The sequence below is a fragment of the Monodelphis domestica genome, chromosome 2 (genome assembly GCF_027887165.1).
Source record: "Monodelphis domestica isolate mMonDom1 chromosome 2, mMonDom1.pri, whole genome shotgun sequence".
In the NCBI taxonomy this organism is placed as follows: Eukaryota; Metazoa; Chordata; class Mammalia; order Didelphimorphia; family Didelphidae; genus Monodelphis; species Monodelphis domestica.
This window is the reverse complement of record NC_077228.1, coordinates 533,151,144-533,295,322: the sequence shown is the minus strand read 5'-3', so window position 1 is coordinate 533,295,322 and position 144,179 is coordinate 533,151,144. Positions and strand designations below refer to the sequence as shown.

Genomic DNA, 144,179 nt, shown 5'->3' with positions numbered 1-144,179 from the left:
CCTTGGTCCAGGGATAGGCAGGTGTTCAAAGGTTAATCCACATCTTCATCTAATGCAAATCCAAACAAGGGGAAAAGGGGCAAACAAGGGGATAGGTGCCCACCTCATCACAATTTGCTTTTCATAAATGTTATCCTGTTTCCTTCATGTTTACTGTTCCATCCTTGGTCCCAGGATGGGTAAAGGTTAATCCACATCTTTGTCTGAAGCAAAGACAAACAAAGGAGAGAGGAGGCTCTGCCTCAACTACAAGTATTGACTCCAAGACAGAGGGTAAGGGTTTAAAAAAAAAAAAGAAGTTTAAGGAAGGATGTAAGTGTGACTCTGGGCAAATCCCTTAGCCCTAATTGCCAACCTTTACTACTCTTCTGTCTTAGAACTCATACTTAGAATTGCTTCTATGGTAAGTATTTAGGTAAAAAAAAAAAGAGTCAGTACTAAATTCTAATTAATGGTTCCAAGGCAGAAGAGCAGTAAGGACTAGGCAATGAGGGTTTAGTGATATGCCCAGGGTCACCCAGTTAGGAAGTGTCTGAGGTCAGATTGGATCTGAGGACCTTTCCTGTCCAGGCCTGGCTCTCTATCTCCTGAGCCACCTAGGTGCCCCCTTAGTAGTGATTCTCAGATAGAAGGTAAGGGTTTAAAAAGAGAGACAGGCAGAGAGAGAGGTAGACAGACAGAGAGAAGGAGGCAGAGACAGAGAGACAAAGAGAGGGAGACAGATAGAGTGGGGAGACAGAGAGAGACACAGAGACAAAGAGAGACAGAGAGAGGGAGACAGAGGGAGAGACAGACAGAGACACAGAGACAGAGTCAGAGAAAGACCTGATTCACAGTTTTTCCTCAGCGATATCATTCCTAAGTTTTCACCCCATGGAGATACTCTGGTGCACAGTAAGCCTGGGCCTCCGGGTGAATGTTTTACCACACTGATTACATTCATAGGGTTTCCCTCCAGTGTGGATTCTCTGCTGTACATCACAGGCACCATCACCAGTGGATCTTTGCTTCTGAGTTTCTTCCCCAGAAAGGCTGAGCTCTGCAGTGAGAAAATCTACAGACACGAATGGGCAGAATCAGTCATTTCAGAACGCCATTAGCTCCCCACTGCAGGATGCCCTCATGGGCAGAGTTTCACCCCAATCCCATGGATCCTTGCCAACCTGGAGCTCCGGCAGGGCAGGCTTTCTCCATTGCGAGCTCAGGGCAGCCCAGCCTTGACCTCCAAGCCTGAGCCGGGAGGTGCTCTGTCCAGGTTACCAGGCACGTGGGTGCTCCCTGGCTTTCCTTTCATCCCGTCTGCACTTTCCATCCTCTCTACCAGGATATTAAGCCCTTTGGTGCTGAATCCTGGGAGCAGGATGTCATTTCCTCCGGATCACTTTCCAGCAGATCATTTTTGTGGCATTATCTGAGGCCACGTGACCAATGACGACACCCTTTTTGTACTGACCTGAACTATAAAGGATTTGCTTTTTGGAAGGGCCATTTCTTATTTCTTTTTTTAACATTTATTTTTCGGGGGCGGCTGGGTGTCTCAGTGGGGAGTTCCAGGCCTGGAGCGGGGGAGAGGGGTCTTGGGCTCGAATCTGGCCTCGGACCCTTCCTCTGTCACAGCACAGTAGGTCCTCGGGGCTTCAGGACCAGAGTCCGCGGTGTCCATCTTCAGTGAAAGCAGATAACAGGAGTGAGGCCGGATGCCTGTGTCCAAGGGGACCTGCGGGGAAGGGTCGTTCTCCGTGGGAGCCTGTGGGACCCCCTCGTGCTCGTGATGTTGGGGGCCTCTGCCGCTCTGTCAGAGAGACCGGGCAGGAGCCGGGACTACAGGGTTTAGACCTGGTGAGGACCCGCAGGGTTGAAGACGGGCCGGGACACGGGTGCGGTGCAACAATCCAAGGGTCTCGGGGGCTGTAACTCAATCCTTCCCGTTCAGACTCTCAGGCAAGAACGTGGGGCACCAGCCTGAAGGCTCAGGGATGCTTGTGGTCACCAAGCCGAACCTGCCCTTTTTACAGAGGAGGAAACTGAGGCCTGAGGCCGGACAGGATCTTGATTTGGCCAGTCAGTTACATCGCTCCTTAACCTTCTTAATCAAAGCCAGAGAATCTAAGCTAGAGATAAATCGGACAGGACCAAACCTTCGTTTCCCCGCCAAGAAGGAAGGGGAGTAAGAGAGGGGAAAGGGACCGCGGTGTTAGAAGGGGCTGAGGGTGGGCGTGGAAATGGAGGCGGGACACAGATTCTGTTTCCCAGAATGCCCGCTGAAGACCGGTCACAGGGCCGGTGCATTATGGGAGTGCTTCATCTGGCTGTCCTTCTAGCCTGCTGTGGCCCTGCCCTACTACGGAAGCTCGCAGAGTCACGTGAGCGAGATTCCGGGAGGAGTGCACATGCGTATTCCAGCTCTGGGCTCGGACTCCTCCGTGCTAGGGAAGCTTGCAGAGTCCGTGGGAGAGGGTGGGCAGGATTGCCCACCGGCCTGTCATTCGTGGGGTGAGAATCGCAGTGCGCACGCGCAACCCAGTTGGCTTCCCTCTCCCCTTCTTCACTATTAATTCCGGGGTGAGAGTGGGAAGGCGGGTTGGGGAGGGGAGAGCGAAGGGAAACACGTGGGTGGGTGTGGACTGTGTTCTGTGTGCTTGAGTGGGGGGACCTCCGCGGGTGCAGACGCGTGCGAAGGGTGTTGTGCTCACCTTTCCACGAGGGGCAGACCTCCCCTCCTTCCCTGGAAGAACTGTTTCCTCCCGCCCCTCCCCCACCCTCATCTTTGCTCCCTGTGCCTTTGTCTGTCCTTGCTCTACGGAACCCCTTCCAGGCTCCCCTGAAGACCCGACGTAGGACCGGCCTGTCCCGTGACCTCTCCCTTCCCTGTTAGTGTGGCGGCGTGACCTCTCCCCACCCAGGACCCTCTCACTTCCTTCCAACCCTCTCTTTCCCTTCTGTGTTTAGGCACTGTAGTAAGTGCTTCCTCCATAGCCCTGGGAAGTGGAGCTTTCTCTTGTTCAGTGGTTTTTCTGTCTCTTTTCACTCTTCATGACCCTGTTTAGAGTTTTCTTGCAAAGATAATGGAGCAGCTGGCCATTTCTTTCTCCACATAAAGGGGAAACTGAGGCAAGTAGAGTTAAGTAATTTGCCCAGGGTCACAGAAGCCAGTAAATATCTAAGGCCGGATTTGAACTCAGATCTCCCTAACACCTGACCCTGCACTCAGTACCCTGTGCAGAAGGAGTGGGTGTTCTCCTTCCCTCTGTCTCCCCTGCCACCCTGCCCACACTTGTGCCCCATCTCAGAGCTTCCACTTTCCCCTACTCCTGGTGCCCTCACACATCTGTCTGGTCAGTCCAAGCCTCCACCAGCCCTGCCGCCCTCCCTCTATCCACTGATGGTCACAGTGATAGAATACCAGACTGTCCTCTCCTTTCCTTGCCTCCTGCATCCCACATGGCCTTCCTTCCTCTCCCTCCCTCCTTCTCTTCTTCCCTTCTCCCTTTCTCTCTTCCCTCTCTAGTTACCACCTGTCCTGGCACTTTTCCCAGCCCTTCCCAATGACTGGTCTGCCCTATTGGCACTGTCGCCCACATGGGCACCCTTGATCACTGTCTCTCCTTGGGTGGCTTTGTGGCCACCTGCCTCTTCTTAGCCTCCTCTGCTGGACCATCATCCCCTCCTGCCCCCTCAGTGGCTGGGACCTGGCATCTCCTTCCTCTATCTTTTCAGTCCCTCTGGGTAAATCTCAGTCTGTCTTCAGGCTCTCCAGGCTGATGGTTCCACCGTTTGCACTGCTCAGCTCCATCCTGTGCCACTCCATGGGTCAGAGAATGGAGCCCTGACTCTGGAGGTGGAAATTGTGGGTTCATATCCTGGGACTCAGTTTCCTGATCTGTAAAATCAGGGGCTGGCACTAGATACCTCAGAGGACCCCTTTGCCTCTCAATCTCAGAACCTCTTTATTAAATCCTCTTCTGAACCTCAGACAGCCAGGTGGTCAGCTTCGGAATGCTGGGTGGTACCTCCATCTCTTTCCCCTTCACCTCCATGCACTGGGCAGGTCTCGCTTCTGTCTCCTCCTTTCCCCACACTCCCAACCCCTCACTCCTGTGCTTCAGGATGCTGATGGGCCTCCTTTTCCCAAGACTTTACCACCTCTGAGGCACACAACCAGCCAAGGGCTTTATGGCACTCTCCCACTCCAGAAAGTCCACTGATTCCCTGCTCCCTCCAGGAAGCAAAAATCAGCTCAAGTGTTAGCAGCTAAAGCCCTTCCCAGTTGGACTCAAACCTCCCTTCTTCCTCTCCAGATACAGGATGACCAGCCTTTATATATAGTGGCGGGAGCTATTTTCCTGTTTAGTGGTGAGTTTCTCTTGATACCATACTGGAGGAAACCTAGTAATCTAGTTCAGGTGAGGCTCTTCTCTGAGCTCTCTTGGAGTTTAGGCTGATTGCTTTCTCCTTTACCTTCCAAGCACTATCCTCTTAGAGAAAGCCTTTAATCTTCAAAGTCCTTGTGGTGGAGGAATTTGAACTCCCCCTGGCACAGGCCAGGCGGGAGAAATCCTATACCTTTCCCTCTCTCTTCTGCTGAATTTCTTCCCTCTATATTGATTAAATCGCCATAAATTTCCAAACTGACTTGGGTATTTTATTTCAGATATTCCTTGGCAACCAAATTAATTTACTTTAGGTCAGAACCCTAAAATTATCCTTACACTTTGTAATTGGTTTTGTGTTAATAGAGCTTCACAACCTGAGATAAATCCCAAATACAGAACTAACTACTAACTATGAATCTCTTTAATAGATCCAATACAATTAATAAAATCTTTTGATACCTGAAGACTATCACCAAGTCTTTTGTGGGTTCATTACTACTAACTTCCATATGTAAACCTCAAATTTCCTTAGACTTATAAATGTTGGAAATTTCACCATTGGGATATTTCATACTTGGAAAATTTCTTACTGATAGTCTATTGGAATGGGAACCCCATTGGCATGGGAGGTTCTTTCTCTTCCCTTCTTAAGATTACTTTAGGACAGAAACCCTTTGCTGAACAATGGAAAGGACTTTGACCTATGCTTAAGCATAGAACAGGAATTTCTTTGAGTCTTGATTGATTTTAGAATTGATACAATGGAGATACTTGGAATAAATCTCCACCCTATTCAGTCCTAATAGGATTGAGTAAGGGCTGCAGCCTAGATCAAAATTTAATTATTCCAATCTCTACCATACTCAAGTTAACAGGATTTAGAAAGGGCTGTAGAAAAGGAGTAAAGATTTAATCATTTGAAAATATAACCTTCAACAGACATGTGCAAAAGCCAGAAACCTCTGGGCGGTCCTGGGTTAAGCTAGAGCCTCCATTGGCACAGGGAAATTGATGAACAGGGATTGGTAGATGGGAGAACTGGGAGGAGGAACTTGGATGGTTTCCTTAAAGATAGGAGGGTCTGGAGACTGGTGGTGGTTGAGGAGTTTTGGTCGGGGTGATTGCGAGGGACTCTGAGAAGGCTTGCTCTGAAGGAAGCTGAAGGTGGGGGCCTCTGAGACTTTCTTCATTTTGGACACATGAGTAATAGGGACTGATCTCTTTTCTTTGCCCCAGCTATCTAAGGGCTTGGGCCTTTTGGCCCAGCCTAAACAGAAGGGGTATTTAAGCCCTATTCCCTTCTCTCCCTTTTTCTCTCTCTCTATCTCTAATTCCTTTCTTGCTCCTATTGTAATTAAACTCCAAAAAAGGCTGACGGCTGACTTGAGTTTTTCATTTAGGAAATACATAGCTGATTCCTTGGCGACCTTAAATTAATATATATCAGTCTTTTAAAGTGATTCCCTTGTTACACATAACTCTTATTCCTACAGTGTTAACTAAGAAAAGGACCTCAAATTTCCTCCTATTCAGCTTAACTCACTAATTATAATCACTGATTCCCATTAAATTGCACAGAAATGAGTAATTACTGATTCAATTGAGTAAGGGTATCAAAATTGTTTTGACATTGCTAATCCTTGCCTTAAAGTCACGAATCGTTGATTCCTTCCCAGTGCGTGATGTGGGTTTGTTTCTTAAATGAATGAAATTCCTGACCTGCCCAGTTGCATGTCTAGCTACTGATTTCTAATACTGTGATTCTGATTTCAAGGCCCTCCTGCTATCTTCATCCTTTAACTGGCCTCAGTGGCTCCTAGCAGAGTCCTCAGGAGCCCAGAACTCAGAGAGAGGGTCAGTTCCCAGGTGGGATCAAGAATCTGGTCCCCAGAACCCAAAGTAACATGATTATCTCTTTACAGGCCTCAGCTTTACTGGAAGGAGAAGGTGGTGTAGGATATCCCCCCAAGGAAGGGAGTACAACCCAGGAGAGTATCCCTGCTCTGCAACCTTTCATCCACCTCCAGAGCAGTAGTGAAGCCAGTCTTTCTCCCAGCTGGGCCGAAAGGACATGAGTGATGTCAGAGCAATGAGAAAACAAAAAGGATGTGCAAGCATGGGAGATGTGGCCCTGACACATCAGGAGAAGGGTGAGAATTCCAGGAGCATCAGTGTGGGAATGGAATCTTCCCAGTGTGAGAGAACTTTTATCCCTTCCCTCTGGGGAGTGTATTGGCCAGAATGTAAAGGCTAAAAATAAAAGGGTTGGACTAAATTCATCAGAGAGTATGGTTGTCAGGAATTAACCAATTCACAATGAATTTTAGCAATTTATTCATAAAATAGAGGGAAAGTGAAGGTAGAGAAATGAGAAAGAGGGTAGAGTAAGAAATTAAATTAATCAGCTTTACTATTGCTTAAGCCCTAGCTTTACTATGGCAAGGCTCCAGAAACCCCAGCTGGAGGGCCTGAGGGTCAATTAACAAAGGTTTTAGCCCAGAGGCCTCCTCCCAGGTGAGGGGCCTCTCCAGAGGCTAGTAATTCCCTCGGGGAAAGCCAGGGAATAGAGCCAGCCTTTTTCACTCACCCACACGTAGCCCTAATTGAAAATGGGGGCATTCCAAGATCCTTAGCTGGAGCAGGTGCCAGAAAAGGTGAAAGAAAGGCTTACTAGGGGCAGTGGTGAGGGCCATTGAACCCTAGACAAAACACATGGTCATGGCTTTCTCCAGCAGGAATTGAGAGATCATCCAGGGTTAGAGAATTTGGTAGAGGAGTGATCTGTCAAGGTGGATTGACAATGCAGATGGGTTTAGGGAGTGAGGGTACTTGTGAGAGCTTTGTCTAGGAGCCACAAAGCAAGATTGGCCCAGCCAAGGACGTCTCCTTATCCTGCTCTCTTTCTCCAGATATAGCTCTTCCCCAAGTCAATAACATAGAGAAGGAAGGAGGGACATCTGGAGTCCTGGCTGCCAGGTTTCAGGTAAGTTCCTGTTATTCTCTTTCTCCTTTGTCTTGTCTCCTCCCTTAGCCTCTGTTTTCTAACATTTCTTTCCTGTCTTCACTCAAATTGTGCTCACTCAAATTCATGTTGGGACCCAAGCCTCAGTAGATTGAGTAGCTCAGTGGATGGAGAGGCAGGCCTAGAGATGGGAGGTCCTAGGTTCAAATGTCTCCTCAGACCCTTCCCAGCCGTGTGACCCTGGACAAGTCACTTAACCCCCATTGCCTTGCCCTTACCACTCTTCTGCCTTGGAGCCAATACACAGTATTGACTCCAAGACGGAAGGTAAGAGTTTAAAAAAAATGGAGATGAGAACAAGGAGAAAGAAAATGCTGGAGAAACAGAAATTATCCTTTGATGCTATGAGGAGTTGCCATGATGAAATTTCATGCTTAGTTCTCAGATTCCCATTTGGCGTGTAGGGTCTGGGAAAATCCCCCAGGAATGGAGAAACAGAGACAGTGCAAGCAAGCAAAGGATCACCTTTAATAAATCTAACACATTAGGGCTGCCCCAAAGAAGAAGCTGCACTGGCTTGGCTAGGGGAACACCATTAATACTATAGGGGGCTAGCATGAAATGTTGAACAATAGGATGTCGAGATTTGGCATTTGCATCTAGCTGAGGGGTTCACAATACAGGGACTCTCTGCTTAGCTGCTGGAACGGTTATGCTGATTTGGGCAAGAGTTTACCCCTGGCCCCCAGAGGGAGGTTGTTCTGACCTCCTTCATTCCCCACTTCTTCTACTGTACATGAGGAATCTTCTTCATGCAACTGTATCCTCATAAGGGGATTCAGTGGGAGTCAGAGTTTGATATTGCTGGTGAAGGACCATAGCTAGACAGTATTATGGTCAAAAAAGGTATATTCCTATGTGAGCCCAGAATATGCCTCCGTAACCATACCAGGACATGCTCTGTCCTTTGTGTACTTTGTCACCATTAAATCCCAGAAGCCTTCTTTTTCCTTAAAAGACAAGTCTCACCTGTTTCAGCTCAGAGAAATTCTACTCACCAGTAATCCAGAAACAAATTTCCATACCCTCAATCTATCTTTTTTGCTCATTTGCCCTCTCTAAGGATTCCTTAAGTCCTATGAGTCTACATTATAGCAGTTATTCTTACATATTTTGGCAATAATTAATTTATCACAACGTAGACACAAAACCTGAAGAGGAATGTTGAATTCATTAGCTGTATAGTAAATACAAAACATGCCTAGATCATATCTTGGTCTTAGGTTTAAACACTTAAACCCACTTTTCCTTTAAACCTCTCATGTTGGAAGGATAGATAAGGATGGAATGCAGTCTTTTGGAGGCTATACTGCTCAAAAAAAACCTATCTTACCAAACTGATATTTGGCTTTTCTATACAGACTGAAATGACATGATACTTTGGGGGTTCATTGTTGGAAAAAAACTCAGGAACTTGTACACTAGCTCCTGAGTTCAGTATTAAGTGAGGCAGAGAGCATGTGGATAATGAAGAAATATTTTTAGAGGAGTTGTCCTGATTAAGCAGGAATGTGTTCCATTCAGGAATCTTTGACATTCAAGGATGTGGCTGTGGAGTTCACCTGGGAAGAGTGGAGACACCTGGATCCTGCCCAGAGGGCCCTGCACAGGAATGTGATGTTGGAGAACTATGAGAACCTGGTCTCCATAGGTAAGCAGAACCAGCCCCTGTGAATCAGTGTGAATATTTTGGAATTTTTGCAAGCTCATTTGCTGTAGGCTAAGAAAAGTCTAAATAAATGTGGTCTCATTAGATAAGAACACTTAAGGCCACACATCCTATAGGGAGAATCCTGTAATAATTAAAATTAAATTATGAGACTGCTAGTAGCTTTATAATTTTATTAAAATCGTAGTAGTAGTAGTAGTAGTAGTAGTAGTAGTAGTAGTAGTAGTAGTAACGAGAGGGAAAGGTAGGAAAGAGGTAGAAAGTTACTTAGCTTTCTATTCTATTGGTGACCATGAAGTATTGAAGCTGAGCAATGACAAGAGTTCCTCCCGGTTCCACGCTCCAGCCAGAAGACTCCAAAGACCCCTTGATCTTCCATTTATAAGCTGTTTTCTCCACCACTAGCTCTCACACATCACATCTCAGGAACTCATCATAATTTCTTAATTTGCCTGGGCGTCCCAGGGGTGGAAATGCATATGGAATAAATTTCCTGTCTTGTTGGTTCCTTAACTTCCTTTCTCTGAGGTCTTGTGTATACCTGAATTACTCAGTGGTGTTTGACCTCCAGATCACTGAGTTATGCCATTTTAATAAAAGACAACACAATGGAGAGGGAAATTCTTTTCCAAGAATCCCAAATCTTTTATGGCCAGTAGGCAAAATGTTTCTGTTCTGTGTTTCTGGGAAAGAGGTCTTTGCTTTGTATGAATTGAGCTCCTCTGGCTCCTTTCCTCTGATGTGCTTACTCTTCTCTGGAACCTCTGGTTACTGAGAAGGAGTCATCATCTTGGTAAGAGGAGAATCAGGATAGAGGAGAGTCACTGAGTAGAGAGGCACTTAGAGAAGAGAAAGGGAAGAAAGAGAGGGTGATTGACAGTGTCAAAGGCTGTTGAGGTTAAAGAAGATGTTCAAAAAAATCCATTGGAATTGGCCATTGAGACATTATCAGTGAGTTTAGAGAGAGCACTTCCCATTGAATGATGAGTTTGGAATCCAGCCTGTAGTGGGTTAAGGAGAGAGTGAAAGGGAAGGAGTTGGAGGCATCTGTTCAAGGTGGGCTCTTCAAGGAGTTTAGCCACAGAAGAGGTGAGGGAGGGGACAGCAGCAGCAGAGACTGGTGGTTCTTCACAAATAGGGGAGATGTGGCAATGTAGACAGTGGAGTAGCAGAGAGGGAATGACTGAAGATAAGTGGACAGTCAGCAGCAGAACCAAGGACTTAATGGAATCTCTTGTGCACATGGAGCAGTCAGCCTTGTTCAGGAGAACGGCCCCCTCGTTATATGAGACAGAGGTGAAGGGAGAGATGTTGTTAGAAGGCATCTGAGTGATGTGAGGGGAGAAGAGGGGGAGCCCTGGGGGTACAGCCTAGTTTGTTTAGCAATGTTCTGAGCTCAGGCAGAAAAGAATTTGTATAATCTCCTGTGGTGAGTGGGATTGTGAGTCACTGAGGTGTGTATAAGAGGCTTGAGGTGTGAGGGTGCACACCTTGCCGTCCCAGATCCAAGGATATCCAGGGAAACAGGCCAAAAACAGAGAAAGAAAATTATAGACCTATCTCCCTAATGAATATAGATGCAAAAATCTTAAATAGGATACTAGCAAAAAGACTCCAGCAAGTGATTAGAAGCGTCATCCACCATGATCAAGTAGGATTTATACCAGGGATGCAGGGCTGGTTCAATATTAGGAAAACTATCCACATAATTGACCACATCAACAAGCAAACCAACAAGAACCACATGATTATCTCAATAGATGCAGAAAAAGCATTTGATAAAATACAACACCCATTCCTACTAAAAACACTAGAAAGCATAGGAATAGAAGGGTCATTCCTAAAAATAATAAACAGTATATATCTAAAACCATCAACTAATATCATCTGCAATGGGGATAAACTAAATCCATTCCCATTAAGATCAGGAGTGAAACAAGGATGCCCATTATCACCTCTATTATTTGACATTGTATTAGAAACACTAGCAGTAGCAATTAGAGAAGAAAAAGAAATTGAAGGCATTAAAATAGGCAAGGAGGAGACCAAATTATCGGTCTTTGCAGATGACATGATGGTCTACTTAAAGAATCCTAGAGATTCAACCAAAAAGCTAATCGAAATAATCAACAACTTTAGCAAAGTTGCAGGATACAAAATAAACCCACATGAGTCATCAGCATTTCTATATAATTCCAACACAGCTCAGCAGCAAGAACTAGAAAGAGAAATCCCATTCAAAATTACCTTAGACAAAATAAAATACTTAGGAATCTATCTCCCGAGACAAACACAGGATCTATATGAACAGAACTACAAAACACTTTCCACACAACTAAAACTAGACTTGAACAATTGGAAGAACATTAACTGCTCATGGGTAGGACGAGCCAATATAATAAAAATGACCATCCTACCCAAACTCATCTATCTATTTAGTGCCATACCCATGGAACTTCAGAATTTTTTTTTACTGATTTAGAAAAAACCATAACAAAGTTCATTTGGAAGAACAAAAGATCAAGGATATCCAGGGAAATAATGAAAAAAATACAAAGGAAGGGGGTCTTGCAGTCCCAGATCTCAGATTATATTATAAAGCAGCAGTCATCAAAACAATTTGGTACTGGCTAAGAGACAGAAAGGAGGATCAGTGGAATAGACTGGGGGCAAGGTGAGCTCTCTGAGTGTCTTAATGGATTGAGAGAGGGAGAGATTGTAAACATTAAAATTTAGGGGGAACTGATACAGGTAGAAATTAGTTTCTCTCTGCAAGGAGTATTATATTTTTAGAGGTTTATTGACGATCAAAATATAAAGAACATACAAGTAAGAAAGGTGGGACGAGAGGCCCAGTTCAATTTCACTCACCTCATAAGAGACGCGTCTGCTCCGAAGCGGAAGTAGAAAAAAGGCCCAGTAGTCTTTACAACCAGGTTAAATACCCCATCTAGCCCTTGGCCCTGGTGAGGTTACAAGGCATTTTGGGAAGTGAGCAAGGACTTCTGGGGAATGGAGTCCAGAGTTCAAATCTCCATTTTTACAAGAAGTTGTTAGAAGGCATCTGAGTGATTCGAAAGAAGACGGGGAGCTCTGGGGGACCAGCCTAGTTTGTATAACAGTGTTCTGAGCTCAGGGAGAAAAGAATTTGTATAATCTCCTTTGGTGAGTGGGATTGTGAGTCACTGAGGGGGGTATAAGAGGCTTGGGGGATGGTGGGGAATAGCTGGGTGGCTTAATGGATTGAGAGCCTGGATTTAGAGACAGGTGGTCTTATGTTCAAATCTGGCTTTAGATACTTCCTGGCTTGGTGACCCTGTACAAGTCACTTAACCCTCATTACCTAGCCCTTATGGCTCTTTTGCCTTGAAACCAATACACAGTATTGAATCTAAGACAAGGTAAGGGTTTAAAAATAAAAGAGGTTTGCCTGAGTATACCCAAGGCTCAGTATACTCTGAATGTAACGTCAATTTGTGGTGCATCCAGTCAGCACAGTCTTACGATTTTTCTTCAGCTTTGTTCAGCTGCAGGGTAGGAGGAGTGAGGGCACTGGAAGGGAGATAACCAAGGCTGAGGCTTGGCAGCATGAGATTGGCTCCAGCATTAGGATCCAATGGGCTGGAGAGAAGAGGATGATGGAAAGTCAGACTGTTCCCTGGGATCAACATGGGGAAGGGTAGAGAGTGAGTTAGTGCAAGGAGGATGGCCTGGGAGGGAACTGAGGGATGGGGGAATGGAAGTCATGGCAAGGACAGGTGGAGATCCCAGAGAGAAAAGGGGATGTTAGGGTTCCCGAGCAGGGAAGTGGTGCATTTGTGGATGACATCAAGGTTAAGGCTCTGACCTTGTTTGTGTGTTCTTGAATGGGCAGGAGAGAGAGACTGAGCCAGGCAGGCACTGAACTCATGGAGGAAGGAGATGAAGGGCCCAGAAGTCAATAGAGAAAGAGCTGCCAAACCTTAGTCTGGATGGTAGTTTTCTATTGAATGAACTTCAGAGGAGCAGAGATTAGTGAGTGATGCTAGCAGAGGGAGAGCTTTGAGTGGCACTTGGAAATGGGGAGGAATCTACCTCCTGCACCTTGACCAGTAAGGGCCTGAGTGAAAGTGCAGTCAGGATTTCATTCACCTCTTTTACCTCTTTTTTATTTATTTTTTGATTTGATTTATCAAAATTTGATAGTGGTTGGTTCAGATCTCCCACTATATAAAACTAGTATAGTTTTATTATCTATTTCCTAATTCAATTCTCCTAGTTTCTCCATTAGAAATTTGGATGCTATACCATTTGGTGCATACATGTTGATTAGTGATATTTCCTCATTGTCTATACCCCGTTTAATCAGGATGTATTTACCTTCCCCATCCCTTTTAATCAGGTGTATTTTTGCTTTGGCTTTCTCAGATATCATGATTGCAACTCCCTCCTTCTTTCACAATTGAGGCTGTGAATCTTAAAATTTCTCAGACTTGTGAATCTTAAAAATTCCCAGACTCTACCTTAGAACATTTGGTTAGGACCATTCCCCATTTTAAAACAATGAAGGGACTTTGTTCAGGAATGTAGGTGGGAACTCTAACATTACTCCTCCCATACTTAGCCATACTTTAGGGGAAGATATAGTTGTAAACTCCTGATTGAACAATGAAAAGTCCCCAACCCACACTTAAAGTGAAGTAAGAACCCTTAAGCTAGGTCTATTTTTAGATCTAATACAAAGGGGTGCTAAGTACCTATGAAGATCAAATCAGTCAAGGCAACTTGCAAAGGATAAGATTAGTCCACTCAAGTATGAATTACTCAAAAGTTTTAGACTGAGTGGGGTGGAAATTTTATTTTCCAAGACCTGGTTCTGTCATTCCAAGTATCTCTATTGTATCAATTCTAAAATCAATCATGACTCAAAGAAATTCCTGTTCTATGCTTAAGCATAGGTCAAAGCCCTTTCCATTGTTCAGCAAAAGGTTTCTGTCCTAAAGTAATCTTAAGAAGGGAGGAGGAGGAACCTCCCTTGTCAATTGGGTTCACATTCCAATAGACTATCACTAAGAAATTTTCCAAGTATGAAATTTCCCAATGGTGAAATTTCCAACATTTATAAGTCTAAGAAATTTTGAGGTTTACACCTTCCCATATGTATCTTTGTCTGACAAAGATTGTTCTGTTTAATTTATTTTTATATCTTAATACCATCATTGATTCCCACTCCCTTTTTATTTCTTTTTGTTTTTCCCCCCTCCAAATCATGTTAGTGCCGGAATCTTTCCCTATGAGTGCTTCTTCTGATTACTGTATTAATGCATACAATTTTGGAAAGTTACAGATAACATTTCCCCCATATGTTAGTATATATAATTTGATCTAATTGTGGGTCTTATAGAAGAGAGTTTGAATAAAAGGGGGGGAAATCACTTTTCTCCTTTTCCCTTTCTTTCATGTTGCCTTTTCATATTTCTCTTGCTCTTTGTGTTTGGATGTCAAACTTTCCACTGAGTTCTGGTCTTTTCTTTACAAATACTGGGAAATCTTCTATTTTGTCTAATGCCCATACTATCCCCTGGAAGTATTAAGTCAGTTTTGATGGGTAGCTGATTCTTGGTTGAAAACCCAGTTGTCTTGCCTTTCTGAATATCGTGTTCCAGGCTTTGCGATTTTGTAGCGTAGCCACTGCTAGGCCTTCTATAATCCTTATTGGAGCTCCTCTGTATCTGAAGTTTTTTTTCCTAGCTTCTTGTAAGATTTTCTCCTTAGCTTGGAAGCTCTTGAATTTGGCAATTACATTCCTGGGGGTTGTCTTTTAGGGATTTAGTATAGAGGGTGTTCTATGAACTTTCCGATTTCTATTTTACTCCCTTGCTTGAGAACATCAGGGTAATTCTCCTCCATGATTTCTTGTAGTATGGCATCAAGGATTTTAGTTAATCTCTGGTTTTTCAGGTGGAGCAATGATTCTCAAATTGTCTCTCCTTCCTCTGTTTTCCTGGTCTGTCAACTTGTCAGTGAGATATTTTGTTTTCTCCTAATTCATTAATTTTTTGACTTTGCTTTATTAATTCTTGCTGTTTTGCAAGATCATTATCTTCCATTGCTTAATTCTGGTATTTAAGGATTGGTTTTCCTTTTCAGTGTGATCTGCTCTTCTATTTAAGGCTTCTATCTATACTTTAACATTGTACTAGAAACACTAGTAGTAGCAATTTGAGAAGAAAAAGAAATTGAAGGCATTAAAATAGGCAAGGAGGAGACCAAGTTATTCCTCTTTGCGAATGATATGATGGTCTACTTGAAGAATCCAAGAGAATCAACAAAAAAGAAGCTTGTCAAAATAATCAACAACTTTAGCAAAGTTGCAGGATACAAAATAAACCCACAGAAGTCATCAGCATTTCTATATATTTCCAACACAGCTCAGTTACAAAAACTAGAAAGAGAAATACCATTCAAAATCACCTTAGACAAAATAAAATACTTAGGAATCTATCTCCCGAGACAAACACGGGAACTATATGAACACAACTACAAAACACTCTCCACACAACTAAAACTAGACCTGAGCAATTGGAAAAACATTAACTGTTCATGCGTAGGATGAGTCAATATAATAAAAATGACCATCCTACCCAAACTTATCTATTTAGTGCCATCCATACCCATTGAACTTCCAAAACTTTTTTTTACTGATTTAGAAAATACCACAACAAAGTTCATTTGGAAGAACAAAGGATCAAGGATATCAAGGGATATAATGAAAAAAATACAAAAGAAGGTGGCCTTGCAATCCCAGATTTCAAACTATATTATGAAGCAGTAGTCATCAAAACAATTTGGTACTGGGAAAGGGACAGAAAGGAGGAACAATGGAATAGACTTGGGGTAAGTGAGGGGTAAGACCTCAGCAAGACAGTCTATGACAAACCTAAAGACTCCAGCTTCTGGGACAGAAACGCAGTATTTGATGAAAACTAGAATACGGTATGGGAGAGAATATGTTTGAATCAACAGCTCACACCCTATGCCAAGAAAAACTCAGAATGGGAGAATTACTTGAACATAAAGAAGGAAACTATATGTAAATTAGGTGAACACAGAATAGTATACATGTCAGACCTTTGGGAAGGGAAAGACTTTAAAACCAAGCAAGACATAGAAAGAGTCACAAAATATAAAATAAATAATTTTGATTACATCTAATTAAAAAGGTTTTGTAAAACCAAAACCAATGCAACCAAAATTAGAAGGGAAGCAACAAATTGGGAAATAATCTTCATAACAAAAACCTCTGACAAAGGTCTAATCACTTAAATTTATAAAGTGCTAAATCAGTTGTACAAAAAATAAAGCCACTCTCCAATTGATAATGGGGAAGGGACATGAATAGGTTGTTTTCAGCCAAAGAAATCAAAACTGTTAATAAGCACATGAAAAAGTGTTCTAAGTCTCTCATAATCAGATATGCAAATCAACACAACTCTGAGGTATCGCCTCACACCTGGTGGATTGGCTAACATGACCGCAAAGGAAAGTAATGAATGTTGGAGGAGATGTGGCAAAGTTGGGACACTAATTCACTGCTGGTGGACTTGTGAATTGATCCAACCATTCTGGAGGGCAATTTGGAACTATGCACAAAGGGCAATAAAAGACTGTCTGCCCTTTGATCCAGCCATAGCACTGCTGGGTTTGTATCCCAAAGAGATAATAAGGGAAAAGATTTGTACAAAAATATTTATAGCTGCACTCTTTGTGGTGGCCAAAAATTGGAAAATGAGAGGATGCCCTTCAATTGGGGAATGGCTGAACACATTGTGGTATATGTTGGTGATGGAATAGTATGTGCTCAAAGGAATAATGAACTGGAGGAATTCTATAGAGAATGGAACGACTTCCAGAAATTGATGCAGAGTGAAAGGAGCAGAGCCAGGAGAACATAGTACATGGAGACTGATACACTGTGGTACAATCAAAAGTAAAGGACTTCTCCATTAGTCTCAATGTAATGGCTCTGAACAACCTGCAGGGATCAAGGAGAAAAAAACACTACCCTCAAGCAGAGGACAAACAGTGGGCGTAAAAAAAACACCAGGGAAAAGCAATAGCTTGACTACAGGGGTGGAGGTGATATGATGGGGGAAAGACTCTAACCGAACACCCTAATGCAAAAGACAATAACATGGAAATGAGTGCGGATCGAGGACACATGTGACACCCAGAGGAATCGAGGATTGCCAATGGGAAGGGTGGTGGGAGGGGGGAGAGGAAAAGAAAAATGATCTTCATTTCTAATGAATAATGTTTGAAATGACCAAATAAAATGAGGTTTAAATGTTTTAAAAAAATGAAAACTAAAGTGCAGCCCGGCCTTGACTGGGAACATTTAGTATGAGTTTTTCCCTCTCATTTTGGAGGAAGCAGGAGGACTGAGTGTGGAGCCTGGGCTCGGAGTGCTAAGGAGAAAGGAAATGGAAAGAAAAGAAAAGATCTTTTTAAACCTGCTTTTGAAATGCACAGAAATCCAGAACCGGAAGGCATTGTTGACCAGCAGGATAGCCTTTAATGCTACATGTGGATTTATTGTTTTAGTTTGTATTTATTTTGTTTGGGATTTTTTAATTGTCAGAAAATGTGTATTGACCAATTTATGACAGACTTTTGGATAACTAGCCTTTATGTATGTGGAATTTTGACCCATCCTGCCTTGGACTACAACATAGAGTCCCTCTACATTTCCTTATCTGCCTGATTTTCCATTTCTTCTTGCCTGATCATTTGTAGCCTGCAGACTGAGAGTTCTGTAAGTTTGCATATGATGCTAGATTTTTTGACATACTGATTGATTTTACCAATGTTTTTATCTTCCTCTTTTTCATTAAAATTTCTCTTTTTTTAATTAGGAATTACTGTCTGATAGGGAGAAAAGGTTGGAATATTATGAGAAACTGAGGTGTTCTGAGAACAGAAGAAATGCATAAAATTTTTATTTTATAACTTTTGAATTCTCAGAAAGAACTTTGAACTCAGCTCTTTATTCTCTCCGTGTTGCAGGGATTCCCATTTCCAAACTAGATTTGCTCTTCCTGTTGAAGAGAGAAGATGTACAGAATCAAGAAGGAGAAGCTGCGACAGGAACTTGTACAGGTGAGTCGTTGAAAAGCAGCTGCTCCATGAGCATTAAATTTTCTACCCCTCCTTGTAGTTTAATGGTCTTGATGGGATCAGACCTGGGTCTAGGCAATCAAGTCAGTAGCACTGATTAAGTATCTCCTGTGGTCTGATCCTGAGGATAGAAGGGTAGTGGGAATCCAAGTCCCCTCAATATTTTACTTCCCACAAAGAGAAAGGAAGAGGCAGGCCATGCTGTCAGGAAGCTCAGAATCTAGATAAAAAACATAGAAATGGTTTGAGAAGCAGCAGCAGGTCATGAACCACACTCTTAGCTGATCTTGGGAAAAGACAATGTTTTGGAATGGAAATCCATTTATTTCAACAGGAAATGAGGGAATGGAAGCATGACGACATTAACAGATTAAGTAAGAGTAGAATTAGGGAGTGAATAGTCAAAATAAAAGTAATAATGAAAAAACTAATAGCTCTATTTTACTCAGCACCTACTCTGTGTCAGGCATTTTCTAAATCTTATTTGATCCTCATATAAACCTGAGGAGGTCAGGGACATTATGATGTTCATTTTACAGATGAAGAAGCTGAAGCTGACTTGTCCAGGGTCACAGTACTAGGCAGGTTCTGAGGTGGGATTAGAACTCAGGTCTTCCTGACCTTGCTTGGTGTTCTGCCCACTGAACCACTAGCTGTATTCTCATTTTTAAGTAAAAAACTGAGCGTGCTCATACATATATGAGAGAGAAAATAGGAGGTGAATTGTTGAAGTTCTTTTACTGAGGGATGGAAATTCATTCTTTGTTTTTAGGTTCCCAATCAATCAACAAAATGAATTGATTGTTAATATATTTAAAGGTGCATTTTTCTATTGGCTCATTACAAGTAATGTATTGAATGATGAATTTACATGAAGGTTACTTGTGCATTATATTTTTCCTTTTTTAAAAGTATTAATAAATAAGCAGCTAGGTGGCTCAATGGATCAATAGGCAGACCTAGAGATAGGTGGTTCTGTGTTAATATCTGATGTTAGACCCTTCTTATCTGTGTGACCCTGGACAATTCATTTAACCCCAATTGCCTGTCCCTTAATGCTCTTCTGTCTTGGAACTGATACTTAATATTGATTTTAAGTCAGAAGGTAAAGGGTTTTAAAAAAATGTTTAGATCTACAACATCCTTTGTAAGGATAGAATTTCTTCAAACATAAGCTTCTTTCTTCCACTGGTAAGTGGTTATTCTCTCATTGGAGCTAGTGAATGACCAAACAGTGTTGCCCATTAGTGCCTTTGAGAAGCTTCTAGATAGAAGAATAATACCATGAGCAGAGGATGAATTCTGATCAGAAAACCAGCTTTGCATTGCAATTAGGGGCAATTCAAGGTCTGTTTTTGAAGAATAGTGGTGGTGGCCCATAATGGTCTCATAATGGCCTCACTGTGCATGGCTATCCATCAGGGTTTTCAAAGAGATTGCTATAAGAATGCAAATCCATGGAACATCTTGGTCTAGTGATTTCAGCTTTCATGAGTTGTTATTCCAAGATACCCCAGATATGAAAAAGCTAATCTAGTGTAGTGCTAGCCAGCCAGTGAAAGCCTGTGCCTTTTTGCATATGTTATAGTAAAATTAGGACTCTGGTCCTCATAATTTCATAAAGTTTATTAGAATTACTTGGATAGGTAAAAGATGAAAAATATGTAGAAAGATAGAATAAAATAGTCTAATCTAGCTCTCATGTGGATGCTTCCAGTGTGATATCCAACAGCATCTTACTTGGCTAGACACCAGAGACAGTGAAAAACAGCACTTCCTTGTTCACCCCTCTTATCTTCTCTTTTTACATCTGGTTCAAATGTAGATTCATGTCTGGATCAAGAACAGAGTCATGTAGCCTACATTAGGTGATGTACCTAGGTGACTAGCCTAGGTGACTAGCCTAGGTGTCATAAATGACGTAGCTCGAAGAATACGAGGATGAAAACAAGACAGCATCCCATGTAAGACCGTAGGAGAGGGGTATAAATTCTCTTCAAATAAATCCCCCTTTGATTCTTTGGGAGACCAGCATGGTAAATCTCCTCCATTGGGTTCTTTAGGAGATTAGCATGTCAGGTGTCCCCAATGAATCATTCCACAGGTGTACTAGAGATATATAAAATATAGTACCTTGCAAAAAGGGAATTACAATAATTTGGGGGATACAAGGGAAAGAAAGAAAAAAGAGAGAAAACAAAAAAGGATTGATAGAGGCATTGACAAAAAGCCAATTAGGGGGCACTCCCCTTTGGCATAAGAATTTACATTCAGGATAAATGATAGGTTCAACTCCATTCAGTTCAGTTTATTATATCTCAGACTTCATTTTGGATCTCTTGATGTAGTATGTGATTTCTGTAGGCATTCTTATGACATCTTTTCCAGAAGATTCACTTTCTTGATTCAGGGTGTTGGTGATCTTCTTTTCCTAAAAATAGCTTTAAAAGATCTTGAACCTTGGGTTTTAGCATAATTATGTAATCTCCCCCTTAGGAAGGTGTTGATCAATACCAGAATCACCCCGGGATACCTAGCTGAGCTATGAGGTATATGAAGCAATTCCTAAAACAAAACAAAACAACCTCACAACCCCAAAACCAAAAAAAGAATTTAAAAAAATCTAGATAAAAATACATATCAAATTCCTTTGTATAAAAATTTACGAGCAAGACTCAATCATAATGGGTCCTTGAATCACCAGCAAGGTCTAATTGAAGTAGCTTATATCCTACAAAGATGCAGGACAATTGCAGCAATATTGCACTTACCCACTGACATCAGGGACTACAGAAAATTGCCATAGTATAAAAGAGATAAAGGGACAAAGTGTGAGGTAAAAGGGAACTATAATTCCCTGGTCTGATTTTATCTTCTATCTCAGGGAGAGGGGAGCCAGAATGAAAACCAAAAGAAGATTGTAAATTTTAAAAACTGTAAAGGCCAGAACTGTAAAGGTTTTGGCCAAAATTGTAAAGGATAATTTTTAGTGTTTTGTCTTAAAATCTAAAATAAGTGGTCTCAATGGGAAATTCCAAAATATGAAATACCCAAGTCAGCTGGAATTTATGGAGGGTTTAATTAATAAACAATGAAGGAATTAAGGGAAAGAGGGAGAAAGAGAGAGAGAATGAGAGAATGAGTTTGAATTGAGCCAAGTAGTAGAAAAAGAGCCTAGGCCAAATTGAGCTAGGCCTGAGCCTAAGGGAGAGTCTTTATCACTCACCACAAGATCGTCTCCAAGCTGGGTTCATCCACTCTGAACTGAAATTACTCTTCAAATTGAATTCAATTACAAACTCAAATCAAAATTTTTCCTCACTTTGTACCCCTTCCTTTTAACGAAATTTTCTCTTATGTCACCTCCCCTAAATTTCCCCAGGACTGCCCATTCTTAGTTTTCATCTTCTTTGGTTTTCACCTTCTCTGGTTAGATTAAATCTTTGTTAAGCTTGCCTTTTATAAGTTGCTTGACCTTTTAGGTATTGATTTAGCCTTTACAGGTACTGAACACCCTTTTGTATTAGATCTAAAAACTGACCTAGCTTTACTATAAGGTATGAGTTGGGGATTTTCATTGTTCAATCAGGAGTTTATAACTTTATCTTCCCCTCAGGCAGTGTCTGAGTAGGATGGAGTAATTTTAAAAGTTCCCAATACATTCTTGATCAAGGATCTCCATTGTTATAATAGGGGAATAGCTTAACCAAATCTTTTAAAGTAGAGTTTGAGTAAATTTAAGATTCACAAGATATTTGTAGAAACTTGCACAAGGAAGTCCAGTGTCTGCATTTGCCATGCAGCTGCTTCCTCAATCCCCAAAACAAGTCCTCTGTCTTGGCATAGATCCTTATCAGTCCCACTGGGATTGTTGGTCTTCTTGACCTTGTGCTTCTTTGCACTGTACAGTAGCTCTTTAGTAATCCCTTCTTCTGGAATCAGATACAAATATTAATTAAAGTCCTATAATACCACTCAGTGGCAGCTTTTCATAGTCTAAATCTTTTGGGTATACATTAGTATTAGGACTAACAGGTATTGCAAACTTATCTTTCAAAATAAAAAATATTAATTCTGATTCCATATACTCAAGTAAAAAATTAAGAAAAAAATCAAATTTCCCATTGGAAATATAGAGAAAAGTAATTAAAAAAACAACCAGAAACTCATCTTGCACATGCTATATGACAACGGGTTAGCCAAACAGAGGCATAATACAAGGATTCCTCCCTCAAAAGCTAGCTCAATTTCTTCTCTAACTTGGCCATGATCCACAGTGTGCGTACATAATTTTTTCAAGAGGTAAAACTTGTTATAAACAGTAGTAAAACAGCTAATACAAATTCTAAAAAGTACCGCAATTCCCAAAATTATGAGTCCATTTGATTATAGTAGCAAATGAACCAGTACCCTGCAGCCATGAGTCTCTACAGCAACTTGTGTGACATTTAGGATGTTTGTAACAATTTCTCCAGATCTGTTTACATAAGAACAACAAAATTGGTTAATAAAGGCACATGTACCTCCTGATGCAACTGTAAGCATGTCAAGGGCTAGCTGATTTTATAGAACTGTTTTTGCTAAGGAGTCAGTCTCTTCTTGTAGGAAAGAGATGGCCTCCGCTGTTTGAGAGATGGCTTGAGCTGTGTCTTGAGCCAATCTTTCAACCTCCGCTGAGATGTTTCTAACAGAATCTATTACTGCCATCATTCCAAAGATTGGCAGGAGTGGGCAGAAAAACCTCTGTACTATTGATGAGGTTGCTGCTGAATTTGACCTTGGCCTCTTGGGTCTAGAATGCCACCAAGACCCCAGATTTCTGGCCATGGACTTGTCTACCTGACCAATATAGTGATTGTGCACTGAGAGAGATGGAATAACATAAGCCCAACGACAAGTACCCTACCACCCCGGGGGAAGAGTAGAATAAGCTGAAGAATTACAAACCTAATGAGACCATAACAGTCATAAAAGACATGTATTCATGTGTCTCGTCCATTCGATTTCTAAGCTTTGCTCTAGCACACATGAATGTGGAGGTAGGAATGGAATGGTGAGGTTGCACTTCACTTTGTTACCCATATACTTACTGGTACGTAACGGGCCCATGTCTCTTTTCACAGTAGGCAAATGATCAGTCTGAGGATATGGTGGTCCTAGATATCTAAAAAACATTTCTGAAGACCAATTCTAATCAACTGATATTTTCAGTTCCTTAAATTCCTCAAAGGTTACTGATACAGGTTGTAACCATTTTGATGGAGTCCATCCATCATCATCTATGTAACAGTTAACAAAGCAAAAAGGAGCAAAAGGCTATTTGAGTAATATATGACCTTCCTATGGTGCAAACTCTGGTCACATCTCCTTTCTGTGGACTGGAATTGATGCCCATGACAAAACAGAGTTCTGATGGATCCAGTGACAGACCCAGCATCCATAGGGACCAATAGCTTTGCCATGGAAAAGAGTTTGTCCAACTTGTCAATGGACTTTTTTAATGGCATTATCCCTAGTCCAATCATAGGAAGAGGATACAAATAAAGACAATGTAACAACATATAGCCATTAACCAAAACATATTAACTGAAGGTAACATTAGATTAATATGTAAACTTAAAAGCAAAATTAAAGCTAAAGAAAAAGCAGCAAATGCACTATATGTGACAGGATGTCACTCAATTTCAGTAGAGAGTACCCGTTTTACATGCAAGGAATGTATCCAAGAGTCCTTTTCTCTGATTTAGGTAGCTGTTTCAGTGGTTAACAGTACTTTATTTACACCTTGTCTTCTGGATGTAGATCTGTATTTAAGATTGCATTATGGATTTCTTCACTATGGAGAGAGGAACAGTGAGGTCTGAACAGGCTTAAAATTCACCTCTGGACTCCTTGAGGTCCCTTCCCTTCCCGAGTATCATCATACATCTTGATTCCTTTGGCCATGCCTCTGGCCATCACTTTGGTCATTCTGACAATTTCTCTGGTGCTCCACAATAATTATAGATTCTTTGAGTAATATTATGAACTGAGTTATACTTTATCCATTATAATCACTGAACCTATTAGAGGATCTATTATTATTATTATTATTGTTATTATTAATATTTCTCCAGTTTCTGTTTCTCATTCTACAACTCATAGCTACATGACCTTGTTTCCCACAAAAAGAACATGGCATTGGTTGCTTCATGGATTCTTTTCTGACCTCTGTCTGTCTTTCAGCTTTTTCTTTTATTTGTTTTTATAATTCATATTTTTCCTTCTTTAATTTCACCTCTTATTCAGTTTTTTCCTTTCAAAATCTCTCCAGTTCCTCTTTTTCAGCTTTCTCTCTATTTCATCTTTCACAGCCCTCAAACACCTATGCTGCTGTCCTCTTTAGCTTTTCTATGTCCATGATGGGCCAGTCTGGGCAATTGTTCTTAAAATAGTCCTTAATATCTCCGGAAAGATCCTTTACAAAATGAATCCTTATGAGTCTGGCATCTATCCCTCTGGAGACATCCATGCCACAATACCTAGAACCTAGTTCAACTGTGATAGAACCGTCATAAAACTGAAATGGTCTCTTATTCTCTCCCGTCTGAGGTCATCGAATTTAGTCCAATCACTTGGCCTGTCAGAGCAAGCTTTCGTTCCCTTTAATAATGCATTTCTAGTCTCACATAGATGGATGTAATCCTTGGTTGAATTAAAATTCCATTTCAGGTTTTCTAGGGGCCAACACACTGCATCATCATTTTGAGATCCGTTCACAATAGAAAGGATCATGTTCCTTTCGCCATCCGTTAACAGAGCATGAAGTAATTCTATAACATCTGATTCCTCCATGGTTGCCATAAATGTAATAATTAAAATTAGGAGACTAGCCATAAATTAATATTTATATTAATCAAAGATAGTAGGGGAAAAAGAAAGATGGAAAAATAAGAGTGAGAAATATAAAGGTACTTTCCTTATTGCTTCATTTAGGTGGCTATTCTATGGCCTCCTAGAGGGCCCCTAGCCACCCTCACAGGCAGGTCTGCTTAGCAAGAAACATGGAGGAGAAGAGGCCAAAATTCACTCATACCTCACTTTATCAAATTTATTCTCCTATTTATTCTCCACTAACTCTCACACGTGACATCTCCAGAGATAGCCATGCTTTCTAATTTGCCTGTGGCTCCCAGTGGTGCTGTGCAGGGGAAGATTGCCCATCCCCCTTCTCTCTTGATAGTCTTAACTCCATTGCTGGCTTTTTCCGGCTGCCATTCTATCCTCATCACCTAATCTACTCCATGATTTCCCTCACATGGTCCTTGTTTCCAGGTCCCATGCGAGGTACATGTAGTTAAAAGGGGGAAGGGCATATTTCCTTTTCACAATCTCCCCTTTGATTCTTGGGAGACCAGCATGCTAAATCTCCTCACTTGGGTGTTCTAGGAGATTGAACATGACACGTCTCCCCCAATGAATCGTTCTACATATGGAGCCTAAACATTTAAAGATTCTCTTCCTTGAGGTACCTCCAGGAATGCAGGGTCTTGGGCAGGACCCTAGGACAGAGCTTTAATGATCTTCACACACCTAAATGTTCAACCTTCCCAGAAGTTTGGAAAGAATTTGATGTGCAATTGGGTAACAGAAAGGACATGGTGCCCAAAGTCAGAAGCAGTCGGGGTTTAATCTAATCACTGCATGAACCCCAAAAGCATTATATACTATACCATAATGCTTGGAATCACTGCAGAAAGAAATGTATTAAAGTTGAAACAAGCATATGCTTATCCCAGAGGAAAAATAGCTTCCTAACAAAACTTGCCAACTCTTTATTGTTTGAGGTGCCATTCACACATTTTGAACTCACATCTCTTGGGTCACAGTGGGAACCCCCAAGGAACCAATAATGCAGAAGAGTGGGAATATTTAGGCAATGGGGTTGAGTGACTTACCCAGGGCTGACACAACTAGAAAGTGTTTGGAGGCCAGATTTGAAGTCATGATCTCCCATCCCTAAACCTGGCTCTTTATCCACTGAACTACCCAGATGCCCCCTAATGTCTTTCATTTTTTTTTAATGGTGTCTATTATAAGGAATGTATTTTTATTTTACTGATCAGTGGCATTTGATGATACAATTTTTAAAAAGAAATAAGTAATTACTATTCCAAAAAAGTAAATTCCTTAAGGCTCAGGTCAATAGAAAAAAGTAGTGTTGGCATTCATCCTGTGATCTCAGTTACTGTAATAGAAAAGATGAGATTGAAAATGTTCCCTTAGAAAATTACATTATGGGGGCCAGCAGGGTTGCTCAGTGGATTGAGAGGCAGGCCTAGAGGCAGGCAGTCCTAGGTTCAAATCTGGCATCAGACACTTCCCAGCTGTGTGAACCTGGGCAAGTCACTTGACCCCCATTGCCTAGCCCTTACCACTCTTCTGCCTTGGAACCAATACACAGTATTGATTACCAGATGGAAGGTAAGGGGTTAAAGAAAAAAAAGAAAGAAAAAAGAAAATTATATTATGTTTACAGATGATACATGATGAAATAATATAAATATTCTATATACATATATCAAGTAGTATAATTATCTGTGAAGAGAGGACTGAGAGTACAGTCAAAGTGAAAAGGAAAGACAAAGTTATGGAGTTTGAGTTCTAGACTTAGCATTTAGGATTTGTTCAAATCACTCAGACACTCTGAGCTCATGGCCTGAGCTGTGAATGCAAAGCCTGTGCTCCAACTTTCTTGTGAGGATCTAATATGATCATGAGTAAAACTCTGTCAGTGAAGTCAGCCTTTAGTTGTGAGCTAATGGCACGTTGAAATGATTGTTTCTGCCTATTTGTGTTTGTGGACTTTTCTCTTTGCCTGGGGAAATAGAATGAAAATCAGTTTTTATTCTGCCAGTGGAGGAAAGGGGATACCTTCCTACCTACCTACCTATCTATCTACCTACCTACCTATCTATCTATCTATCTATCTATCTGTATGTATGTATGTATGTATGTATACATGTCTAGGTGACTATGCGTGTATGTTGTTTGTTTCTTTCAGAAGGAAAGATCAGATTTGAAATGAAAGAGATGACTGCAGAGTTAAGTCTTTCTGGGGAAGAAACTCAGAGGCAAAGATGCATTGGTGATGGTGCCTGTGATTCCACTTGGAGAAAAAACTTGGATGTACATCAGAAAATCCACACTGGAAGAAAACCTTATGAATGTAATCAATGTGGTAAAACATTTGCACAGAGAGCTGATCTTATTGTGCATGAGAGAATCCACACCGGAGAGAAACCTTACGAATGTAATCAGTGTGGTAAAACATTTGCACAGAAAGCTACTCTTACTGTACATGAGAGAATCCACTCTGGAGAGAAACCTTTTGAATGTAATCTCTGTGGAAAGGCTTTTACAGAGAGGTCCACTCTTACTGTACATGAGAGAATCCACACTGGAGAGAAACCTTTTCAATGTAATCAATGTGGAAAAAAATTCACACAGAGGGCCAGTCTCATTGTACATCAGAGAGTGCACACTGGAGAGAAACCTTATGAATGTAATCTGTGTGGAAAGGCATTCAGACTCAGTAACCATCTTAATGTACATCAGAGAATCCACACTGGAGAGAAACCTTATGAATGTAATCTCTGTGGAAAGGCTTTTACACGCAAGGTTGGTCTTACTGTACATCAGAGAATCCACACTGGAGAGAAACCTTTTGAATGTAATCAGTGTGGAAAGGCATTCAGACATAAATATAGTTTGGTTACACATCAGAGAACCCACACTGGAGAGAAACCTTATGAATGTAATCTCTGTGGAAAGGCTTTTACAGAGAGGTCCACTCTTACTGTACATCAGAGAATGCACACCGGAGAGAAACCTTATGAATGTAATCTCTGTGGAAAGGCTTTTACAGAGAGGTCCACTCTTACTGGACATCAGAGAATGCACACTGGAGAGAAACCTTATGACTGTAATTTCTGTGGAAAGGCTTTCAGACTCAGTAACCATCTTAATGTACATCAGAGAATCCACACTGGAGATAAACCTTTTGAATGTAATCTCTGTGGAAAGGCTTTTACAGAGAGGTCCACTCTTACTATACACCAGAGAATCCACACTGGAGAGAAACCTTATGAATGTAATCTCTGTGGAAAGGCTTTTACAGAGAGGTCCACTCTTACTGGACATCAGAGAATTCACACTGGAGAGAAACCTTATGACTGTAATCTCTGTGGAAAGGCTTTCAGACTCAGTAACCATCTTAATGTACATCAGAGAATTCACAGTAGAGAGAAATCTTATGACTGTTACCGGCTTAGTAAAGTCCTCAGTCAAAAGTCAACCCTTATTTCCCCTCAGCCACTGCCAAATCAGTAAACAGCAGTCTTTGGGGGCAGCTGTGTCGACCCCAGCCATACCTTTGGGAACTTTTGCTCTACTGATGATACTGGGGTCAGGCTGCTGATTAAAGGAAGATTGCAGGGACCCTCCACTGGCCCTGGATGTGGGGCCTCAGCACATTGATCAGACATGGTCCCAGGCTGTGCCGAATGATGAGGGAGCACACAAATAAGAGCAATGGTTTTGTCTCACTTGGAAGTAATCCAATGCTAAGGTTTGCATAATTTAAGCTGAATACCTTTCGTTTTCCCTATGGAATCATGAGTATGATTACCACTTCAGTTTAGGAAGATGAGAAATAGAGACTGCTTGGTGTCTCATAGCATGAGGCTTCAGGGGCCTAGAAAGGAGCTTCCATGATCTTCAGTGTTAGGTCTAGTCATTTAAAGATGATTAGGTACAAGAAAAAGAGAGTCACATACTGAAGCCAGAGCGTGCATTGACTACTAGGAAAGATATCAGAAGGCAGAATGGATATTGAGATGGAGGCCTAGTATCAGCCCTGGCCTAGTCTGTTAGTAAACATTAATGAAGCACCTACAATGTTCCAGGCACTGAGGACACAAAGGGAAACAAAAGACAGTCCCTGTTGTCAGAGCTTAGCATCTAGTATAGAAACATGGTGATAGTTCAAGAAGAAGTAAAAGATCATGAACCTGACTGTTAAATGATCCAGGGAAAAGAGGGTGTTTTATGAAAGGAAATGCATTTAATTAAACAGGGAAATAAGTGAATAGAGGTATGATAACAATTATAGTTTAAGAAGTGCAGAAAGCTAAATTCCAGGGCTCCAAGATTAAGCAGGAAATATAGCAAACAATCCCTTGAATTAAAACAAAATTCAAATATTGTGTAGCCACAGTCATTATACCACAAGATTTAGCGGCTTTTATATTAAATGATTGGTGAATTTGGAATATGATATTCTAGAGTGTTAAAGAACTAGGATTACAACCAAGTATCATCCACCCAGTAAACCTGAGTACAGACATTCATGAGGAAAAAATAAATGTTCAGTAAAATAGAGGTCTCCTCAAGCATTCTTTGTGAAAGGGACAGAGCTGAAAAGAAAATTTGATTTTCAAATATAAATCTCAAGAGATGCATAAAAGGAAAAGAAATCCTAGAGCAATCAGTAAAATTAAGCTGATTATGTTCCTACATGAAAAGATGATATTTGTAATTCCTAGGAACCTTATCATCAGTAGGGCAGTTAGAAGGGCATGGGTATGAGTTTACTATAATGAGGTGAATGCATAAAAAAATTAAGGGGTGAGAAGGATGCATTGGAAGGAGGAAGGTAGAATTGGGGTACTTTATCTCACAAAAAAAGAGTCAAAGAGCTTTTGAAGTGGAGGGTGTCATTAAAATTTAGGAATTTGGGGAAAGTGAGGCAGGTAGAAATTAGTTTCTGCAAGGAGTATTATATTTTTATGAGGTTTATTGAAGATTAAAATATAAAGAAAACACAAGTAAGAAAAATACGTGTCTAGGCCCAGAGAGCCTATTCACGACCACTCACATCTTGCCTACTAGGTGGAGAGCCTTGTGTGCTCCAATGCGGAAGTAAAAAGACCCCAGTTGGAGGAGAAATCCTTTAAATAAAGTTTTGTGATATCTCCCAGGTGAGAATTCAGTGTGATTAGAGGGCATTCTGGGAGCTAACAAGGACTCCTGGGGAATGGAGTCCAGAGTTCAAATCTCAATTCTGCAAGGGTTAGATGGATTTGGGGAGAAGCACTTAAATTTTATTGAAATTGGCTCAAAGGGCAAATAGTATACACCCAACTGAGTATAGAAATACACTTTGCCTTCTAAGAGAATAGGGAAAGGGGATAAGAAAAGAGACTGGGTTAATTGGAAGAGGCAGTCAGAAGCAAAACACTTGAGAATGAATAGAATGAAAGGAGAAAAGCAAGTAAGATAAACGGGAAAATAGGATGGAGGAAAATACCCTATGGAGGAAAATACCCTATGGAGGAAAAAATCCTAATGTAAAGAAATTTGCAGCAAGTTTCTCTAAATATGAAGAATATATATGTATATTTAGGGAAATGAAAGTTAAAATACCTTAGGTACTTAGGTTACACCTATCTGATTGGCCAATATGAGAGAAAAGAAAAATGACAAATGGGGGAAATGTGGGAAAATTGAGATGCTTATGTATGGTTGGTGGAACTGTGAACTGATTCAAACATTCATGAGAACAATTTAGAACCTTGCTCAAAGGTTCTAAAACTATGCAATATCACGACCAGGTCTGTATCCCAAGATATCTTTTTTTGGGGAAAAAAGGTCTATTTGTACAAAACTTTCTAGCAGTTCATTTTGTGATGGCAAAGAATTGGAAATTGAGGGAATGCCCATCAATTGAGGAATACATGAAGTTTTGGTATAATGATTATGACAGAATACTGTTGTGCTATGAGAAATGATGAGGATAATTTCAGGAAAAAAACCCTGAAAAGCCTTTCATTATCTGATTCAAAGTAAAGTGAGCAGAATATGGAGAACATTGTACACAGTACTTGCAATATTATTCAGTAATCAAGTGTGAATGAATTAAATATTCTTAGCAATACAATGATCCAAGACAATTCTGAAGGACCCTTAGTAAAAAGTGCTACTTCCAAAGAAAACTGATGGAGTCTAAATGTAGATCAAAGTCTTCCTTGATTAGATTTGCTTTCATCAGATTTTGGCCTGAAGGGGGAGGGAGGAAAGAATGCCTCAAATTCTCTTGAACTGAATTCTCAAATCATGTTACTTCAAGAAGCATTTCTCAATTCTCATTTATAAAGCACCTACTAAGGGCCAGACAGTAGACTAAGTGCTAAGGATTAAAAAAACACGAAGAAACAAAAAAAAGGATGAAATGATAACTCCCTGGAGGAGCTCACATTCTAATGGGTTAAGTCAACAAACATTTATTAAACATCTGGAACACCAAGAAATACTAGGCTCTGGAGATACCAGGCATTGATTAAAAACAAAAACCAGAAACAACTTCCAAATACTAAATTCCCTCAAATCCCAGCATGCCCACATCTGCATTTCCATTTCTGCTATTGAGGTCTTAGATCTCAGAAAGGCTTATTAAGTCCTGCAGCAGAAGTGAGAGCCAAAATAGGGGGCCTGTTGAGGAGCCTCTAGAAGTTTTACTACTATAAATTTGAAACATAGGAATGAGGAAACAATGGCTCAGGCACTTCCCAGATACAGGTCATAGCCAGCTAAAAGGTCTAGCTCAGAAATTTCCTTCAATCTGTGGAGATCCTGAAAGGCTTCTGGGGTCAACATGAGTTGTAGGTCCTGAATAAGCAACAAATCTGGACTCAGAGCCATAAACAAATCCAATCTCGAAGCTACACAGGACAAGAGAGTTTCCAACAAAGCAATCTGGTTTTCCCGCAGGTTCTAAATATGCTTCAAAGAGAAGATGTCCACAAAGGCATGCCAAACCTCAACAGCGTCATCATAGAGTCAGGCTGGCTCCAGAGCTCCCTCCTGAATTTCACAGGTTGGGTTTTCCATATGATATCTCAGAAATGAGGCAAGTCTAAGCAGGGGCTTTCTAAAGGTATCAGAAATAGATCCAAGCTTCCATCTTCCCACAGTGATAGCATTTACCAGGCTCTTCTCCAGCAAGAGTTGTTTTCTGGTAAAAACCAAAGGGAATGTTGGCTCTGCCTTTTCCCCATCAATAATTGGGAAGACTACTACAAATGATCTCATGTAACCTTGTGCTCTAGGCCTTTCCATCTCCTTTCCCTTTGAGATTTGATTGATTATTATTTTTTCTTCATGCTGGAAAGGAGATAAACAACTTTCTCTGTCCAGACTGAATCCTTCTGGTGACAGACAAAGAAACCAAATCAGAGACAGTGAATGCAATCTCATGGGCACATCTGTCAGTGAAGATAACCTACCCTGGGAGTCAAGTCTTCTGATCCTCTGGGGAAGAGGGAGGTCTGAGACAGCCACTGTTTGATAAAATTGCTCAGAGATCTACTTGTGTCAGTCTTCCTATTGACACTACTGGAATCACTGAGTATGAATAATATAGACTGTATGTGGTTCTAGTGGTTCCATCCATTTCTTGCTAGATGGGTACAATGAGCAATAATTGGACCCCCACCCTATTTGAGTAGCCCTCTGCCCCTCCTAAATCAATGATTTTACCCCTAGACTAATTGCTCATCAGTATAATCCAGTTTAAAGACATTCCATCAGGGGGCTGATTATTTCTTGTGTATTAAAAGACATTATTGTACATTGAGTCAGTTAAGGATAATTAACTAATCCCAATATGTAACACAATTCAGAATAATTAGAGTAGGTTAAATAGATCCTATCTTATAGTAGATTTTTTACTTGTCATTAACATGTAGTTCACTGAGCACAAGAGTGTCTTAACTAGAGGACCTCCATCGATGTGGCCTGATGACTAAGTGAGCAAGGAAGACCCCCAAACCTCCAGCCTGGACGGTCTGAGTACTGGAGAATAGAAATGTTCTAATGGGTTGGTAGGTCCCTGCAAAATGTAAAATGTCCCCTAGTTAGGAGTCTGTTGCCCAACATTTGGGTGGGATTCTGCCTGCTCTGTACTTACATTTGTAAGCCCATTACTCAACAATAGAGGTGGAGATCTACTAGACCTTTACTCTGTGAACCCCTAAGTGACTGTGGGACCCCCAAGGAAATTCTGTACTTAATACTGTCCCATCTGAACTGTCTGGGATTTAAGGATTATAAAACTTGACTCTGAACATGAAGTGATCTCAGATAGTGGCCAGGTCCATTTAATAAATAGTAATTGGCTCAGAGCTCTGCCTCAGTGACCTTATATGTTAGATCATTTTTGGCATTATATTATGGTTACCCCAGACAGGATGATGAGGTGTGGACCTTCCCTAGATGCTCCATCCCACTCCTCATGGTACTCCTCCCCCTTTAAAAAATAGGAAGCTAGTATATAGATAAATTTTCACCATTGGCTCACCACCAACAAAGACTTGGGTTGGTAGGACTCTCTACTGTTCCTACCCAAATTCTCCAAGCTTAAGATGTCTCCCCAAGGCTACAGATTGGTGAATTTACCTGGAATCACCCCCCCACAACACCCCACAAATTTAAAGAGATAAAAGGAGGTCCCAATTGTATTAAAAGTGACCATTTGGGTTCATGACTAAATTATGTGAATTTACCAGCACTTATGTAAATTCCTTAAATTATTTGGCCATATTTTCAGCTTTTAAGGCCTAGGTTGATTTTTTTTCCTCCTTTTTTCTTATCAGAGCTAAGGTGGTATAACAGAATCACTGCTACTGCCACTTTTCTAGCCTCCAACCAGGAAAACCGAACAAACAAAAAACTGGAAGTTTCAAACAGATTTTGTAGTTAGTGGTGGTCAGGGATCGGAGATTTTTTTTTTAATGATATATACATTTTATTGCTTATAATAGGAATAAAGTCATTTTCAGTGATTTTAGGGTTTCTGCTTCAGACACTGAAGACCTAAGTGGCTCATCTGAGGTCCCCAATGGCCCATTTCAGGAATTTGAAATTGGAGAACTTTCTAAAATAGTTCCTTGAATCCTAAGAGTATTCGTTATAAACCATAATGATGCACTCAGTACCTCCAGGATTAGTGCACCATCCTTCTAGTTAGAGAGAGGGAATAAGATAGGGGTACAATCTTCAGAAGAGGAACTTCTAAGACATTTAGTCCTCAGCAGCATAGCCTTTGGGTATCCAGCTGTGTCTGAAAAAGATCTGAAGTTGCCCTCTCCTGAGTAGGGGTGCCCACAGGATGGAGGGTGCTAGCATCACATGTTAAAGGATTCAGAGAAATTGTTTTGGCTACAATTTGAACTTTGTTACTATTCTACCCTTGGAAAATGATTGGCTTTAATTGGCTTGCAGCCATCTTGCCCTGTTATCCCAAGGCCTGCAAGATGAACAAAGCAAAAGAATGAGAATGGCCTACAGCTCCCTAAAAGGCCTGCATGAGTACAACTTGGCCTTACCTGAGCTGTCTATTCTTTGGGTTAATCCACGTTAGCAGGTGCTTCCAAGCATTTGTTTTCAGTCTGTGCTTTTTCGCTTTGGTGAGATCACCTGGAGAGAAATGATTAAATAAAGCAAAACTTTTTTTAAAAACATTTTTATTTGGTCAATTTCAAATATAATTCATTGGATACAAAAATCGTTTTCTTTTCCTCCCTCCCCTCCCATAGCCAATGCGCAATTCCACTGGGTATCACATGTATCCTTACTCTGAACCCATTTCCATGTTGTTGGTATTTGCACTAGAGTGTTCATTTAGAGTCTACATCCCCAATCATATCCCCTCGGCCCCTGTAGTCAGGCAGTTGCCTTTCCTCAGTGTTTTTACTCCCACAGTTTGTCCTCTCCTTGTGGATGGTTTTTTTCCTAATGGATCCCTGCAGATTGTTCAAGGCCATTGCATTTACACTAATGGAGAAGTCCATTACATTAGATTGTGCCACAGTGTATCACTCTGTGTACAATGTTCTCCTGCTTCTGATCCTCTCACTCTGTATCACTTCCTGGAGTGTTCCAGTCTCCATGGAATTCCTCCACTTTATTATTCCTTTGAGCACAATAGGATTCCATCATCAACATATACCACAATTTGTTCAGCCATTCTGTGACCGTGAAAATATGGTTTCAAGACTGTGAATTGGCAAAACTTTAAAGATAATTTTTAGTATCTTGATATTATATTAAAAATAAGTGGTCACCATGGGAAAAATTTCCAAATATGAAATACCCAAGTCAGCTGGGTTTTATGGAGATTTTAATTAATACGAATGAAGGAATTAAGGGAAGGGAGACAGAGTAAGAGGAAATAGTAGGAAAAGGCTAGGGCCCAGGCCAATGGCCTAGGCCTTTCTTTTTATGGAAGAAACTAAGTCAGTCTTTAATCACTCACCACAAGATTTTGTCCCAAGCAAAACTCCAATTCTTCACTGAAATCCTCAACTCCTGAACTGAGTTCAGAGACCCAGCTCTGACTTCTGACCTCCAATTCAGCTTTGCAAAGTTGAACTTACCTTCAGAGCCCTCAAGCTACTCCCTTTTAAAGAAAATTTTCTCTTGTGTCACCTCCCCTAAATTTTTACATCTACCAATCAGTAGACGCTTTTCCTAGGACTGCCCATTCTTAGTTTTAACCACTCTTTAGTTCTCACCTTCTCTGGGTAGATTATATATTCTGAGTACTTCACACTTCTTTGCTAAACTTGCCCCTTGTAAGTTGCTTGACCTTTTAGTGATTAATTTGACCTTCATAGGTACTTAGCACCCTTTTTGCATTAGATCTAAAAATAGATCTAGCTTAAGGTTCTGGCTTCACTATAAGTATGAGTTAAATAGTTTTTCGTTATTTAGTAAGGAGTTTTACAATGTTATCTTCCCCTAAAATATGACTAAGTATGGGTGGAGTAATGTAAAATTCCCAATATATTCCTGATCAAGTACCTCCATTGTTTAAATGGGGAATAGCCTTAACCAAATGTTCCAAGGTAGAGTCTGAGAAACTTTAAGATGCACAATTCCCCAATTGAAGAGCATCCCCTGATTTTCCAGTTTTTTGCCACCACAAAGAGCACAGGTATGAATATTCTTGTACATGTCTTTTTTTCTTATTATCTCTTTGGGGTACAAGCCCAGCAATGCTATGATTGGATCAAAGGGCAAAGAGTCTTTTATTTCCCTTTGGGCATAGTTCCAAATTGCCCTCCAGAATGATTGGATCCATTCACAGCTCCACCAGCAGTTCATTAATGTCCCAACTTTGCCACATCCCCTCCAGCATTCATTACTTTCCTTTGCTGTCATGTTAGCCAATCTACTAGGTGTGAGGTGATACCTCAGAGTTGTTTTGATTTGCATCTCTCTGATTATCAGAGATTTGGAACACTTTTTTATGTGCTTATTAATGGTTTTGATTTCATTGACTGAAAATTGCCTGTTCATGTCCCCTGCCCATTTATCAATTGGAGAATGGTTTGGTTTTTTTGCATAATTGATTTAGTTCTTTGTAAATTTGGGTAATTAAACCTTTGTCAGAGGTTTTTGTAATGAAGATTGTTTTCCAATTTGTTGCTTCCCTTCTGATTCTAGTTACATTGGTTTTGTTTGTACAAAACCTTTTTAATTTGATGTAGTCACAATTCTTTATTTTACATTTTGTGACTCTGTGTAAGTCTTGCTTGGTTTTAAAATCTTTCCCTTCTCAAAGGTCTGACATGTATAGTGTTCTGTGTTCACATAATTTACTTATTGTTTCCTTCTTCAAGAGAAACAGGAAAAGGTAAATATAAAAGAGAGGGAAAAAGGAGAAAAATGTTTTTTTATTCAAACTCTCTTCTTTAAGGGCTACAATTAGATCAAATTATATATTAACATATGGGGAAATGTTATTTGTAACTCTCAAAAATGTTTTCATTATTATAATAAATAAAAGAATCATTCATAGGGAAAGATTGGGGCATTAAAGGCTATAAAATGATATGCAAAAAAAGAAGGGGGGAAGGGGGAATCAACTGCCCCTTTCATGAAGTATTTTTGATGAGTGTTGACAGAACTGCAGCCTCCCGGCCCGCGAGAGGTTGCAAGGAGAGAAGATAGAAATAGGGTAGAAGTTTTAGATCCCGCGAAGGGCGTGAACGAGCCGACTTTAGAGATGTAAATAATCGAGTCAGTAAACAATTATTATTTATAGGAGCCACAGCTGCTCCGACCACTGGGCTATCCAGGCTAACCCACCCAATGGTCTCAATTTAACACTACACTGGTCAGAGGATAATGCTAGCTCAGATGGAAAGGAGATCAGAAACTAAAGGAGGTAGATAATGCTAGGTAGCATTAGGAGAAAGAGGGAGAGAGGAAAAAAGGCAGGCCTGGCCTAAAGACCAGGGGAGAAGATGCTCCTTTGCAAACCTGTGGGTGTCCTCCAAGTGGGCGGGCTGGCTGTGGCTCCTCAATTTATTATCTATGGTATACAAATGAGCTCAATACATATTGAACAGTTACATGATACCTCAATGCATATGGATGAGTTACCTGGGGTATTCCCATTGGATAATGCAACTTATGACAAGGTGAAGGTGGGGTTATTATCCCCGGGAGAGTGAGACAAAGGAAAGCAAGGTTTCGCGCCTAAACTTTAGCCACGCTAGCAATAAAACTCATTGCCATGCGCAGGATGGCCATGTGCTCACTCACAATCCTTGTCTCCCCATAATGCCTATGGGCTGGACTGCTACATCTCCCCCTTTTTGTTTGACACACAAATGAATAGTGTAATATCAAAATGTAACTCAACACACGCTAAATATAAACACACTGGTGCACAATCACAACGATTCAAGGTGAGAAAACCAAACCAGATTATAAAACTCAAATATAAAAATTAAGTGTGAATTTTCTTTCTATCTATCTGCTTAACAAAATAATTATATAAGATATAAAAATGTCAAAAAGAAAAATAATTTCCATAACACTGATCCTGGTTTCATGAGGTAGAAGTTCTCTGTCTGACAAGATAGGTGCTTCAGTTAACCACGTCACTCTTCACCAGTCAGAACCATGAGAAGCTGTCAGATCTCATCATGATTAGCAAAACTGACCTCCTCTGGACCCGAAGGATAAATGCTTTCCTTCTCTTGAACTGATTCTGCATCTTTGGGATCTATTCACTCTCACTGCCAGATGCCCGCCACCTAAGAAACTGGTTGGTAGGACATTGCCAAGACATCCAGTGACTGAGGGCGTCAGTACGCTGTGTCTCTGCATTCCCCAACCTCAAACATCCATTTCCCATGGAGTATGCATCAGTGGGTGGCTTAGGCTGTCTGGTCCATAATGAAAGATTCATTATGATTCCCGTTGCATGCAATCAGACATCACTCTCCAGAATGGTCAACTGAAAATTAACAATTGCTGCCATGTTCTCATGTTTACCGACCATAAGGTGACTGTCATTCTAGAAATCTTTGCACCTTCATAATTTTGGATCAGAGTATTAACAGTACCTTCTTTGTACTCAAAGTTCTGGCATTAATAGTGTAAAAGAAAAAATCAAGGTTGATTAATCAAAAGTGACTTTAAAAAGTGTCCTCTAAAAATATAAATACTGATCTTAGAGTAAAATACTGATCTCTGTAAGATTTTTTAGAAATACTGATCTCTATAAGATTCCTCTCCCTTTTGTTTTTGTTTGTGTGGTGGGAGAGATCCCATTAAAGAAAAACATCCTCTCTGAACAATTCAGGAGGGACAGACATGTGACATAGCAAACATGCCTTCACATACTCAGTATATAGCAAAGATTGGAATGCAAAATATCATGATACTCTGGTCTGTCATGGAACGGTCGTGTTCAATTCAACATTTTCAGGCACCAATTGCCGAGTGTGATAAGACCGTGCCAATTCTGGCAGTATGCCTTGAATGTAGGCTCTGTTTTTGCAGCTTCTGCCGCAAAGTATAATCAAACCAATAGCCAATAATATGAACAAAATGATAGTACCAATGCTGGTTGTTAGCTCTACCAAACCAATTTTGGGGATCCAGGGAAGATAAAGTTGCTTCCCAATTTGCAGCTATGTTTGCAGCTTCATTCTCATATACAATTTGGTCTAATCTGTTGATCTGCTGTTGCAATTTAATAATGTCCAAGGTGCTGTTATGACTTCCCCAAGCACCCTTGATGTGCTGAACAACCAGTTGCCATTCATATGACACATTGTCATATGGCAACGGAGTAATACAATAACCCGTTTGATTGTAATGACAGGGATAAGTAATTCTTGTGTGTAAAGCTTCAACCTCTTTACCTAACCAAAACACAGCATCTTTTAGACTGTCCAGCTCATCTCTATAAGCTAAGTCAATACTCTGCTGAGTGTGCCATCATTTGGAACCACTAAATGATGTGCCATCATTTAGACACCACTTCCTGTATGAACTCATGGTTCTGGATAGAGGAAGTTAATGCCAATGTTGCCGTGGTTAGTGATGTGATCATGGCAATTACTGAGACTACGGCTCCTACAAGTGCAAAGACCATTCTCTTGTCCCTGTGTATAACCATGTTAAATGCCTTTTGAACAATGTGCACAGTAGGCGTAGACGCCCACGTCTCTGTCAAGTTGACAGGTACCCACATTAAAGGTGGATGATACATAATGGCAACATATGAATCTTGGTGTTTAGGACTAAGGCATTGATGTAGGCGGCATTTTGTGCAGTTGATCTCATATAGACCTTGGTCATTTTTAAAAATTCGAAGGCTGTTACCTACTAGCATTACATAAGGAGCAAAAACACATGCTGTGACATTGATGTGACTGTCATACTCAAGATCAAGTCCTGAGTTTTTCACCTTGACCTTAAACTTGTATATCGGCTGCGTGGCAGCCGCTATCTTCCACTGAGTGTTCTGTATAGGACCTGCTTCAATAGCAAGTCTAGAACCAGCCGTGTCCACTTCTAGTAAGTCCTCAATCTTCTGAAAATTCTGACATGGCAGGTGCCATTTCTCATAGTCAGTGTATTTGTCTAATCGCGTCAGTTGTTCAGAGCGACCACAACGTAACCTGGGTGCCCAATTGTAGATGTTAAAGTCTGTGGTTGCCGGCATCTTAACCTTTCTGGGAACTCGGACAGAACAATCTGTCCATGGCAACTCCTTTTGTACCGTACCTATCTGATTTGGACATAGGTACTTGTTAGCCGGGTGTTTAGGTTGGAACGTCTTACGTGCTAACTCATCTCCCATTCCTATCACACCCATGCCAACCCCTACATAACTGTTGTCAGTGGCATTTTTGACAATCCACGCTTGATGTCTGCGTGGTACACAGAAAGAATTACCAATAAACGAATTTCTAAAAGACATACAAAATGGAGGATACACAGTAGATCCTGAATAATTGTACAGAGCCCCTTCAGACTCTAGAGGAACACGTTTGGCTAGAATAGGGTGTGGTAGCCAGTCCGTGTTGTTAACATATACCAGAGGGGGCTTGTCCCTCCAAGTTAACATTCTCAAAATAGGAGGTTTGGGCACGATGGACCAGTAGACTTCAGCATGACAGATGTTCAGCAAAGTCAAAATAGTGAATGTCATCAGAGTAAATGTAATGTCAGTGTTCAGAGTGCGTGCATTCACCAGTGTTGCCTTCGATCCCGGTGCCCTGCGCTTGACCATCAGGTAGCTGACTGGAGACAGCAGCGATGCTCGTCTGCTTCTCGTCCTGGTCTCGGGCAGCCGGTGCGGTGCTAGACTGGTGAGCCTGCTGCTCTGCTCCCCTTGCATCTGGAAGCGGTCCCTTCCATGGTTTGAGATGCTTACTGGGAGTCCAGATCTCTCCATTATCTGTGGAAATACAAGCATAGCCTCGACCCATCGTTATTAGTCTGTTCGGACCTCTGTAATCTTTGTCTCCTGGCAATCTCCAAAAAACCCAGGGCTGCTGCACCGTGTCCATTGTATCATGACACTCAAAATGCGTCTGCATAGGTGTAGCATTCAGCCCTTCTGGGATGGAGAAATGATTGAGAGTTAAAAGCACCATCCTTAACAATTTGTTAGGAATAATAGGTTTGGGTTTAGAGATGTCACCCTCATAAATTGTCAGGTACTCTCCTTCTTGTTTTTGTATCTGGTTCTTGAGAGTCCTGTTAGCTCTCTCCACTATTGCTTGACCCGTGGAGTTACCTGGAATGCCAGTTTTATGGATTATATTCCACAATGTGCAAAATTCTGCAAACCTTTTGCTGGTGTATGCAGTACCATTGTCAGTTTTTATCTGATTTGGAACGCCCAAATGCACAAATGCTTCCAGCGAGTGTGCAATGACATGAGAAACTTTTTCTCCCGTTTGTGCCGTGGCCCATATGAGCCTTGAGTATGTGTCAATTGCCACATATACATACTTCCACCTTCCAAAAGGAGCACATTGAGTCACATCCATCTGCCAAAGCTGGTTCGCTTTGAGGCCTCGGGGATTAGCTCCTGGGGGAAGAGGTGTAGAGGAGGACTGGGCACACGAGCTGCATTGCTGGATTATCTCCTGTGCCTGTCTTTTAGTAACGTCAAATTGGCATTTGAGAGATTTCGCATTTTGGTGCAATAAAGAATGTGATCTAACTGCATCTCGAAAAGCAGATGCCACTAAGGTATCCACCTTAGCGTTTCCCTCCGAGAGAGGACCAGGGAGGTTAGTATGTGAACGAATATGTGTTATAAAAAATTTGTTCTGCCTTTGCCATATCACCATCTGGGTGGTACGGAACAAGAGATATAACTGTTCATCAGGTACAGGTTTAATCTTTGCTGTTTCCAGTGAATTAACCAAATTAACCACATATAAGGAATCACAGATTATATTATAAGCTTGTACTACATCCCTTAGTACACTGCGAACTGCAGCTAATTCAGCTTTTTGTGGAGAGCCATAAGTAGTGTCTAATAACATTGTGCTATCCTGGACTACAGCTCCTGCTCGCCCATGTTTTGATGCATCTGTAAAAACGTTCACAGCATCTACAAGGGGATGCATGGATGTCATTCTTGGGAAAATAATAGGAGTCAACTTTACAAACTGCAGTATCTTATTAGCAGGAATGTGATTATCAATCTGTCCTGTATAATCTGCAAAAGCAACTTGCCATGGCAAAGACTGTGCAAATAAATTCTGAACTTGCTCTCTTGTTATGGGAACATGAATTGTACTAGGATCTAGGCCAGTTAACTGTCTTGCCCTTTTTCTGATCTGAGTAATCCGTAAAATGATAAGTTCTACATAGCTGGTGAGGGATTTAGTTTGTTGATTGGCTAAGTGAATCCATTCTATGATGTGTTGACCCTGATGCAAAGCACCTGTGGGAGTGTACCTTGTCTGGAGAACAGATGCTATTAAGGGTAATGATGGATCAATTCTATACAATCTGGCTTTTGACACCGCTTCTTCCACCGCCTTTAACTCCTCCTCTGCTTTGGGAGAAAGTGTTCTAGGGGATGACAAAGCAGCGTCTCCCTTCAAAGTGGCATACAGGTTTTCTAACTGTCCTGTAGAGATTTTTAGAAAAGGTCTGAGCCAATTAATATCACCTAACAATTTCTGGAAGTCGTTCAACGTATTCAGGAAATCTCTACGAATCTCCATTTTCTGTGGTCGGATCTCTTGATCATACACTAGCGTTCCTAGGGACTTGTAAGGGGGCGTGGTTTGAATCTTTTCCTTGGAGATCACCAGATTTGCCGCCATTAAAGCTTTGGTGGCATCTGCGAGCAATATCTCCACCTCGCCACTAGATGGCGCCGCTAACAGAATGTCATCCACATATTGGATTATGTGATATTTCATGTGCTTATGTCTAACCTTTTCTAGGGCATTAGCTACATATTTCTGGCATAAACAGCTGCTTACACGCAGACCCTGTGGAAGGCAGAGCCATTCGAACCTTTCGAAAGGAGTACTATAATTTATTGAGGGTACAGAGAATGCGAATCTGTGACAATCTTGGGACAGGCGGATATTGAAAAAACAATCCTTCAAATCTATAACTATCAGATTCCAGTTTATGGGAATCGGCCCCGGGGAAGGTAATCCCGGTTGCCTTGTCCCCATGTCCACTAGCTGCTCATTGATCTTCCTAAGATCATGGACTAGCCTCCACTTCCCTGCCTTCTTTGGCACCAGAAAAATCAGGGTGTTCCAGGGACTGTTTGATTCTCGTATGTGACCTAAGCTTAATTGTTCCTGTATGATGGCCTCTAAATGTACTAATTTCTCCTTAGATATAGGCCATTGGTTAATCCAAATGGGTTTGGAATTTAACCACGTGATAGGGTCAGCGAATAGCAGGGGCGACACGTGCCACACCCACAAATTCTGAGTGCAGTTTGTCCGATGTGGTCAATGTTATGTTCATTGCGGACATGACCTCCCTGCCCCAAAGAGATTGGGCAATATCTAGCACATAAGGTGTAAATATACCTCTATGTCCTTCACTATCAGACCACGATAAAGTATTCGCTGATTGGAGAATATGCTCAGGAGTGCCTATGCCTATTACCTTCTGGTGAGGCTCAATGACTTCCCATGATTCAGGCCAATCCGCAGCAGAGATCACAGAGATGTCTGCTCCAGAATCCAGGATGCCTGAGATAACCCTGTCTTCTACACACAAAGACATTCCCATCCTATCCTGAGTCACTTTTTGAGACCAAAACAATCCTAGGGCTGTGGAGTCAAGGCTGCTTTTTTGAAGCTTGCTCTTTAGAGAGAAATCAGCTTCAGGGAATATGGTCAGGTAAGCTAGATTAGTGTCCTTTGAAATGCAACATGCTGGCTTTGCAGCAGCCAGGATGTGGAGCCCGTTGGTCTCCTTATCCTGAAACAATGTGGGAAAGATTTCTAAACCTTTTGCCATGAGGTCAGGGTTGCCTAGTATTAACCCTTTAGCACCTTGAGGTACTGGGAAACGAAAGCTAGCTGGAATCCAAGTAGGCTCTGAGTTCTCTTTTAATACTATGCTTTTGGCTGCAATTATAGGGAATCGAAAAGAACACCTCATGGTTCTGCCCTGATTTACTCCTGGGCTCAAGGCTGGCCCGAAGTCTAGTTTAACTGGGTGTTAGACCCTGTGTTGGGAAGACTTCGCTTATTGCCAGCTCTGCACTCAGAAGCCCAATGCCTGCCCTTTCCGCATTTGGGGCAGATATCTGGAGTCTTTCCTGTTCTTTTATTTGGACATGCTCTACGATAGTGACCTCTCCTGCCACACGCATGGCATTGCCCTTTAGGCATTCTCGGCTGCTCACGTACTGTTAAAATAGTTCGTGTCTCCCCCATGCCTATGTCTTGGCATGCTCTTAAAAAATCTGTCAGGGTTCCTGTAGCTTTAATGGGAGCTAAAGCTCTTCTGGCCTGTTCATTAGCATTTAACAAAGCAAGGTCCCTAATGAGAACCTTAGCTGCATCTTCCTGAGGGATATGTCTGCGGACTTCTGTACTGAGCCTATCCACAAAGTCAGCAAAAGATTCGTTCTGCTTCTGGATAATCTCTGTGTACAGGCTCTCTGAATCCTTCCCGGGTAGGGCTCTCCATGCCTTAGTGGCAGCACTGGCTATCTGGTTAAAAACCTGCTCTGTGGCTGCGATTTGCCTAGCAATAGGTTCGAATTCTCCTTGCCCTACCAATTGTTCAAAGGGCATGTTGATTCCTGCCTGCCTGTTCTCGGAGGCCTGCAGGGAACATAGATCATGGAATTTCAGTTTCCAGGTCCAATAGTCACCTCCGCTGAGGGCGGACTCGGCTGCCAGGTACCAGTCAGCCGGGGTGAGTGTCTGCTGGGTCAGATTGCTGAGGAGCGCTAATGTGAATGGCGGGATTGCCCCATCTCTCAATGCACTGCTTCTGAGCATTTTCAAGACCTTACAGTCTATGGGCTTATGCCGAGCAATGCGTCTGTTGGCATCCTCAGGGGCCTCTATATACCTGACTGGGAAAGCAGAAATGTCCTCCTTGCCTTTTTGAGTAGGCGAGATCGGCTCATTCCTGAGTGAATCAGGCTTAGAAACCTCAGGCGGGCAAGGTGGGGGCGGGGTGGCCACTAGAGAGGCTCGTGAAGCCAACCCATGGTCTGGGGGAGGGGTGGGAGGGGGAGGGGTCAGAGTGTTTAAAGAAGGATACAGCTTTGGAGTCGTAAATGACTCTTTTGTTTCACTCCCCTTTGAAATATAGCCTGGGGCCTCTGGAGGATCCCTAGACCATCCTGAACACTCTCCTTCCCTTCCCCCATCAGTCACCTCAGGAGCAGTGGGCTTGAGATCCTGCTTTTTTAATTCCTGAGTCTGTGGAGATTCCTTCTCCCCTGCATTAGAGGTTTGAATAGCTAAATCCTCTAGAATAGTTCTGATAATTGACCAGGTGTTAAATACCGTTTTCCTGACTCTGTTACCTTCCTTTTGATAGTCCTTTAAGCTTTGACCTATTCGGTCCCATTGCGCCACCTCTAGGGTCCCCATAGATGGAAAGCCTGGGAAAGCCTTTTGAATTACTTGTATCAAGGCTTTGATCTGCGCTTTAGAGACCTTCCTACCTCCCTGTTAAATTAACGACATGAGGAGTCGTATATAACCTGCATGGGAGGAAATGGTCAAACCCATCTCTGAGAACAACTCACCTTCTGTTGGCCAGACCCGAAGGGATTGTCCTCTGGCTCTGTTCCGCCTAGCCTAAGAAATCCTTCGCGTCCTGGGGCTAGCCCTCCCTACTGCTGTGAGAAACAAAGATAGAATGCCACAAGAAAGTTCCAGGTGTGGGTCCTAGGCACGTGGGCGCCAGTATGCTGCCTCCCGGCCCGCGAGAGGCTGCAAGGTGAGAAGATAGAGATAGAGTAGAAGTTTTAGATCCCGCGAAGGGCGTGAACAAGCCGACTTTAGAGATGTAAATAATTGAGTCAGTAGACAATTATTATTTGTAAGAGCCACAGCTGCTCCGACCACTGGGTGTTACTATCCAGGCTGACCCACCCAATGATCTCAATTTAACACTACACTGGTCAGAGGATAATGCTAGCTCAGATGGAAAGGAGATCAGAAACTAAAGGAGGTAGATAATGCTAGGTAGCATTAGAAGAAAGAGAGAGGAAGTAAGGCAGGCCTGGCCTAAAGACCAGGCCTTAGTGAGAAAGATAGAGAGGAGAGAGACAGGGGAGAAGATGCTCCTTTGCAAACCTGTGGATGTCCTCCAAGTGGGCGGGCTGGCTGTGGCTCGTTTATTTATAATCTTGGCAGCTCAATACATATTGAACAGTTATATGATACCTCAATGCATATGGATGAGTTACCTGGGGTATTCCCATTGGATAATGCAACTTATGACAAGGTGAAGGTGGGGTTATTATCCCCGGGAGAGTGAGACAAAGGAAAGCAAGGTTTTGCACCTAAACTTCAGCCACGCTGACAATAAAATTTATTGCCATGCACAGGATGGCCATGTGCTCACTCACAATCCTTGTCTCCCCATAATGCCTATGGGCTGGACTGCTACAAGCACTCTTTTCCTCTCCTTCTTATAAGAGAATTCTTCCCCTCCCCTTCCCTTGTGTATCTTTATGTAGCAAAGATTATTCTATTTAATTTATTTCTACTTCTTAAAGTATATCTTAGTACCATCATTGATCCCCCTCCCTTTTTCTTTCTTTTTGTTTTTTTTCCCTCCAAATCATGTTAATGGCTCGATCTTTCCCTATGAGTGATTCTTCTGATTACTGTATTAATACATGCAATTTTTGAAAGTTACAGATAATATTTCCCCCATATGTTAGTATATATGATTTGATCTAATTGTAGCCCTTATAGAGGAGGGTTTGAATAAAAGAAAAAAACCTTTTTTCCTTTTCCCTTTCTTTAATATTTACCTTTTCATGTTTCTCTTGCTCTTTGTGTTTGGATGTCAAACGTTCCACTGAGTTCTGGTCTTTTCTTTGCAAATACTTGGAAATCTTCTATTTTGTTCTTACTCTATTTGGAGAAACTAGGAGAATTGAAGGAGGAAATAGATAATAAAACTGTACTAGTGGGAGATCTGAACCAACCACTATCAAATTTAGACAAATCAAATCAAAAAATAAATTTAAAAAGAGGCAAAAGAGGTAAATGAAATCCTAGAAAAATTAGAGTTAATAGATAGATGGAGAAAAATAAACAGGGACAAAAAGTAATACACCTTTTCAGCAGTACATGGCACATTCACAAAGATTGACCATACACTAGGTCATAAAAACATGACATACAAATACAGAAAATCAGAAATAATTAATGCAACCATTACAGATCACAAGGCAATAAAAATAATGATCAGTAAGGGTACATGGAGAGCCAAATCAAAAATCAATTGGAAATTAAATAATATGATGGTCCAAAATCGGTTAGAGAACAATTCATAGAAACAATTAATAATTTCATTGAAGAAAATGACAATGGCGAGACATGCTTTCCAACCTTATGGGATGCAGCCAAAGCAATACTCAGAGGAAAATTCATATCCCTGAGTGCATATATTAACAAACCAGGGAGGGCAGACATCAATGAATTGGACATGCAAATTAAAAAACTAGAAAGTGAACAAATTAAAAATCCTCAGATGAAGACTAAATTAGAGATCCTAAAAATCAAAGGAGAAATTAATAAAATTGAAAGTCAAAGAACTATTGATTTAATAAATAAGACTAGAAGCTGGTACTTTGAAAAAACAAATAAAATTAACAAAGTACTAATCAGTCTAATTAAAAAAGGAAAGAAAAAAACCAAATTGACAGTATCCAAGATGAAAAGGGAGACCTCACCTCTAATGAAGAGGAAATCAAGGCAATCATTTAAAACTACTATGCTCAATTATATGGTAATAAATATGCCAATCTAGGTGATATGGACGAATACCTACAAAAATACAAATTGTTTAGACTAACAGAAGAAGAAATAGAATTTTTAAATAATCCCATATCAGAAAAAGAAATCCAACAGGCCATCAAAAAACTCTAAGAAAAAATCCCCAGGGCCAGATGGATTCACAAGTGAATTCTATCAAACATTCAAAGAACAGCTAATCCCAATACTATACAAACTATTTGACATAATAAGCAAAGAGGGAGTTCTACCAAATTCCTTTTATGACACAAACATGGTACTGATTCCAAAGCCAGGCAGTTCAAAAACAGAGAAAGAAAACTATAGACCAATCTCCCTAATGAAGATAGATGCAAATATCTTAAATAGGACACTAGCAAAAAGACTTCAGCAAGTGATCAGAAGAATCATTCATCATGATCAAGTAGGGTTTATACCAGGAATGCAGGGCTGGTTCAATATTAGGAAAACCATCCACATAATTGACCATATCAACAAGCAAACCAACAAAAATCACATGATTATTTCAATAGATGCAGAAAAAACCTTTGATAAAATACAACACCCATTCCTATTGAAAACACTATAAAAAATAGGAATAGTAAGGTCCTTCCTAAAAATAATAAACAGTATATACCTACAACCAACAGCTAACATCATCTGCAATGGAGATAAGTAGATGCATTCCCAATAAGATCAGGAGTGAAACAAGGATGCCCATTATCACTTTTTCTATTTAATATTGTACTAGAAACACTAGCAGTAGCAATTAGAGAAGAAAAAGAAATTGAAGGTATTAAAATTGGCAATGAGGAGACCAAGTTATCACTCTTTGTAGATGATACGATGGTCTACTTAAAGAATCCTAGAGAATCAACAAAAAAGCTAGTCAAAATAATCAACAACTTTAGCAAAGTTGCAGGATACAAAATAAACCCAAATAAGTCATCAGCATTTATATATATTTCAACACAGCTCAGCTGCAAAAACTGGAAAGAGAAATCCCATTCAAAATCACCTTAGACAAAATAAAATACTTCGGAATATATCTCCTGAGACAAACACAGGAACTATATGAACACAACTACAAAACACTCTCCACACAATTAAAACTAGACTTGGAAAAACATTAACTGCTCATGGGTAGGATGAGCCAATATAATAAAAATGACCATCCTACCCAAACTGATCTATCTATTTAGTGCCATACCCATTGAACTTCCAAAAATTTTTTTACTGAATTAGAAAAAAAAACCATAACAAAGTTCATTTGGAAGGACAAAGGATCAAGGATATCCAGGGAAATAATGAAAAAAAATACAAAGGAAGGTGGACTTGCAGTCCCAGATCTCAAACTATATTACAAAGCAGCAGTCATCAAAACAATTTGGTACTGGCTAAAAGACAGAAAGGAGGATCAGTGGAATAGACTTGGGGTAAATGACCTCAGTAAGACAGTCTATAACAAACCCAAAGACCCCAGCTTTGGGGACAAAAATACACTATTTCACAAAAACTGCTGGGAAAATTGGAAGACAGTGTGAGAGAGATTAGGTCTGGATCAACACCTCACACCCTACACCAAGATAAACTCAGAATGGGTGAATGATCTGAACATAAAGAAGGAAACTATAAGTAAGTTAGGTGAACACAGAATAGTATACATGTTAGACCTTTGGGAAGGGAAAGACTTTAAAACCAAGCAAGACATAGAAAGAACCACAAAATGTAAAATAAATAATTTTGATTATATCAAATTAAAAAGTTTTTGTTCAAACAAAACCAATGTAACCAAAATTAGAAGGGAAGTAAAAAATTGGGAAACAATCTTAATAACAAAAACTTCATACACAGGTCTAATTATTCAAATCTATAAATAGCTAAAACAATTGTACAAAAAATCAAGCCATTCTCTAATTGATAAATGGGCAAGGGACATGAATAGGCAGTTTTCAGTTAAAGAAATCAAAACTATTAATAAGCACATGAAAAAGTGTTCTAAATCACTGATATTCAGAGAGATGCAAATCAAAACAACTCTGAGGTATCACCTCACACCTAGCAGATTGGCTAACATGACAGCTATGGAAAGTAATGAATGCTGGAGGGAATGTGGCAAAGTCGGACATTAATTCATTGCTGGTGGAATTGTGAATTGATCCAACCATTCTGGAGGGCAATTTGGAACTATGCCCAAAGGGTGATAAAAGACTGTCTGCCCTTTGTGAATCTTGAAATTTCTCAGACTTGTGAATGTTAAAAAATTCCCCATTGGGGAATTCTCCGTTGGGACAATTCCCTATTCACCATTTAGACAGTGAGAACTCTACTTAGATCAAAAATGTGAAGACCTCTCCTCCACCCGTACTTAAGCATGCTTTAGGAGAAAAAACTCCTTGCTGAACAATGAAAAGTACTTAAACCCGTACTTAAGCCATGCCTATTTTTAAGACTAATACAAAAGGTTGATAAGTACCTATAAAGGTCAGGCAACTTGTGAATTTACAAGGAACAAAGAACTGGGAACTTACTCAGAGCTTTCCTGGTGTGAATTACTTGAAAATCCACACCTTCTTAGGTGTGGACTAAGAATGGTCTGTACTTTGAAAAACGTCTACTGTGATTGGTAGATGTAAGAATTTAGGGGAGGTGACAAAGGAAAATTTCCCTTTATAAGGAAAGGAAAAGCTGAAAAACAGGAGCTCTGGAGTCTCTTGAGAGACAGGCTCTAAGGAGGTTGTTGAGAGAAGGACAATCTCTAAAGAGGTCTCTCAAGGGAGGCTGACTCTGGCTGGAACTCCCTCTGGGGAGACTCTGTCCCCCTGAATCCTCCCTTGAACAGATCTAATGGTGAGTGATTAAGGACTGACTGATCTTTTCCCTTAGGGCTTAGGCCTGAGTTGGCCAGGGCTGCCTGGGCCGGCCGAATCTTTTCTCATTCATTTCCTTTTTCTCTCTCTCTTTCTTTGATTCCTCATTGTATTATTAATTAAAGTCTCTATAAAACTCAGTTGCCTTGGGTATATTCATAATTGGGAATATTTCCCTGGCGACCACCTTATATTTGATTTTAAAACAAGACACTGTAGTGAAACATATTTTCTGCGGTCAAATTTACTCACCCACTCTTATGTCTAGTACAATTTATATCTTCCACTATTTTAACTCTTACAGTTTATGGCCTTCAACAATTTTAATTATTACAGTTTATGGCTCCTACTCTTTTTAAATCTTACACCTTTGATCCAGCCATAGCACTGCTGGGTTTGTAACCCAAAGAGACAATAAGTAAAAAGACTTGTACAAAAATATTCATAGCTGTGCTCTTTGTGGTGGCAAAAAAAATTGGAAAATGAGGGAATGCCCTTCAATTGGGAAATGGCTGAACAAATTATGGTATATGTTGGTGATGGAATACTAATGTGCTAAAAGGAATAATAAAGTGGGAGAATTCCATGGAGACTGGAACAACCTCCAGGAAGTGATGCAGAGTGAGAGGAGCAGAACCAAGAAAACATTGTTCACAGAGACTGATACACTGTGGTACAATCGAACGTAATGGACTTCTCCATTATTCTCAATGCAATGTCCCTGAACAACCTGCATGGACCAAGGAGAAAAAAAACACTACCCTCAAGCAGAGGACAAACTCCGAGGAAGGACAACAGCTTGACTACAGGGGTGGAGGGGATATGATCGAGGAGAGACTCTGAATGAACACCCTCCTTCGGAAATCAATAGCATGGAAATGGGCTCTGGTTGAGGACACAAGTGACACACAGAGGAATCATGCATTGCCAATGGGAGTGGTGGGGACAGGGGGGAGGAAAAAAAAGTGATCTTTGTTTCTAATGAATAACATTTGAAAATGACAAATAAAATAATGTTTAAAAAATAAAATAAAATGGCCTGAAATTCTCCCTCTGGCACTATTTTATCTTAGAAGCAGGCCCAGGGGAGACCTAAACATCTCACGATTTGAGATGCTTTTTGGACATCCACTTATAGAGGCTACACCTTTCTCCTCGGCATATACATCACTGTTAGGGGGAGATACTACTATTGCTTTCTATATACAGGAATTACAGCACAAACTGCGTGAACTCCATGAATCTGGAGCTGCAGTACAAGCCGGACCACTAGATTTTTCACTTCATGACCTGAACCCAGGAGACAAGGTGTATATAAAGAACTTCCAGCATACAGGAGCAACTCAGCCTTCTTGGGAATGGCCATTCCAAATATTGTTAACTACTCCAACATCTATAAAAATTGGAGAGAAGGATTCTTGGATTCACTGCTCTCATGTAAAGAGAGCATCTTCTATTGAAACTGATTAGCTGTATCCTATACATGCATTGGAGATAATAATCCATTGACAATTGAATGCCTTTTTTTTTTAAACACATTGGATTCCTGAATTTATTTTTTCTCTTTTCTCTTTTTCCTTATTTTTATTATTGCTTTTCTTTTATTTTGATTAGAATATTCAATTTTTCCCTTTTCTCATTTCTTGTACTTCAGGTACATACAATCAATATCAGTTTTTATTCTACTATAACATAAGTTTAAAAGTATATATATATATATATATATATATATATATATATATGTACTTGTTATAATATTAATACATACCCAAACAGCGTTAGTGCTGGGGGCCATCAGTCCACGATGCCTTGACAGAGTCATGCGTGGTAGCTGGGGAGACCACAGAGTGGTCCTTAATGAGATGTGACTGCCCACTCAGTCCCCCTTGCATGAACTCTTTCATCAGTGCCCCTTACCTATGAATTGACATGATTATTATTCCCCCTAGTCTCAAAAGAAATAATGCAAGATCAAAACACATGTACCTTAATTCCCTAAAACATCACCAATAGATCAAACCCTTACACCCAACCCCCAAAAGACTATCATGGGTTAACTTTTATGTAGGGTCATAATTCCCAGCAAAACGGCAGCCACAGGCCATGCCCAAAATTTTCTCATGAAGTCAGCACACAAAACAATCATAGAGGCTCATACAATACGTAGAGGTACAGTACAGGTACACTAAGCTTCAATATGACTCAGTGACTCAATTACACAAATTAGTAACACAAACTCCCTAGTAAGCCACCTGTGACAAAATCATTTATCTTGTATTTTGTCTGTAATCACAATACAAAAATATAGAATGTTAATCAAGTGATTTGTTAAAAGTTAATGTATCCCTTTTCCAATTATCTCTCTTTGATTTTGTATACCTGCATGCCAAGAATATGGATATAAAATAAATCCCAAGCCTGGGAATATTGGAGTATCTCAGAGATGCAAAGCAGTCCCATGGCCGTAATGATTAAGCTGTCTTCCAATTATTATTTATTTTATGTTATTTATTTTGACTGATTTTTGGCCCCCAGTTGGGAACCCTGGAGTCGCAAGTGGAGCTGGACCCTGACCGCAACATTCTGGCACCAGAACAGGACCATTCTCAGTTAGCTAGTGTAATAATTAAAGTGGTTGAGGAGCCATAAACTGTAAGAGTTAAAATGGTTGAGGCAGTAAATTGTAGTGATTAAAATAGTAGAAGACTTAATTTGTGGCCACTAAAAGAGTGGATGAGTAAAGTGTGACCACAGGAAATATGTTTTCACTACAGTGTTTTGTTTTTAAATCAAATATAAGGTGGTCCCCAGGGAAATATTCCCAATTATAAATATACCCAAGTCAACTGGGTTTTATAGAGAATTTAATTAATACAAAATGAGTAATTAAAGAAAGAGAGAAAGAGAGAAAAAGAAAGGAATAAGTATGAAGGGCCTTAAGCCAACATGGCCTAGACATGAGTGTTAAGAGAGAGATCAGTCAGTCCTTAATCACTCACCACAAGATCTGTCCAAGCAAGGATTCTAGTGACACCAGGCCAGCTCCATCTCAGCTGTCTTCACCAGCTCAATCCTCCCTCTGAATGTATCTGAGTTCCTATTTAAAGGGCATTTTCTTCTATGTCACCTCCCCTAAGTTCTTCCATCTACCAATCACAGTAGATGTTTTCCAAAGGGCAGCCCATTCTGAATTCACACCTGAGTAGACTAAACTTTTGAGTAATCCACACCTGAGTAGACTAAAATCTCTGAGTAAGTTCTCACCTCTTTATTCCTTGTAAGTTCACAAGTTGCCTGACCTTTATAGGTACTTAGCACCCCTTTGTATTAGTTCTAAAAATAGGCATGGCTTAAGTATGGGTTTAAGTACTTTTCATTGATCAGCAAGGAGTTTTCTCCCCTAAAGCAGGCTTAAGTATGGGTGGAGTAGAGGTCTCTCATTTCTGATCTAAGTAGAGTTCACTGCCCAAATGGGGAATGGTCTTAATCCAATCTTATGAAGTAGGGTCTGGGAATTTTTAAAGTTCACACTAGGTCCCCTTCCCCTAGCCCTAAAAGTTTTGAATGGATCAGGTTCTCCCCCCGGAAGAGGTCCCAGGCCCCCCTATGGATAGAGCAGGGTTTGGGGGGGAGTAATCCAGGGCCCCCAATATAAGAGGGGTGGACTCCCAAGGAGGAGCGGTTTCAGAACAGGTAAAGTTAGGAGAATCAAAGGACCACCATGGGACACAGTGAATTAAAAGAAAGCAAGCTATTCGCTGAAGTAATTAAACACAGTTTTCAGAAAAGGGGAGTAAAGGAGAGAAAAGCAAGCAAGTCACAGCTGACCAAGTTCTTAGAGTTTATTCAAAATTGCAGTCTGTGGTTCCCCAATGTAAGGATGGCAGATTTAGACACAGAAGAAAAAATTAGCCCAGACTTAAAATCTTATAACATCCCCGTTTGGGCTAGACAACCACCAGCAACCCCCCCACCTGAGGGAAGGAGGAGTGAATGGATGGGAATGAGGGGTCCCCCTCCTCCTCCACCTCCACGACCCCCAGATCCTCAGCTTTAGCAGAGAAAAGTCCATTGTTCAACCCCTTGTCACCTGCCTTTTCAAATAAGGCTTCTGGAGCCAAAATCTTTTTTCACCTCTCACAATTTTAAAATTTTAAAGGGATAGTACCTTGGAAACATCAAGATGGATTTTTTCATTCTTTCTGCTTCTTTTTTCCTTCTTCCTCAAGATCTTGAATAAACTGGCCTGAGAGTCTGAATGGGAAGGATGGAGTTACAGTCAGCGAGACCATTGGACTGTTGCACTGAACCCGTGTCCCGGCCCCTCACCCGCTCTAACCCCTGTAGACCCAGAAGGATACATCTGAGAATCCACTCTGGAGAGAGAGTCCTTTTGAATGTAATCATTGTGAAAAGGCTGAACATAGGTACAGTCTTTCTGTACTTCATCAGAGAATCTACACTATAGAAAAATCTTATGACTGAAATCAATGCTAGAAGGGTAACCTTAGTACTAATCCTGTTTATTCCAGTAGGATCTCAAATCTGCTTTTTCAAAACTCCAAAATCACTTTTAAACCCTTTATATAATCACATTTTGTTAGTGTAAAGTGTCCCCAAGGAATCTAGGAACCCCACACTTGTGGCCTAGTGGGGTCTGGTGAACCCCAGGTAGCTTATAGGTTGGACACCCCAAAGTTTGTCCTTATTCCCTTTTCCCAAGGGAACCCATCCTAAAGGGAATCTCAGGCCGACTGTTTCACCCTGAGTGGAAGACCCTCAGGAAAATGGACAATCCTAGTTGGGTGGGACTAAGCACATGTTAAGGACCTTCTTTGTCTCAGGGAGTCTCCCCTTTTGTATCAGACCTTTTCCCCAGAAGATCCACACCTGGGCAGGAACCAGCCTTTAGTATCCACTGTAAGCAGCCCCTTCCTTACACCCCAGCCTCTAGCTAGGATTCCTTTCCCAAGCCTGATTGTATCCTGTCAGTAGTTGGAACACTCCCATTTCCTTGTAGCTATAGTGATGTCAATCACCTTTCCCTGCCCCTGGACTCTCCAAAAGCTCTAGAGGTTCCCCAAATTCTTTTGTTCCCTCGAGTCCATCTGGCATGGTGGCACTCCCAGGGGTCAGTGTCCAGAGCTGCTCAGGTTTCATTTGTTTGTCATCAAAAGGATTCAGTATTGTAAAAAATAGACTCGAATACAGGACTACAATCCCCATGAGCCTTTGCTCCACTTCCCCAGAATGCCTTGTAATCTCACCTGGGCAGAGATCGAGAAGGTATTATTTAAGCTGATTCAAAGGCTTTTGAAGCTCTCTCTTTCTCTCTCTTGGCTCTTTTTGGATTTCCGTTTTGGAGCAGGTGGTCTCTTGCGTGATGTGAGGTTACTTTGTCTAGACCTCTGGCCTAGGCACATGTTTCTTACTTGTATATTCTTTAAGCTTTAACCTTTAATAAACCTCTAAAAAATATAATACTCCTTGCAGAGAGAAACTAATTTCTACCTGCCTCAGTCTCCCCATCTCCCCTAAATTTTAATCTTTACAGTTTGGCGACCTAATGGGGGAAAAAAAAACTCAATCTTCTGAATTCTTTTCTGATCTTTAGTTCAACTTTTAATATCTAGTACCTAGAAAAAAAATTTTTTGAGCCATATCTCTCTGGCCAAGGTTTTCTACCCTCGCAAAGCTGCTACAGGCTCCGGACCTGCTGCCCACCCCACCTGGCTCGGCTCCTCTGCTTCCTGCCTGCAGCCTGCAGCCCTGATCGTCCTCACCTGGTACCTGGTCCCGGCCTTGCCCACCCCCGCAGCCGCTCCTGCTCCTGGCCTCTCACAGGTCCGCTGCCTGCCTATTTCTGCACCCCAGACCCAGGAGCACAACCCCAGTTGTCTCATCACCCAGATCCTTGGAGCAGATCGCTCAGGACTCATTGAGACCAGCTGGTAACAGTATTGGCCACGTGGTGGAGGGGAGAGAAGAGAGGGAAAGGAGACCGGTTAATTTTCCCTTAAGCTAAGCCTCCACGTGGATGGGAGTATTGGCCACAGGGGTATCAGAGAGGGGAAAGAGAGAAAAGACTAGAGATCAGAAACAGACTTTTCAAACAGAAACCTAAAAAGCAATGGGCTGTTTAAAAGGATTTTTGACCTTCTGGCAATTTCATTGATTTTACCTGCCTGTCTGGGAGCAGATTCAGCCCAAAGATTTAACTTTAACTTTGGAGAGGAAAATGGGTGGCCCAGCGAACTGGAAGCCAGGCCCAGAGATGGGAGGTCTCTAGCTAAAATCTGGCCTCCGATGCTTCCCAGCTATGGGGCCCTGGACGGATCCCTTGAACCCCATAGCCTAGCCTTTACTACTCTACTTTCGGACAATAGACATTTAAATGGATAATTAAAAACAAACAAACAAACAAACAAAAAAAACCCAAGGAACTTTGAAGAGACTAAAGGCTATATTCTAAGGCATTTCAGACTCCAATGGTTTATAAAAAAATCTCTGTATTCTATTGCATTGTTTTGTTTAAGATAAAACTTTGTGATTTTAAGTTCATATATTACTGGATTGAATATTATTCTGTGAACTGAAGGTTGATTGAATTTATTTTGAATGTACTGAGTTTTGAAATTCTGTTGTTTTTCCCCTATAACTATTGAACAAATATTATTGTGAATAAGCCCATATATGAAAAAACAGCTTTTTTCTATTTTGCTGAGGATAGATGGACTTCAGAACTGGTTATAATTGTATTAACAACCTTTGGAATTTTAATGTGCTAAATACCTCAAATGATTTGATTTTAAGGGTTTTTTAAATATGATTTTTGGAATTTTTTTTAACAATCTGGTCATTTTTGCCTGCCCCTACCACGAGGTAAGGCCCATTAGCTGAAGTGAAATACATTTTATAAACCCCAACCTTCCCACATGTGAATGGAAGTTGGGCAGTTAATCTCAGGGCATTTGTATCCCTAAAAGCCTCCAAAAAAGGAGCACCCCTTTGTTTATGCTCTTCAGCTCACTATTTTACTTCTACCAGAATGATATCTAGATTTCTTGATTATGTTCTTAACCCAAGATGAGTTTTACTTTGTTTTAAAAAAAATATGTTTAAATACCAAGGTTGAAAGATTGCTGTGTTTGTAAATGTGACAAATGTCCATCAATTCATAGGTTTTAAATATGTCATACAGCAACTTATGTGAAATATGAAAGTGTGTTTGTTTGCTATTGTAATTAATTGGGCTATTGAGAATTTTGGGGATTTTGATATCTACATATTTGTACTACTGTATTTTTAAAGATGAAAAAATTGTTACCCTTGTTCAATTCATTTGCCTTCTACTCACAGTGATCATGGCCAGATACAAAGAGGAAATGGATCTCATTTTTTGGTGAGAAAGTCTTGTATTTTATATTTTCTTAACTGACACAGAGTGTCAATGGTTATAAGCTATATTTTTGAATTTTTTAAAGCTCTTTTATTATTATATTTTTCTTGCATGTGCAATATACTTTTTCAGTTTTTTTATTATTTTTTCTCTCTGTTTTATATTTGAAGCACATGTCACCAGTATTAAGATTTTCTTTAAACTTTTGATTTTTAAGTTTAAGATACATTTGCTAATACATGCCCTAAAAGGCTTGTGACTATAAAAACAATGCCACTAATTATTTAAATAAATTATGGGGCTTTGCTTAATGATTCTGTCTGATTCCAGGACAAGAGATACACACAAGAGCCATTTCATAGGGCCAAAGAAAGGCCGATCTAGGATAGACTGATGCATTTCTAGGCCAATACAAAGGTCTTGAACCTAGTGTGAAGACTCGAGGTTACTGTGTTTAACATGTGTTAAGACATAGGCTTTCCTTGTATCCACACTCACCCTGAAGACACTCACAGACGAGTATCCCCGAAACCTTGGCTCCTACTTGGCTCCTATAATCTGGTCCCCTTTTCTGCCTCTCATAGTGTGGTACCTTTCTGTAGTCCTGGCACTGATTGGGTAAATGCATCATTACTTAGATCATTTTGATTGGGCCCTGATTGAAGGACCTGTTATAGATTTATTTTTCTTCTACTTGGAATTTTTACACATAAGACTTTGATAGTCTATATTTTCATCCAGAAATTTTTCTTTTCTTTTGGATTTTCTGATGTCTTTTTAATATCTCTTGCAAACATACCTCAGCCACGCATCCCTTACTGATTCTGAATCTTTCAATCACCCACAACATGGGGGAATGTAAAAAAAATCATTATTTAAATTGCAAAGTTTAAATTCCTTTTGAGAAGAATTTTAGGTAAAGAAGATGCTACCTCTCTGAATCCAGAACTGAACTGTTGGAGAAGCCACCATGAAGAAGTCTCCAGACCACAAGTTGCACAAAATTGAACTTTGGGTGTGGTTGATTGAACATTTATTTGTATGTATACTTTTATGCCAAAGGGGACTTCCCCCTAACGGCTTTTTGGCAATGTGTTCAGCAATTATTGGTTTTATTATTTTTTCTCTTATCCTCACACTATTGTAATCTTTTACGTTTATTATGTTTTTATGATCCTTTTGGGGAAAATTTATTTTTCCAAAAATGATCACACGAGGGTTTGTAAAAAATAGACTCGAATACAGGACTACAATCCCCATGAGCCTCTGCTCCACTTCCCCAGAATGCCTTGTAATCTCACCTGGGCCGAGATTGAGAAGGTATTTAAGCTGATTCAAAGGCTTTTGAGGCTCTCTCTCTCTCTCTTTGCTCTTTTTGGATTTCTGTTTTGGAGCAGGTGGTCTCTTGTGTGATGTGAGGTTATTTTGTCTAGGCCTCTGGCCTAGGCACATGTTTCTTACTTGTATATTCTTTAATCTTTAACCTTTAATAAACCTCTAAAAAATATAATACTCCTTGCAGAGAGAAACTAATTTCTACCTGCCTCAGTCTCCCCATCTCCCCTAAATTTTAATCTTTACAGTATGGATGGAGAAAGTTCTTTATCTCCTTTCCAGCATAAAGAAAAAAAATCAATCAATCAAATCTCAAAGGGAAAGGAAATGGAAAGGCCTAGAGCACAAAGTTACATGAGATCATTTGTAGTAGTCTTCCCAATAAGTATAATTGATGGGGAAAAGGCAGAGCCAATATTCCCTTTGGTTATTACCAGAAAAAAACTCTTGTTGGAGAAGAGCCTTGTAAATGCTATCACTGTCGGAAGATTGAAGCTTGGATCTATTTCTGATACCTTTAGAAAGCCCCTTCTTAGACTTGCCTCATTTCTGAGATATCATATGGAAAACCTAACCTGTGAAATTCAGGAGGGAGTTCTGGAACTAGCCTGACTCTACAATGATGCTGTTGTGGTTTTGTATGTGTATTTTCATTTAAAATCCAAGAATTTTGATTTTTTTTTTGAGATTGTATTTTTATAAAATTCCAAGATTTTGATTTTGTTCGAGAAAAGATCTTCAAGGAAGAATCTTGCTAACTCCTAAATCCAAATAATGAACTGTTGCAGAAAGATGCCAGAAAAAGCTACACTACATCAAGAAGATCAAGAATGAACTTTGGATATGGTTAATTGAACTGAAGTTTGATTGAACATTTATTGTAAATGTATACTTTTTATGCCAAAAGGGACTGCCCCTAATTTGGCTTTCTGTCAATGCACCTAGTAAAACATTGGTTTTGCTTTCCTTCTTTCCTATGCCTCCATCACTAATCTAATTTCCTCTTAGAAAATTGAATATTGTATGAATCTGAAGTTAGAAGTGCATTTAGGACTACAAAATGATCATGTTAAATGATCAATGGGGAGACTAGTCTCCCAATGATCATCAGGGGGGATTGTGAATCTTAAAAATTCTCAGACCCTACTTCAGAAGATTTGGTTAAGACCATTCCCCATTTAAACAATGAAGGTATTTGATCAGGAATGTGAGAACTCTAACATTACTCCACCCATACTTAAGCATACTTTAGGGGAAGATAAAGTTGTAAACTCCTTACTGGACAATGAAAAATACTTAACCCATACTTATAGTAAGGAAAAAGCCCTTACGCTGGGTCTATTTTTAGATCTAATACAAAAAGGTGCGAAGTACCTATGAAGGTCAGGCAACTTGCAAACTTGCAAGGGGCAAAGAGGTGTGCACTTACTCAGAAGTTTTAGTCTACCCAGAGAAGTTGAGAACTAAAGAAGGTGTGAATTAAGAATGGTCAGTCCTTTGGAAAACATCTACTGTGATTTGTAGATGTGAAAACTTAGGGGAGGTGACAGGAGAAAATTTTCTTTAAAAGGAAGAGGTTTAGGCCTCTGAAGGTGTGTGAGCTTGCCAAAGCTGCCTTGAAGGGCTCAGTGGCTGAACTTAGTTGAGCTGAGGAGTTCAGCTTACCAAAGTTGAACTGGTGAGTCTCTGAACACTAGAGTCTTACTTGGGACAAATCTTGTGGTGAGTTGATAAAAGACTGACTGATCTCTCTCTTAAGACAAGCCTAGGTTGTCCTAGGCTAGCCTAGGCTGGCCTAGCCCTTTTCTCATTATTTCCTCTTACTCTCTCTCTCCCTTTCTTTAATTCCTTCATTTGTATTAATTAAAATCTCCATAAAACCCAGCTGATTTGGGTATAATTAATATTTGGGAATTTTCCCATGGCGACCACTATATTTTTGATTTGAAAAGATGTTTCTGCAGTCACAATTTAAGCCAAGCACTATTCTAACTGTAACACATGCCTTTGTAGACATCTTCTCCTTGAAGCATATTTAGAACCTGTGGGAAAACTAGATTGCTTGGTTGGAAACTCTCTTGTCCTGTATAGCTTTGAGACTGGACTTGTTTATGGCTCTGGGTGAGATTTGTTGCTTAATCAGGACCTACAACTCATGGTGATCCCAGAAGCCTTTCAGGAGCTCCACAGATTAAAGAAAAGAAGTTTTTGAACTAGACCTTTTAACAGGATATGAGCTGTATCTGGGAAGTGTCTCAGCCATTGTTTCCTCATTCCTGTGTTTCAAGTTTATAGAAGTAAAACTTCTAAAGGCTCCTCGAACAGGCCCTGTATTTTGGCTCTCACTTCTGCTGCAGGACTTAATAAGCCTTTCTGAGACATAAGACCTCAATAGTAAAAATGGAAATGCACATGTGGGCATGCTAGGATTTGAGGGAATTTAGCATTTGCAAATTATTTCCAGTTTTTGTTTTTATTCAATGACTGGAATCTCCAGTCCCAAATGTTTAATAAATGCTTGTTGACTTAAACTATTTGAATGCAAGCTCCTCCAGGAAGTTATCATTTAACCTTTTTTTTAATCCATAGCACTTAGTCTACTGTCTGGCCCTTAGTAGGTGCTTTATAAATGAGTACTAATTGAGAAATGATTCTTGAAGTAACATGATTTGAGTCTCCAGTTCAAGAGAATTTGAGGCATTCTTTCCCTCCTTCCCCTTCAGGCCAAGACCTGACGAAAGCAAATCTAATCAAGGAAGACTTTAATCTGCATTCAGACTCCATCAGTTTTCTTTGGAAGTAGCATTTTTTTATCAAGGGTCCTTCAAAATTGTCTTGGATCATTGTATTGCTAAGAATATTTAATTCATTCACACTTTACTGAATAATATTGCAACTACTGTGTTCAATGTTCTCCATTCTGCTCACTTTACTTTGAATCAATTCATGAAAGGCTTTTCAGGTTTTTTTCTGAAATTATCCTCATCATACCACAACAGTATTCTGTCATAATCATTATACCAAAACTTCACTTATTCCTCAATTGATGGGCATTCCCTCAATTTCCAATTCTTTACCATCACAAAATGAACTGCTAGAAAGTTTTATACAAATAGTTCTTTTTTTTTTCCAAAAAAGATATCTTTAGGATACAGACCAGGTAGTGATATTGCATAGTTTTAGAACCTTTTGAGCAAGGTTCTAAATTGTTCTCATGAATGTTTGAATCGGTTCCACCAACAATACATAAGCATCTCGATTTTCCCACATTTCCTCCATTTGTCATTTTTCTTTTCTCTCATGTTAGTCAATCAGATAGGTGTAAGGTAAGTACCTAAGGTATTTTAACTTTCATTTCAATTCAAGAATTGAACCCAATTCAAGAAGAGCTAGACCTCCTCACTCAGGGCAAACAGTACAGAAGTACAAAAGCCTAAAAACACCAAGAAAAACAAAAATAAGGGGGCGACTTTGGACACATTTTATGGAGCAGAAATACAAAATACAGAGGAGATAGAAGAGGAAACACAATCAATTGCTCTGAAACCTTCCAAAGGAAATGGAGACTCTCCACAAACTCTTGAAGACTTGGAATCGGAAATGATAAAAAAAGATGGAAGCCTTCTGGCAGGAAAGGTGAGAAACAATGCAAAAGGAATTCACGCAACTACAAAACCGGTTTGACCAAACTGAAAAGGAAAGCCAGGCTTTAAAGGTCAGAATCAGGCAACTAGAAGACAATGATCTTGCAAAAGAGCAAGAATTAATAAAGCAAAGCCAAAAGACCAAGAAATTAGAAGAAAGCATAAAATATCTTACTGACAAGGTCATAGACCTGGAAAATAAAGGAAGAAGAGACAATTTTAGAATAATTGGACTACCAAAAAAGTAAAAAATAAACAGGAAACTCGACATCATAATACAAGATATAACCTCCTTTTTTATGCGTTCATCTCATTATAGTAAATTCATACCCATGCCCTTCTAAAGATGAGGTTCTTAGGAATTACAAATATCATCTTTTCTTGTAGGAAGTACACAGCTTACATTTACTGATTGCTCTAGGATTTCTTTTCTTTTTATGCATCTCTTGAGAGTTGAAAAGTCTTCTATTTCATTGAACATTCATTTTTTTCTCCTGAATTTTTGTAATGTTTTACAGGGTGAATGATGCTTAGTTGTAAACCTAGTTCTTTTACCCTCTGGAATATAATATTCCTAATTCGCCAATCATTTAATATCAAAGCTGCTAAATCTTGTGGTATACTGACTGTGGCCACACAATATTGGAATTTTGTTTCAATTCAGGGGATTGTTTGCTATATCTCCTGCTTAATCTGGGAGCCCTGGAATTTAGCTTTTTTTTTTTTAATCATTCCTTTCAGGTTGTACAGTCATTCAATTATCTCTCCTGCATCTATTCCAGGTCAGTTACTTTTCCAATCAGATATTTCACGTTTTTTTCTATTTGTTCTTTTGATTTAAAATTATTTTCTTAATATCTCATGGAGGTATTAGCTATCACTTGCCCAATTCTAATTTCTAAGGAATTGTTTTCATTTAACTTTTGTATGTCCACTTTGTATTTGCCTAGTCCTACTTTTTCAGTTCTCTTCAATACATTTTTGTATGTCTTATTCCATTTGGCCAATTTTGTTTTTAAAGAAATTCCTTTTTTCAATGGATTTTTGTGCCCTTTTCATCATTTGGGCTATTGTTTTTTAACATCTTTTTATTCAGTATTTTTTGTGCTTCCTTTACCAAACTAGGGACCCTTTGTAAAACATTATTTCATTTATCACTCAATTATTTTCTCAATTTCCCTCTATTTCTCTTATTTGATTTTTTAAATCCTTTTTTGAGCTCTTCTAGGATTTTTATTCTGTTCCTGAAATCAATTCACATTTTTCTTTGAGACTTTGTCATTTTCAGTTTGTTTTGATCTTCCTGTCACCACAGTAACTTTTTATGGTGAAGTGCTTTTTTAAAGTTGTTTGCTCGTTTCTGTAGCCTATTTCTTGACTTTTATGCTAAATTTTAAAGCTGCTCCTTGGGTAGAGGAGGCATTGTCCCAAGCTTGGGGTTTTGTTTTTAAATGTAAGTGCTTTCAAAGGTGGCTCTGGAATGGGGTGGAGTGGTTTCACTTCTTCCACTGTGTTGTGATGTACAAAGAGATGTGTTCACTACTCTCTTGGCCTATGCTATGGACTGTGAATAACCAGCCTTTTTGTTTTACATTTTGGAACTGTGATCAGCATCCCAGATCCCTTATGGCTGCAAATTCTACTACTTCCAGTGCTTGTAGCTAATGGTACTTCTTACATTGGGACTGCCACCAGGCCTGGAACTAGAATCCACATATGAGCTATGAAACAGACTCCTGCAACCAATGCTAAGAAAGGGAACTCTATGATCTTCTGATAAGTTGTCTGACCTCCCCCTGCCCCTAACTGTCTGTGGACTAAGAGCTCCAGAAGTTGCTTCTGCCAATTCAGTTCCCTTAAGGGCCTGCTGCTGATGGGTCAGGGCACATGGCTTTGTTGCTAACAGAGTAAGGCATGGCCTTGCTATTATTCTGTTAGGGTATAACTTGTGCTAGACTTTGCTCCACTTTCACCATGGTGGGAGTGACCTTTTCTGATGGCCTTCTAAAGTCTCTAGGCTGAAAAATTCTTTAACCTCATCCGTTTTGGAGTTCTTCTGTTCCACAATGTTTTGAGACATAATTTTAAAGTCATATCGAGAATTTGGGAAACCTGAGGTAAATCCCTGATTTCTGTCTGCTATCTTGACTCTGGTGACTCAGCATTTTTTTTTAATTTTGAGTTTCAAATTCTCTCCCTCCCTACTTTCTCACCTGACTCCTTGAAAAGTTAAGCAATCTGATATAGATTATATATGTGCAGTCATCTAAAACTGATTTCCATATTGCTCATGTTGCAAAAGACAAGATGATTGGCAACGTCTGTAGATATGGTGAATTATCTTGGAGTCTTAAATGTCTGATCAAACTCTAAATGCTCCCATAGTGTTTGCTTCAGCTACATTCATGGCTACTGAAACAAACTGCTCTGATCAACCAATTCCCATTGGGCAGCTAAGTGGCACAATGCATAAAGTAATAAGAATTGTAAAAGGTAAATTGCCATTCATCTTGCTGACTGGCTAAGGAGCCAAAAAGAAACAAAAAATTCATATCCATCCCTCAGCAAGAAAGCTTCTAAACTTCTCTCATGTTCAACCTCACTCATGTATGAGCATTTTCAGTTTCCTGGTACACTGGATAGAAGCATATCAATCCCAGATATTCACTAGTACGGTGACCCTGGGCAAGTCATAAGACCTCCGCTTGCTCCAGTTGCTTCACTTGTAAAATGAGAATAATTATTACACTTAACCCTTATGTTCTTATGAGAACAAAATGAGCTAATATTTATAAAATGCACTGCACACAGTAGGTGGTACGTAACTGCTAGCTATTACTTTTTTCATTATTATTTTGATTTTTACTATTTGTTCCCCAATTTTCCCCTTCTTAAACTGTAATGGTTCTTATACCTCTATTCACTTATTTCCCTGTTTAACTAAATATATTTCCATTAGTAAAACACCCTCTTTTCCCTGGGTCATTTAATAGTGAGGTTCATGATCTTTTACTTCTTCTTGAACTATCACTATGTTTCTATACTAGATGCTAAGCTCTGACAACAGGGACTGTTTTTTGTTTCCCTTTGTGTCCTCACTGCCTAGAACATAGTAGGTGCTTCATTAATGTTTACTGACTAACAGACTAGGCCAGGGTTGATACTAGGCCCCAATCTCTATTTCCATTCTGCCTTCTGATGTCTTTTCTAGTAGTCAATGCACATTCTGGCTTCAGTATGTGATTATCTTTTTCTTTTACCTAATCACCTTTAAATGACTAGACCTAACACTGAAGATCATGGAGGCTCCTTTCTAGGCCCCTGATGTCTCATGCTATGAGGCACCAAGGAGTCTATTTCTCATCTTCCTAAACTCAAGTGGTAATCATACTCATGATTCCATAGGGAAAAAGAAAGGGATTCAGCTTGAATTATGCAAACCTTAGACTTGGATTACTTCCAAGTGAGACAAAATCATTGCTCTTATTTGTGTGCTCCCCCATCATTAGGCACAGCCTGGGACCATATCTGATCAATGTGCTGAGGCCCCACGTCCAGGGCCAGTGGAGGTCCCCTGCAATCTTCCTTTAATCAGCAGCCTGACCCCAGTATCATCAGTAGAGCAAAAGTTCTCAAAGGGACAGCTGCCCCCCAAGAACTGCTGCTTCCTGACTTGGTAGCCGAGGTGAAATAAGAGTTGACTTTTGACTGAGGACTTTACTAAGCCGATTGTAGTCATAAGATTTCTCTCTAGTGTGAATTCTCTGATGTACAGTAAGACCAGACTTCTGTGTAAAAGCCTTTCCACATTGATTACATTCATAAGGTTTCTCTCCAGTGTGGATTCTCTGATGTACAGTAAGAGTGGACCTGTCTATAAAAGCCATTTCACATTTGATTACATTTATAAGGTTTCTCTCCAGTATGGATTCTGTCATGTAGTTTGAGACATTCCCTATGTCTGAAAACCTTTCCACATTGGTAACATTCAAAAGGAGTCTCTCCAGTGTGGATTCTCTGATGTACAGTAAGACAAGACTTCTGTGTAAAAGACTTTCCACATTGTTCACATTCATGAGGTTTCTCTCCAGTGTGAATGCTCTGATGTTTAACCATACTTTTCCTACATCTAAATGCCTTTCCACATTGATTACATTCATAAGGTTTCTCTCCAGTGTGGATTCTCTGATGTACAGTAAAACTGGTCTTGTCTGTAAAAGCCTTTCTACATTGATTACATTCATAAGGTTTTTCTCCAGTATGGATTCTTTGATGTAGATTAAGAAGGTACCTGCGTCTGAAACCCTTTCCACATTGATTACATTCAAAAGGAGTCTCTCCAGTGTGGATTCTTTGATGTATAGTAAGACCAGACTTCTGTGTAAAAGCCTTTCCACATTGATCACATTCATGAGGTTTCTCTCCAGTATGAATACTCTGATGTTTAACCAAACTCTTTCTACATCTGAATGCCTTTCCACACTGATTACATTCATAAGGTTTCTCTCCAGTGTGGATTCTCTGATGTACAGTAAGACTGGCCTTGTATGTAAAAGCCTTTCCACACTGATTACATTCATAAGGTTTCTCTCCAGTGTGGATTCTCTGATGCACCCTAAGTACCTCTTTCTCATGGAAAGTTTTTCCACATTGAAAACATTCAAAAGGTTTCTCTCCAGTATGGATTCTCTGATGTACAGTAAGCCTGGCCCTCTGAATAAAAGCCTTTCCACATTGATTACATTCATAACGTTTCTCTCCAGTATGGATTCTCTGATGTACAGTAAGCCTGGCTCTCCTTATAAAAGCCTTTCCACAGAGATTACATTCAAAAGGTTTCTCTCCAGTGTGGATTCTCTGATGTACAGTGAGACTGGCCCCCTGTGTGAATGTTTTCCCACAATGGTTACATTCAAAAGGTTTCTCTCCAGTGTGGATTCTCTGATGTACAGTGAGACTGGCCCTCTGTGTGAATGTTTTCCCACAATAGTTACATTCATAAGGTTTCCCTCCAGTGTGAATTTTCTGATGTACATCAAAGTTTTCTCTCCAAGTGGAATCACAGGCACCATCACCAATGCATCTTTGCTTCTGAGTTTCTTCCCCAGAAAGGCTTAGCTCTGCAGAAATCTCATTCATTTCAAGTATGATTTTTCCTTCTGAAAGAAACAAACAACATACACGCATAGTCACCTAGACATATATATATATATATCCACTTTCCTCCACTGGCAGAATAACAACTGGTTTTCATTCTATTTCCCCAGGCAAAGAGAAAAGTCTACAAACATAAATGGGCAGAATCAATCATTTCAACATGCCATTAGCTCCCAACTAAAGGATGACTTCACTGATAAAGAGTTTTACTCACAATCATATTAGATCCTCACAAGAAACTTGGAGCACAGGCAGGGGAAGCATTCTCATTACATTCACAGCTCAGGCCATGAGCTCAGAGTATCAGAGTGATTTGAACAAAATCCTAAAAGCTGAGATTAGAACTTAAACTCCATAACTGCGCAAGTTTTCTCCACAGTCCTAGGCAGATTGTCTCTACATTCAATCTTTCCTTTCTCACTTTGACTCTGTACTCTCAGTCCTCTCTTCACAGATATTATACTACTTGGTGCACATATACAGAATATTTATATTATTTCATGATGTATCATCTGTAAGTATCATGTAATTTTCTTTTTTCTTTTTAAACTCTGCATCACTTCCTGGAGGCTGTTCCAGTCTCCATGGAATTCCTCTACTTTATTATTCCTTTGAGCACAATAGTATTCCATCACCAACATATACCACAATTTGTTCAGTCATTCCCCAATTGAAGGGCATCCCCTCGTTTTCCAATTTTATGCCACCAAAAAGAGCGCAGCTATGATTATTTTTGTACATGTCTTTTTCCTTATTATCTCTTTGGTGTACAAACCCAGGTGTGCTGGATCAAAGGGCAGACCGTCTTTTATCGTCCTTTGGGCATAGTTCCAAATTGCCCTCCAGAATGGTTGGATCAATTCACAACTCCACCAGCAATGAATTAATGTCCCAACTTTGACACATCCACTCCAGCATTCATTTCTTTCCTTTGTTGTCATGTTGGCCAATCTGCTAGGTGTGAGGTGATACCTCAGAGTTGTTTTGATTCGCATCTCTCTGATTTTAAGAGATTTAGAACACTTTTTCATGTGCTCATTAATAGTTTTTATTTCTTTAACTGAAAACTGCCTATTCATGTCCCTTGTCCATTTATCAATTGGAGAATGTCTTGATTATTTGTAAAACTGGTTTATCTCTTTATAAATTTGAGTAATTAGAGCTTTCTCTGAGGTTTTTGTTATGAAGATTGTTTCCAATTTGTTGCTTCCCTTCTAATTTTGGATGCACTCGTTTTGTTTGTACGAAAACCTTTTAATTTGGTGTAATCAAAATGATTGATTTTACATTTCGTGGTTTTTTCTAGCTCTTGCTTGGTTTTAAACTCTTTCCTTTTCTTCTTCTTGCTGTCTACTGCTAAAGACTTTGAACTTAAGAAAGCTAGCATAGATTAGCATAAACAGGAATTAAAAAAACCCTCCACCAGCCTTCGAGGACTGGCCTCAGCTCAAAAGCTGAGAGACTCAAACCCAATCTGGGGAAAAGTATAGGGCAATTCTATTTCCCTCTACCCTGATACCTTCCTGATCCAAACTTGTTATTAAATTCATCTTAAGTTAAATAACCCGTAGTCAGATAAGAGGAGGACTATCATTTCAGGGGGACATAGAGGGAGCAGAACCTAGGGACAGTCATTCAACCATAATCATTCCTTGTCAGACCCCTGCTGAGTGACCTTGGGAGGGGGGTGAGGCTTGTCCCTCAGCAGGTAAGCAGTCCATGCTTACCTGCCCTGGGGTACCTTCAACATCAATCAATAGAGAAGACATCCCCTCAAGCTATCATAGTTGGCCCATTTCTCAGGAACCCCATTTTTCATAGATAGCCTGTCACCAGTGGGTATCTCTTCTTTTACCTCACCAGCATCCATATTCCCTCTATCTCTTTAACTCCTCCATTCCTGGTTACAAACCCTTCCTTATCCCCTTTACCTCTTCAGTCCTCAACAATTTCTTTAACTATTACAGTTTGACAACAAGAGGTAGCTGGTGGTTCAGTGGATAGAATACTGGACCTGGAGTCAGGAAGAACTAAGTTCAAATGAAACCTCAGACAATTTTTAGCTGTGTAACCCTGGACAAGTCACTTAACCTTGGATTGCTTGGCAAAAAGATATACTGGAGAAGGAAATGACAAGCTACTCCAGTATCTTTGCCAAGAAAACCTCATGGAGAGCTATGGTCCATGAGGTCACAAAGAGTTGGACATGAGTGAGCAGCTGAATACCAAAAAACCCTAGCTACGGTATGCCTCTATCTGCCACTTCACTAATACTGCCAAATAAGGAAAATGGTTCAGGTAAGTTTGATCTGTTCTTTTAAAATAGACTTTTAAAAATGATTATTGATGTAGTTATTATATCATTTTCCTTCCCAAATCCTTCTCTTTTCCTTCCCTCCCCAGGGATTCATCCCTTGTAAAAGAAGAAGAAAAAAGGAAAACTACAATTTTCTTGATTTATTATTAATTTTTAAAACACTAACACAAACATTTTACATACAAAGAAGAGAACTGTACACAACATTGTCAATCTCTAGAATATATTAAGTTGCTTTAAAAAAAGTATATATTAAGTTCATTGCACTCATAAAAAAATATTTTACCCTGATTCTGTCCCTTTCTGAACTTCCTGTTGCCTTGTTGAAGATATTTATTTTAATAACAAATTTCCACCTAAGTTTTCCAAAGTTATAGGACCATATTGTCTCCTTACCTTTTTCCCTCCCCACTTCTAGAGCTGACAAGCAATTCGATCTGTATTATACATATATTTTCACACAAAACTTGTTGAGGATATTTAAAAATATTTGATTGATGCTCCTTTCTTCCTTTTTTTGTGTGTCACTATCTCTACCCACCCATTCCTTCCCACCTTTGCAAATAAAAGCCCTCCCTTAAAACAAACAGGTATAGTTAAAAAAAAAATTCATACTGATTGGATCTCTAGTCCATCACTAAACATAAGAGTTCTTCAGCAAGGCTATCCAACACAACCAAAGAAATCTGACAGTAAATGCTAACATTCATAATACACGACCTCTGCAAATAAAGGAAGGCAATGTCTTTTCTCATTCTCCAGTTATACTGGGTTACTATAATTCCATGGCATTCAGTTTGGTTTTTATTCTTTCCATTTACCTGTAGCCCTTGTGGACACTGGATTCCTAGTTCTTCTTCCTTTACTTCCTATCAATTCATACAAGGCTTTCTACATTTCTTTGAATTCTTCAGATCCATTATCCTCACGGCACAAAAACATTCCATTATATTCAGGTGTCACAATTTGTTTACCAATTTCTTATTCAACAGGCATTCACTTGGTAACACCTGGTTCCAGTTCCAGATGATGGTATTGTATTCAAAATATTCCAACACAGTTCACAGAAGGCTTTCCCACATGAAATGCTTTCAACGAATTTCATTCCAATATGAATTCTCTGATACTATTCAAGCATCCCTCAGGTATCCCCTCTTATTGAAGGTTCTACCACATTCAAAAGATTTCTCTCCAGTATGAAATCTCTGATGAAGAATAAGGTTTGTCCTCTGGCTGAAGCCTTTTGCATTCATTATTTAAAGGATTTATGTATTTATTTCAGGGATTTCTCATATTTATGAATTCAAATCTGGTCTCAGACACTAGCAGTGTGACCCCGGGGAAGTCATTTTAACCCATTTCTTTCATTTCATCTGTAAAATGAGCTGGAGAAGGAAATGGCAAACCACTCCAGTATCTTTGCCAAGAAAACCCCAAATGGGATCACAGAGTCAAATCTGACTGAAATGACTCAACAAAAATGTAAATCAAATATTTGTAAAAGTGTTTGTCAAACAGTTGCTGACACATAGTAGGCACTTAATAATAACGCTTCTTCCCTTCTCCATCCCTAGTATGAATGGTAGAATATGAGGAATCTGCTCACACTGAATGGTCTCTCACATTCATTGCAGGCAAGGCTTTGATTTTATTCTAGTAGGAATTCTCTGATGGATAATAAGAAGTGTTCTCAGCTAAGGTCTTTCTTGTGTTCATTAAAAGAAAAAGGTTTCTCTCTAGTTTAAGTTGCTGGTAGAAAATAAGGCATATCTTCTTGAGATAGCAAACAACTGGAAACAAAGCAGATAATCATTGATAGGAGGATGGCTAAGGAGGTTATAGTGCACGAGTGTCACAGAATATGTGACTGAAAAAAGCTGAAAAATGGAAATACAAGAAGGTAACCGATTCTTGATCAAGATGGGTAATTGTGATTATGGAATGCTGCATGTAATGTCAGATTTGTTTGGTGTATTGTTTCATTTTACTGAATCATTTTTTCTTTTCTATAGCTGATAGCTTTCTGGGAGGTGGTCAGGAGAAGTGCTTCCATTGAGAAATGCAGAAAACCCAAAGATAATAAAAATGCTTTTTTTTTTAAAGGCATGTCATCTTCTAACTAAAACTTTTCTTTTCTCATATTATATTAGTTTACTCCATTATGAATTTCCTGATGTCTAATAAGGTGTACCTCTGTTTTAAGATGTTCTCAATCATTATATTCAAAGATTCCCCCTCCCCATGCATTCTCTGATGGAAAAGAAGCTTTGCCCTTTGAATGGATTCCTTCCCATATATAACATGTAAGAGTTTCTCTCCAGGATGGGTTCTCTTAGGGGTAATAATTTTAAAAATATTGAAGCCTTATTCACATTAATTACATATAAAGAGTTTCCGATGTTCAATAAGCTGTTCCCTCTAGGAAGTTTTCCCACATTGTAAGATCCAGAGGTCTTGTCTCCCAGTATGAATTCTTTTGTCTTTTGAGGGTTTTCCATTAAAAAAAAACATCTTTCCTATATTTATTACATGAGAAAAGTTTTATTCCAGTATGTTTTCATGATGTCCTTTGATAGTCCTCCAAAGACTATCTTAATAAAGCTTCTTATATTAATTATATTCAAAGTGCTTCTTTTTTAGTATGATAACTGATAGTTTGCATTTTCCTGCCATTGAAGGCATCCATATATTCAAAAGACTTTACCCAGTATGAGTTTTCTGATGGGTAATAAGGCTTGCCCTTTGGGTGAAAGCCTTCCCACATTCATTACATTCAAAAGGTTTCTCTCCAGTATGAGTTCTCTGATGGGTAATGAGGTTTGCCCTCCTTCTAAAGCCTTTTTCACATTCACTACACTTAAAGGGTTTATCTCCAGTATGAATCCCTTGATGATAAATAAGGTGTTCCTTCTGGCTGAAGCCTTTCCCACATTCATTACATTCATAGGGTTTCTCTCCAGTATGAATTCTCAGATGTCTATTAAGGCTTCCCCTGCTACTGAAGGCTTTCTCACATTCATTACATTCAAAAGGTTTCTCTCCAGTGTGAGTTCTCTCATGATGAATGAGCAGTCCCCTCTGGCTAAAGGCTTTCCCACATTCATCACATTCAAAAGGTTTCTCTCCAGTATGAATTCTCAGATGTCTATTAAGGCTTCCCCTGCTACTGAAGGCTTTCCCACATTCATCACATTCAAAAGGTTTCTCTTCAGCAATGATTATCTGATGCTTGTTATGGTTTCCCTGATCCCTAAACGTTTTCCCATATCCACTGCCTCTGAAAGGTTTCTTTCCATTATGAGTTCTCTGATGATGAATGAGGATTCCCCTTCGGCTAAAAGCTTTTCCACAGTCATAGCACTTAAAGGGTTTCTCTCCAGTATGATTCCTCTGATGATCAATAAGAGATCCTTGATGCCTGAAGGTTTTCCCACATTCATTACATTCAAAAGGTTTCTCTCCTGTATGAGTTCTCTGATGTCTATTAAGGCTTCCCCTATCTCTAAAAGCTTTGCCACATTCATTGCACTCAAATGGTTTCTCTCCAGTATGAGTTCTCTGATGGGTAATGAGGTTTCCCCTTTCACTGAAGGCTTTCCCACATTCCTTACATTCAAAGGGTTTCTCTCCAGTATGAGTTCTTTGATGAACAATAAGGTTTCCCCTCCGGCTAAAGTCTTTTCCACATTCATTACATTTAAAAGGTTTCTCTCCAGTATGAACTCCTAAATGATTAACAAGATGTCCCTTATGACTGAAGCTTTTTCCACATTCCTTACATGCAAAGCTTTTCTCTCCACTATGGATTCCTTGATGATTAATAAGGTGTCCCCTCTGGCTGAAGATCTTCCCACACTCAGTACATTTAAAGGGTTTCTCTCCAGCATGAGTTCTCTTATGTCTATTAAGTCTTTCCTTTATATTGAAGGATTTCCCACATTCATTGCATTTATAGAGTTTCTTTGCAGTGTGAGTTTTTTGATGTATAATGAGATCTGACATCAGACTAAAGTCTTTGCCACATTCATTACATTCAAAGTGTATTCTGCTAGTATGTATTCTCTTATATTTCATCAAGACTTCATTGTTGCTAGAAGTTTCCCCATATTTATTACAATTATATTTCTTTCTATTTTGAATTATTTTATGTTCAGTTAGATTTGATCTTTTGCTAAAGATTGCTCCATCCTCAGTGTGTTTGTGTAGTCTTTCTCCAGCATGTATTTTATGAAATTTAATCAGATCTGAGTGGTAACTAAAGGGCTTCTTATACCTTGTATACTTAGAGAGGTTCTTCTCTACGGAGAATTTCTTCCATATAAGTAGGTTGGAAAAACCCTTGGAGCTCTTTCCAAGTTTCTTATATTTATGGAGACTTTTTCCTATAGTCCCTCTCCTTGGTGCAACAAAGACTGACCCCAAACTTAAACTTCTCCCCAATGTATTAGAATGACCAAAATACATTTTATTATGAGTTTTTCCACAAGTTGTGACTTGTCTGGATTGTCTCTGCCAGTTATCTTTCTGTTTTTCTACACTGACTTCAAATTTCCTAGTTTCTCTTTTCCTGGAATGCCATGGACTATCTTTTGACACCATTTTCTTATATGACTCTCCCATGTAAATGCCTTGTATCAGACTTGTATCTTTGCTTTTAAATCTGGCTTCTTCGATAAAGGAATCTGAAAAAAACAATTTTTAAAAACTGTCACTTGCCACTGTTTGCTATGCTAAGGGAAAAGAATCCTCTTTAGAGGAAGTTCTAGTTTCTGTCTCTTCCATAAAAGAGAAGGATGCTTGACTTGGACCAGGGAGAAAATTGTCTTTAGGAAGTAAATCTAGAATGAGTGAGATCATATTGTGTACACTTTAGTTCTGGGTGTCCAATTACAGGAAGGGCACTGATAAGATGCAGGACCTCTAAGGAAGAACAGCCAACATGATCTTGGGCCCTAGAATTAATATGGAGGTACAGGCTTCCTCTAGACAGCCCAACACCCCAGATTGTGAGCCAAGTCAAAGAGTACATAAAAGGCTCATTTCTCCTTGCATTCCTATGGTGTTAAGCTGAGGTGACTTTGATTAAAATGAGGATCCCCTCTGTCTTCTCCCTTCATTCTTTTTTTTTAAACCCATACTTTCTGTCTTAGAATCAATCCTGGTAAGGGCTAGTCAATGGGAGTTAAGTGACTTGCCCAGGGTCACACAGATAAGAAGTGTCTGAGGCCAGATTTGAACCCAGGACCTCCCATCTCCAAGTCTGGCTCTCAGTATACTCTTCCTTCATTCTTGATGAGCATAGATAGGCACCTCCGAACTTGCTCCTGAGAAGCATCTATTTTATATCCCAGATATCTAATTATCCTATAAACTGAACAATTAACCCCCTTTTGACTTTGAGGCATAGGACATAAATAATCACATGATCCATCTCAGGTTCCAGAGACCCAGTGATATGTCATCATCATCTTATCTCTAGTCAAGTAGGCCCTGTTGTCAAAAGGGTATAAAAACCCCAAACCCCATCTCTTCAGGGAGGCATTGTTCCACCTGTACTCTGTCTCCCAGCCTTTTAACATGGCTTCCAAATTAATAAATTTCTCTTTTTATTTTTAAGCTAAATTTTGTAGCTTTGCATTCTTGCAAAGGGCAACCTGTCCCAAATCTGGGGTTTCATCTAAAAGCTCTTCCACAACAGAGCCATCTCAGAGAAGAATCAGCAGCGAGAACTAGGGTGATTTAGCCTGGAGAAGAGTGAGTTTTTTTGAGTGTTTGAAAATAAATATGTATTTATTTAAATATATTTAACATTATATTATTATTAAATTAATTTATATGTATTTAAATATAATTAAAATTAAAATAAATTTGACTGGCACCCTTTCTGCAAATTACAAAGAACTGCCTGATACTGCTGAACAACTTGCCCTAAGTGTAAACCTTAAAATTTCTTAGACTTATAAATGTTGGAAATTTCACCATTGGGAAATTTCATACTTGGAAAATTTCTTAGTGATAGTCTATTGGAATGTGAACCCAATTGACAAGGGAGGTTCCTCCTCCTCCCTTCTTAAGATTACTTTAGGACAGAAACCTTTTGCTGAACAATGGAAAGGGCTTTGACCTATGCTTAAGCATAGAACAGGAATTTCCTTGAGTCATGATTGATTTTAGAATTGATACAATGGAGATACTTGGAATCAATCTCCACCCTACTCAGTCCTAACAGGATTTAGGAAGGGCTGCAGCATAGATCAAAATTTAATTATTCCAATCTCTACCCTACTCAGGGTAACAGGATTTAGGAAGGGCTGTTGCAAAAGATCAAGATTTAATTATTTGAGAATATGACCTTCAACAGACATGTGCAAAGCCAGAGACCTCTGGGCGGTCCTGGGTTAAGCTAGAGCCACCATTGGCACAGGGAAAATGATGGACAGTGATTGGTAGATGTGAGAACTGAGGGGAGGGAACTTGGATGGTTTCCTTAAAGATAGAGGGGTCTGAGGACTGAGGGGGGTTGGTTGGAGAGTTTGGCTCTGAGTGGTCAGAGAGGTGCTCTGAGAAGCTTGCTCTGAAGGAAGCTGGAGGTGGAGGCCCCGGAGACTGTTTCTCCATTTTGGTCACGTGAGTAATAGGGACTGATCTCCTTTCTTTGCCCCAGCTATCTAAGGGCTTGTGCCTTTTGGCCCAGCCTAAACAAAGGGGGTATTTAAGCCCTAGTCCCTTCTCTTCTCTTCTCTTCTCTTTTCTCTCTCTCTCTCTCTCTCTCTCTCTCTCTCTCTCTCTCTCTCTCTCTCTCTCTCTCTCTCTAATTCCTTTCTTGCTCCTGTTTGTAATTAAACTCTATAAAAGGCTGACGGCTGACTTGAGTTTTCATTTAGGAATTACATAGCTGAATTCCTTGGCGACCTTAAATTAATATATATCAGTCTTTTAAAGTGATTTCCTTGTCACATAAGTCACAGTCAGCATATATTGAGGCAGGCTGTGAACTCAGGTCCTTCATATTCTGAAGCTAGCTCTCTACTTTGTAATGCTACCTCTCTTAAAAGACCTTTGGGGAGCAGCTGGGTAGCTCAGTGGATTGAGGAGGTCCTAGGTTCAAATGTGGCCTCAGCCACTTCCTAACTGTGTGACCCTGGGCAAGTCACTTGACCCCCATTGCCTAGCCCTTACCACTCTTCTGCCTTGGAGCCAATACACAGTATTGACTCCAAGATGGAAGGTAAGGGTTTAAAAAAAAAAGACCTTTGGAGTACATAACATCTGACTTAAAATAATTCCACAAGGAAGAGATATTATACTTGGTCTGCTTGGCCAGATTTGGGAGTTATAGTAGAAGTTGCAAAGAGGACAACTTAGGCTTGATTTAAGGAAAAACTTCCAAACAATGAGAGCTTCCCAAAAGTGGAATGAACTGAAAACATTAACTCTTCCTGGGGGGTCTTCAAGCACAAGCTAGATGATTACTTACTGCTTATGCTACATTATCAGCTACTCATTAAAATAGATGGTCCTGAATTCTCCTTTAGTTTTGATTGTTTGTTATTCTGTTTTTTATAGCTTTCTCAATTATAAAGAGTGGGGATTTTTATGTGCTCAAGAAACAGAATTATGGAAAAAGACAATATAAAAATTGAAGAAGCATAAAAATAATTAAAGCCATACATAAGCATTTAAAAATTATATAATGGTATGAGTTGGTTGTTCATGAGCTATATATCTAAGGAAAGCATTAGTTACATAACAGAAGCTGTTAATAAATGAAAGGGACAAAAGTTCTCTCTCTGTGTACATGTTCCCCATGGTGTCCATTTGGGAAGGTGTGCATGGTTTGATGGACCACCTCTTAATTAGCTGTTAGCCAGTTAGAGATGTTTTGGGATGTTCAAGGGAGGGGCTAAACAATGAGCTCCTAAAATTCTATTTATTAAACCACCTGACCTAGCTTCCTGGTCATTCCTGGTCATGAGAGATAACCATGGAGATGGTGAAATTAGAATCGGTTACCCTAAAAACTACAATTCCTAGCACCCCACTCTACTCACATTACGTGCTGACGTATGGAGGATATAAATTTCGTGTAGCCCCACCTCTCGCTCTCTTGTCTTCCTGTCGCAGCTTTGGTGGAGTGGACTTTTTAAACAGGCAAGGAGAAATTAGTCATGTGGTCTTAATTTTGTTAAATAATTAGTTTTTTCTTACTTCTATTTCCTTTTTATTCCTTCTATTTCAAGTGATTATTAATTACCTCTATAAAATTAATACTTGGAGTTGCTGGATATTCATTTAAGTCCTACATTTATGGTGACCAGAAGTGGAGTTTAGAACTCTTTCTCTCTTAGTAAATTAGTTTGAAAAGAAACCGTGTTTCTCCTGACAGGGTTTTTTAGCCTTTCCCCTCTGGGGAGTAGTGGTGTCTCTGCCTGACTGTCTTGATTCCCACTGTTGTTGCTGCTGTCTCCTGCTGCTGCCACGCCTGCCTCCCTCACTTACTGCCTGGGTGGTCCTGCCCACCATTGCAGCCTCCATTCCTCCTCTTCCTACTGCTATTGCTATTGCTGGCATAGTATTAATACCCTCTTTCCCTTGCATTGCTAACACCTCAATGCAAAGCCCAGGTGTTTATTTTAGGCAACAATCAGCGTCCTAAAGGACTTTTACCTTAGGAGATGCTTCCACCCTCTTAACTCCCTGTCCATGTGGCAGTGGAAACAAGTAGCTCCCTGGCCTTTTTACCCTTCAGGGGGGAGGGCAAGGAAGGTTACTCTTCCAAACAGGAAGTAGATTTGCAACTAATTTAATAAGTAGAATTGCAAGCATGGCCCAGTTACCTGCCTATCTCAAATAGCTCCCGTTCTGGGAGAGCATTATAGCGGTCACACAGCTCAAAGTTTTGAGGTATCTTCTCTTAATACCATTCCTCGGTGCACTGTTCCTTGTGATTGGCTTGAGTAATCCTGAGATTCAAGAGGAAGATTCTTCTCCCTACACCCTCATTGCCATTTTGGTCTGCCCAGTCTCTGCAACACATCCTATATGGGATTTGTCAACACTATTCTCAGTTCAGGTATGGGGAACCCCAAAGGTATGACCAAAGGAATCTAGATGGATGATGATCCTAGGGAGGGGAAGGAACCTAAAAGAGTCTGGAGGTGAATTTTTAAGCCTTTTCAGACTCCATTGTTAACTCTTTTAGTTTTGTTCCCCTCCAAATAGTGAAGAAGTGTAATATAGGGGGGAAAGGGGAGAGATTTATAATAAAGGAAGAAAGGGAATGGAGTCTTCTTTCTTCTAGGCAAGGACAATGTGAGAGGTGTTGTAGTTTAGTCAGGAGAGAAGCAGGATGGTTTTTGTTTTTTCCCCCTCTGCCCTTTCTGATTAGACCCCCTTCCTATAGCTGCCTTCAACTCCCATTGCCAGGCTCTCTGGGATCATTTTTGAAGGAGGCTTCAGGCATTAAGTCTCTTTCTTCTGGGGAGAGAGAGACCACTTCTCTCCCCCCTCAATTCAGGCTGTCTTCTAATAAAGCTGGAGTCAATTCTGGGTCCTAATAACTGAGTTTATTCAAGGGAAGCAGGAAAGGGACAAGGCTGATGAAGGGTAAGGATTGAGATTCAGGAGGGAAAGAGGGAGAGGGGGACCCTATCTAATTAACGCTCTTCCCCCAAAGTTAGACAGCTCAGGTCTGATAACCTAAACCCCTGAGAGGTTCACAGTAGAGAAACCCTCATTTCTTGGCTGTCACAGCAACTGTCCCCAATTTCAAGGTTCAAAGGGAGTTGTAGAGATCTTTTTTTTTTCCTTTCTCTGTTTTTGATCTGCCAGACTTTGGGAATAGTATCATATCTGTGTCGTAAAATGAATTTTGATTAATTCCATCTTGGCTTATAATGCCAAATAGTTTGTAAAATATTGGAATTAGTTTTTGTTTGAATGATTGATAAAATTCATTTGTGAATTCATCTGGATGGGGGATTTTTTCTTAGGGAGTTCTTGAATGGCTTGTTCAATTTCTTTTTCTGGGGTTTCTATGGGGTTGTTTAGGTAATTTCTTTCTTTCTCTTTTAATATAGGCAATTTATAGTTTTGTAAGTATTCATCCAGATCACCTAGATTGCCATATTTGATGCCATATAATTGGATATAGTAGTTTTTAATGATTGCCTTAATTTCCTCTTTATTTGAGGTGAGGTCTCCCTTTTCATCCGATTTGTTTTTTTTTCCTTTCCTTTTCTAATTAGATTAACTAATACTTTGTCTTTTTTATTTGTTTTTTGAAAGCACCAGCTTCTAGTCTTATTGATTAAATCAATTGTTCTTTGACTTTCAATTTTATTAATTTCTCCTTTGATTTTTTTGGATCTCTAATTTAGTCTTCATCTGAGGATTTTAAATGTGTTCGCTTTCTAGTTTTTTAATTTGAATGCCCAATTCATTTAACTCTGCCCTTCTGAATTTGCTAATATATGAACTTAAGGATATAAATTTCCCCCTGTGTACTGCTTTGGCTGCATCCCATAGGTTTTGAAAGAACGTCTCATCACTGTCATTTTCTTCAATGGAGTTATTAATTGTTTCTACGATTTGTTCTTTAACTAACTGGTTGGAGAATTGTATTATTTAATTTTAATTTCCAATTAATTTTTTATTTACCTCTCCATGCCCCCTTACTAATTATTATTTTCATTGCATTGTGATCTGAGAAGATTGCATTTATTATATCTACTCTTTTGCACTTCTTTGCAATGTTTTTATGCCCTACTACATGGACAATTTTTGTGAATTTAAAGTCAAAGAACTATTGATTTAATAAATAAGACTAGAAGCTGGTACTTTGAAAAAACAAATAAAATGGACAAATTACTAGTCAACATAATGTAATTTTCTAAGGGATCATGTTCAATATGATCTTTTCTGTCACAGTAAATGAAATCACATGATGAATGTCAACACTATTTTTTTGTATTGAACTGAGCCATAAGGAATTTACATTTTTGGAATACTCATTACTTATTTCTTTCTTAAAAATTTATCCTGAAATGGTAAAGATCACTAAAATAAAAATAGATTCCTTATAATAAACACAATTTTAAAAAAAATGAAAGACATTAGGGGGCACCTGGGTGGTTCAGTGGATAAAGAGCCAGATCTAGAGTTGGGAGATCCTGAGTTCAAATCTGGCCTCCAAACACATCCTAGCTGGGTGATCGCTGGGCAAGTCACTCAACCCCATTGCCTAAACATTCCCACTCTTCTGCATTATTATTTCTAAGACAGAAGGTAAGAGATGAAAAAAAAAATGCATGTCATTTTCTGTATCTGAAAATGTGTATCTCATACAGGAACTTGAGTCCATCACCTTTTTGAAAGGAAGTGCACAGCCTGCTTCACTCTTAGTTCTCTTGCAGCTTTTCCCATTTAGTGGGAACCCCCACTGTGACCCAAGAGATTTGAACTCAAAATGTGCTAATGGCACCTCAAACAGTAAAGAGTTAGCCAGTTTTGTTAGGAAGGCATTTTTTCTCTGGGATAAGCATGTGCTTCTTTCAACTTTAATACATTTCTTTCTGCAGTGATTCCAACCATTATGGTGGAGGATATAATGCTATTGGGGTTCATGCAGTGATTAGATCAAACCCTGACTGCTTCTGACTATGGGCACTATGTCCTTTCTGTTACCCAAGTGCACATCAAATTCCTTCCAAACTTCTGGGAAGGTTGAACATTTATGTGTGTGAAGATCATTTACAGCTCTGTCCTAGGGTCATGCCCAAGACTCTGCATTCCTGGAGCTACCTCTAGAAAGAGAATCTTTAAATGTATAGGCTCCATATGTAGAATGATTCATTGGGGGAGATGTTTCATGTTAAATCTCCTAGAACACGCAAGTGAGGAGATTTAGCATGCTGGTCTCCCAAAGAATCAAAGGGGAGATTATGAAAAGGAAATATGCCCTTCCCCCTTTCCACTACATGTACCTCACATGGGACCTGGAAGCAAGGACTATGTGAGGGAATTCATGGAGTAGATTAGGTCATGAGGATAGAATGGCAGCTGGAAAAAGGCAGCAATGGAGTCAAGAATATCAAGAGAGAAGGGGGATGGGCAATCTTCCCCTGCACAGCCCCACTGGGCTCCACAGGCAAATTAGAAAGCATGGCTGGCTCTGGAGATGTCATGGGTGAGAGTTAGTGGAGAATAAATAGGAGAATAAATTTGATAAAGTGAGGTATGAGTGAATTTTTGCCTCTTCTTTTCCATGTTTGTTCCTAACAGACCTGCCTGTGAGGGTGGCTAGGGGCTAGGGTTATGATTGATGTATTGATATTGTATTACCAGACACATGATCAGACCTCTTGATTGTCATTGTATGATTCATGATCTGGGTCTTGACTTGGTCACGCTGCCTCTGTTCGGAGTAAGGTCATTAACATAGCGCAGGTACTTTCACTCGGAGTACACTCATTTGCAAAGCACGGGTTGGATTTACCTCCACCTCTTTGTTCTCGTCATTATCTATTCAACCCTATGTTACCTATTCATTGAATACCTCCCAATCCACACCTCAATAAATGCGGAGGGGTTGGCGCTATTCTTCCTCTCTTGATTCCTGCATCCTCGGATGTAGGAATCCTTCTCAAGTTATTACCCACAAAGGAAAATGATATAAGAACCGCTAGCTGGATTATTATAATTTTAATTGGTCTTCTGAAGTGTTTTTTAGATATCTAGGACCATCATTTCCTCTAACTGATCATTTGCCTACCTTTGACTTGTGTGTGCCAAGAGACATGGGTCCAATAAGTATATGGGTGACAGAGTGTGAAGATTGGCTTTAGCTATCTCCTGATTATAACAATGAAGACAGTTAGATCTTACTTCATGGTGAAGATAAAATTGTAATCTCCTGATTGTAACAATGAAGGTACTTAGCTTTTACTTTATAGTGAACCTAGAACTTTAAGCTACAATCTTATTTTTAGATCTTACTACAAAAAGGTGTTAAGTAACTATAAAAGATAAATTAATCACAAAAAGGTTGACTTTTTGTCAAAAAGGTGAACTTAAAGAAGTGTTAAGTAACACAAAAAGGTATAATCTAACCAAAGATAATGAGACCTAAAGAATGGGCAATCCTGGAGAAAAACTGTCTGATGTAATTAGTAGATGTGAAAATTAGAGAAGGGGTCACAGGAGTAAAAGATCTATAAAAGAGGATGAAAAGTTCAGATTGGGACATTCATTTTGAGAATAAAATTTGTTCAGACATTTCAAACACTGACTCAGAGGAGTGACTGGAAGACCAACATCCAGACTTTTTTAAGACTGTCAGCATTGGTGAGTGAAAAGCTGACTTAGTGAACCCACCTTTCTGGAGGCGAGAAGTCTACAGGAAAGGCCCAAACTTCTTGAGACTCTCTTCCCCTAGCTGGGACTTAGAAATTTCAACAAAAACCAGAGTTTCCTCTCTCTCTCTCTCATTTCTTAATTCCTTTCCTCTATATTAATTAAAATCACCATAAATTTCCAGCTGACTTGGGTATTTTATTTCAGATATTCCATGACAACAAAAATTAATTCATATTAGGTCACAACCCTAAAATTATCCTTAAAAAAGTGAAGTGCAACCTCACCATTCCATTCCTATCTCCACATTCATTTGTGCTAGGGCAAAGCTTAGAAATGTGATGGACAGGACACATAAATACATGTCTTTTATGACTGTTATGGTCTCATCCCAGTGGAGGATTTCCCATGGGGTTTGGTGAGGCCTGGACAGTTTTAGGTCTGTAATTCTTCAGATTATTCTACTCTTCCCCCAGGATGGTATGGTACTTGTCGTTGGGCTTATGTTATTCCACCTGTATCAGTGCACAATCACTATATTGGTCAGGTAGACAAGTCCATGGCCAGAAATCTGGGGTCTTGGTGGCATTTTAGACCCAAGAGGCCAAGGTCAAATTCAGCAGCAACCTCATCAAGAGTACAGAGGTTTTTCTGCCCACTCCTGCCAATCTTTGGAATGATGGCTGTAATAGACTCTGTTAGAAACATCTCAGCGGAGGTTGAAAGATTGGCTCAAGACATACCTCAAGCCATCTCTCAAACTATGGAGGCCATCTCTTTCTTACAAGAAGAGACTGACTCCTTAGCAAAAACAGTTCTACAACATCAGTTGGCCCTCAACATGGTTACAATTGCATCAGGAGATGCATGTGCCTTTATTAATCAATTTTGTTCTTATGTAAACAGATCTTGAGAAATTGTGACAAACATCCTTAAAGCTTGAAGGGATTTTAAATGTCGCACAAGCTGCTGTAGAGACTCATGGCTGCTGGGTACTGCTTTATTTGCTACTATAATCAAATGGACTCATAATTTTGGGAATTGCGGTACTTTTTAGAATTTGTATTATCTATTTTACTACTGTTTATAAAAAGTTTTACCTCTTGAAAAAATTATGTACACATACTGTGGATCATGGCCAAGTTAGAGAAGAAATAGAGCTCGCTTTTGAGTGAGGAATCCTGGTATTATGCCTCTGTTTGGCTAACCCATTGTCATAAGGCATGCACAAGATGAGTTTCTGATTGTTTTTTAAATTGTTTTTCTCTATATTTCCAATAGGAAATTTGATTTTTCTTATTTTCTTTACTTGAGCATATGGAATTAGAATTAATGTTTTTGATTTTGAAAGATAAGCTTGCAATACCTATTAGCTCTAATACCAATGCATACCCAAAAGATTTAGACTATGAAAACCTGCCATTAAGTATTAGTATAGGACTTTAATTAATATTTGTGTCTGATTCCAGAAGAAGGGATTACTAAGGAGCTACTGTACAGTGCAAAGAAGCACAAGGTCAAGGAGACAACAATCCGTGTGGGATTGATAAGGATCTATGCCAAGACAGAGGACTTGTTTTGGGATTGAGGAAACAGCTGTATGGCAAATTCAGACAGTGGACTTCCTTGTGCCAGGTTTCTACAAGTATCTTCATTTGGTTTTCATTCTGGTTCCCCTCTCCCTGAGATTAAAGGTAAAATCAGACCAGGGAATAATACTTCCCTTTTACCTCAAACTTTGTCCCTTATCTCTTTTAAAGTATGCCATTTTTCTGTAGTCCTTGATGGCAGTGGATAAGTGCAATATTGCTGCAATTGTCCTGCATGGTTGTAGGATATAAGCTACTTCAATTGGGCCTTGCTGGTGATTCAAGGACCTGATATGGTTTATTTTTGCTCGTAATTTTATACACATAGAATTTTGATATGTATTTTTTATCTAGATTTTTTTACTCTTCTTTTGGTTTTGGGGTTTTGAGGTTGTTATGTTTTGTTTTGTTTTAGAAATTGCTTCATATACCTCATAGTTCAGCCATGTATCCTGGTGTGAATTTTAAAACTATTCCACCCTAATCAGACCATTCTTTAGAAGATTTGATTTAGCTAATTCCTGATCAGTAACAAGAGATATTTGGAATAACAGAATCAGATCTTGGGAAGTCCACATTTTTCCACCCTACTCAGTTTAACAAGGTCAAGATGCCTGCACCCTACTCAAGAATAAGTATCTGGGAAAAAAGGCAACACACATGTGCAGAAAATAGCTGACAGACTCATGGGCTAAGTCAATCTAAGCTATCATTGGTATAGATGAGACACAGAAAAGTGATGTAAATCGTCTATATAAGGCACAGCACTTCCTCTCTCCTCTTTCCCCAGAGAGACGACTCGGGCTGTCAGCATGCTAAACATCCCAACATCTTGGCCTGGTGGCAACTATTGTCTGGGTTGGTGGTGTGTTTTTTCCTGGAGCTGATTTCAGGTTCCGGTATCTTGGCTTAGCCTTTTTGGTTTTTTTTGGAGTTCAAGCCTGACTCCTTCCTCCTTCATACTCCAAACCCTTATTTCCTCATCTCCCCCCCTCCCACTAGCAGAGGGGGGGGGTAGGGGGGGCAGGGGGAGAAAACCTACTCCTTTCCTTCTTCCTCCTCCTTAATCTCCTCCACTAACAATTAAAATCAACATGAAATTTCCAGCTGACTTGGTTTTTATTTTTTAGGATTTTGTAAATAAAATCCTTGGTGATCAAAATTAATTATACATTCAGTCTCAGCCATAACTTCACCTTTTTACTGGGGTGATTCTGGTGTTGGTCAACACTTTCCCAAGAGGGACATTGTGTAATTATGCTAAAACCCAAGGATCGAGAACTTTTAAAGCTATTTTTAGGAAAAGAAGATCACCAACACCTTGAATCAAAAAAGTGAATCTTCAGGAAAAGATATCATAAGGATGCCTACAGAAATCACATACTACATCAAGAGATCCAAAATGAAGTCTGGGATATAATGAACTGAACTGAACGGGGTTGAAGCTATCATTTATTCTGAATGTAAATTCTTATGCCAAAGGGGAGTGCCCCCTAATTGGCTTTTTGACAATTCATCTATCAATCATTTTTTGTTTTCTCACTTTTTTCTTTCTTTCCCTTGTATCCCCCAAATTGTTGTAATTCCCTCTTTGTAAGGTGCAATACTTTAGATATCTCTAGTACACATGTGGAATGATTCATTGAGGAGACCTGACATGTTAATCTCCTAAAGAACCCAATGGAGAAGATTTGCCATGCTGGTCTCCCAAAGAATCAAAGGGGGTCTTATGTGAAGAGAATTTATACCCCTCTTCTAGAGTCCTAAATTGGATACTGTCCTGCCTTCATCCTTGTATCCCTGGAGCTTACATCATTTATGTCACCTAGGCTGGTCACCTAATGTAGGTTACATGACTCTGTTCTTGATCCAGACATGACTCTCAATTTGAACCAGATGTAAAAAGAGAAGATAAGAGGGGTGAACAAGGAAGTGCTGTTTTTCACCGTCTGTTGTCTAGCCAAGGAAAATGCTGCTGGATATAACACTGGAAGCACCCACATGGGAACTAGATTAGACTATTTTATTCTATCTTTCTACATATTTTTCATCTTTTACCTATCCAAGTAATTCTAATAAACTTTATTAAATTATAAGGACCACAGTCCTAATTTTACTATAACATATGCAAAAAGCCACAGGCCTTCACTGGCTGGCTAGCATTACACTAGATTGGCTTTTTCATTTCTGGGGTATCTTGGAATAACAACTCATGAAAGCTGAAATCACTAGACCAAGATGTTCCATGGATTTGCATTCTTGTAGCAGTCTCTTTGAAAACCCTGATGGCTAGCCATGCACAGTGATGCCATTATGAGACCATTATGGACCACCACCACTGTTCTCCAAAAAAAGACCTTGAATTGCCCCTAATTGCAATGCTAAGCTGGTTTTCTGATCAGAACTCATCCTCTGCTCATGGTATTATTCTTCTATCTAGAAGCTTCTCAAAGGCACTAATGGACAACACTGTTTGGTCATTCACTAGAGTTCGAATGAGAGAATAACCAGTTACCAGTGGAAGAAAGGAGAAGGTTGTGTTTGAAGAAATTCTATCCTTACAAAGGTTGTTGTATATGTAAACATTTTTTTAAACCTTTTACCTTCTGACTTAAAATCAATATTAAGTATCAGTTCCAAGACAGAAGAGCATTAAGGGACAGGCAATTGGGGTTAAATGAATTGTCCAGGGTCACACAGATAAGAAGGGTCTAACATCAGATATTAACACAGAACCACCTATTTCTACGTCTGCCTCTTGATCCACTGAGCCACCTAGCTGCTTATTCATTAACACTTTTAAGAAAGTAAAAATATAATGCACAAGTAACCTTCATGTAAATTTATCATTCAATACATTACTTGTAATGAGTCAATAGAAAAATGCACCTTTAAATATATTAACAATCAATTCATTTTGTTGATTGGTTGAGGAGCAAAAACAAAGAATGAACTTCCATCCCTCGGTAGAAGAACTTCAACAATTCACCTCCTATTTTCTCTCTCATATATGTATGAGCACGCTCAGTTTTTTATTAAAAAATGAGAATATAGCTAGTGGTTCAGTGGGCAGAACACCAAGCAAGGTCAGGAAGACCTGAGTTCTAATCCCACCTCAGAACCTGCCTAGTACTGTGACCCTGGGCGAGTCACAGCTTCAGTTTCTTCATGTATAAAAAGAACATCATAATATCCCCAACCTCCTCAGGTTTATATGAGGATCAAATGAGATTTAGAAAATGCCTGGCACAGAGTAGGTGCTGAGTAAAAGACAGCTATTAGGTTTTTATTGTTATTTGTATTTTGACTATTCACTCCCTAATTCTACTCTTACTTAAACAGTTACGGTCGTCATGCTTCCATTCCCTTATTTCCTGTTGTAAAAATGGAGATTTGAACCCCATACTTCAATCCCCAGAAGTTCTTGCTAGCTCCCAGAATTCTCTCTAATTTACTTGAGTGTGAGTTCACAAATTATTATTTAAAGGAGCTCTGCACCTACTGGGGGCTCTTCCTACTTCCGCTTCTGAGGACACGCTGATCTCTAGCTAGCAGCCAAGATGTGAGTGGATGTGTATGGGCTCTCTGGGCCTAGACACGTGCTTTCTTCTTTTGTATTTTCTTTATTTCTTAATCTTAAATAAACCTCAAAACATATAATACTTTCTAGCAGAGAAATTAACACAGAACCACCTATTTCTACGTCTGCCTCTTGATCCACTGAGCCACCTAGCTGCTTATTTATTAACACTTTTAAGAAAGTAAAAATATAATGCACAAGTAACCTTCATGTAAATTTATCATTCAATACATTACTTGTAATGAGTCAATAGAAAAATGCACCTTTAAATATATTAACAATCAATTCATTTTATTGATTGGTTGGGGAGCTAAAAACAAAGAATGAATTTTCATCCCTCAGTAAAAGAACTTCAACAATTCACCTCCTATTTTCTCTCTCATATATGTATGAGCACGCTCAGTTTTTTACTTAAAAATGAGAATACAGCTAACCAAGCAAGGTCAGGAAGACCTGAGTTCTAATCCCACCTCAGAACCTGCCTAGTACTGTGACCCTGGACGAGTCAGCTTCAGCTTCTCCATCTGTAAAATGAACATCATAATATCCCTGACCTCCTCAGGTTTATATGAGGATCAAATAAGATTTAGAAAATGCCTGACACAGAGTAGGTGCTGAGTAAAATAGAGCTATTAGTTTTTTCATTATTACTTTTATTTTGACTATTCACTCCCTAATTCTACTCTTACTTAATCTGTTAATGTCGTCATGCTTCCATTCCCTCATTTCCTGTTGAACTAAATGGATTTCCATTACAAAACACTCTTCCCAAGATCAGCCAAGAGTGTGGTTCATGACCTGCTGCTGCTTCTCACACCATTTCTATGTTTTATTCTAGATCCTGAGCTTCTTGAGAGCATGGCCTGCCTCTTCCCTTCTCTTTGTATGAAGTAGATTATTTAGGCGACTTGGATTCCCACTACCCTTCTATCCTTAGGATCAGACCACAGGAGATGCTAAATCAATGCTACTGACTGATTGCCTAGATCCAGGACTGATCCCATCAAGACCATTAAATTACAAGGACGGGAAGAAAATTTAATGCTGATGGAGCAGCTGCTTTTCAATGACTCACCTATACAAGTGCCTGTCCCAGCTTCTCCCTCTTGATTCTGTACATCTTCTCTCTTCAACAGGAAGAGCAAATCTAGTTTGGAAATGGGAATCCCTGCAATACGGAGAGAATGAAGAGCTGAGTTCAAAGAGCTGAGTTTTAAAAAAAAGTTTTAAAATAAAATTTTTATTTCTTTTCTTCTGTTTTCAGAACATCTCAGTTTCTCATAAAATTCCAACCTTTTCTCCCTATCAGACAGTAATTCCTTATCACAAAATAGAAATTTTAATGAAAAAGAGGAAGATAAAAACCTTTGGTAAAATCAATCAGTATGTCAAACAATCTGGCATCATATGCAAAGTTCCAGAACTCTCAGTCTGCAGGCTACAAATGATCAGGCAAGAAGAAATAGACAATCAGGCAGATAGGGAAATGTAGAGGGACTCTAGGTTGTAATACAAGGCAAGATGGGTCAAAATTCCACGTACATAAAGGCTGGCCATCCAAAAGTCTGTCATAATCTGGACAATACACATTTCCGGACAATCAAAAAATTCCAAAGAAAATAAATACAAACTAAAACAATAAATCCACATGTAGCATTAAAGGCTATCCTGCTGGTCAGCAATGCCTTCTGGTTCTGGATTTCTGTGCATTTCAAAAGCAGGTTTAAAAAGATCTTTTCTTTCTTTCCATCTACTTTCTCCTTAGCACTCTGAGCCCCAGGCTCCACACTCAGTCCTCCTGCTTCAACCAAAATGAGAGGGAAAACCCAAGCCTGGGTTGCACTTTCACTCAGACCCTGATTGGTCAAGGTGGAGGAGGTAGATTCCTCCCCATTTCCAAGTGCCACTCAAAGCTCTCCCTCTGCCACCATCGCTTGCTAATCTCTCCTCCTCTGAAGTTCATTCAATACAAAACTACCATCCAGGCTAAGGTTTGGCAGCTCTTTCTCTATTGACCTCTGGGTCCCTCCCCTCCTTCCTCAATGAGTTCAGTGCCTGCCTGGCTCAGTCTTTCTCTCCTGCCCACCCAAGAACACACAAACATGATCAGAGGCTTGACCTTGCTGTCATCCACAAATGCACCACTTCCTTGCTCGGGAACCCTGACATCCCCTTTTCCCCCTGGGATCTCCATCAGTCCTTGCCATGACCTCCATTCCCCCCCGTCCCTCAGTCCCTCCCGGGCCATCCTCCCTGCACTAACTCACTCTCTACCCTCACCCATGTTGATCCCAGGGAACAGTCTGACTTTCCATCATCCTCTTCTCTCCAGCCCATTGGCTCCTTATGCTGGAGCTGACCTCATGCTGCCAAGCCTCAGCCTCGGTTACTCTCCCCTCCAGTGCCCTCACTCCTACTACCCTGCAGCTGAACGAAGCTGAAGAAAAATCATGAGACTGTGCTGACTGGATCCACCACAAATTGACCTTAGATCATCTTCACTGGGCCCTCGGTATACTCAGGCAAACCTCTTTTTTTTAAACCCTTACCTTGTCTTAGATTCAAAACTATGTATTGGTTTCAAGGCAAAAGAGCCATAAGGGCTAGGTAATAAGGGTTAAGTGACTTGTACAGGGTCACCTAGCCAGGAAGTGTCTAAAGCCAGATTTGAACCTAACACCTCCTGTCTCTAAATCCAGGCTCTCAATAGATTAAGCCACCGAGCTACCCTCCCCCCCACAAGCCTCTTAGACCCCCTCAGTGACTCACTATCCCACTCACCACAGGAAATTATACAAATTCTTTTCTGCCTGAGCTCAGAACATCACTAAACAAACTAGGCTGGTCCCCCAGAGCTCCCCCTCTTCTCCCCTCCCATCACTCAGATGCCTTCTAACAACATCTCTCCCTTCACCTCTGTCTCATATAATGAGGGGGCCATTCTCCTGAACAAGGCTGGCTGCTCCATGTGCATAAGTGATCTCATTACGTCCTCGCTTCGGCTGCAGACTGTCCACTTATCTTCAGTCATTCCCTCTCTGCTTCTTCACTGTCTATATTGCCACATCTCCCCTATTTGTGAAGACCCACCAGTCTCTGCTGCCTGCTGTCTCCTCCCTCTCCTCTTCTGTGGCTAACCTCCCTGAGGAGCCCACCCAGAACACATGCCTCCAACTCCTTTCCTCTCACTCTCTCCTTAGCCCTCTACAGGCAGGATTCCAAACTCATCACTCAATGGAAAGTGCTCTCTCTAAAGTCACTGATGATGTCTCAAAGGCCAATTTCAATAGCATTTTCTCTTCTTCTTTGACCTCCACAGCCTTTGATACTGTGCATCACCCTCTCTTCCTTCCCTTTCTCTTCTGTAAGTGCCTCTCTACTCAGTGACACTCCTCTATCCCGATTCTCCTCTTGCCAAGATGATGACTCCTCAGTAACCAGAGGTTCCAGAGTAGAGAAGGCACAGCCTCACCATCAGAGGAAAGGAGCCAGAAGAGCTCAATTCATACAAAGCAAAGACCTCTTTCCCAGAAACACAGAACAGAAACATTTTGCCTACTGGCCACAAAAGATTTGGAATTGTTGGAAAAGAATTTCTCTCTCCATTATGTTATCTTTAAATGGCATAACTAAGTGATATGGAGGTCGAACACCACTGAGTAATTCAGGTATAGACAAGACCTCAGAGAAAGGAAGTTAAGGAACCAACAAGAAAGGAAATTTATTGTATAGGCATTGCCCCCCCTGGGAGGCCCAGGCAAATTAAGAAACTATGGTTGGTTCCTGAGATGTGATGTGTGAGACCTAGTGGGTGGAGAAAACAGCTTATAAGAGTAAGACCAAGAGGTCTTTGGAGTCTTCTGGCTGAAGCGTGGAACCTGGAGGAACTCTTGTCGATACATCATGGCTGCCAATAGAACAGAAAGCTACATAACTTTCTACCTCTTTCCTACCTTTCCCTCTCTTTAATACTACTGCTGCTACTACTGCTATTACTATGATTTAATAAAATTATAAAGCTACTAGTAGTCTCATAATTTAATTTTAATTATTACAGGATTCTCCCTATAGGATTTGTGGCCTTATCTAATAAGACAAAATTTATTTAGATTTTTCTTAGCCTACAGCAAATGAGCTTGCAAAACTTCCAATATACTGACACTGATTCACAGGGGCTGGTTCTGCTTACCTATGGAGACCAGGTTCTCATAGTTCTCCAACATCACATTCCTATGCAGAGTCCTCTGTGCAGGATCCAGGTGTCTCCACTCCTCCCATGTGAACTCCACAGCCACATCCTTGAATGTCAAAGATTCCTGAATGGAACACATTCCTGCTAGATCAGGACAACTTCTCTAAAAATATTTCTTCATTATCCATATGCTCTCTGCCTCAATTGATACTGAATTCGGGATCCAGTGTATAAATTTCCTGAGCTTTTTCCCAACAATGAACCCCCAAAATATCATGTCATTTACTCAAGGACCAAACCACACCACAGAATCAGTCTTCACTTTCCAATCAGTTGGACAACATAAATATCAGCAAACACATACTAAATATTAATTTCTTCCATATAGCAATAATTCCCCAAATTTGATCAATTTCTTCAGGGCTGATTTTTTCAGAAGGAGAATATCCTAAATGGTCCAACAGGCTAAGAATTCTTCCCCTTCCAACTCCGAAGCGTATATTGCTTTCTCTCCTAGGTCAGCATTTCAAATGTTAATACAGGACAGACTAAAACAAAACTCAGGTCTCCATGTAATGAAAATTATTAAATATCTACAATGTGCAATCTGTGATCTTGGTGTTGAGGGCTCTCTGGAAGAGTGGAGATTATAATCCATCCATTCTTGTCAGACCAGGTTACTCTTGCCTAAATGCTAACAGAATAACCTGCAGAAGAGCTTTCATCCATGTGCTGTGAGCCTTCCTCTGGACTGTATATTCCCCAAAGGAATAAAGGTCACCTAGAACCTTTCCATCTCTCATTCCCCATTCTTCTTACATGAACTTTCCAAGGGCTTTTCACAAATATGGGTCTTTTCTTTTAAGCTTTGTTTGATATGAAAAATCAGGGGCTCATCCTACGGCCCTATCTTCTGTAAACTTGCATGATCTTAGCATAGGCAAAGGGAATACATGGTTGAAGGAGAATTTAGAATATTGCATTTTCTATAATTGAATTTCGCAAGTTTTCTAAACAACAATCCAAATAGAAGAACCTATTACTGTGAAGTTTAAAACTACTCTACCCTACTCAGACCGTTCTTTAGAAGATTTGATTTAACTATCTCCTGATTATAACAATGGAGATACTTGGTCTAACAGAATCAGGAATGCCTTGTGAACTCTACATTGCTCCACCACACTTAGTCTAACAAGGTCAGGATTTTCTGCTCCCCTACTTAAGGATCAAGTATCTAGGAAGATGGCCTTTGATAAACATGTGCAGAAATAGCTGACTGACCCTTTGGCTGTCCTAAGTCAAGCTAAGCTACCATTGGTACAGATAAGACGCAGGAAAGTAATGTAAAACGGTCTATATAGGGTGCGTAACTTCCTCTTAGGTCTCTTTCCCCAGAGAAGTGGATCTGGCTGATCACTTCCTGTGAGCAGGCCTGGGCGCCAGTTCGATCCTGGAATTCAAGCCTGGAGGAGCTCCCTCAAACAGCTTCCTTGAGACAGTCTCGTGTTGAGTGATAAGCCTGACTTCCCTTTCCTTTGGCTCTCAATGGAACTAAGTATGAAATTCCATTATGGCAACTCCACACAGCATCAAGGGATAATTTCTGTTTCCCCAGGATTATCTTTCTCCTTCCTTCTCATCTCCTTTTGATTTTAAAAGATTGTTTAAAAATTCTTCATTTAACATATATCAAATGGAATGATGACTTCTTTCTATACAAAAGCCAATTTCTTTTATGTTGCCTTTTTAAAAACTATATAATAAGTTCAACATTCCACTTTCAAAGCTGTCTGACTCACCCTGATATTGTTACTTCATGACTTTTAAAAAATTTCCCAAGACTCCATTCTTCTTTTAAACTTAAACCCTTAACTTCCATCTTGGAATCAATACTGTGTATTGGTTCCAAGGCAGAAGAGTGGTAAGAGCTAGGCAATGGGGTTAAGTGACTTACCCAGGGTCACACAGCTGGGAAGTATCTGAGGTCATATTTGAACCTAGGACCTCCTATCTCAAGACCTAGCTCTCAATCCACTGAGCTACCCAACTGTCCCCCAACACTCCATTCTTTCTTTTTTCCTTTCTCTTCCTGCCTCCATTCCAACATTCCTCTCCCAAGTGAAAAGGACAACATTTTGAAATAACTATGCAAGTCAATAAAACAAAAGTCCTTCAGGGACATCATCTCCCCTCTCTAACAGGAGATACGCAACATGGTTCATCATTGATCCTCAGGAATCATGGCTTCATCATCACGTTAAACTAGGTCCTCAAGTCTGTAGAAGCTATTTCTTTTTATAATACTGTTGTCCTGGTATAAATTGCTCTGATTCTGTACTCTTCACTTCACATCACTTTATAAGTCTTTCTGGTTTTGTCTAAAATCTACTCTTTCCTCATTTTTTACTGCATGTTAATATTCCTATTACATTAATTACATAAATGGTTCAGTGATTCCCCAGCTGATGGGCACTACCTTAATTATGAATTCTTTGCCATAACTAAGAGAAATGCCATAAACATTTCTGTATCCCTTTGTCCTTTGGTCTCTTGGGTGGTATGGGCCCAGGAGTGGTACTACTGGGTCAAAAGGTAGGGACAATTCATAGACTCCTTGGGTACAGCACCAAATTGCTCTCCAGAATGGTTAGGCAAATCATAAGGTCCACTAACAGGGCAGAAATGGGCCTGTTGTCCTAAAACCTCTGCAGCAATAGTGACTTTCCTTTTATTTTTTGGCTAATCTGAAAGAGGTAAAGTACAACTTGGAAACTGTTTTAATTAATATATTTAATTATTGGCTGGGAACATATTTATATACTTCTGGCTTTCTGTGATAGACTTAATTATCATCATCAATACAATGAGCCAGAATAAATTTAAGGGACTTATGATGAAGAAGCCTCTCCTCCTTCAGAGAAAGAACTGTTAGAGTCAGAATGCAGATGAAAGCATATGATTTTTCAGTTATCTGGGCTTATATTTTGAGGTTTTGGTTTTATTAGATAATTTGCTTAAAAAAATGAAGAGTATGGAAATATGTTTTGCATGATGATACATGTATAAAGCAAATCAAATTGCCTGTCAACACAGGAGGTGAAGGGAAGGGAGAGAAGTTCAATCACATAACTCAGGAAAACTTATGTGGAAATTTGTTATTCTATATAATTGGTTAAAAAAAACTTTTTCTTAAATGAAATCTACTTGTTCACATATATTGACTTTTATCTATATCAATTGGAAATGGTTATTGTTCCCACAAATGTCAATCAGTTCCATATATATCTTGGTTTCGATTTTGATGACTTTTACTACGGATATAGCTGATACAGCCTTCCCTTCTCCTGTTTCTTCAGCTCTCTCCCTTTTGGCCCTTTTGCTTCTCTCTGGTAGAATTTAAGGGTTCTAAGGACAAGGACCATATCATTTTAACTTTCTATACTAGGGTCTGGCACATAGTAGGACTCTAATGTTTTTTGAACTAAATTGAAGTTAAAAATACCTTCATGGCTGGGAGTCATCTTTGGTATCATCCCAATTTAGATGTCCAAATTCCACTATTCCTCTAGATTACAGTGAGACTCATTTAATACAGATATTGTACAGTTATCAAAAACCTGAGAATTGTACACAATTGTTCTAAAAATGTTTTATATCAGTGATGGTGAACCTTTTGAAGACTGAATGCCCAAACTGCAACCCTCATACCTCATGTGAGCCGCTCCCTAACCCCAGTCAGGGGAGGGAAGAAGTGTTCCCAGTGGGCTGCTCAGCAAAGGGATGGGTGATGGGACAAATGTCCTCTGCAGTGGTGGAGAGGGAGAGGGGAGGAGTCCTGTGAATCTTAAAATTTCTCAGTCTTGTGAATCTTGAAAATTCTCAGACTCTACCTTAGAACATTTGGTTAGGACCATTCCCCATTTTAAAACAATGAAGGGACTTTGGTCAGGAAGTTGTGAACTCTAACATTACTGCACCCATACTTAGGCATACTTTACGGGAAGATAAAGTTGTAACTCCTGATTGAACAATGAAAAGTCCCCAACCCATACTTAAAGTAAAGCAAGAACCCTTAAGCTAGGTCTATTTTTAGATCTAATACAAAGGGGTGCTAAGTACCTATGAAGATCAAATTAATCAGGCAACTTGCAAAGGACAAGATTAGTCTACTTAGGTGTGAATTACTCAAAAGCCTTAGTCTACTCAGGTGTAAATTAAGAATGGTCAGTCCTTTGGAAATATAGAAATATAGGGGAGGTGACATAGGAGAAAATTTTCTTTAAAAGGAAGAGGTTTAGGCCTCTGAAGAGTTCAGCTTTGGTAGCTGAGTTGGAGCTCGGACTAGTAGTAGTAGTTGGGTCTCTCTGAACACTAGAATCTTGCTTGGAACAAAATCTTGTGGTGAGTGATTAAAGACTAACTGGTCTCTCTTAAGGCTCAGGCCTAGGCCATGTTGGCCTAGGCCCTTTGTACTATATTTCTCTTATTCTCTCTCCTTTTTCTTAATTCCTTCATTTGTATTAATTAAAATCTCCATAAAATCGAGCTGACTTGGGTATATTTAATATTTGGGAATTTTCCCATGGCAACCACTTTATTTTTGCTATAAAATCAAGACACAAAAAATTTTTACAGTTTTGGCTACTCAGTCTTGAAACCATATTTTCACAGTCACAGTTTATGGCAACCACTGTTTTAACTGTAACAGTTTATGGCAACCACTCTTTTGTCTGTAACAGTCCTCTCCGACATGTGCCGGCATGCATGTCACAGGTTTGCCAACACAGCTTTATATTATGGAGATACTGTGGCTCTCATAATCCATACAACAACAATCAAAATAGCGAGACACTCTAGGGATGAAATACTGAGGCCTGAGTCTCAACATGAATTTGAGTGAGCAGAGACCAATGAAGTCAGGAAAGAAATGTTAGAAAAGAGAGGTTAAGGGAGGAGACAGGACAAAGGAGAAAGAGAGTAAGAGGAACTTACCTGAAACCTGGCAGCCAGGACTCCAGAAGTCCCTCCTTCCTTCTCCTCTATGCTGCTGACTTGGGGAAGAGCTATATCAGGAGAAACAGAGAGGGATAAGGAGAAGTCCTAGGCTAGGCCAATCCTGCTTTGTGGCTCCTAGACAAAGCCCTCACTAGCACCCTCAGTCCCCAAGCCCATCTGCATTGTCAATCCTTCTTAACAAATCACTCCTCTACCAAATTCTTGAAGCCTGGCTCATCTCACAATTCCTGCTGAAGAAAGCCATGACCATGTGTTTTGTCTAGGGTTCAATAACCCTCACCACTGCCCCTAGTAACTCTTTCCTTCACCTTTCCTGGTACCTTGTAGGGAAATCATAAATGCTGAATGACTGACTGAAGGAAACCATCTGGTGGAACTGGGTCAGAGTGTCCTGGGTCCTGAGCAGAGAAGAGAAGAGGAAAGGAAACAAGCTTGAGGGCTCCATGCTATGATGTTATCTCTTCCCTGCTGGATCATTCCTGCAGAAAGCTGCCAGTGAAGATGGGATTAACTGTGCCCTGTCCACTATTAGATTTAATCACCAGAAGCATATACTCCCCACTTATCCTTAAGTGGGGAAAGTCAGTGCTATATTGGGTGATGAATCAGAACCCACTATCGGGCCCCTGGGAAGTCCTAAACAAAACTTTAGCTGTAATTGGTCCACGTAAAATGGAAGTCACAGGAAGTGGTGAAAAGAAACGGTCTTTAAAAATGCCAAGAACTTCCTGTGAAGTCATCTTTCACCTTGAATTTGACCCTGGAGGAGCTCTGGCTGAGGACTGCTTCTATTAGGACTATATGGGGTTGAGTGAGAAAGGCTAACTCCTTTCCCTGATTTGTTCTGAGAGGTACTAGCCTCTGATAAAACTGCTCCAGCTAAGGACCTTGGACTGATCCTATTTTCTATTAGGACAACATCTGGGTGAGTAAAAAAGGCTGACTGCATTCCCTGGTTTTCCTGGAGGGAGGTACTAGCCTCTGGAGGGGCCTCTCACCTGGAGGAGGCCTCTGGGCTAAAACCTCTGTTAATTGACCCTCAGGCCCTCCAGCTGGGGCTTCTGGAGCCTTGCCATAGTAAAGCTAGGGCTTAAGCAATAGTAAAGCTGATTAATTTAATTTCTTACTCTACCCTCTTTCTCATTTCTCTACTTTCACTTTCCCTCTATTTTATGAATAAATTGCTTCAATTCATTGTGAATTGATTAATTCCTGGCAAACCACACTCTGATAAATTTAGTCGATCCCTTTTATTTTTAGCCTTTACATTCTGGCCATTACATTCCCCAGAGTGAAGGGTTAAAAGTTCTCTCACACTGGGAAGATTTCATTCTCCCACTGATGCTCCTGGAATTCTCACCCTTCTCCTGACATGTCAGGGTCAAAGCTCCCATGCTTGCCCATCCTTTTTGTTTTCTCATTGCTCTGACTTCACTCAAGTCCTTTCTGCCCAGCTGGGAGAAGGACTGGCTTCACTACTGCCCCGGAGCTGGATGAAAGGTTGCAGAGCAGGGATACTCTCCTGGGTTGGATTCCCTTCCTTGGGGGAAAATCCTACACCACCTTCTCCTTGCACTAAAGCTGAGGCCTGTAAAGAGATAATCATGTTACTTTGGGATCTGGGGACCAGATTCTTATTCCCAGCTGGGAACTGACCCTCTCTCTGAGGGCTGGGCTCCTGAGGACTCTGCTAGGAGCCACTGAGGCCAGAGAAAGGATGGAGATAGCAAGAGGGCCATGAAATCACAATCACAGTATTGGAAATCAGAAGCTGGACATGCAACTAGGCAGATCAGGAATTTCATTCATTTAAGAAACAAACTCACATAGGGGGCAGCTGGGTAGCTCAGTGGATTGAGAGCCAGGCCTAGAGACGGGAGGTCCTGGGTTCAAATCTGGCCTCAGCCACTTCCTAGCTGTGTGACCCTGGGCAAGTCACTTGACCCCCATTGCCTAGCCCTTACCACTCTTCTACCTTGGAGCCAATACACAGTATTGACTCCAAGATGGAAGGTGAGGGTTTAAAAAAAAAAGAAACAAACAAACTCACATCTCACATTGGGAAGGAAACAATGATTTGTGACTTTAAGGCAAGGATTAGCAATGTCAACACAATTTCGATACCCCTACTCAATTTAATCAGTAATTACTCATTTCAGTGCAATTTAATGGGAATCAGTGATTATAATTGGTGAGTTAAGCTAAACAAGAGGAAATTTGAGGTCCTTTTCTTAGTTAATACTGTAGGGAAAAGAGTTATGGAAGTTAGTAGTATGAACTCACAAAGGACTGGTGAGACTTTTCAGGTATCAAAAGATTTTATTAATTGTATTTGATCTATTAAAGAGATTCATGCTGTAGAAGTTAATTGTGTATTTGGGATTTATCTCAGCTTGTGAAGAGGAAGAAGGGAGAAGATGGAGGAAGGGAGGTTTGAGCCCAGCTGGGAATGGCTTTAGCTGCTAATACTTGAACTCATATTTGCATCCTGGAGGGAGCAGGGAACCAGTGGATGTTCTGGAGTGGGAGAGTGCCACAAAGCCCTTGGCTGGTTGTGTGCCTCAGAGGTGGTAAAGTCTTGGGACGAGGAGGCCCATCAGCGTCCTGAAGCACAGGAGGAGTTGGGTGTGTGGGGAAAGGAGGGGACAGAAATGAGACCGATGGTGGACACAGAAGGCAAAACCTGCCCAGTGCATGGAGGTGAAGGGGAAAGAGACAGAGGCACCACCCAGCATTCCAAAGCTGACCACCTGGCTGTCTGAGGTTCAGATGAGGATTTTTTATAAAGAGTTTCTGAGACTGAGAGGCAAAAGGGGTCCTCTGAGGTGTCTAGTGGCAGCCCCTGATTTTACGGATCAGGAAACTGAGTCCCAGGATGTGAACCCATGACCTCTACCTCCAGAGTCAGGGCTCCATTCTCTGACCCATGGAGTGGCACAGGATCAAGCTGAGCAGATTAAAGGGTGGAACCATCAGCCTGGAAGGCATGAAGACAGACTGAGATTTACCCAGAGGGACTGAAAAGATGGAGGAAGGAGATGCCAGGTCCCAGCCACTGAGGGGGCAGGAGGGGATGATGGTCCAGCAGAGGAGGCTAAGAAGAGGCAGGCAGTACCAATATGGCAGACCAGTCATTGGGAAGGGCTGAAAAAAGTGCCACAACAGTTGGTAATGAGAGGGAGGCCCACAGGGCTGGTGGAGGCTTGGACTGACCAGACAGTTCTGGGCATGTGTGAGGGCACCAGGAGTTGGGGAAGATGGAAGCTCTGAGATGGTGCACAAGTGTGGGCAGGGTGGCAGGGGAGACAGAGGGAAGGAGAACACCCACTCCTTCTGCACAGGGTACTGAGTGCAGGGTCAGGAGTTAGGGAGATCTGAGTTCAAATCCAGCCTTAGATATTTACTGGCTTCTATGACCCTGGGCAAATTACTTGCCTCCGTTTCTCCTTTAGCTGGAGAAAGAAATGGCCGGCTGCTCCATTATCTTTGCAAGAAAACCCTAAACAGGGTCATGAAGAGCGAGAAGAGACAGAAAAACCACTGAACAAGAGAAAGCTCCACTTCCCAGGGCTATGGAGGAAGCACTTACTACAGTGCCTGAACACAGAAGGGAAAGAGGCGGCTGGAAAGAAGTGAGAGGGACTTGGTGGGGAGAGGTCACACCCCAGCACTAACAGGGGAGGGAGAGGCCATGGGACAGGCTGGTCCTACGTAGGGTCTTCAAGGGAGCCTGGAGGGGGTTCCGTAGAGCGAGGACAGACAAAGGCACAGGGAGCAAAGATGAGGGTGGGAGAGGGGCAGTAGGAAACAGTTCTTCCAGGGAAGGAGGGGAGGTCTGCCCCTCCTGGAAGGGTGGGCACAACACCCTTCGCACGCGTCTGCACCCCCGGAGGTCCCCACCCAAGCACACAGAACCCATCCCACAGCCACCCACGGGTTCCCCTTCGCTCTCCCCTCCCCAAACCGCCTTCCCAAACTCACCCCGGAATTTATAGTGAAGAGGGGGAGGGGAAAGCCAACTGGGTTGCGCGTGCGCACTGCAATCCTCACCCCACGACTGACAGGGCGGTGGGCATTCCTGCCCTCCCTCTCCCACGGACTCTGCAAGCTTCCCTAGCATGGAGAAGTCCAAGCTCAGAGCTGGAATACGCATGTGCACTCCTCCCGGAATCTCGCTCACGTGACTCTGCGAGCTTCCGTTGTAGGGCAGGGCCATAGCAGGCTACAAGGACAGCCAGATGAAGCACTACCATAATGCACCGCCCCGCGACCAGACTTCAGTGGGCATTCTGGGAAAAAGAGTTTCAGTCCCGCCTCCATTTCCCCGCCCACCCTCAGCCTCCTTCTAGCCCCGCAGTGCCTTTCCCCTCCGCTCTTCCCCTTCCTTCTTGGCAGGAGAACGAAGGCTTTGTCCTATTCGATTTATCTCTAGCTTAGATTCTCTGACTTTGATTAAGAAGGTTAAGGAGGAATGTAATTGGCCAAATCAAGATCCTGTCCAGCCTCAGACCTCAGTTTCCTCCTCTGTAAAAAGGGCAGGTTCGGCTTCTTGACCACAAGCATCCCTGAGCCTTCAGGCTGGTGCCCCACGTTCTTGCCTGAGAGTCTGAATGGGAAGGATGGAGTTACAGCCACCGAGACCCTTGGATTGTTGCACCGGACCCGTGTACCGGCCCCTCTTCAGCCCTGCGGGTCCTCACCCGCTCTAACCCCTGTAGACCCGGCTCCTGCCTGGTCTCTCTGGCAGAGCGGCAGAGGCCCCCAACATCACTAGCACGAGGGGGTCCCTCAGGCTCCCACGGAGAACGACCCTTCCCCGCCGGCTCCCTTGGGCCCAGGCATCCGGCCTCACGCCTGTTCTCTGCTTTCACTAAAGATGGTCACCACGGACGCTGGTCCTGAAGCCCCGAGGACCTACTGCTGCGACAGAGGAAGGGTCCGAGTCCAGATTCGAGCCCAGGAACCCCCCCCCCCTTCCCCGCCCTAGGCCTGGCACTCCCTACTGAGCCTCCCAGCCTCCCCCTAAAGATAAATGTTAAAAAAAAGAAATAAGAAATGGCCCTTCCAAAGAGCAAATCCTTTATAGCTGAGGTCAGTACAAAAAGGGTGCCGTCATTGGTCACGTGCCCTCAGATAACGCCACAGAAAAGATCCGCTGAAAAGTGATCCGGAGGAAATGACATCCTGCTCCCAGGAGAACAATCAGCACCAAAGGGCTTAATATCCGGGTAGAGAGGATGGAGAGTGCAGACTGGGTGAAAGGAAAGTCGGGGAGCCCACGTGCCTGGTAACCTGGACAGAGCACGTCCCAGCTTGGGCTTGGAACTCAAGGCTTCGCCCCCCCCTCCCCCCCCTTAGCTTGCAATGGACAAAGACTGCCCTGCCTGGGCTCCAGGTTGGCAAGGATCCATGGGATTGGAGTGAAACTCTGCCCATGAGGGCATCCTGCAGTGGGAAGCTAATGGCGTTCTGAAATGACTGATTCTGCCCATTCGCGTCTGTAGATTTTCTCACTGCAAAGCTCAGCCTTTCTGGGGAAGAAACTCAGAAGCAAAGATCCACTGGTGATGGTGCCTGTGATGTACAGCAGAGAGTCCACACTGGAGGGAAACCCTAGGAATGTAATCTGTATGGTAAAACATTCACCCGGAGGCCCAGGCTTACTGTGCACCAGAGTATCTCCATGGGGAGAAAACTTGGGAATGATATCGCTGAGGAAAAACTGTCTGAAGCAGGTCTCTCTCTCTGCCTCTCTGTCTCTGTCTCCCTCTCTCTGTCTCTGTCTCTGTCTCTGTCTCTGTGTCTCTGTCTCCCCCCTCTATCTGTCTCCCTCTCTCTGTCTCTCTTTGTCTCTGTGTCTCTCTGGGTCTCCCCCTCTATCTGTCTCCCTCTTTGTGTCTCTCTGTCTCTGCTTCCCTCTCTCTTGTCTTCCCCTCTCTCTGTCTGTCTCTCTTTTTAAACCCTTACCTTCTATCTGAGAATCACTACTGAGGGGGCAGCTAGGTGGCTCAGGCATTATAAAGCCACGCCTGAACAGGAGAGGTCCTCAGATCCAATCTGACCTCAGACACTTCCTAACTGGGTGACCCTGAGCAAATCACTAAACCCTTGTTGCCTAGTCCTCACTGCTCTTCTGCCTTGGAACGAGTAATCAGTACTTTAGTGCTTATCCTTTTTTTTTTTTACATAAATACTTACTATAGAAGCAATACAAAGTATTAGATCTAAGGCAGAAGAGTAGTAAGGGCTAGGCAATTAGGGCTAAGGGATTCGCTCAGAGTCACACTTACATCCCTCCTTAACCTTCTCCTTCTTTTTTAAACACTTACCTTCTGTCTTGGAGTCAATACTGTGTGTTGGCTATGGGCTGGTATGGGCTAGGCAATGGGGGTCAAGCGAATTGTCCAGGGTCACACAGCTGGGAAGTGTCTGAGGCAACATTTGAACCTAGGACCTCCTGTCTTTAGGCTTGGCTCTCAATCCACTGAGCTACCCATCTGCCCCCACCTCCTTAACCTGCTTAATGTCAGAGAATCCAAGCTGGAGCTAAACTTTTCGAATGTTATCAGTATGGAAAATCTGTCAGCTATCAGAAGAATAGTGGTATCCATCTGAGCATCCAAGCTAGAGAGAATCCTTTTGAATGTAATCATTGTGAAAAGGCTGGACATAGGTACAGTCTTTCTGTACTTCATCAGAGAATCTACACTATAGAAAAATTTCATGACTGAAATCAATGTTAGAAGTCCTTTACAAAGAAGGTTGGTTTTACTATATATTACCATGATGGTAAACCTATGACACATTGTAGGATTTGAGAAAATCCCCCAAGAATGGAGACACGGAGACAATGCAAGTAAGCAAAAGATAACTGTTTATTTACTAGCACACTAGGTGCTAGGGCTCCCCCAAAGAAGGAGCCCTGCTGGCTTGGCCAGGGGAACACTTTTATAGTTTTGGGGGCTAGCGTGAAATGTTGAACAATAGGATGTCTAGATTTGGCAGTTGCAGCTAGCTGAGGTGTTCACAATACAGGGACTATCTGCTTAGTTGCTGGAACGGTTATGCTGACTTGGGCAAGAGTTTACCCCTGGCCCCTAGAGGGAGGTTGTTCTGACCTCCATCATTACCCATTTCTTCTACTGTACATGAGGAATCTTCCTCAGGCGACCATATCCTCATAAGGGGAGTCAGAGTTTAATATTTCTGGTGACAGACCATAGTTGGACAGTATTAATGTGATCCTTGAGAAAGGCCACTAGGCTACTAGGAAATTAGGAATGTATGGAACTGGCCCCAGATGATTAGCATAAAAGCAAAGAATCCTTAGGCTAGCAGTCACAATGATGCAAGGGATCAGAAGAATTTCATGACAATAGTTTGCCCAAGTTTCTGGAGGTACAATGCCCATATCATCTCCCCCCTCTCCAAATATCTAAGGAAAGGGGGGCAATGGTCTCAGTATTCTGTGCCTTCTTCAGAGCTGAGAATGGTTGTAGAGCTGTCCTTGCCTATTGTCAGGAGAGAGATATTGACTGTAGGCAATGTCCAGGGCTTCAGGCTGGGATGGTTGCTGAGCTTCCAGTGTCATCTGGGTGAGTCCCATGAGTGCTTCCACCCTAGAAGCAACTAAAGAAGTGACACAGTTACAAATGCAATGTCCACAAATCCCACAGGGGAGCAGCCAAAACTTGAACAGGGAAGGGAAAGGCTGTGGACACAGGGTCTTTAAGGGTGTGTCCTCAGTGAATCCCTGGGTCCTAAGTAGGTGGGGACCTGCTTGGAGATCTAACTGCTTCCCCCAATTTGCAGACAGGTCACAAGGGGGAGAGTCAGCCCTTAAAGTAGAAGTGTAGAAACCAAGACTGGGGAAAACATTAGAACACCAGATAGAAACAGAGAAGCCAATAGACTCCATCTTCAGAAATTATCTTCTGACAGGAATAGATCCCTTTAGGAAATCGGATTCCTGAGTTGTCTGGAGAATTGGTATGTGATGTTTCTGTTAAAGAATATCCTTTTGCAAAGTACACATTACCTATAAACGACTATAAACATTTGACTAACAATATTTTACAGATGTATTTCCTCACCCCACATTCTGGGGGAATTTTAAGAAAACTTTGAGCTATATTTCCAAGCTCAAAATCCATACCTCAACTGTGGTAAATTAAGGCTACAAATACAAGCCATCTATGAATGAACTTCACCTGTTTCTCAAAGTATGTTCCATAAAAATTTAAGAATTTTCAATTATTAGGAATGGGTGTTGTATTTTATCAAAGGCATTTTCTGCATCTATTGAGATAATCATGTGATTTTTGTCCGTTTGCTTCTTAATATGGTCAATTATGTGGATGGTTTTCCTAATATTAAACCATCATTGCATTCCTGGTATGAACCCTACCTGATCATAGTGGATAACCCTTGTGATGACTTGCTGGAGTCTTTTTGCTAGTATCCTTTTTAAGATTTTTGCATCTATATTCATTAGGGAGATTGCCTTATAGTTTTCTTTCTCTGCTTTTAATCTGTCTGGCTTTGGGATCAGTACCATGTTTGTGTCATAAAAAGAATTTGGTAGAACCCCTTCTTGGCTTATTCTGTCAAATAGTTTGTATAATATTGGGATTAATTGTTCTTTGAATGTTTGATAGAATTCATTTGTGAATCCATCTGGACCTGGGGATTTTTTCTAAGGCAGTTCTTTGATAGCTTGTTCAATTTCTTTTTCTGATATGGGGTTGTTTAGATGATTTACTTCTTCCTCTTTTAGTCTAGGCAAATCATATTTTTTAACTATTCATCCATATCACCTAGATTGCCATATTTATTGCCATTTAATTGGGCATGGTAGTTTTTAATGATTGCCTTAATTTCCTCTTCATTAGAGGTGGGGTCTCCCTTTTCATCTTGGATACTGTCAATTTGTTTTTTTTTCTTTCCTTTTTTTAATTAGACTGACTAGTACTTTGTCTATTTTATTTGTTTTTTTCAAAGTACCAGCTTCTAGTCTAATTTATTAAATCAATAGTTCTTTGACTTCCAATTTTATTGATTTCTCCTTTGATTTTTAGAATCTCTAATTTAGTCTTCATCTGAGGATTTTTAATTTGTTCACTTTCTAGTTTTTTAATTTGCATGTCCAATTCATTGACCTCTGCCCTTCTTAATTTGTTTATATATGAACTCAAGGATATAAATTTCCCCCTGAGTACTCCTTTAGCTGCATCCCATAGGTTTTGAAAGGATGTCTCACCATTGTAGTTTTCTTCAATGAAGTTATTGATTGTTTCTACGATTTGTTCTTTAACTAGCCGGTTTTGGAGAATCATGTTGTTTAATATACAATTAATTTTTTATTTATCTCTCCATATACTCTTACTAATTATTATTTTCATTGCATTGTGGTCTGAGAAGGTTGAATTTATTATTTCTTCCCTTTTGTACTTGTTTGCAAAGTTTTTATGCCCTAATACATGGTCAATTTTTGTGAATGTACCATGTGCTGCTGAAAAGAAGGTATATTCCTTTTTGTCCCTATTTATTTTTCTCCACATGTCTACTAACTCTAATTTTTCTAAGATTTCATTCACTTCTCTCACCTCTTTCTTATTTTTTTTTTATTTATCTAATTCAGATAGAGGAAGGTTCAGATCTCCCACTAGTATAGTTTTTCTGTCTATTTAATCCTTGAGCTCCTCTAGTTTCTCCTTTAGAAATTTGAATGCTATGCCATTTGGTTCATACATATTGAGTACAGATATTTCCTCATTGTCTATACTGCCTTTTATCAGGATGTAGTTATCTTCCCTATCTCTTTTAACTAGATTTATTTTTACTTTGGCTTTGTCAGATATCATGATTGCAACTCCTGCCTTCTTTTTATCAGTTGATGCCCAATACATTTGGCTCCATCCTCTTACTTTATCCCTATGAGTATCTACCTTCCTCATGTGTATTTCCTGCAGACAGTATATGTTAGGGTTTTGGATTCTAATCCACTCTGCTATTTGCTTGCATTTTTTAGGTGAGTTAATTCCATTCACATTCAGAGTTATGATTACTAGCTGTGTATTTCCCAGCATTTTGATTTCTACTCCTGGTCCTGCCTTTTCTTCTTTCACTACTTCCTTCTATACCAGTGTTGGTTTATAATCAGTCCCCCTAGTTCCCACACTTATTTTACTTCCCTTTCTACCCCCATCCCTTCTTATTACCCCCCTTATTTTCCTCTGTAATCTTTTTAAAATTCCCCCCCACCCTCTCCCTTCCTTGTACTACTTCCCTCCCCACCAGTCCGTTTTTTACCCTTCTACTCCCCTATATGGCGCAAATCTATTCTCTGCCCCAGTGGATTGGGTTGTTCTTCCCTCTTTGGGTCAGTTTCAAAGCACGTAAGAATTGAGTATTTCCTATCTCCAACCTCTTTACCCTTCCAGTGTATCAATGTTCTCCCCCCTTCCACCATGAGCTACTTTGTGGCATATCAATTTACCCCCATTTGTTTCTTTTCCCATTTCTTTTAGTATTAGCCTCTTTTTTTTAGTTCTGGTTTTATATATATATGTATGTGTGTATGTATGTATGTATGTATATATATGTATGTGTGTATGTATGTATGTATATACATACAGATACACACATGTATATGTATTTATGCATGCATATATCTATATACCTATTTTTGTCTTGTCCTTTCGTCCTATACAGTTTGTCACTGTTCCCTCTAAGTGTAATTCTTCTAGCTGCCCAGGTGATAGCAACAGTTTTTAAGCATTACCAATGACCCATTTTCTTATAGGGATACTTATTGTAACTTATTGAGTCTCTTAAATTTTTTTTGTTGTTGTTTTGTTTTTCTTTTCCCCTCTTTTTTAATTACCTTTTGATGATTCTCTTCAGTTCTGTGCTTGGACATCAAATTTTCTGTTCAGGTCTGGTCTTTTCTTTATGAATGCTTGGAATTCTTCTATTGTGTTGAATGCCCATACTTTCCCCTATAAGAATATAGTCAGTTTTGATGGGTATTTGATTCTTGGTTGTAGATCTAGTTCCCTTGCTTTCTGGAATATCTTATTCCATGCCTTTCGGTCCTTCAGTGTGGATGCAGCCAGATCCTGAGTTATCCTCACTGTGTTTCTGTGGTATCTGAATGGCTTCTTCTTGGCAGCTTGTAATATCTTTTCTTTGGTCTAATAGTTTTTGAGCTTGGCTATAACATTCCTGGGTGTTGTCAGTTGGGGATTAAATACAGGAGGTGATCTGTGGATTCTTTCAATCTCCACTTTCCCCTCTTGTTCTAGGATATCAGGACAGTTTTCCTGAATAATATCCTCTAGTATTATGTCCAGGCTTTTTCTTTTGTCATGGTCTTCTGATAGACCTATGATTCTTAAATTGTCTCTTCTTGAACAATTTTCTAAATGATCTGTTTTGTGAATCAGATGCTTCATAATTTTCTCAATTTTTTCATTCTTTTGATTTTGTTTTATAGTGTCCTGCTGCCTTGTGAGGTCACTTAATTCCAGTTGTATTCTGGTTCTTAAAGACTGGATTTCATCCCTGGCTTTTTGTTCATCCCTCTCCTTCTGGTCTGACTTTCTTTGGGGGTCATCATTCATCCTTTTCACCTCATCTTTCATCTCCTTTGCCTCATTTTCCAGCTGGTTGATTTTGGCTTTCCAGACAGTATTTTCTCATTTTAGTTCAAGTGCCTCTGTTTCCAGATGACTTATCTTAATTTTTAAGTTCTTTTCCCAATTGTCTTCAGCCTCTCTTAATTGTGTTTTGAGTTCTTCCACAGCCTGTCCAATTCGCTGGGATTTCTGGTTTATCATCCACTGATCTGTTCCATTTGCTGAGTAGAAGCTGTCTATTGTAGTTTCCTTCTTCTTTTTCTGTTGTTTGCTTAAATTCACCCCTTCTTTACTCCCCGTATTTGTCTGTGCTCTTGCTCCTCTCATTTTTTTTTGGTTTGGGGGCTTCTGTCAGTCTCCCCTTCTTGGAGCTTTAACAGGAGATCTCTTGGTGTCTCTGGTGGAGGTTTGTTGGGGTTTGAGCTTCCCTGTCCTCTGGAGGCTTTTGATTGGATTAAAGTCCAGCAGTCAATGAAGATGGATGTGGAGCCTGGGCTTCACTGAGTTCTGGAGACTTTTGATGGGATTAAGTTCAGTTTAGTTGGGCTGGGTGTGCTTTGAGCCCAAAACTTCCTGGAAGGCTGGAGCAAATATGGAGGATCTCCACAGCTCTGGCCAGGCTGCCAGGTCTATGCTCCATCTCTAGCTCCTTCCCTGCCATCTGTGTTGGACACTCTAAACTTATCATAGCCCTGGTTGCAATGTACTCCCTCCAGACCAACACCTTTGCCCACCCAGAAGTTCCCACTGCTGCTGGAGTCTGGGAGTCTCAGTGCTCTAGGTAGGAGGAGGGATGGGTCCTGGGACCCTCCTTCTGTCTTCCCCTTAAACCTGAGTGTTCTCATGTTCTGGCTTTTTGGGGGGCTTACCTTTTGAATTAAGTCCAGGAGGAGGGTTCCTTGGCTCTGTCTTGTTGTTAAGTTTGTTTTTCATTCCTCTGGGAGCATTCAGTTTATGATTGGTTAGGAAGGGTATTCAGAGGTCTGAACTTCTCCTCCTTCTAGGCTGCCATCTTGACTCCGCCTGCAGAAAAAGCCTTTGACAAAATACAACACTCATTACTATTGAAAACACTAGAAAGTATAGGAATAGAAGGGCCTTTCCTAAAAATAATAAACAGTATATATCTAAAACCTTCAGCAAACATCATCTGCAATGGGGATAAACTCAAAGCCTTCCCAATAAGATCAGGAGTGAAACAAGGATGCCCATTATCACCTTTACTATTTAATATTGTACTAGAAACACTAGCAGTAGCAAGTAGAGAAGAAAAAGAAATTGAAGGTATTAAAATAGGCTATGAGGTGACCAAGTTATCACTCTTTGCAGATGATATGATGATTTACTTAAAGAATCCTAGACAATCAAGCAAAAAGCTAGTCAAAAAAATCAACAACTTTAGCAAAGTTGCACGATACAAAATAAACCCGCATAAGTCATCAGCATTTTTATATATCTCCTACTCAGTTCAGTGGCAAGAATTAGAAAGAGGGCTGGCAAGTGGAAGAGGGGTTGTGTTCCCTCTTTTATCCTATTATCCCTTAGTGCCGCTCAGACATTGTGCTGGTTGCTGGCACCATGAAAATTTGGACATCGGAGCACGTTTTTGACCACCCTTGAGAAACAGTTACAACAGCTGCTATGCAGAAATATCCAAATCCTATGAATCCAAGTGTAGTTGGAGTTGATGTATTAGCTAGACATATAGATCCCACTGGAAAATTGCATAGCCATAGACTTCTTAGCACAGAGTGGGGAATGTCTTCTATTGTAAAATCGCTTATCGGTGCAGCAAGAACTAAAACATATGTACAAGAACATTCTGTAGTTGATCCTGTAGAGAAAACAATGGAACTTAAATGCACTAATATTTCATTTACAATTATATTGTATATATATATATATACATAATATATATATAATAAATATATATATAATTTACAATTATATATTACAAAATATTACATTTGGTTTCAGTAGATGAGAGACATATATAAACCACATCCTCAAGAACCAGGAAAAACCATTTTGACTCAAGAAGCCATTATCACTGTGAAAGGAGTAAGCCTTAGTAGTTATCTAGAAGGACTGATGGAAAGTACAATATCATCTAATGCTAATAAAGGCCGTGAAGCAATGGAGTGGGTAATTAACAAATTAAATGCTGAGATTGAAGAGTTGACAGCTTCAGCAAAAGGAAACTAAGGACACTAATGGCAGCGGCAGCATTTGTAGAGAAATGATAATGGCTATTTATATGAAACATTAATAGATCCACCAGGGTCTCTCCAAGCTGGTAACATATTTATTCGTATTTGTTATTTAAGAGGCATATATGTATTTTAGATAGGTATTCAATTAGCTTGGAGGAAGGCTGCAACTTTTGAGGGAAAGGTGCAGGGCTTCCAAACACATGGGATCAACTGGAATCAACATAATCGAAAAATACCACCCAATATCAAGTTTCCAATTTTCTTGAAGATTTAAGGATATTTCAAATGGATACTTTGACCAGAAACTAGCATGTTGAATATCTCCATAAGATTGAATTTTACAGCATTTAATTCATGAGACTATCCGGTTTTGGACCAACTCCAAAAAAAAGCAGAGATACCTTTTTAAGCATGATTGCCCAAGCAATTTTCATGTTCTAATAATTTCCTTTGGAAAGAAGAATATATTACTTGAAATCCAAATGCAGGCCTTTAATCTGTACAAAAAGTAACTAGCTTTAAAAAACTATGACATTCTGAACTGGTATTTAAGTGATATTTTTTTAATTTTATAATATTTTATTTGATCATTTCCAAGCTTAAGTGATATTTTTGTAATGAACACTATAATTAAAATAATATGACTCCCAATTTAAACTTGATTGCATTATTTTACAAAGTATTGATTTGCCAAAATTTTGTGATTTAATAGTCATGATCTATCTTAATTTTTGCACTTGAGGAAATATATGTGATTTAGAATACTGAATTCTGGACAGGTGATGTTCACTTTGATATTTGAAAAGGAACAAAAATGAAAAAGTTATTACCTGAATTTAGGAGCATCATAAAATTTAAGCTACAACAGCTATTTGCATCTTTTAAGCATTTCATATAATGCTTAATTAACTTGTACAAAAATGACTGAATCATGCATCAATAATTGGTACAGCATGATACGTCAAACCATTTAACTGCAAAATAGCTAATGGCATATTTTTATTGTTTTTCTATTTATTTCTATTTATTGCTTCGGTGGAACAGGAGGAAGAAACCAACAAGAAAGTTCAACGGCTGAGATGGCGATGCAGCAAGGCACTGTGGAGTGCTTAGGGCGTGATGGAGCACAAAAGACAACACGGCCATCCAATGCAGCTGAGGAAGTCTCCAGGTGTAACGACTTTTCGTGCCACTGGACCCAGGCTTCCAACGCCGAGAGAGTGGGACTGTCTCTGTGCATCCACTCATCCACTTAAATCTTCATGCACAGGTGTCTTTGTGCACAAAAACGCACAAAGACAATTGTCATCCTCAGTTTGAGAGACAACCAACAACAACAATAATCCTATGGTGCCACTGCCAAAAGAAGGAACTTAACCACAGCTAAACCACTAAGAGAAGACTACACTGAACCTTTTATTTGTGGGAAGTATTCCTTTTGGCACAAGATGGCCCTGTAATACAGAAAAACTCTTTCAGAAAATGCTATATTTTGTTTAATATTTCCAAGCAGATAATTACTAACTGCTAAGCAGTATTTTCTGATTCTTTTAATTCTGTAATACTAGTTGCATATGGAGTATTCTAAAAGATAGTTGGAGCTTGCCTTTAAGTGTTCTTAACCTAAATTGGAACTTCTGTAAAGATTTCCTACACTCTAAAGGTTTCCAATACAAAAACTAGTATGTATATACATAAGCCACAGAAACATACGTTTACCAAACTATTTAAAAATGAATATTTTTTCTATTTAAAATATTGTTTAGCTTGAGACTTTGTTAGTACATTTGTAAAAGCAACTCAGATCCATTAAGGTTTATAATTATTTTTTGTAACAGGGGATTGTTTGTACAACTGAAATGGCACTTACAGTAAATGTTAATACTTGATAAAAGTTGGCTGTGTATAGTTTCTGTACATTGGACTTGTTCAGAAAAAAAGTGTAATGAATGCTCTAATGATAAAATATTTCTAAACCAAAAAAAAAAGAATTAGAAAAAGAAAGTCCATTTAAAGTCACCCGAGACAATATAAAATACTTAGGAATCTATCTGCCGAGACAAACACAGGAACTATATGAACATAACTACAAAGCACTCTCCACACAATTAAAACTAGACCTAAACAATTGGAAAAATATTGATTGCTCATGGGTGGGACGAGCTAACATAATAAAAATGACCATCCTACCCAAACTTATCTATGTATTTAGTGCCATACCCATTGAACTTCCAAAAAACTTTTTTACTGAATTAGAAAAAAACCATAACAAAGTTCATTTGGAATAACAAAGAATCAAGGATATCCAGGGAAATAATGAAAAAAAAATACAAAGGAAGATGGCCTTGCAGTCCCAGATTTCAAACAATATTACAAAGCAGCAGTCATCAAAACAATTTGGTCCTGGTTAAGAAATAGAAAGTCAGATCAGTGGAATAGACTGGGGGCAAGCGACCTCAGCAAGACAGTATATGACAAACCCAAAGATCCCAGGTTTGGGGACAAAAATCCACTATTTGATAAAAATTGCTGGGAACATTGGAAGACAGTGTGGGAGAGATTAGGTTTGGATCAACACCTCACACCCTACACCAAGATAAACTCAGAATGGGTGAATGATCTGAACATAAAGAAGGAAACTATAAGTAAATTAGGTGAACACAGAATAGTATACATGTCAGACCTTTGGGAAGGGAAAGATTTTAAAACCAAGCACGACTTAGAGTCACAAAATGTAAAATAAATAATTTTTGTACATCAAATTAAAAAGTTTCTGTACAAACAAAACCAATGTAACTAAAATTAGAAGGAGGCAACAAATTGGAAAACAATCTCCATAACAAAAACCTCTGACAAAGGTCTAATTACTCAAATTTATAAAGAGTTAAACCAGTTGTACAAAAAAATCAAGCCATTCTCCAATTGAGAAATGGGCAAGGGACATGAACAGGCAGTTCTCAGCCAAAAAAATCAAAACTATTAATAAGCACATGAAAAAGTGTTCTAAATCTCTTATAATCAGAGAGATGCAAATCAAAACAACTCTGAGGTATCACCTCACACCTAGCACATTGGCCAACATGACAGAAAAGGAAAGTAATGAATGCTGGAGGGGATATAGCAAAGAGGGAACACTAGTTCATTGCTGGTGGACTTGTGAATTGATCCAATCATTCTGGAGGGCAATTTAGAACTATGCCCAAAGGGCAATAAAAGACTATCTGCCCTTTGATCCAGCCATAGCACTGCTGGGCTTGTACCCCAAAGAGATAATAAGGAAAAAGACTTGTACAAGAATATTCATAGCTGCACTCTTTGTGGTGGCCAAAAATTGGAAAATGAGGGGATGCCCCTCAATTGGGGAATGGCTGAACAAACTATGGTATATGTTGGTGATGGAATACTATTGCACTAAAAGGAATAATAAAGTGGAGCAATTCCATGGAGACTGGAACAACCTCCAGGAAGTGAGGCAGAGTGAAAGGAGCAGAACCAGGAGAACATTGTACACAGAGACTGATACACTGTGGTTCAATCGAATGTAATGGACTTCTCCATTAATGGCTTTACAATGTCCCTGAACAATCTGCAGGGATATATGAGAAGAAAAAAAGCTATCCTCAAGCAGAGGACAAACTGTGGGAGTAAAAACACTGAGGAAAAGCAACTGTTTGACTACAGGGTTAGAGGGGATATGATTGAGGAGAGATGCTAAATGAGCACCCTAATGCAAATACCAACAACAAGGAAATGGGTTCAGAGCAAGGACACATGTGATACCCAGTGGAATCGTGCTATGGTTAGGGTAGGGGTGGTGGGAGGAGGGGGGGAGGAAAAGAAAATGATCTGTGTTTCCAGTGAATAATGTGTGAAAATGACCAAATAAAATAATGTTAAAAAAAAGAATTTTTAATCATTAAGGTTGTTTGAGGGAATGGAAACTAATTTTTCAATTTGCATTATGTGCTGATTATGGGAATTGGTCACAAAGGAAAAGGCCAACAGGGAAAATATTTCCTCATGTTCCAAGGGACACAGTGAGGGCTTCCCTTACAGGCCAAAGCTATCATTGGCTCATGTCATCATTGTATCACTCAAGGACCTAGATGGTCAGAAAATGTCCATGAGCCCAGACTATGCCTCTGTAACCATCCCAGGACATTCTCTGTCCTTTGTGTATTTTGTCTTCATTAGATACCAGAAGCCTTCTTTTCCCTTAAAAGACAATTCTCACCCTTTACAGCTCATAGAAATTCTGCTTACCAGCAGTCCAGAAACAAAATTCCATACCCTAAAACAAGCTTTTTATATCCCTACAAGGCTGATCACTCAATTATTTGTATGCATTTTGGCAATAATTTACATATCACTCAACTCATTTTAACACTCTGGACATGGAATGTTTGTAGTAAGGTTCGACAGCTTTCAAACAAGCCACTTGGTCGGACCCCCTTTTGCTTTCTTGAGCATCTTAAAACCTCCGACATATACAATTAAGATATATGCATCTTTAAGTTCTATCACACAGTGGTTGTCAACTCTGTGAGGTCCCTATTTCAGTCCCTACCTATCAGTGTGAAACAATTATAAGCACATCTTTCTCCTTCTTGAGTGCTCTCCTTGTGAGCAATTTATCCTAAGGCTGCTTGCCTCAATTCCCTCTGTGTGTCAGGCTGGCTATCAATCACATTTTGACAATTCTCAAATTCACCGAAACCATTATGCATTGAACAATCTAACAAAACAAATTTCTAACTGAGTTTTGTTGTGCTCAATAAAATCTGGCTAACATTTCACATTTAACTGACAAACAGTTACCACAATAAATGAAATTACATTTGAACCATATAAAAATCAATAGTAATCCTCCCACATTGTATGCATCAACCCTTAGAATTAATCTTAAGTGAAAAGTGCCTTTAAGTGTGAACTGTTCAGAATCAACCCTCCTCTCTCTGCAGCAGAGAGGGAGGCTGATCTGATCAGTGAACTGATAGCTTCCAGATTGCCTATTTTTCTTATCATCTCTGCCTGGATTTCTCAGCGGGTCCTTGCCTTAAAATCCAAGCAAAGAGTAAGGGGCTTCTACCCATATTATGCCATCTTTCTTGTAATGTATGTCCAATTGCCACCTGCTGTTAGAATTGACGGTATCAAAAAGCCAGTTTCCTCAATTTTTTTGATGGTGCTCAGCTATTTAACATGAGAGAAAACAGGTAAAATAAACAAACAAAAAACCCCTGGAACCATCTGCCCAACTGTTCCGGATGAGGAGGGCTGGGGTTGTTCTTGGGGGTTAGGGGAAATGGGCCTGCCTCATCCCCTTGTCCGATGTGTAGGAAGGAGGGTAGGTTATGGAGGCGGTGGAGATGCCTCAGAATTCACAGGCACGGCCTTATTGGCATCAGGAGGAAGGGGAAGGGGAAACCCAGGGACGTAATGGGGCGGGGGTAATGGAGGGTCTGGGGATGGTGAGGATTTGGGGTTGGTGTCTTGGCCACCAGGATGGTAGAGGGGCTGGCAGCCAACACCAGGGGACTGACCCAGGGAGAGGGGTCCAAGGCCAGGTCCTGCCAGGTCAGGATATATGACATTTGATCCGGATGGCCATTAGGACCGGGATCCAGGACCAGGGTACGGACAGAACTCACAACCTCCTTATTTCAGGTCCCTCCCCTGGGCCATCTGACACCGAGAGAGGCCATTCTTACTCACAAAAGCTTTGGAATTTAGCCCTTTTCATCTCCACAGAAAGATCGTGAGCCCTGACTTTTAAGTCGGGCCAATGAGCTAAAACTAGGAGCAGGGGAGTAGAGGGAACCTGGCCCATTTTTAGGGCCACAGAGATACAGATAACAAAAATAACAAGACAGATAAAGAGACAGACAGCAAGTTCTCCAGAGAAACAGAAAAAGACGAGGGTCTCTTATTTTACCAATTGTCAATTATGTTGGTTTGACTGACGAAACTCAGTTTGCCAGTCTGGGTTAACCCAGAAATCTAGTTCCTGCATGTTCACGAATCTCGCAGCTGGGCCCCAAGCCTCAAGGGACTCCAACCCCTGTAACCAAGGTCCAACCTCGGTGCTCTAGTTCCAAACTAGGCAGAGGGACTCTAATCCCCTGTGTTCCGGGAAAAAGTTCCAAACAAGAATTCCTGACCCCCCCCTCATTCCGGGCAGAAATCCTTTGGGCAAAAAACAACAAACAAGAATTTTTGGCCCCCCCTATAAATCTTGAAATTTCTCAGACTTGTGAATGTTAAAAATTTCCCCATTGGGGAATTCTCCATTGGAACAATTCTCTACTGGGAACATTCCCCATTTGGACAGTGAGGACTCTACTTGGATCAGAAATGGGAGGACCTCTACTCCACCCATACTTAAGACTGCTTTAGGGGAGAAAACTCCTTGCTAAAAAATGAAAGTACTTAAACCCATACTTATAATGAGGCAAAAAGTTCTTTAAGCCATGCCTATTTTTAGAATTAATACAAAGGGGTGCTAAGTACCTATTAAAGGTCAGGCAACTTGTAAACTTTCCAGGAGCAAAGAGGTGAAAACTTATTTAGAAGTTTTTTTCTGATTCATACTTACTAAAGGGATTAGTCAACTCAGCAGTGAATTCAGAATGGGCTGTCCTTTGGAAAACATCTACTGTGATTGGTAGATGGAAGAACTTAGGGGAGGTGACATAGGAGAAAACCCCCTATATAAGAAAAAGTAGAATCTCTTGAAAAAGGATCTCTTGAGGAGAGGCTCTAGAGAAGGGAAGCTCTTGGAGGACAATCTCTAAGGAGGTCTCGCTGGAGCTCCTCTGAGGGGACTCTGTCCCTCTGGAGGATCTTGAGAGAGGCCCTTTGAAACAGTCTCTGGCTGGAAGGCTCTTTGAGGAGGACTCTGGCTGAAACTCTCTCTGAGGAGACTCTATCACTAGAAATCTTGCTTAGACAGACCTTGTGGTGAGTGATAAAAGACTGACTGATTGATCTCTCTCTCTTAAGACTCAGGTCTAGGCCATGTTGGCTTAAGGCCATTCATACTTATTTCCCTTTTCTCTCTTTCTCTCTTTTCTTTAATTCCTCATTGTATTATTAATTAAATTCTCTATAAAACCCAGTTGACTTGAGTATATTCATAATTGGGAATATTTCCCTGGTGACCACCTTATATTTGATTTAAAACCAAGACACTGTAGTGAAACATATTTTCTGCAGTCACAAATTTACTCACCCACTCTTATATCTACTATAATTTATGTCTTCCACTATTTTACTCACTACAGTTTACAACTCCAACCATTTTAATTATTACAGTTTAAGGCATCCACTCTTTTAACTGCCACAATTTATGGCTTCACTCTTTTTGTTGTTACACCCCCCATATTCGGGGTAGAAATTCTTGGCACCACAGACAAAAATTCCTGGCAGTGATACAAACTCAAACATTCATTACCCAATTGCTTCCCAGCCTTTCCTGGCAGTAATACAAACTCAAACATTCATCACCATATCACTTCCCAGCCTTTCCAGCCTGGCCCCTCGCGGAACACAGAAACCATGTACTAAGCCAGTCCACACTCACACACAGGTGGAACCAGACTACTTAACAGAATTGGACTTGAAAATAGGCCCCCTTCATATAACCCTGCAGGTGGTAGAACTGGCTGGGCCACTTAGTCATATGTCCTAATCCCATGATCAGTTCTCACACAAAACTACCGCCAACAGTCACACTAATCTGGTATCTGTGTTCTGGTAGCCCACTCATGGAGGATTCCCAGCCAACATATGAAATGTAGTGTTTGAGAAAATCCCCCAAAAATGGAGACACGGAGACAATGCAAACAAGCAAAGGATCACAGTTTATTTACTAGCGCTCTAGGTACTAGGGCTGCCCCAAAGGAGGAGCCGTGATGGCTTGGCTAGGGGAACACTTTTTATAGTATAGAGGGCTAGTATGAAATGTTGAAAAATAGGATGTCGTGATTTGGCAGTTGCAGCTAGCTGAGGGGTTCACAATACAGGAAGTGTCAGCTTAGCTGCTTGAACATTTATGCTGACTTGGGCAAGAGTTTACCCATGGCCCCCAGAGGGAGGTTGTTCTGATCTCCTTCAACATGTGTCAGCACTGACACATGTAGCTGCCTGCAGGATCAGTGCTCCTCAGGGCCCAGGAGCCCCTCATCCTCAGGTGGGGGGTGAGCATTGGACAGTGCACGCCAGGTGCCTGGGGCCTGTGGTGCTCCAGCTGGGTCAGGGAGGAGGAGAGCACATGGACAGGCAGGCTGGCTGGTGGACAGCAGCCACTGCTCTTGTGACAGACCCTCCCCCCCCTTCCCTGCAGCAGGCAGGGAGGGAAAGGGTGTGGCCAGAGGAAGATTAGGCAGGGCTCTGACCCACTTGCAATGGAGGAGTGTGTAAATCTTGAAATCTCTCAGACTTGTGAATGTTAAAATTTTCCCCATCAGGGAATTCTTAATTGGAACAAATTCCCTACTGAGAAACATTTCCCATTTTGATGTGAGAACTCGCCAGGATCAGAAATGGGAGGACCTCTACTCCAACCGTACTTAAGACTGCTTTAGGGGAAAAAAACTCCTTGCTAAACAATGAAAGTACTTGGACCCATGCTTAAGATGGGGCAAGGAGTTCTTTGAGCCAGGCCTGTTTTTAGAATTGATACAATGAGATGCTAGGTACCTAAAAGGGTCGGGCAAGTTTTGTCTTAATGAGATTAGTTGACTCAGCTGTGTTTTCACTGGTTCAGATTTACTGAGGAGATTTGTCTACTTAGCAGGAATTTAGATGGGCAGTCCTTTGGAAAGTGTCTACAGTGATTGGTAGATGTAGGGACTTAGGGGAGGTGACATGGGAGAAAAACCACTATATAAGAAAAAGCAGATATCCTTTTGGATAGATCCTTTTGGATAGATCCTTTTGGAGAATCTCTGATGAGGACCTCTTGGGAAGAATCTCTTGAGAGAGGCTCTGGAGAAGGGAAGCTCTTGGAGGAAAATCTCTAAGGAGGTCTCCCTGGAGCTCCTCTAAGGGGACTCTGTCCCTCTGGAGGCTCTGGAGAGAGGCCCTTTGGAACAGTCTCTGGCTGGAAGGCTCTCTGGTGAAGTCAGCTGAGATGGAGCTAGCCTGGTGTTACTAGAATCCTTGTTTAGTCAGTGGTGAGTGTTAAAAAAACTGACTGATTTCACTCTTAAGACTCAGGTTTAGGGGGGCAGCTGGGTAGCTAAGTGGATTGAGAGCCAGGCCTAGAGACGGGAGGTCCTAGGTTCAAATCCGGCCTCAGCCACTTCCTAGCTGTGTGACCCTGGGCAAGTCACTTGACCCCCATTGCCTACCCTTACCACTCTTCTGCCTTGGAGCCAATATACAGTATTGACTCCAAGATGGAAGGTAAGGGTTTAAAAAAAAAAAGACTCAGGTTTAGGCCATATTGGCTTGAGGCCCTTCATACTTATTCCTTTCTTACTCTCTCTCTCTTTCTTTGATTACTCATTGTATTGTTAATTAAAATCTCTATAAAACCCACTTGACTTGGGTATTTGAATAATTGGGAACATTTCCCTGGCGACCACCTTATATTTGATTTAAAACCCAAGACACTGTAGTGAAACATATTTTCTGTGGTCAAATTTACTCACCCTCCCTTATATCAATCACAATTTATATCTTCCACTATTTTAATCACTAAAGTTTAAGACCTCAACCATTTTAAATCTCACAAGTGCCTGGAACCACCAAATGTGTTTCTTGTGACAACATATAATAGGATTGCCCATTTTAATCCACTCTGCTTTCTTCTGTTTTATGGGTGAGTTCATCCCATTCACATTCAGCATTATGATTCCTAACTGTGTATTGCCCTCCATCTTATTATATCCTTTAGATCCTGCTATATTATCTTTCACTCTGTTCCTCCTCACCGATATTTTGCTTTTTGTCTCACACACACACAAACACACCCCTCCCCCTCTCATCCATTACCTCCTCTTTCTCTTGTCTTATTCCCCTTCTACTTCTCTGTAGGGTGATAGAATTCTATACCACACTGAGTATAATTTCCCCCCTCTCTAGCCAGTTAAAATGAGAGTAAAGTTTAAGCATTGTCCATCACTACCCTTATCCTCCCCTCTCTGTAATGATTTTTCCCACCTCTTTATGTTATATAATTTACCCCCATCTATCTCTCCCTTCCCTTTTCTCTCAGTGCAATCCTCTCACCTCTGGATTTTTTAATATATCACTCATATGCATACATATCTTACATACATATCATTTCATATGATCACATTTACATACATATATCATCCTATATTATCACATATACCATATCATCATAGTCAGCTTACTTAACCATCCTCTTTCTGTATAAACTCCTTCTATCTCCTCTACTAAGAGTAATTTTTGAGAATTACAGGTATCCACTTTCCATGTGAACATAAAGATTTTGACCTTGATGTATACCTTAAATTTTCTCAATTCTTGCTTGCTTACCTTTTTTAGGCTTCTCTTGTGTCTCGTCTTTAGACTTCAAATTTTTTGTTTAGGTCTGGCTTGTTTCTCAGGAATACTTTCATCTTCTGACTTATTGAATGTCCATTTTTTCCCCTGAAAGAATATACTCAGGTGACTCTGGGTTGTAAACCCAAATCTTTTTCTTTTTGCCTTCCTGAATATCATATTGCAGGCTTTTTGATTCTCTAATGTAGAAGTATAAGAATGAAGATTTGAGCCCGGACTTCAATTCCCAGAAGTCTTTGGTAGCTCCCAGAGTTCCCCATAATCCTAGGTGAGGTCCTCACCTGGGCCGAGAACAGAAATTGTATTTAAGCTGATTCTCTGTCTACTTTGGGGCTCTCTGCTTCCACTTCTGAGCACACGTGGCTCTCTACCAGGCAGGCAAGATGTAGAGTGGGTGGTTGTGAATAGACTCTCTGGGCCGAGACACGTGCTTTCTATATTTGCATTGTCTTTATTTCTTAATCTTTAATAAGCCTCTTGAAATATAATACTTTTAGCAGAGAAACTAATTTTAATCTCAACAGAAGCTACTAGGTCCTGTGTAATCCTGATTGTAGGTCCATGGTATTTGAATGGTTTCTATCTGATTGCTTGAAGAATTTTCTCCTTATCTTGGTGGTTCTTGAATTTAACTATTTCATTCCTGGAAGTTGTCATTTGAGGATTTATATGTGGAGGTGATCTGTGAATTCTTTCAATTTCAATTTTATTTTCTTGTTCAGGGAACTCTGGGCAATTTTCTTTAATAATTTCTTGAAGTGTGATGTCCTAGGTTTTTTCTTGATCATGGCTTTCAGGTAGTCCAATAATTCTCAAATTGTCTCTCCTAGATCTATTTGTGTAACATACCAGGCATAAAAATATGATTGATGTAATAATATTATATTACCAGGCCTCTTGATAGTCAGTGTGTGATTCGTGAGCTAGGCTCTTGACTTGGCCACACTGCCTTTGTTCAGGGCAAACTCATTAACATATGGCATGGAGCCAAACTCATTTGCAAATCGCGGGTTAGATTTATCCATGCTTAGAAGTTGTCATCATTACCATTTCAACCAATGTGAATCAACTATGCTTTGTTATGTATTCATTGAAGACCTCCCAATCCACACCTCAATAAATACGGGTGAGGGGAGATGCTCTCTCTCTCTCTCTCTCTTGATTTCATTAAACCTTGGAGCTCTGTCTTCTATCTCTCTTTATCTTTCCTAGCCCCACTCTTGGCCACGTGCTTTCTATCTTGGAATTCTTACTTCCACATGTTCTCCTATTTCTCATATTTTCCTTTAATTATTTTTCTAAGGAAAACATCAGGGGTCAGCGCCACTCCCCATATATATTTTATCTTGTCTTTGTCTCTTGATTTATCACCCATTTTCTCCGACTCCTTTCTCCTTCTCAAGCCCAAACCCACTAAGGAAATACTTTATGTAGCTGCTGCTGGTCGGACTGCTATATTTGGCACCCCAGATGGGACTATTTTTGGGGGGGCACTAAAACCGTGTACACACAGCTTGAGGAGAATTGGGGGACAGAGTTTGGAGCCAGAGCAATGGGACCATCACGTGGCCACTGAGGTAAGCCGTTTCTCTTTCAAGGAAATGAGTCACAATTCATCCTCTCATGCTTGTGGTTTTAATTGAAAAGAGAGGTATTAAGATCTCAGAGGCTAAGATCAAAGCATTGCTTACAAGTTAATTGGAGCACGTGGAACATTGTACAAATGGCATTAAATACAAAGCCATTGCTGTATTCCGATGATATGTGAGAAAAAAGCTTTACAAATTCAAAAGGATACTATTTCCTTGAAGGCATTTAGCTCTCTTCAGCCACCTTCATCTTTTGATGCATCTTTTCAAATGTATCCTGCTCCTCCCCCCAGACCTCTGCCACCAGAGGCAACCAAAAGGGTATCAGTGAGGCTGTAGACAGCCCCTACAGAAAAAGGAGCAAAATTTTTAGCTTGTGCTATAGTACTCAGAACTCTTAAGGCTCTCAGCACTCTAGTGCTAATTAAGAACCTCAGTCAGAAATTTCTTACACCAGATGATTGGAAATTAAGAAAAATATTACCTGCGATTGAGAGCAAATGGACTCTAATCAATATATTGCATTAAATATGGTGTTTTGAATTACTTCTCAGTTTCTACCCCCAAACTTTTACTAATGCTACTAACAATGTAATTAACTGAATTCCTCTTCACTCTTATCTATTCATGCTATTATACCACTGTCAGCTTACTGTAGGAGTGGACAGACTATCTTTACCCCCTTCCCTCCACTCCTTAATTTCAAACTCTGCCTCCACGAATGCTTAATGCAGTATCACAATCATTTTAAATTGGTAGAAGAAAGCAGATAAACTGCTTCTCTAACAAAAATTAGAGATAATTCTGAAAGTGCAGACATAAAGTTAGTACAGACTAAGGGTGTTGAACTCCTAACTCCTAAAGAATTTCAAATCAGGATAATTCAGTATGATAATGAAGCTCTTTCAACTAAAGACTACTGGGCTAGATAAGGCCAGCAAATTCTAAGGACAGATCATTGGTATCAATTGAATCAAAGTCTATTGCAGGAGATTTCTTAAGTTAAAAACTGCTTATTTCAAAAGTTATGCAAGGAACAAGCTAAAAATCATAAGGGAATACATGTGCCAATTCTCTATCAGGAATTAACTGGCACAGGTAAATTTTGAAGAATCTGAATGCAGTTTAACATAAAAGGAAGAACATGTGTTTGCTTTGCCTCAAGAAAAGCTGGACACTTCAAAGGATCAGGTCAATTTAAAGCAGAGATGGTTTAAAAGGCTAGTTAGATCAAAGGTATTTTGCTCTCAAGCAGATAGCTAAAGCAGTAAACTTTGCTCTGCTCAGAAGAACTCGGCACAGTTTTAGCATATCAAAATGGGATCTGGAAGACTCTGAAGCACTCCCAGAGAATCCAGACATATGATTGTGTAAATGCAAAAAAAAAGTAAAAATAGAAATAAAAATATCTAAATTTAAAACATCTTTGCAAAAAGATGGAGCTACTGTGAAGTCGAATTTAAAGTTATATAGCTCAAGTTTATATTGGGAATGGCAAAATTACCAAGAAATATCTGATTATATTTCTTTATAGGGAAAGTTAAAATCTTTATCTGATATTTGTCATATACCACAGAATATTTGGATAAGAGACATTTTATCTGTAATAAAACTTTAATCTAAATTCTAGTATAACTGTAGGTTAAGTACCAAGGTGCAAAAAAGAATTTTTCAAGGCTTTTAATTAGAGGTGAAACCACATGGACTGTTGCAGCCATGTGACTTACTGCTAAACCTATTTGGATCTTAAAAGGAAAGTTACTCCAGCAGATTGATAAATTGATCCTGCCACGTGGATGGCAGGACACCTTCTCCTTAGGATAAAAGTTTTTATCACAAGTACTGGAATTAGTTAAAAGGAAAGTTAATACTAAGTACAATTGTTTAAATGACAAGCATAAATTGATATGTGCTTTAGAGAACTTTCTAATATAGCCAAATTTCAAATATGTAGGAACAATTATTTTTTAACAGGACATAAGGTCAACAAGGGTAGAAATTATCAGATATTGTTTAAAAAGCCTGAATGAAGTTCAGAAACTTTATATAAGGCATATTAATGCAACTTTATCCAAAAAGCAAATTATTTGTAATTATTCACTCTCAAAATGATGTGGCATCAATTATAAAGATAAGGCACACTCTCGTTATTGCAAGACATCAGAGGGACACAGTGTTGGATGGATTCAAATTTTTAACCAGTAGTTACTCATTAATTTTATTAATTAATTGGTTAACCAGTAAAGTGATTTATTTGTGATTTAGAATTGGCAGTACTGCTACTTACTCGAATTACAAATATTGGTTATGATACTGATATTAGTCTAAGACCAATGACAAGAATATGAGTTCAAATGTTACTTGCACAATGTCTATTTTGGCAATGGAATTTTGCAAAGTTTGCATGTAACATTGATAATTCTATTCCCAGTACCAAAATCTTTTCAGTTATGAATTGAGATATGATAGTTTAAAAATAATAACATCATTGCACCTTGTTCATAATACTGTGTATACTTTCACTGCATCTAACTAGGAAAAAGCAGAAGCTCTATATCAGACAGTCCTGTAATGTTGGTGCATGCACAGTATAGTTTTTGCAGAAAGCACACTTGCATGCAGGTAGACACATGCTTAAGATCATAGCACAAACTTGTAAAATCATATATGATGCATTGTATGGTGTTTTTATGATTATTGGTTTAATAGTTGAATATTAAACATCAATGTATGCTATCTTGCAAAGTCAAACACACAATACAGGGACATGAACTCCCTTGAACTAACTATGCGGGAATTTCAAAAGTAAATGGCCTAGAGGCCACTGCTTCTTAGCAGGCAGATCATTAGCACTCACTACTGTATAAGAATGCCAAAGCTATCATACCTCAATATTCTATACAAACAAGTGAAATTACTTGGCAGTGCAAAATTTTGTGGAATACATAATGTCACTCATTCAATTTAGAGAGGTATCTGCAGAATTTTACGAACTACACAATGTGGACTAAGGGATGCATTACAATATGCTCCTGTTGTAAAAATTGAAAACTAATGTGTGATTGGAGATAATTACTCTCCTGATGTATGGGATGAAGCTTAAAATGGAGAACTATGCAAAGTTATTACAGATCTTTTAAATAATCTTGCACATTTAACTATTCCCAAACAGTTTTGGAAAAACAGTGCTTTTACCAGCAATAGATGGGCTGAATTGGATAAATCATGGCTTAAATGCAAGCAGTTGCAGAAAGGGCTCAAAGAAATTTAAAAGCCCCAAAATTCAAAAACAAGAAGGATATAATTTCAGTTACTTTCTAACTTAATAAGACCCAATAAGGTTTTCATTTGGGGTCGAGATTTTCTTTCTATTTTCTCAGATACCAGAAATCCATGGAGGAAAAATGAAGGCACCCAGTAGCACCATTTTTATATTTGCAAGAAGAAAGTATGTCTTCATTAGAATCAGACTTATCTAAAAGTCAATTTTGTTAGCAATGGCATTTAACCTTTTAAAAGAAAAAAGGGTGGTAATGGTACTCCTAACCATCTATCTCTACTAAATGCCAGAAGGGATATAGGTTAATCCTATGCAATAACATTTTGAATGTAATGATAAAGATTACACTGTATGGTATCCCTGGATTGGGTTAAATATTACCAGAAAATTAAGACTATAGGGGACCCAACAGGATGATAACATTGAGTCGAGGGTTTATTTGTATTTCTACAGATAGTGAAAACATCTGGTCATACACAAAGCACATCATGCCATGGGACACAAGATCAGGAAGAGAAGCAGACAAATGAGACTGAGGATATCAGTCAGCTACACACCAGCCACACTCCAGACATGCTGGAAGAAAGCATCACTGGTGACTACAAACACACCAAAGACTAACATTACACTGCTTTTAATGACATTTACTATTATTCTACTGATAGACACTTGTCATGCTGACATCTATTGGTCTATTATACCTAAACCAATATAAAGCATGTTAACTTGTATGGACTAAACCCCACTCATGTATGTTAATGACACCAGATAGATCCCATACTCCAAAGACTTTACCATGGGATCAAAAGGAAATAGCTACCATTGGTCAGACACTACTGTATACCTTTCATTTTGTATGTCTATGCTATATACTTCAAAAGGAAGTTATTTTGTATGCATTGTAAAATTCCAACTTGTATTGTAAGAAATGCTACTATTAACAATTGTATAGGCATTGGTATGGCTCTCATAAGAGAAGGAGATCGAATTTTTCATCCACAGCATAGACCTAGTAACCCTGACATCAAAAAATTGTGTTTAAAGCAGGAGACTCTGCACAGGGATTTATAATGGACAGATGGTCCTGATCTAACTCTTATAAAAGGATGAGATGTCAGGCAGAAAACACTTTGAAATTTTTAATTAGGAAGCTAGGTTATTGAAAATAGTCATCTACATCTATGTATAGATTATGTTCCTGACAATACCTATATAGATATTATATGCCAACCACCATTGGTGTGGTTACATGTTAATACCATTTTTGATCATTACTCCTGAAACTCCCATCTTTTGGGGTAATATCTTTATGGGAACTCTTTCATACTCTCTTCCACCAGCCCCAGAGTTCAGGCAGGCCACTGGATTTGGGGTCTATCATCTTCCCCTTCTAATACTGGAAGACTTTCTGGTATGTGGGAAGTCTAGCCTCAGTGGTAAACTGGGTGCTCAAGGTTGGACAACCTCTGTGGACTCACAGTTGTTGACCCTTCTCTGTGGAATTGGCTATTCCACACCTACATTGGACAGAGGCAAAGTATACCCTAAGTTTCCCCTTTGGAGTATATATTTAAAAATGGGAAGAAATTGGCACTAATAAGCTTGTAAAAAAGCACATTGGATATTATACATTTACATTTACAAGGAATTAAGAAGTTACATAAAATTCTATATGAGCAAGAAGCTGTAGAAATTGATTCTACATAAAAAGCAACTTGAGCTTCTATTAACCCAAACATTGGTTTGGTAGAATGAATTCTTCAAACATTGGCAATGTCATATTCTTGGTTATTATATTGAATGGTTCTTTTATACAGAAGTAGAGATTTAAATAAGGCTGATATAAGAAATAGGCAGTCAGAAGTTGCAATGTCACTTCATTATCTTCATTTCTTGTTATTTAAACAACAAATCAGAATGTAATGTTTATGGGAATGTTGGTACTTGTTAAGAATTTGCACTAATTGTTGTATTTATATTTGTGTAAAAATTTTACAATGTAAATCTTGGTCAACATAGGTTAGGGAAATAGAAATCATTTTTGAATGTAAATTCTGACATTACATATTGGCTCAGCTACAACTATGCCGCATGAAAAGTGAGCCATGAGTTTGAAATTTTTCATTAATTTTATGGTCATTTTCCATGATCATTTTTTCAGACTATTTTCTCATATATTTTCCTTTCGGTACTAGAAGTACATTGTAAGCAGTATTAACACTCTGGTCCTGAACTATGAATTAACTATAAAACTGAACTTTTATTTTTGTGCATACCCAAAAGCCTGAGACTATAGGAACATGACAGCATTTGTTAAGCTTCATGGGACTAATCTGAGAGATTGTGTCTGATTGCATTAAAAGAGATTGCAATGGCTACCTCGCACTTGGCCAGAAAGCCTAAGCCACAGAAAGATGTATATTCCATACAAGATGGAAATCTAAGGTTGGAGGTACAAGGGTGCAGGGTTTTGACACCCTCATTCACAGGTCTCCCTAGTACTAAACTTCCAAACATATTTCTATGTGGCAGGCATCTTGGCTTCTTTATCCCTAAATCTATGCATGATCAGTACAAGAGAAAGAAAGGAATTCCCTCTCATCTCCAGATATTGTCTTTTTCTTTATCTATTAAAAGTCTGACAACTTCTTATAGTCCTGGCTGTACATGGGTAAGATGATATATCAATGCACCTGTCCTATGAACGATGGGACTAATATCACATTAATTCAGGATCACTAAAGAGTGAAGATCATTTTCTTTTTATTTTGTATTATTACTTTTGATCTTTAAGGAAACTTTTTTACCCTTGAGTTTGCTAAATGAAGATCATTCTTATCAGTTTTACAGCATTATGGCTAAGTTACATTTAATTTTGATATTTGATTTGGAATTCATTTTTTACTCGTTATTTGACTACGCTCACTAATATGTTTGTTTGTTGATTAAGTTTATAATTTTATTGCAACATGATACCCTCTTATTTTATTTTTTAAAAACAAAAAGGGGGATATGTAACATACCAGGCATGAAAGTATGATTGATGTAATAATATTGTATTACCAGGCCTCTTGATAGTCAGTGTGTAATTCGTGAGCTAGGCTCTTGACTTGGCCACACTGCCTTTGTTCAGGGAAAACTCATTAACATTTGGCACGGAGCCAAACTCATTTGCAAATCGCAGGTTGCCTAGAAGTTGTCATCATTACTATTTCAACCAATGTGAATCAGCTATGCTTTGTTACACATTCATTGAAGACCTCCCAATCCACACCTCAAAAAATACAGGTGAGGGGTGCTGCTCTCTCTCTCTTGATTTCCTGAAACTTAGAGCTCTGTCTTCTATCTCTCTTTATCTTTCCTAGCACCACTCTTGACCACATGCTTTCTATCTCGGAATTCTTACTTCCACGTGTTCTCCTATTTCTCCTATTTTCTTTGAATTATTTTTTCTAAGGAAAATATTATCAGGGGCCAGCGCCACTCCCCATATATATTTTAACTTGTCTTTGCCTCTTGATTTATCACCCATTTTCTCCAACTCATTTCTCCTTCTCAAGCCCAAACTCACTAAGGAAATACTTTATGTAGCAGCCGCTGGTCAGACTGCTATAATTTTCCCTGTATCAGTTGGTTTTTCAATAAGATATTTCATGTATTCCTCTGTCTTTTGTCATTCCTTTGATTCTACTTTATTGTTTCTTGGTTTATCATGAAATCATTAGTTTCTAGATTTTCAATTCTGATTTTTAAGGCCTGAGTTTCCTCTGTCAGGTTTTGGTTCTCCTTTTTCAGTTGGTGTGTTTCTTTTTTTATCACTTTTCCTCAGCCTCTCTTAATTGGATTTTGAAGTATTTTCTGAGTTCTTGCAGAATCTGTGTCCAATTCATTTTTTTCTTTTGGATTTTTCATGTGTTTTCTTTCCTTTCACTGTCCCCTTCTGTGTCTGTACCTTGCTCTTTGTGTCCATAAAAATTCTTTAGAGTTAACTGCTTTTTTTTGTTGTTGGTTCTTTTTTCCTATCTAATTATAGGTAGACTTGAGGGGATGATGTGATGCTCTGAGGACTGAGAGCTCTGAGAGTTTCTCCCTGATTATTAAATTGACCCTTGAGGTACTGGTAGCTTAAAGACTTGCCTCAGACTTAGATGTAAGCCTTTTATTTCACTCTGATCTTGATCAGGTCAAGGGAGGATTAAATTCTAGCCCCAGGCTTAGGCTCAAATTTTTTGTCTCACTGTGTACTTGATCCAGTCTTGGTCTCACTGTGTACTTGATCCAGTCACACACACCTTGATTGTCCTGTCTTGGAGCTGTGCCCTGAGCTTTAGGCAAAAAGATCAGTACTTAATACTTAGTACTATCAGCCACCCCAAAGTGTGAACTATGTGCTTATCCCAAAGCCAGACTAGAATTCCCTGGGCTGGGACTCTGGACTTCTGCACATATTTTAATCTTGGTTGAAGAGGATTCTCATGGTGGTATAGAACTCATCTATCTTGACTCCACCCCCACAAATCTACCTCAGAAAATTTTCATTTTAATTTTTGCAATTATTGTCTTATTTGAATACTTTTTCTTGTGGATATCACTAATTTCTGTCCTTTTTCAAAAAAAAGTCGATATCTTTTACTTCTATATGCTTTGAATTTTTTTTGCCTTTCTGAATTTGAGTGCCATCAATAAACATGAATATTTCTGAATATAAATTACAAGAGCACAAATAGATTATTGACATAATTACATATTTCCAGGACAACCTCTTAGTTCCTTTGTAAAAATACAGAATTATTTCAGCATTTTAATATCAGAGTTGTTATTTGGTTTAATCTCAGAGTTCCTTCTGAACTTCCTTGTATGTATCCTTGTGAGGCCTCCATTGATAGTCTCTCATGACTTTTTATACAGGGTGTTTCTAACTTCACTTCCTACTTCCCCCTTTTCCTCTGTCCCAAACCCTAACTTCCATTGTAATGAATTGTGTTGTCAAGTAAAGTGAGATGACCACATTTGCCACATCACAAAATTGTGCTTCATTCTAACAGTTTTTACATCATCTTCATGTTCAAATATGCTCTTACCCCTTAACCTGCATTATGGAGCCATCTCTGGTAACATAGAAGAGAAACTAAAGAGAGTTTTAAAAGCTGAGAAAAAGATTTCTATAAAGTGCTCATAGAGTACCTGACAGTATCTGCAGAGAGTTCTACACTGACAGTTTTCGAGGAAAGGAGACAGCTTATTAGCTACAACTGCCACAACTGACTGATTATCATTGTATACTTGTCGGGATTTTGAGTTTTCTATTCTTTTCTTTTCATTCTTTGAAGTCAGTTTTCCTCTTTCTGCCTGTTTCATTCTCTGAGGTTTATGGGAGTTGTTCTCATTCATTCTCATGATGCATTTGTACTGGTTCCCCTTTTATCTATTCTGATCTTTTCATCTTTCCCATTTTTTAAAGCCCTAAATGGTTTTGATGAATGCTGCTTTCTAAGATGATTGAAGCCTGGGATTACTATTTCCTTTCCTTCCTACTTTTTCATTCTATTCCTTGATCATCTCAGTCTTTTCTTTTCAACAGGGAAGGGCCTTCTGAGAATTCTTCTAGGGACTCAACTTGATCCTTCTTAATGTTGCCATATTCTGAGTCAGTTGTTTTCTGGTCATCCTTTCCATTGACATTGTTGTATTCTTTGTGTTTGCTGTTTTTGTAGCACTGTTGCCTTCCCTTTCCATCAGTTCATAGAATTCTTGCCATGCTTTTTGAGAACTGTCATTTCTCAAAATCATATTCTGCCATTGGTTTAATAGCTATTTTCCAACTGATGGTCATCTATCTAGTTTGTTTGCTAGTGCTGGTACTGGAGTCAGGAAGACTTTGGGATCCATTCTTGCCTCAGACTCAGACACTAGCTACCTTCTATCTAGTCTATATTAATTTTGTTTATATATGTGTATTTTCTCCTTCATTAGAATTTTGTCTTCTTGAGGGAGGAGGTCTGTTTTGAATTTTCTTCCTTTCTGTAAGTTAGCTTAGTACTTTACACATTATATTTTCATACAGGAATAAGGATATTTTCTTGGGTAAAGAGAAGGAATTTAAAACAGGCTCTAACAGAGATTCTTTTCTTTTAGAATAACAAATAAGGACTTAAATTATTTTATTTGTTTTAGATTCGGTTATTGAAGGGAAAGGACTGAAAAGGATTCAAGTCTTAAACAAACCATCTGTTTGGACACATTATCTCATCAATAATTGAGAAAAAAATATGTTTTGGCATTCTAAGATGAGAGAAGTTGGGATCTGTGATGATAACTTAGGGAAACAGAAGGACAACCAGAAGGGGAAATCTAGAAAAGTAACAACAGGTCCTGGAACAAGTTTGAATCAAATGTCTGCACCTCAGTGTAATACATTCGAGAGACATTTCAGGCTGAAGTCAGCTTTGACTGCTCCATGGAGAAGAGCTTTGGAGAAAAGTTTCCCTAAATATAAGGGACTTGGAAAGAGCTTCAGGGATCTTACGTACATATGTGATATGTTCTCAAGGAGGAACCTGTATAGATCTACTACATGGCAGAAACCTTTCAGATACCACTCAGATATAATTAAATCGAAAGGGATGCATGCTGGAATAAAACTACATAATACAGAAAAGTCATTGGCAGAAGATCAAATTTTAATGCAGATTGGAGAATTCAGAAAGAAGATAAGCACTATATATATATAATTGTTGTGAGAAATCCTTCATCTACCAGAAAAGCTCACCGAAACACAAGAGAGTTGATATTCAAAATAAAGACCATGCCTATAATAAATGGAGGAAAGGTTTTAGTGAAAGGAGACACTTTCTTACACATAAAAGAGTTAATATTAGACGAAAACCTTTTGTATGTACTAATGATGGAACAGTTCTTAATCATCAGAGAATTCATGCTGGAGAAAAACTCTGTGTAGTCAGTGTGGGAAATCTTTCTTTTCAAAGGAACTCCTCATTACCCATCAGCGAATTCATACTGAGAAGAAACCATTTGAATGTAATGAATGTGGGAACTCATCAGAGAACTCAAACTGGAGAGAAGCCATTAGAATGTAATGAATGTGGGAAAGCCTTTAGTTGAAAGGGACATCATATTATTCACCAGAGTACTCATACTGGGAAGAAACCATATGAATGTAATAAATATGGAAAACTTTTAGTTGTAAGACAGACAAATCTTTTTAACCATAAGAGAATTTACACTGGTGAGAGAGGCTGCTTAAATGTATTGAATGTAGAAAAACCTTTAATCATAAGAGAAGATTTAATATCCATCAGAGAATTCTTACTGGAGAGAAATAATAGAATATAATGAATATTAGAAAACCTTTAGCCAAATGAGAACATTTATTCTCCATCAGAAAATTCAGTCCATTTGAAGGTAATGAATGTGTTAAAACATTTAGTCCTAAGAAAAATCTTATTACCCACCAGCAAACTCATACTAGAGAGAAATCATTTGAAAGTGATGGATGTGAAAAAGACTTTAGAGCTGTGATGGCAAGCCTATGGCACACATGCCAAAGATGGCAAGTAGAGACTTCTCTGTGGGGCATGGGTGCATGGCCAGCCAGAATTAGTTTCTAGAAAACCAAAGGGACTCTGGCAGAGTTGTTCCGTTCTCCTTTTCCACTGCACCTCCCCACTCTTCTCCCTAGCAGCCTAATGGAAGTGCTTACTCCCTCTCCTGAGCTGAGAGCTTGGACCACTCCCTTCCCTCTCTTCCTGAAGCATTAATGTAAAATTTTAGTAATTCTTCCCTGTTGTATATCATAGGCCTCACTTTTACCAGCAGAGACTGGGGCTGCTTTGAACTTTGGCCAGAGTCCTCAGCAGCTTCCCAAGGTCTCTGACTGTCCAGAAGATAAACATACTTCTGGGAGATTAACTCTTGTCTCACAGAATGTGTTGTCTTCATGACTGTTGATTAAATTTTGAGACATGCGTTGCCTGACCAATTCTGGGGGTTCTGGATCTTGACCAGGTCACTGGGACCCTGGAAGTAGTGATGCAAATTATAGTTAGCAAAATGCCATCTTTGTTTTGAGGTCAATAAAACCTCCTTCTGGAAAGTGGACTTTGGAGACCCACCCATGGAAAAGGATGCTTTTTCCTGAGACTTTCCCAAATGGGAACTTGAATGCCGAGCCCTGGGAACCCCCCCCCCCCCAGCTGTAATATTCAGGTGTTGGTATTTTCCCCATTTGATGAAGTATCTTTCTTTTCTATCTCTTATTATTACTGGTGGTATTATATTCATTTATGCTTTCTGTTGTTTCATTTATGCTTTCTGTTGTAACCTAAATTGCTGAATCTTTGCATAGTAAGAATAAACTAATTTCTTTTTAATTAAAAATGCTGTGGAGAAATGTGTCTTATTGTAGGTGCAAATCTAAAATCACAAATAAAGTTAAGCAGCTGCATATGTAACACCTTAACATTATACTCCCTCTCCTCTGTGGGATAAGGGGGATTGGGGAGACACCGCATGCAGCCTGAGGGCAGGGGCAGAGTATTGCACATGGTCTCTAAAAGGTTCACCATCACTGCTTTCGAGGACTTGACAACTTGACCATTAGAGAATTCATACTGAAGACAAACCTCTTGAATGTAATAGACATGGGAAAATCTTGAGTTGCCAAGCAGTACTCAATAGCAGATAAGCCCTTTTATGATAATAAATGTGGGAAAGCTTTATTTTCTTTTTGTAATTGAAATTTTTATTTAATTAATTAATTTAGAATATTTTTCCATGGTTACATGATTCATGTTCTTCCCCTCTCTTCCCCCTAGCATAGCCAATGCGCAATTCCACTGGGTTTTACCTGTATCATTGATCAAGACATTTCCATATTGATAATTGCACTACGGTGATTGTTTAGAGTCTACACCTCCAATCATATCCCCATTGACCCATGTGATCAAGCAGTTGTTTTTCTTCTGTGTTTCTGCTCCCACAGTTTTTCCTCTGATTGAGGATAGTGTTCTCTCTCATAAGCCCCTCAGAATTGTCCTGGGTCTCTGCATTGCTGCTAGTAGAGAAGTCCATTACATTCGATTGTACCACAGTGTATCAGTCTCTGTGTACAATTTCTCCTGGTTCTGCTCCTTTAGCTCTGCATCACTTCCTGGAGGTCTTTCCAGTTCACATGGGATTCCTACAATTCATTATTCCTTTCAGTACAATAGTATTCTACCACCATCAGATACCACAATGTGTTCAGACAGTCCCCAATTAAGGGACACTTCCTCATTTTCCAATTTTTTGCCACCACAAAGAGCACAGCTAGAAATATTTTTGTAAAAGCCTTTTTCATTATGATCTCTGGGATATAAATCCAGTAGTGCTGTGGCTGGATCAAAGGGAGACAGTTTTAAAGCCCTTTGGGTACCATAGTTCCAAATTGCCATCTAGAATGTTTAGATCAATTCACAACTCTACCAGCAATGCATTCATGTCACAATTTTGCCACATTCCCTCCAACATTCATTACAGGAAAGCTTTATTTTCAAAAGAACACATCATTTTTTTTTACTATGACCACATGGGATATATTCTAGGAATATAGGGTTCATTTTTCATTCATAATTACATCAATAGAACAAACAACAAATAATATAATTTTATCAATTGATACAGAAAAACATCTGAGAAAAAATAACACCCATTCCTTTTTAATTTTATTTTTTAAACATTATTTTATTTGGTCATTTCCAAACATTATTCACTGGAAACAAAGATCATTTTCTTTTCCTCCCCCCCCCCCCCACTTTTACCTCTCCCATAGCCGACGCACACTTCCACTGGTTATCACATGTGTTCCTGTTACTAACCCATTTCCATGTTGTTGGAATTTGCATTATAGTGTTCATTTAGAGTCTCTCCTCAGTCCTATCACCTCCACCCCTGTAGTCAGGCAGTTGCTTTTCCTCCTTGTTTTTACTCCCACAGTTTATCCTCTGCTTGTGGATAGTGTTTTTTTTTTTTAAGATTCCTGCAGATTGTTCAGGGACATTGCACTGACACTAATGGAGAAGTCCATTACCTTCGATTGTACCACAGTGTATCAGTCTCTGTGTATAATGATTTTCTGGTTCTTCTCCTTTCGCTCTCCATCACTTCTTGGAGGTTGTTCTAGTCTCCATGAAATTTCTCCACTTTATTATTCCTTTTAGTACAATAGTATCCCATCACCAACATATACCACAATTTGTTCAGCCATTCCCCAATTGATGGGCATCGCCTCGTTTTCCAATTTTTGGCCACCACAAAGAGTGCAGCTATGAATATTTTTGCACAAGTCTTTTTGTCCATTATCTCTTTGGGGTACAAGCCCAGCAGTGCTATAGCTGGATCAAAGGGCAGACAGTCTTTTATCGCCCTTTGGGCATAGTTCCAAATTGCCCTCCAGAATGGTTGGATCAGTTCACAACTCCACCAGCAATGAATTTGTGTCCCTACTTTGCCACATCCCCTCCAGCATTCATTACTTTCCATAGCTGTCATGTTAGCCAATCTGCTAGGTGTGAGGTGATACCTCAGAGTTGTTTTGATTTGCATCTCTCTGATTATAAGAGATAACACATCATTTTTTATCAGAGAACTCAAAAGAAAAAAAATTGAATATGATGAAGGTGGGGAAAGTTTCAGGGTAAGGTAAAGCCTTATAAAACATCAGAGAATGTCAGTAGGAACTGGAGAGAAACCATTTCAATGTAATGAATGTGGGGCAAGCTTCCATCACCAAACAGCACTACATTTCAGAGGATCTATACTGGATAGAAAAGCCCTTTGAAGTGGAATAAAGTGAGAAAGCTTTCATTTTAATGGCTCACCTTATTGTCCAAAAGAGAACTTGCACTGGAGAGAAACAACTTGACTGGAATGACTATAGGAAAACCTTTAGTTATAGTTATATTATCAATATGGGAAAACTTAATTGCAGTATTTGAGTCCAGTTCTGCACAGTGAGACACAAGAATTGTTTGTCACTTAAAGACAAGAATTGTTTAATTCTGGATATGCATACCAGGTTGATCCCTAAAAATATTCCAAGGATTCTGGAGATTCCTGCAAGGAATTTTCTTAGTAGTACATGTTAAGTAATTTATGTGTCTAATTTGGAATCTGCCTACCTGCTGGCCAATCAGATGTTTTATCCTCTATCCTTTGAACTCTAGATAATGTAAAACTTACAAAGGCCTGGGGGTGAGGATGGGTCTTCACTTCTTTGGCTCTCTCCTCTGCTGAACGACTTAGGAAAACTTATAAAACTTTTTGGGGTTTGGATTTGTTTTTGACTGACTCTCATCAGTGAACTCATGCTTAGAAACTAGTGAACTTAAGGAATTTGAGAAAGTCATCAGTAAGAATGAAGGAACCAAAAGCCATCCATTCATATAGAAAGGAATCCTTCATGTGTAATGAATGTAAAAAATCCTTAAGAGCAGGAGAACACAATATTGTGGGAAGTGTTGGATTTGGAGGCAGAGAACCAGGGACAAATGTCTGTTCTGACCTTGGGCAACTTACAGATTCTTTGGCCCTTTCTTGACCATCTGTCCAGGGAAGTTGTTGTACTAGCTGGCCCTTCAGCACCCTTCTAATTCTCAATCCATAGCTCTTTGATCTAATGGCATTGAATATGTAACTTACACTATATTGAATGACTTGGGATATAGCATATTTAAAGAATGTTTGTTAATGGGTCCTTGTCAAAAGGGTCCAAAGATCTCTGAAAGGTTGCCACGGGTGGGGTCCAGCCTCACTCAGGAATCCAGGGTTCCTAACAGGTGGCAAAGGATCATTCAAAATAAATAAAATATAATAAATAACAAAAGGAAGACAGGTTAATCATTATGGCCATGGGACTGCTTTGCATCTCAAAGCTGCTCCGACATTCCCAGGCCTGGGATTTATTTTTATACCCATTTTTGTGGCATGAAGGTATATAAAATCAAAGAGAGATAATTAGAAAAGTGATACATTAACTTTTAACAAATCACTTGATTAACATTCTATATTTTTGTATTGTGATTACAGACAGAATACAAGATAAATGATTTCATCACAGGTGGCTTACTAGGGAGTTTGAGTTACTGATTTGTGTAACTGAGTCACTGAGGCATATTAAAGTTTAGTGTACCTGTACTGTACCTGTACGTATTATATAGATCTCTATGATTGATTTGTGTGCTGGCTTCATGAGAAAGTTTTGGGCTTGGCCTGTAGCTGCGATTTTGCTAAGAATTATGTACCTAAGCAAAAGTTAACCCATGATAGTCTTTTTGGGCTTGGGTTTAAGGGTCTGATCTTTTGGTGATGTTTTGGAGAATTAGGGTATAGGTGTTTTGCTCTTGCATTATTTCTTTTGAGACTAGGGGGAATAATAATCATGCAAATTCATAGGTAAGAGGCATTGATGAAAGAAGTCATGCAAGGGGGATAGAGTGGGCAGTCACATATCACCAAGGACCACTCTGTGGTCTCCCCAGCTACCATACATGACTATGTCAAGGCATCATGGACTGATGGCCCTCAGCATATCCCCCCGTTTTTGTTTTTTTTTTTTTAATTTTTGAGCTGAAGAGACTTCAGTTCGATTTGGACTTGCCAAATGGTGGACCCTAGGTATTGGATGAGTACTGAAAAGCAAAAAAGAATAAGAAAAAATAAGACAAGAGCAAATCCACAAGCAATAAATGTATGGGTCAAATCAGTGTTGGAGATAAGGGAGGAGATGCTATCATAAAATGAATTAGCAATGGATGAGGCTGAATAAAGGGAGGTACCAGAGTGACTGATAATCCATTATTTGTCTTTATAGTGTGGACTCCTTATAGAGAAGGCTGCTACTAATGCAATGAGTGCAGTGATACCCAAGGAACTTTTCTTGTCACTAGAGCACAGTAATACAGCAGGGGGAGAGAGAAGCAATGAATTTCCACAAAGAAAAATGAGTAATGGGAGATAAGGGGCTTTCAATGGCAGAAATACCAGGGGGTACAGATAAAATGGCTAGCATGGCAAGAATTAAGGCATTAGTACAATCAGGAGGTATAAATTGTTGCTTGTCCATTCTTTGTTTTGCTTGGGCTGCAAGTGTCCCAATTTGTCCCCAAGTTGGTAAAGCATTATAATAGAGATGTCTAGTTTAATAGAAGATGTAAATCTGTGTAGAAATTATTACTGGTTGATGGTGACTGGATTGTACTCTGGTTTGACTAGGGGCTGTTGTTAGTATGAGACACTTGCTACAGACACAGAGAGGGATGCTGCTACAACAGGGGAATGCTCTGGGGTCTGTCTACTGCTCTCTATTGATGGCTGTGTAAACCTTAAAATTTCCCAGACCCTACTTTATAAGATTGGATTAAGTCCATTCCCCATTTGGGCAGTGAACTCTACTTAAAGCAGGAATGTGAGAATTCTACTTTACCTACTTGGGTCTGCCCTAGGGAAAGTTGTAAACTCTTTTCTGAACAATGAAAAGTACTTAAATCCATACTTTTCTTAAGCTAAGTACTTATAAAGGTCAAGCAACTTGTGAATTTACAAGGAACAAAGAACTGGAAAACTTACTCAGAGCTTTCCTGGTGTGAATTACTCAAAAATCCACACCTTCTTAGGTGTGGACTAAGAATGGGTGGTCCTTTAGAAACATCTACAGTGATTGGTAGATGTAAGGACTTAGGGGTGGTGACAGAGAAGATTTTGCCCTTAAAAATAAGAGCTCAGGGAAGAGCTGGAAGTCATTCTGAAACATTCAGATTGGAGAGACTCATTCTGAGGAGACTGATTCTGAAACATTCAGATGGAGGAGGGAGCTGGTGAAAGCAGCTGAGATGCTGCTGGCCTGGTGTCATTAGAAATCCTTGTTTAGTCAGACCTTGTGGTGAGTGCTAAAAAACTGATTCTTTCCTTACTCTCTCTCTCCTTCTTTGATTACTCATTGTATTGTTAATTAAAATCTCTATAAAACCCAATTGACTTGGGTATTTGAATAATTGGGGATATTTCCCTGGCGACCACCTTATATTTGATTTTAAAACCCAAGACACTGTAGTGAAACATATTTCTGCAGTCAAATTTACTCACCCTCTCTTATATCTATCACAATTTATATCTTTCCACTATATTTAATCACTACAGTTTAAGACCTCAACCATTTTAAATCTCACAGCTGATAGATCAATCTATTTCCCAATCTCCTTCTCCCTCCCTCCCTCCCTCCCTCCCTTCTCTAATCCTCTCCCTCCCAATTTCTTCTTGAAGCCTTTTGGCTTCTTCCCTCCCCCCTTGAGTGGACTATAAGATTCATGAAGAAAACTCTTCTCACTTCCTTCCTCAAGTAAGGGGATTTATTGGGAACAGACAGGATGGGAAACTGAGGAAAGAGGGATGAGGGTTTCCCTAAACTTTTAGGAGGGTTATGGGAAATCAGTCCAGTAACAACTGTGACAGGAAGGACAGTTAGAGAGATGGAGGACAACAATTAAAATCTTCCTTCTTCACAAAGCCACCAAGGTCTCTCAGCCTAATTTCAGAAGTGTAAGAGTTAAAATAGTTGGAGTCATAAACTGTAAGATTAAATAGTGGAAGACTTAAATTGTGGCAGTTAAAAGAGTGGATGAGTAAATTGTGACCGCAGAAAACATGGGTCACTACAGTGTCTTGTTTTAAATCAAATATAGGGTGGTCGCCAGGGAAATATTCCCAATTATGAAATATACCCAAGTCAACTGGGTTTTATAGAGATTTTAATTAATACACATAAAGAATTAAAGAGAGAAAAAAGGGAATAATGAAAAAAAGGATAAGCCGGCCCTGGCCAGTCCTGGCCAACCCAGGCCTAAGCCCTAAGTTTTAAGAGAGAGATCAGTTGGTCCTTTTATCACTCACCACAAGATTTGTCCAAGCAAAGATTCTAGTGTTCAGAGAGACACCAGGCCAGCTCCATTTCAGCTGACTCCACCAACTGAATCTGGAAATCTGAATCTCAGCTCAATCCCTTAGCTGTTTCTCAGCTGACTCCTCCCAGCTCTATCTGAGCTCTTATTTAAAGGGAATTTTCTCCTATGTCACCTCCCCTAAGTTCTTACATCTACCAATCACAGTAGACATTTTTCAAAGGACAGCCCATTCTTAGTTCACACCTAAGAAGGCTTAAATTTTTTATTAAGTTCACACCAGGAAACCTCTGAGTAAGTTTCTTACCTCTTTGCTCCTTGTAAATTCACAAGTTGCCTGACCTTTATAGGTACTTAGCACCCTTTTGGATTAGATCTAAAAATAGGCACAGCTTAAGAATTTTTTGTCTTACTATAAGTATGGGTTTAAGTATCTTTCATTGTTCATCAAGGAGTTTCTTCCCCTAAAGCAAACTTAAGTAGGGGTGGAGTAGAGGTCTTAACATTCCTGATCTAAGTTCCTTCATTGTTTAAAATGGGGAATGGTCTTTACCCAACCTTATGAAGTAGGGTCTGAGAATTTTAAGGTTCACAATAGCCCCCTTAAGGGTCCTTCAGCCTGGGACAGAAACTACAAGGATCAGTTCAGTTTCTTCCCCTACAGCTAGATTAATTTGAAATTAGCAAGAGCTTTGAATGTATGTGTTGGGCCATTTTCTGTTTTGAAGGTTTGGGAGATGCAGAGAACATACTGGTTCAATAGTATGAATAAAAGTAAAATTTGATTAAAAAAGGTATCTAAGGATACACAGATGGGTAGGATTTAACAACTATTCCAAATAGCAATTAGTAATATTGATGAAACTTTAGCTGAATTTTCTTTTCTTCTTCATGGATCTTATTTGTCTGGACTCACTGATCTACGTGGCCTATGTTGCTTTTTATATGTCCTTTTATTAAGAAAATTCTTTTACTTCAGGAAATATAAAGATTCCTGAGGTCTTAAGCTTTTATTTAAAGATTTTGATTATCTTTCCCTTATAAATAACTACATTATATTTGTAACATTTAATTGTAGGCCAATCAGAATCTCAGTAATGCAAGGGAAAAGATTTTGTTTAAAAATATACATGCATAGACTAAGCAGTAAAATCAATAAAAGCAAGATATCATGGATGTGGTTATTATTATTTTTTAGGAACAAAAACTCTACCGATTACCAATAATACTCTAATTCCAATCGTCATAATTTGGAAACAGGTTGCTTGCATGTTTCCGTAACCTAGCAATTGTTAAAATATTTACCTCAAATAAGTGTAAGGTTCTCACTAACTTTGCTACATAGAAGCTTTATTTATATACTTGTCACTTTATTGATGAAAAACTATCCTATCCTATCTTAAAGTCTATTTAAAATTAGTATGAAAAAACTTTTTAGTGTTCTCTC

The 144,179-nt window shown here is 39.9% G+C and overlaps 2 protein-coding genes, 2 long non-coding RNA genes and 1 pseudogene across 16 annotated transcripts; 3 read left to right on the top strand and 2 right to left on the bottom strand.

The window, feature by feature from the left end:
- The first annotated feature begins 2,354 nt into the window (after positions 1–2,354).
- LOC100025382 (zinc finger protein OZF-like) lies at positions 2,355–30,739 on the top strand. Of its 7 annotated transcripts, none has more exons than XM_056814413.1 (6): positions 2,355–2,493; positions 6,296–6,523; positions 7,283–7,356; positions 8,938–9,046; positions 18,110–18,202; positions 27,264–30,739. In XM_056814413.1, the coding sequence occupies exons 2-6, from the start codon at positions 6,445–6,447 to the stop codon at positions 28,589–28,591; spliced, it is 1,683 nt and encodes a 560-aa protein (XP_056670391.1). In that variant the 5' UTR covers positions 2,355–2,493; positions 6,296–6,444; the 3' UTR covers positions 28,592–30,739. The 7 variants fall into 7 exon arrangements, with proteins under 7 accessions (XP_056670391.1, XP_056670389.1, XP_056670386.1 ...); XM_056814411.1 differs by having other exon boundaries at positions 6,296–6,568; XM_056814408.1 differs by having other exon boundaries at positions 6,296–6,568; positions 8,920–9,046.
- A 16,077-nt stretch (positions 30,740–46,816) lies between these two features.
- LOC100025343 (zinc finger protein ZFP2-like) lies at positions 46,817–102,801 on the bottom strand. 7 transcript variants are annotated; one of them, XM_007486164.3, is made up of 7 exons: positions 102,506–102,799; positions 98,501–98,571; positions 93,506–93,632; positions 90,392–90,484; positions 68,315–68,479; positions 55,111–55,196; positions 46,817–47,200 (listed from the first exon to the last, which is right to left on the bottom strand). In XM_007486164.3, exons 1-7 carry the CDS (start codon positions 102,738–102,740, stop codon positions 47,183–47,185), a joined length of 795 nt encoding a protein of 264 aa, XP_007486226.1. In that variant the 5' UTR covers positions 102,741–102,799; the 3' UTR covers positions 46,817–47,182. The 7 variants fall into 7 exon arrangements, with proteins under 7 accessions (XP_007486226.1, XP_016285231.2, XP_056670372.1 ...); XM_056814394.1 differs by lacking the exons at positions 46,817–47,200; positions 55,111–55,196; positions 68,315–68,479 and adding exons at positions 70,925–75,476; positions 99,885–100,112 and having other exon boundaries at positions 102,506–102,635; XM_016429745.2 differs by lacking the exons at positions 46,817–47,200; positions 55,111–55,196 and having other exon boundaries at positions 63,144–68,479.
- On the top strand, positions 102,735–114,270 carry LOC130456857 (uncharacterized). Its single transcript, XR_008915901.1, has 2 exons — positions 102,735–105,380; positions 113,421–114,270. It is a non-coding gene; the product is annotated as an uncharacterized LOC130456857 (long non-coding RNA).
- LOC130456855 (uncharacterized) lies at positions 105,382–118,462 on the bottom strand. The gene is made up of 3 exons (XR_008915899.1): positions 118,312–118,462; positions 111,033–111,199; positions 105,382–106,153 (listed from the first exon to the last, which is right to left on the bottom strand). It is a non-coding gene; the product is annotated as an uncharacterized LOC130456855 (long non-coding RNA).
- Positions 111,727–114,270, top strand: LOC107651151 (PRELI domain containing protein 3B-like; annotated as a pseudogene).
- Positions 118,463–144,179: the final 25,717 nt, after the last annotated feature.

Excerpts from the sequence above, each read along its gene's own strand:
- LOC100025382 (XM_056814408.1), top strand. The coding sequence starts at position 6,445 with ATGAGTGATGTCAGAGCAATGAGAAAACAAAAAGGATGTGCAAGCATG. Across the intron at positions 6,569-7,282 it reads GGGAATGGAATCTTCCCAGT|ATATAGCTCTTCCCCAAGTC; the intron begins GTGAGAGAACTT and ends CTCTTTCTCCAG. Across the intron at positions 18,203-27,263 it reads TGCGACAGGAACTTGTACAG|AAGGAAAGATCAGATTTGAA; the intron begins GTGAGTCGTTGA and ends TGTTTCTTTCAG.
- LOC100025343 (XM_007486155.3), bottom strand. The coding sequence starts at position 102,740 with ATGGCCCTGCCCTACAACGGAAGCTCGCAGAGTCACGTGAGCGAGATT. Across the intron at positions 98,572-102,505 it reads TCTTCACTATAAATTCCGGG|CTCTTCCCCAAGTCAGCAGC; the intron begins GTGAGTTTGGGA and ends CTCCTGATATAG. Across the intron at positions 93,633-98,500 it reads TCCTGGCTGCCAGGTTTCAG|GAATCTTTGACATTCAAGGA; the intron begins GTAAGTTCCTCT and ends TGTTCCATTCAG.